Source organism: Myodes glareolus, chromosome 7 (assembly GCF_982192425.1).
Source record: "Myodes glareolus chromosome 7, mMyoGla1.1, whole genome shotgun sequence".
NCBI lineage: Eukaryota > Metazoa > Chordata > Mammalia > Rodentia > Cricetidae > Myodes > Myodes glareolus.
The window spans coordinates 102,959,638-103,085,870 of NC_142032.1; the positions used below are offsets into that span (position 1 = coordinate 102,959,638).

At 51.3% G+C, this 126,233-nt stretch overlaps 1 protein-coding gene across 5 annotated transcripts; it reads right to left on the reverse strand.

Moving 5' to 3' along the window:
* Nucleotides 1-34,648: 34,648 nt before the first annotated feature.
* Nucleotides 34,649-118,353, reverse strand: Pde2a (phosphodiesterase 2A). Of its 5 annotated transcripts, XM_085692809.2 has the most exons (32): nucleotides 118,069-118,353; nucleotides 91,645-91,717; nucleotides 81,979-82,040; nucleotides 62,792-62,881; nucleotides 59,440-59,528; nucleotides 51,606-51,715; nucleotides 50,780-50,835; nucleotides 46,051-46,110; nucleotides 45,375-45,516; nucleotides 45,094-45,146; nucleotides 44,842-44,916; nucleotides 44,716-44,757; nucleotides 44,179-44,247; nucleotides 43,825-43,955; nucleotides 43,097-43,208; nucleotides 42,633-42,672; nucleotides 42,466-42,529; nucleotides 42,096-42,168; nucleotides 41,817-41,994; nucleotides 41,472-41,584; nucleotides 40,595-40,672; nucleotides 39,681-39,803; nucleotides 39,162-39,232; nucleotides 38,576-38,698; nucleotides 38,182-38,269; nucleotides 37,972-38,019; nucleotides 37,127-37,201; nucleotides 36,897-36,996; nucleotides 36,560-36,672; nucleotides 36,275-36,313; nucleotides 36,005-36,111; nucleotides 34,649-35,842 (listed from the first exon to the last, which is right to left on the reverse strand). In XM_085692809.2, the coding sequence occupies exons 2-32, from the start codon at nucleotides 91,661-91,663 to the stop codon at nucleotides 35,632-35,634; spliced, it is 2,754 nt and encodes a 917-aa protein (XP_085548935.1). In that variant the 5' UTR covers nucleotides 91,664-91,717; nucleotides 118,069-118,353; the 3' UTR covers nucleotides 34,649-35,631. The 5 variants fall into 5 exon arrangements, with proteins under 5 accessions (XP_085548935.1, XP_085548932.1, XP_085548936.1 ...); XM_085692806.2 differs by lacking the exon at nucleotides 81,979-82,040; XM_085692810.2 differs by lacking the exons at nucleotides 81,979-82,040; nucleotides 118,069-118,353 and adding an exon at nucleotides 92,151-92,170.
* Between the last annotated feature and the right edge of the window lie 7,880 nt (nucleotides 118,354-126,233).

The following is a 126,233-nucleotide window of genomic DNA, read 5'->3' on the forward strand; positions in this document are numbered from 1 at the left end:
GCAAACCCTAAGGGGTTCATCAGTTTTAGAACTCCATTGTGAAGTTGCACTACCTTCTCTGGGTCTACATGATGAGAGGCACAAAGGCAACTAATAATAGATAAGGGTGACCCGAGTTGAAAAATAAACCTTCAGAAACCTTTCTGAACTCTGCAACAGACAGTGTTCAGGAGTCGCACTGTGCAACCTTCCGATGTGCATCTGCTCGTTCAAATGTGCTGGGGCAGCCAGTGTTTCCCTTGACAAAAGCAACCACGGGAAGGCTTGGGTTTTTCTCTTTGTCATGTTAGTTTTTCCCACATTGTAGTCTTGAAAATATTTTTTTTCAGTATTGTTAAGTTCTGATAGCTCTGGCATATTTGGCCGGTGTTAAACCCCTCCTGGAAGGCTTTTGTGTCGATGGGCACAGATCTGGGATTTATGTACACAGGGCAGTTTATTTACTTTTCTGCTGCTGTGATAGATTACCATAAAACATCAGAAGGGAGGAAGTATATTTTTGGCTTACAGGTTCAGAGGGTAGAGTCCATAAAGGGAAGGAGAGCATGCTGAGAGGTGGCCAGAGCGGAAGCTGAGAGGTCGCATGTCAATTGCATTTAAGAAGTCGAAGGACAAACTCAGACTCTTGGAGTCCACCCCCCCACACAAGTGACGTACTTTCTCCAGCAAGCTTCCATGTCCTAAAAGTTCCATAACCTCCCCCAAAGAACTGCAAACTAGGGACTAAGTGTTCAAATACATGCGCCTATGGAATCATGTATGATCCCATATGATCATAGGAGAAATTTCTCATTCAAATCACCACGCAGGTATCTCGATGGTACCAACTAATTCTTTTGGGAGCACTAAAAGATGGCTTGGGGGAGAAGTCTGGCCTGCATGGAAGGTTCTAAGTAGAAGGTCTACTCTTGAAGTAGGAGGACAAACGAAAGAGATACTCAAGGCCTCGGTTGGTTATCAATGGTATTGAAGTGTGTGAGACCAGTAAGTGGCTGCAGCTCACTCGGTAATTAACCAGAGTACCAGGAGCTTATGGTAGCTATAGAAGACAAGGGTAATGAGAAATTTGTGAATTTCTTTTCTTTTTTTCAAAAGTTTAGTCTTTTTTTTTTCTCCTAAGATTTATTTATTTATTATGTGTACAGCATTCCTTCCATGTGTGCCAGCAGGCCAGAAGGGGGCGCCAGGTCTCATTACAGATGGCTATGAGCCACCATGTGGTTGTTGGGAATTGAACTCAGGACCTCTGGAAGAGCAGTCAGTGCTCTTAACCACAGAGCCATCTCTCCAGCCCTGGATTTCTTAGTTTCTTTAATCACCTTAAGAAGGTGTCACAACCTGGGAGAATTATTAGTAATAATTGGCCATGGGGATACATTAGATGCTTACCACACACACTTGAGTGCCTGAGTTTGATCATTAAGCAGCCAGGGACGGAGCTGGAGAGATGGCTCAGAGGTCAAGAACACTTGTTATTGCAGAGGACCTGTGTTAGGTTGCCAGTATCAACACGGTAGTTCACAGTTCCAGGGGATCATATTCCCTCTTCTGATCTCCGCTGTACCTGGCACATCCATGGTGCACATACACACAAGCAGGCAAAACACTATACAAGTAAAATAAGTAAATCCAGAAGGTGAAAAATAAAAGCCAGAGATGATGGCATGTATTTAGGATCTCAGTACTGGGAAGGTGGACACAGGGCATCCCTGGATTTGTTAACTTAGTTTAATTAGAGAGCCCTAGGCCACGGAGACTGTCTCAAAGGCCAAGGTTGACTGAACCTGCAGAGTAATGTCTAAGTTGACCCCGGACGCGCACCACCCTCACTGCCACCACTACCGCCAGCACCACCAGCACCGTCACCACCTCCTCCAGCACCACCACCTCCTCCGTCACCACCCCCACTGCTACTCCCACTCCCACTCCCACCACCACCAGCACCACCACCACCCCAGGAGAGAGAGGAGAACTGCTAGAAAAGAAAAGAAACCACACACATTTATTTCTCAGTTCTGAGGGCTGGGAAGTCCGATATGACCACACCCCTGAGTTTGGTCTCTGCCGAGTCCTCTTTGATGGCCCATAGTCAGCCATCATTCTGCTGCGCCCTCCAAAGTTCCTCTGTACTCCCGTCTGTAAGAGCTCTACCTTCATGCCTTGGTCCCTCTTTCTGCCCCAGGCTCTCTCTCACACAGAGACCCTGGACACCTGGAAAAAGTCACCTTGCATATCTGTAACCCTGAAATGTGAGAGGGTTCAAGCTACCCAGGACAACCCTAAACCAACGGAGGCAGAATCAAAAGATTAAAGCTCCCCAGGTCTGATCCTCATATGGGAAGGCCACAGCTTTGGCCTTGGGCAGTGTCCACACTGCACTGTTGCCCCTTCTTGTCCCCTCCTGATCCCAGTCTGCTGCTTAAAGTCACTCTTCTCATAAAATGCTTACACACGAGCCTCCGGCTGTACACAGTCCCATGTGATAATAACCAAATGACAAAAGCTCTCCAGCATTTACAGTAGAGTTTAAGACACAGATTAATTTTACTCTCTTAATCTGAAAGTTTCAGAGACCAAAAGTGTCATACATAGAACATTAAATGCATGGGTCAGAAACCTGTCTGGGATTATGTAGGAATTTTTATTTGTTTGTTTTGTTAGCTTGTTTTTTACTTTTTTCTTTTCTTTCCTTTTCTTTTCTTTTGAGACCGGGTCTTACATGTAGCCTTAAATAGCCTAGAACTCACTCGGTAGACCATGCTAGCCTCACAGAGATGGGCCTACCTCTGCCTACCCAGTGCTGGGATTAAGGGCATGCACCACCACACCTGGGGATTATGCAGTTTTTACATACTTACTTTTCTTTTGAATTCTATTTCTTTAAAAATCTTCAGGTAATTAGGAACAATGCATTGTCTTAAAACCTCATCATTTGTAAATTTTGGAAAAAAAAACTATTAAATCAGTCATTTTGATTACTAGGGTTTTCCCCCTGTAGTCCTGGGGACTGAACGTGGGGCACCAAGCATGCAGCTATGATAAAAGAGATTCTAAAGAAATATAGTGGCAAAAGCATCTACTTTAAGTGGAATGTTATGGATATGTATTTATGAACATGAAGAGCCAGTCTGTAAAATATTGATTCTGCAGAATAATTCAGCTAGTTGCATTCACAGTCTCCTGAATGTCAGTACAGGAAATAAAAAATAACCAGAGAATTTGGATATTTCACTTCATTTGGCTTTTTCAAACGTTAAAATTTTAAACTCAGCATCCTTTGGGAGCTAAAATATCACATTTACATTTTTGTTTCTGTGTGGGAGGAAGACCATAGTCATCTTTAACTAAATTCCGTGCGTTTTCATCAGGGCTCCTGCTTCAGTAAAGACAACTAAATGCACATGTACTAGCATTTAATTTCTTTGTTGTTTTTAATCCTCCCCCCACTCCGAGTCTGCTCTTTGAGAGCTCTACCGGCTAAATCCCAATTGATGGAAATGCATTGTTGGGGGATGCCCAGGGGATCAGGAGACAATTAAACAGAGCTCCATCTGATAAAGGGCATGCTTGGGCAAGATTGGATAGCTTTTATTAATTTTCTTTTTCTTTTCTTCCTCAAGCTTCCAGACAGAGCAGCTGATCTTGCAGTGAATCCGCTCTCTGTGCAGAATCCGCAGCCCACTCTCCCTGTGAGGGCTTCTGTTCCACGCGTTTAAAATATCCCTCAGCTGGGACGGATGGCAGGAGATGCATATTCATCCTGAAACATGCCCCTCCTCTTCAAGATTAGCATTTTGAGGTACCCACAAAGTTAGAATTCTGCAAAGGTTCTTGGTCAAACAAAACCAACATCCAAAGGACAGTTGCACCCCAGGGTGGAGTTAGAGCTGTTGAACCCACGGTAATAATAAGCCCACACCACGGAGTAGAGCGGCGAAAGTCCTTGCCCTGTGACACAGGGAAAACTGAGATAATTAAAATACCAGCTGCCCACTCAGCAGAAGCCAACCTTTCCCTGTTGGAATTAAAACAACTGAATCGATGCTGTTTTTTCCTTAGAAAAGAAAGAAATGAAAACTATTTTGAGGAATAGACTGGCTGAAGTGGGTGCGTTCAGGAGAAGATGACACAGTTTCCACTCGCAGAGTCCTTTTGCATATGGCTTAGAAAATGTTCTTTTGAATCCGGAGAGTCAAGCACCTGGTGATGCCTAGGGGCTTAGCGACTAGCTCCTCTGGGATGTAGGGCAATGGAGTCTGCAGTGAGCACTTGAAACCACCAGGGGGCGCAGTGTATACATAACAAAGCCTTTCTGAGTGCCGACATCTTACAAGCGGGATCTAAAACTTGGTGTAGACCAGAACCTTGCTGCCCAGGACTTGAGAGAGAGGTGGGCTACCAAGACAAAGGGAGAGGAAAGTATTCTTGATGACAGGAAACCAATAAGCTTAAGAACGACGTCCGTACTATGTGTACAATCTGTCGTTTACCTCTCCAGATAAACAGGGTCCCGATAATTTAAATGGGAACTCAAGAGAGGAAATGAGACACCTTGGAACTCCCAACAGGATTCAAATTGAACACTGCAGAATCTCTACACATTCAATAATTTATGAATGGGGTCAGATGTCATGTGCAGCAAACGGAAGTCCTGTAATCCACAGACATGGAGGAAGCATGGAGCCGAGGCTGCACACAGGTCACTTCACAGCACAGACTGAGGGCTTCTTTATATTTGTTTTACAAAGCAGAGTTGTCCCTCCGCAATTGTGGCTTCCGGATCTGTGGATCCAACTACAATAGCAAATTGAAAAAATTCAGAACACACTCAATATCCAGGACAAAAATCACATCTGTAGTAGCCATGTACAGATTGTTGTTGTATTACCATCCCCTAACCAATACAGGCTAGTGATGATTTTGATAGCATTTATGGTGTATGAGTCACTATAAATACTTTAGAAAAGACCAAAATTCACTGATTACATGCAAATACTATTTGATCCCAAAGTACAAGGTGAATGAATCCCAGAAGCTTGGATACTGAGGGACAACTGTGACAGTGTGTGTGTGTATGTGTGTGTGTGTGTGTGCGCGCGCGCGCTCGCAGAGGTGTAGTCACTATAGCACTCATGTGGAGGTCAAAGGGCAACTTCATATGCCTTATTTGAAACTCTCTTGATGGTCCCTGCTATATGTCAGCCTAGTTGGCCTTGGAGTTTCTGGGGATTCTCCTACCTGTCTCTACCACCCACTCTGTATGGGAGTGCTGGGACTAGACTCCTTTTCTTGTATCTGATTTTACATGGACTTGGGTCCTCACACTCATGCCAAAAGCATTCTATCCAAAGCAAGCACTTGATGTGGGATTCCCCTCTGTATGCTGTGAATATCATTGGTTAATAAAGAAACTGCTTTGTGCCTATAGCAGAGCTATAGGGGAACAGAGCTAGGTGGGGAAAACTAAACTGAATGCTGGGAGGAAGGAGGCAGAGTCAGGGAGAAGCCATGTAGCTCCGCCAGAGATAGACGCCGGAACTTTAGCTGGTAAGCCACAGCCACGTGGCCATACACAGATTAATAGAAATAGGTTAAACTAATATGTAAGAGTTAGCCAATAAGAAGCTAGAGCTAATGGGCCAAGCAGTGATTTAAATAATGCAGGTTCTGTGTGATTATTTCAGGGCTAAGTGGCCGGGAACGAAACAAGCATCCTCCTTGCAACGAGCACTTTACCTACTTGAGCTTATTTCTGAGTCAATAAGTGGTTATGTAGACCAGGCTGGCACTTATGAAAATTTGCCTACTTCTGCCATTGGAAGCCTGGGATTAAAGACATGCACTGCTGTGCTTGACTGTGCCAGAATTCTTTAAGCCTTGATTAGAAGTCTTCCTACTGAAGGGTTTCTTAATGCTTCTACACTACCGATTTTTGGCCTGACTGAATTTACATATTATTAGGGCTGAGCTGCATATTTATTTCATAACCAGGCTGGCACCTTGAAGGTGTTCAACTAAAGGTATTTTTTCCTCTTTCTACCCAAACCGTTAGGAAAGAGCTTAGGTCTGAAGGCAAGAGCAGGCTGAGATAAGTCTTAGCAACACCTGTTCTTCAAGATTATCTCACATACAATATTTTATTTCGTTCTTATAAAGACATGAAATTTACCGTTCATTCAAAGGTTTTTAATTCAGCAGAGCAGCGCCTTCTCCCTTTTCACTTTAAACTGTTTTTTTTCTAAATAGACTATTAAAAGATTCATCCTTTTGAAGACTGATTTCTTTAATCTTTTAAAATATATTAACATAAATTACAGAACACAATTTGCAGCTCATGTCTCTTTGTAATCCTGGCGTTTTGCTATTTGATTTTCTTTAATTGTTCCCTCAGCCTGAAGGGCTTTTCGCGCTTTAAGGATCAGAGGTGAGGCTTCCGTCTGAAAGCTGCCCCGCCCCCACCGCTTCTACTCACACCCCGACCCGGCCCCAGGAAGACAAGAAATCCCTTTATCTTTGATTTACTGGGCTCTTACTGGTCTCTTGAAACCACTGTAAGTGGGTAATCCACAGAGGCCGGGAGTCATAGCAGCCTCCAAGTCTACAGAGGAGACCTAATTAATTACAACTGTTCTTAATACCAAATACATTCCTCCCTCCCCACGTATGGCATATTGGGGCCACTTGTCCAGAAATTAGCTCAAATACCTATTGGCTTTCTAGAATCACCTTGGATTCTGTACTTCAAGTCCTTCCGTTCAGATCCATTTAAATCCAATGGGCATTCATATAGAATGGTTATTTCTCACTTAAACAAAAGCAATTATTACAATATCGATCAATATAAAATCTAAGTAATAGCATTTTTCCCTACAAAACAAAAGTAAAAAATTCTTGCATATGTGGAGATAGGGGTGAGTCACTGGCTTCCCCAAAGTGTCATACACATATCTTTCCTCTAGGGGGCGTAAATTCCTTGTTTCTGATGAAAGACATGAGCCATAGTTTTGCTTCTTGGAGCCTCTGGGGGAAATTGATTTAGTTGGGTCTTAATTGGAATAGGAAAAAACTCCACTCACACTTGTAATCAGATAACATTATAACCCAGAACTTAGTTGCAGTCATTCTGGGGACCGAGACACAAAGTTCATTCAATCTGCTGGTAACTGTTGGCTTCTCAGGAAGCACTCCCCCTGAGGAGCTGTGGCCTCATCTTGAGCAGCTAGCCAAGCCGCAGACAGAAAACAGCGCCACGCTTTTCACCTCCGCTACCGAGGAGCTGATCTTGGCCAGCTGCTCTTGGGAGCTCCTGTATGGGGTTGTACCGAATATGTTAGAATACTTCCAGAAGAGGCAGGCACTCCGTGATGCTCTGCCTGTCATTGCCTGGGTTCCCTAGACAACAGCCTGAGTCAAGAAGTCGCCTCTGTGAAGATTTACTTAGTAGGCGGTGTCAGCGTGCAGGAATGAGGAATGGTATGCTGACCAGCTGTCCCTGTTTGTAGGACACTGGGAGGTTTTCTAAGAGGTGAGACTTCGTGGTGAAACCCAAGATGTCCCAGGTAGATTTGAGAGGGGTGGTTCCTGGTGAGTTCCTGTACCCAGAAGCAGGGAAGCCCGCTCAAGGCTGTACTTCTGGTCTGGTTTAACGCCATGGTACAGAGTATAGATCTGCTCATCTGTGGGGTGGGAGAGGGGATCCATTGGCTCCCACGCTCCGGGTGGTGTTACTGATTGGAATGTTAACTCCTCCCACATCTCTGGCTTGTGCTCCCCCTGAGGGCTGTGGACCCCGTAGGCATTCCCCCACTGAGGCGTCAGAGAAACTGCGCAGGAGGAAAACAGCAGTGGGGAGCAGCGCTGCCGCTGCCGTGGGCTCCACCTACGGCGCTCTGTTCGCTGCAGCAATGGCCTGCCTGACAGCAAGACTCACAAACGTGGGGCAGGGCCCAAGGCGTGGCCCACCCAAGAAGACGGATTCCGCCAGCCGTTTCCTGACTTGCAGGCAGATTCAGCAGGTCATAACCTCTGCTTTTAGCTTCCAACTAGTTTATCAATCTAACGGGGCTAAAAATGGCTTTTGTTTTAAATAAGAAATCCAACAAAAAATAGTTTGACTTCACTTTGGTATATAGTGGAAGAAACTGTGCTAACTTTCTTGGTTATAAAGAGAAAAGTTACAAGTCATTATACCATTTCCCCAAACTGAGGTGTGGATTTAGATGTCACCACCAATTTGTCAAATTTTTAACCATTAAAAATGCTTGGGCTTCTGTGGTGGTACTTTCCTTTAAACCCAGCATTTCGGAGGCAGAGACAGGCATATCTCTTTGGGTTAGAGGTCAGCCTGGTCTACAAAGTGAGTTTAGGGTAAGCCTGGGCTACATGGAGAACAGGGCTACCTCCTGTCTGAGGAAACTTGGGGAACTTGTTAGTTCTACTGTTGGAACCCACATAAAGAAGGAAGGATAGAATCGACTTGACAGAATTGTCCTCTAAGCTCCACATTTGAGCTGTGGCATGCATATCATACATGGACACACACACACACACACCCCACCATCACCATCACCATAAATCTCTATATGTATTTGGGTTTTTTTATTTTGTGAGTGTTTGGTCCTCAGGTGCATGCCTGGTGCCCTCGGAGGTCAGAAGAGGTTTTCAGTGGGCATCAGATTCCCTGGAGAAGGAGTTAGGATGCTATCGGATATCACATGGTGGCCAGGACCCAGCAAATGCTCTGACTCCTGGGCCATCTCTCTAGCCTCAATAATAATATTTTAAAGTCTATCACGCATCCCAGCACCCTGGTTCTGTCCCAGCAATGCACCTCACAATGCTTCTTTCTGGATTTCACATTGCAAGGATGACTTAGATGCATTGTTTGCTTTCATGGTTCTTTTAAACCTTTTATGGTGGAAAAATTTTAAATAAACAAAAATAGAATGGTATTGTGCAGCTTCTTTTTAATCTTTCTGTTGTGCAAAATTTTAGAAGTAAACAAAACCAGAGAGAATAATGGAATGTACCCCTGTTCGAGCCATGACCATCCAGCGTGGGCTGTTCTTTTCCACCTCCCTCAGTGAAGAAGATAGGCCGCAGCAGCCAACAGAAAGCCTGCTTACACGCTTCTAAACAAAAAGCACCATTCACCCCAGATTGCATAATCTATAGACCTGCCATCCAGAGCTCTGTGGAATGGAATAATGTCTTCAGAAATCCAGTTTCCTCTGTCATTTCATTCTTCCATCTTTAGAATGTGAGTGCAAAATGGCTGCTACACCTCCAGAAACCTGCATCCTTGGTCCAGTAAGGAGGGAGCAGAGAAGGGCTGACAACAGCTAAGGACAAGTGTCCTGCCTTTGGCTTGCTGGGAAAACCTCCTCTGGAGTTTCATCTGCTCGGTTACTCTCATCTTCTCAGCTAGGACCAGGTGACATGGGAGCCCGGGGACATCCCCGTCCTATCAGGAAGAAGGGGGGCTCTGCCCTTACACCCCACCTTCCTCTGTGCTTTCAATGCCTTCTCTTTCCACAATCCCTCAGGTTATCCATTTATTTAACAAATATTCACGGAGTGTTCCCAAGGCCAGGTCCTGGGTCTCTAGAGAGAAATAAAAAGTCATCTTTTAAAAAGATCCTGGTCTAACTTATAGCTGGAAGCCAATCCATAACATCTAAACTCGACCAAGCCAGACTCACACAAACACATTATTTAAGGATGTAGACGAAACCCGTTAAAGACATAAAACTAAAACTGTTCAAAGGGCTTGGTTGCCCTTGGAGACTAGACTGGGGGCAGGGAGTGCAGAACAGAGGATTGTGGGTAGCATTACTCATTGCATGTCCTTCTGCAACTGGCATCAATGTAGGTAATAGTTTTGCTTGTGTGTCGGGGGTGGTAGTTGGGAGTGGGGTGTGTGTGTGTGTTTGGGGGTGGGGTTACCATGTGCCTGCATGATTTTGATAGAATAGATTTTTTAATTCCCAAAAGGTATTTCAGTAAACAAACATCTTACAAAGAATTTTCACCATTTTTGGTTATGTTTTCTTGCTATATTCTAAGAACTGCTGGGTAAAAGACTGCTGCTCCAAATTGAACAGTTAAGCGGACTGGCACGTGTAAACCACCAGGCACATCACAGGTACTCAGGATACATTAGTGAGAAACAAATTAATCACCCGGCGTTTTGTCCAGACTCCAACCCCTTCCCCAGGGTTTCGCCAAAGAAGTGCAGTTCTCCCTGCGGCATCCCTCTGGGTCTTTTGTGAGCACAAGCAAGGCTGGCAGCAGGCAGCTTTGTGCCAATGGCAATTCAGGTTTTTGGCAGTGTACTTTTGGGATAGATTCCTAGAAATGGGTAAATGTGTATGTAATTTTGCTAGCTATTGCCTTGTTACCCTCCTGTGGGTTCCATGACTTTCCCCCCTCCCTCCAGCAATGTGTGAGCTTCCATTTTGTACACAGCCTCACTATGACAGGTTAAGTCCAACCATGGGAGGTATTCTCATTTGGGGATCAAGAGTGGGCCTCTCTCTCATCTCTCTCTCGCTTCTCTTCCTCTTCCCTGTTCTTCACTCCCCTATCTCTTCTTTCCCCTCCCCTCCCCTCCCCTTCTCTCCCCTCTTCTCTTCTCCACTCCTTTTTCTCTTCTTCTCCCCTCCTCTCTCCTCCTCTCTCCCCTTCCCTCCTTTTCTCTCCCCTCCTCTCTCCCTTCCTCTCTCCTCCCCTCTCCCCTCCTCTCTCCTTTCCTCTCCCTTCTCCTCTCCCCTTCTCTCTCTTTTCCTCTCCCCTCCTCTCCTTTCCTCTCCCCTTTCCTCTCCCCTCCTCTCCCCTCTTCACTCCTTCTTTATTCCTCCACACACTCCACATAGATGGAGCTCAGGACCTTGAATACACCAGGCTGGTTGCTCTGTCACTAAACTACATCCCCAGCCAGAACCAATCTTGATGACATTTAAATATCCATTTCTCTCGTCAGTACCCATTGCTCCCCTCAGCCGCCCAGGCAGCAACTCAGTCCACCTAGGAGCTTGTTCTTTGCTCCGGAAGGGTCTGTATGTCCCATTGCTTTGCCCTTCCCAGACCTCAGTATCCCGTTCAAGCTGTTGCAAAGGTGGAGGCTAAACAACTCTGAGCTGCCTCACCTTTCCTCTCTGCCCCAGTGTTAGCATCCTCCTCGTTCTGCTTATACCTTACCATCAAAATGAGTTCACTGTGCCCCTGAACTACAGGCTTGGGAACCTAAAGTGTATGAGAAGCAGCCCTTTCTCGGAGGGATGGAGCTTCCCTGTGTTGCTTTATGGATGAGCTCTCTCTTTCTGGAGACCAGGGCTTTTCCGTCCATCAGAGCCTGAAGTTGTAGGAGCATGAAGCAATACTAACTTCCACAAATGGGTCCATCTCCACGGCAGTAAGAGGGTCTCCTCCTCCTTCAACTTTATGGTCGCTCATCCTTTATATTATTCGACATTATAGAGACAGCATCCTCCCCAAGAGCCACCAGTTAAATACATGCTCCAAACCCACAGGGCAGGGTAGGACCATGACTCCCCAGAGTTTCACCTTCTCTAGCCTTTCTGGGTGACATTCATCATAGATCAGTGGACCCCATGACAGGGTCGTTGTGCACACACCTTCCGTACTATAAAACAGGACTCTTGGGCTAAGGTAGTACGAGGCAAAGTTCTGACCCAGAAAACCAGGAACACCGTCAGCTCTGTATGGTACTGACAGGGCAGCAGCAGTGCTTTCGGCCTGGTTAGAAAGACGGAGGCATTCATTCCGCTCATCTGGTCTTCTCCAGGAGGAGAGCTGCACTCGGGACTCTGTTGTTGGCACACTGGAGGGTCAGCCAAGGTAGCACCAAGACCTGCTTTGGTGAATGGGCAAACAATGTAGAGCTTCACAGTGACCATTGTGCCCCCTCCATCCGTGAGTCTATTGCTCAACACTAGAGAGGCTGGGGGCAGGGCTGCCTGGCATCTCCAGAGCAATCCGTCAGTTCTTCCCAGTCAACATCAATGTGAGGTGCTGATGCCTTCAAACTCAGTGTCTGTCCCCGTGGGTCTACCGGAATCTGCTTCCCCGACCAGCCAGCTGGTGCTTTCGGTCACTTTTCACGCCACCAAAGGCTCCCAGCCAGGAATGTGACTGCAAACACAAGGACCCGAGTTTGAGCTACAGGACTCAGAGGAAAAGGCAGAGCAGATTGCGTTTGTCATTCCAAGCTGGAGAGGCAGAGACACGAGGATCTCTGGGGCTCACTGGCTGGTCAGTCTAGACTACCTGGTGAGCTCCGGATCAATCAAAGACCCTGTTTTAAAGGAGGCAGATGGCATCTGAGGATGACATCTGAGTTTATCTTCTGGCCTTCACACACAGGCGCGCACACACACACACACAAATATACACACATGTGTTAGAGAAAGGCTCTCAGTCCCACTTGCTGCTGTTTGTCCCCCCCCCCCCCCAGCATTTCCCTCCCAACCTGCCTGGGGCTGCACTGGGCCATAGTCTATTTCCTCTCACATCAGCCAGACAGCTGCACCTGCAAATGAGAATCAGGCCCACATGCTCTCTTCTTCTACACCCCCCCCCCTCCAGAGGAAGCCCCAGGGGTCTGTGCGGGCTGCAGGGGAGGCATTATGACACCTGCTGTGTGGCTGACTCATTTACGCTCCTTCCTAGACGAGCCATTTCCTTCATGTGATGGGTTGCCCCTGTACACTCCCGACCTTATCATGGCTTGACAGTTTTAGTAATATCCTGCTCATAGAGACAACTGCAATTTCATAATTATTTGATGTCAGCCCCATAGTCAGTCTCTGATGGCTCAGTGGCCGTCAGCAGCTGCTTTGGTAGTGGGGGTAGTTTGTTGTTGTTGTTGTTGAAACGGGGTCTTGCTATGCAGCCCTTGGCTTGGCTGGAGCTCACGTTATAGACCAGGCTGGCCTGGAACGCACAGAACCTCCTCAGAGCTGGGCTTGGAGGTGTGTGTCACCCCCCGCGTCTGTGCTGCCACACCGGGCAGAACATCTTTCTGAATGCATAGCTCTTGGATACAGAAGACAAGGCCTAGCTAGAGACACGTGCTGTGTGAAAAATCCTACCAGGGTTTTTCCAGGACCCTCTACCCAGTGTCCCTAACACTGAAGCAGTGGACAGAGTTGTTTACCCTACAACCTGGTCCTAATGTAGGATCCTCTCTTTCCCTACTTAAGCTTGATAAGCTTATAACCGCTTGATGCAAGCATCAGGACAGTCTTCTCGCTGTGGCTCACGCTGCCTCTGACATCCCACCTGACACATGTATCTCACTTAACAACAAAAGCACAATAACTTATACCTCAGAAAGAATGCCACAGCGAGTCCAAGACCTAGACTCCCCAAAACCTTCTAGACAGAAACCTGACTGTAGGGTTTCCCACATCCCCTCACACAAATGTGTTTCATTAGGAAATTCAACATGGCAATGCATTCCTGTTTCCCAAACGTCATGATGTCACTGCGGTGGACCAGAGTGCTCTTCCACAGAAAATCAAAGCCACCGAGGTACTGGCTGGCTGCATCCTAATGGATGGCAGAGGACTCCATGGCCTTGGGACACACACAACAAGTGGTCTGTGTGACTACTCTGCCCGTGCCCATGTGGGCAGCTTCCTGTTCTCCTTAGGAGCAGAACTAAAAGGACATGTTGGCAGAGTTGAGGGCAAATGAGAGAAGCAGAACTGATGTAGTCAACAGAGATGCTTCACCCAGGCTACACTCAGGTTAACCCTGTCCTGCAGGACCTGTAGGCACAAACACATGAGAACGGAGTGATAGGTGGATGGGACTCCACCCCATGTCTTTCATGTCTTCAAAGGGACATTGATTTCTAAGTTCAAATTGCTGACCTAAATGTGAACTCAGTAAGTAGTTTCGACTTTAAGCTACTATTTGGGGTATGGCTGTCATGAAGCAAAAGCCACATTTGACAACGGGAGCTGAAGATAAAGACGAGAGGAATATAGAGGGGCAGGATTTAGGAAGGTTCTAGTTTGCTTTCTGTTGCTGTGATAAAAAGCAAATTTCTGTTGCTCTGACAAATAGCAACTTTGGGAGGAAAGGTTTATCTGGCTTACAGGTTACAGTCTGTCATCAAGGGAAACCAGGGCAGGAACTCAAGACAAGAGCTGGAAGCAGAAACCACAGAGAAGCACTGCTCCCAGATACACAAACTGGCTCCTTCCTGGCTCCCCTTCAGCTATTTCCTATAACTCCCAGCCCAGCTGACCAGGGATGGCACCACCATACTTAGGGAATGATGCCAACCATGGTGTGCTGTTGGACAATGGTCTGTACCCTGTCACTTATATTTTAGATTTTTGATTTGTTTGTTTTTTTGGTTTTTTTTTTTTTTGAGACAAGGTTTCTCTGTGGCTTTGGAGCCTGTCCTGGAACTCTTATAGACCAGGCTGGCCTTGAACTCACAGAGATCCGCCTGCCTCTGCCTCCCAAGTGCTGGGATTAAAGGTGTGCGCCACCACCACCTGGCGCCACTTGTATTTTAAATAAACGCTGATTGGCCAGTAGCCAGACAGGAAGTATAGGTGGGGCAACCCAGCAGGAAGTAGAGGCAGGGCAATGAGAATTCTGGCAAGAGAGAAGTTTCAGTCTGCAGTCCTCACCCAGACACAGAGGAAGCCAAACACAAAGCAAGCAAGATGTGACTGCCTCACCAAAAAAGGTATCAAGCCATGTGGTTAACACAGACAAGAATTATGGGCTAATATAAGTTATAAGAGCTAATAAGAAACCTGAGCTAATAGGCCAATCCGTTTTTAATTAATGTAGACCTCTGTGTGTTTATTTGGGGCTAATGGCTGCAGGAATGGGCAGAAAAGAAACCTCTTCAACAACAGTGGATATGTCTTCCCACCTCCCTGACTGGAGGACTGTTTCCCAGGTGATTCTAGATTCTGTCAAGCTGAAATTAACACTGGCCATCACAGTGGTTAGTCAGCACAGGCCTTACCAGGTAATTTTATTATCCACTTTCACTTCTCTGCTTCCCGTACACAACCTGGTCCCAATGGTCCAGGCCATTCATTAGGTGGGCCTGCTTCCTGGACCCTTTGAAAGCAATGGCCTGGGAAAATGCCTGCTCTGTCTAGCCATCCCTGTATCACAGGCCATGCTGCCCCATGCGCCTCAGCCTGCAGCCACTGCTGTCCCAAGTAGAGTATCTCTCACAGCTGCTCCATCGCCCTTCCCCACTGCAGCCCATCATCCTGCCCCACTGCAGCCCATCATCCTGCCCCACTGCAGCCCATCATCCTGCCCCACTGCAGCCCATCATCCTGCCCCACTGCAGCTCCATCATCCTGCCCCACTGCAGCCCCATCGCCCTTCCCCACTGCAGCCCATCATCCTGCCCCACTGCAGCCCATCATCCTGCCCCACTGCAGCCCCATCGCCCTTCCCCACTGCAGCCCATCATCCTGCCCCACTGCAGCCCCATCGCCCTGCCCCACTGCAGCCCATCATCCTGCCCCACTGCAGCCCATCATCCTGCCCCACTGCAGCCCCATCGCCCTTCCCCACTGCAGCCCATCATCCTGCCCCACTGCAGCCCCATCGCCCTTCCCCACTGCAGCCCATCATCCTGCCCCACTGCAGCCCATCATCCTGCCCCACTGCAGCCCCATTATCCTTCCCCACTGCAGCCCATCATCCTGCCCCACTGCAGCCCCATTATCCTTCCCCACTGCAGCCCCATCATCTTTCCCCACTGCAGCCCCATCATCCTTCCCCACTGCAGCCCCATCGCCCTTCCCCACTGCAGCCCCATCGCCCTTCCCCACTGCAGCCCCATCGCCCTGCCCCACTGCAGCCCCATCGCCCTGCCCCACTGCAGCCCCATCATCCTTCCCCACTGCAGCCCCATCGCCCTGCCCCACTGCAGGCCCATCGCCCTGCCCCACTGCAGCCCATCATCCTTCCCCACTGCAGCCCCATCGCCCTGCCCCACTGCAGCCCCATCATCCTTCCCCACTGCAGCCCATCATCCTGCCCCACTGCAGCCCATCATCCTGCCCCACTGCAGCCCATCGCCCTGCCCCACTGCAGTCCCATCGCCCTGCTCCACTGCAGCCCCATCGCCCTTCCCCACTGCAGCCCATCGCCCTGCCCCACTGCAGCCCCATTATCCTTCCCCACTGCAGCCCCATCGCCCTTTCCCACTGCCCCATAGTGTGGCAAAACTTCCCTCCATGTTGTCCTCACGCTCTCTGATGCAGCCTTCCCCACAGAGGTGCTCTGACCAGAGCACTCCACTCTTTGCCCAGGGCTCTGGGGAGGAAATTGGACTACTGCTAGAACCAGGGCTTTTTGGGCAAACCTGGGCAGAGTGGTCAGTGGGAAGAATGGCCCATAGGATGTCCCAAACCAGTCATTCCACAGAGAGGTGGCACTGCCATGACTAGGTCAGACTAACCAGGATTAACACCAAAGGGGCTAGAGAGGAGGTTAGCTTTCCCGAACATGAAACTGTGAGCAGTCAAACAAAGTGCTTTCTTATGATGCAGCAGAAGGGTGAAAACCCTTGAGTATGCAATCAACATAAGTGATTATTATGAGGTATCATTATAATTGTGTTATGATTATTAAATGAGATATACTCATTCTCCCTTGCTGTTGCTGTAAAGATTAGACAAAATGACTTACGACGTGCTCTACATAGAGAACCAATAAAAGTCTCTTTTTATTAAACACTTACTTTGTTCAAAGCTCTGCTCTAAAAGCATTTGTGCATTTAAAGGCATCACATGTGTTCTGTCACACATCATGCAGGAATGCAAGCTTCATTTTACAGCGGATCCAGAGACATAAAGAAGTTAAGTGAGGTCTCCAAAGTCAAGCAGCTGAGAAGCAGAGCCAGGTCTCAATCAAAGGCTGACAGTGTGATGCCCTTTTACACACACACACACACACACACACACACACACACACACGCACACTCTCTCACACACTCATATACTCACATGCTTACGTTCGTTCAAACACAAACACCACACAGCTTTGCATTCACACTGGCGTGCTCACTTCCACTTAGACACACCATGTCACACATTTTCATATGCTCTCACACACAATCATATGTGCCTATTCACACTTACTCTTACACTCATATACTTACTCTAAGACTCACATTTGCACACACAGAGATACAGAGCCACGTATACTCACATAGACACATGTGCTTACACAGAGACATTCACATACGAAGGCAGACACAAACACGGTCACATATGCATTCATACATTCTCATGCATGCTCACACACTCAGTGTGTCCACACTCTCATGCTCACCCACACTTACACTGCACTATCACAGTTACATACCCCACACAAACACAGGTCACAGATACACATAAATCACACACAGGCACACAATCACACACTGTCACACTCACACTGACATACAGACACATTTCCACACACAGCCATACAAACACACTCTCATACTTAACTTGTCACACACAGGCACTCATAGCCCTACAATTGTACTTGTGTACTAACACAATTATGTACACACTCATAACACCCATACATATCTAAGTATGTAAAGCATATGCTAATGTGACTCTCACACTCATATTTACATACATGTTCACACATGAATGCAACCCTCACACAAAAACTGACACACACTCACAAACACTAATAGCAATACCCACTCACAAACTTGGACATGCTTTTAACTATACATATTCATATCACAGTCAAACATACATGCTTACACAGTTTACACAATCACACATGCATCCACAGCAAGCTCTCATATTCGTGCACACTCATATTTAGTCTCACACCCATGCATACTGATGCCAACACAGTAGAAAAGCTCATGTTCTCACACTCTGTGCACACCCACTGTCTCCTCATCACAGCGGGCTCCAGTATCCCCAGCCCCATACTGTGACTCTAGGACCCTAGACTTGGACTCAGCACTATGGCCAGGCCGTCTTCACAGGCAGCAAAATGAGCACCCGTGAGAACATGTCTGAAGGGCACTGGTGACGATCTCTGCTCACAATCACCAGGCAGAAACTTCAAGTCTTCCTCTATATTTACTTAATTTTTTGTTGATGCACAGGTAGCTGAGCTACTTAATAATCCTCCATTCCAACTGTGCATATTATGAAGATGCCATATACTGCTTCATTTTGTCACTCTGGCTTGAAATTCTGCTCAGATTGCAGTCATATTGATAATCGCAGGACTAACATTACTGAGAACAGATGAGCCACTGCAAAAAGTGTCCTAATCAGGGTCACCATTGCTGTGATGAAACACCACGACCAAAAGCAACTTGGAAAGGAAAGGGCTTACACTTCTGCATCATTGTTCATCATCAAAGGCGATTAGGACAGGAACTCAAACAGGGCAGGAACCGGGAGGCAGGCGGGAGCTGTTGCAGAGGCTATGGAGGGATGCTGCTTATTGGCTTGATTCTCATGGCTTGTTCAGCCTGCTTTCTTATAGAACCCAGGACCAGCAGCCCAGGTTTGGTACCACACACTATGGGCTGAGCCCTCCCCTGCCAATCACTAATTAATAAAATGCCTACAGGCTTGCCTACAGCAGTCTTGTGGAGGAATATTCTTAATCGAGGTTCCCTCCTCTCTGGTGGCTCTATTTGTCAAGTGACATCACTAGCCAGCACAGGAATGTTCAGAACATCTCACAAAAGGCGCCATTTTGCCATTGCAGTCAGAGCAGGCCAGCAGAAGCAGTGCCTTGGTGTCACCTCCTGTTCCTAAGCTGGTTGGTCATCAAGAGCAGAGAGCCTTGAATTCATGCATGCTTGCCAGTTCTCAGCTCACTCTCACCTTTTCATTTGGACCGGGACCCAGTCCATGACCTGGCACTGCCCATATTCAGGCATGGACTTTCCATCTCAGTTAAACCACCTAAGAAAACCCCTCACAGGCCTGCCCACAGGCCACCCTAATCTAGAGGATTCCTCTTTGCAGCTCCTTTCCCAAGTGATCTGCCCGTGGCAACCCAACCACAGCTGGAGATGTTGGTTCTCAACCATCTCTCTTCCTCCATTTAGTCCCTGTAACCTCAATGTTCTCACTGACTTCTCCCACCGAATTAATTCCCTAGGGCCACTGAAACCAAGTATCACAAACTGGGTGACTTCAGGTAACGGAAGTTTATGGAATCAGTTGTGGAACTCAAAGGCTAAAGTCATGACTTTGAAGCATCTAGTGCCTCTTCTCAGCTAACTGACACAAGCCTGCACAGGTTTATTCTCTTTTGTAAGTATATGGGTGTGTATGTGCAGTGCTCACATGTATGTATACATGCACATATGTGAGCATGCGTATGGAGGTCAGAAGACAACCTTGGGTGTCTTTCCTCAGGCACCCTCCACTTTCTATTGGAGGTGGGGGGGGATTATGATTGGCCTAGGCCAGCTCTGTGGCCAGGGAACTCTGGGAATCCACCTGCCTCCACGTCCCCACTGGTCGGATTAAAAGCATGCACCACCATGGTCGACTTAAAAAAAAAAAAAAAAAGGTATGGGAATGAAACTCATTCTTGTGCCTACAAAGCAAACACTTTTCTGATGGAGCCATCACCCCAGTCCCCAGATGTTTATTCTGTGTATAAAGGAGAAAATCAGCCCCAAACATAGCATGGGAATGGCAGAGCAGGGGTCTGAACCAGGCCCACCAGATGCTGGAGCCCCCACAGCATTCTTCACAAAGAACTTCCTGGCCACCTGGAGGACCATGGGAAACTTTGAAAAGGATAAGAAAGGACACTAACTCAGAAGCCTGGCTTGTGCTGCATTGTGGGGGGAGTGCACTTGTGCTATAGCATGCATGAAGAGATGAGGGGTGCATGTGTGCTATAGCATTCATGCAAAAGTAGGGATGCACGTGTGCTATAGCATGCATGCAGAGGTGAGGAGAGCACGTGTGCTATAGCATGCATGCAGAGGTGAGGGGTGCACTTGTGCTATAGCATGCATGCAGAGGTGAGGGGTGCACTTGTGCTATAGCATGCATGCAGAGGTTAGAGGACAGCTTGAATGAGTCAGTAGTCTCCTTCCATCATGTGGGTTCTGAGGATCAAATTCAAATCATCAGGCTTGGCAGCAGGTACCTTTAACCACTTAGCCAACTTGCCAGCGTGGGCACCTGTTTTCTCTGTAACTAGTAGATGTCAGGGGGAAAAATGTCACCTAAATAGATGAAAATGGGTACTTAGGGGCAGTTTTTGTTTGGGGGGAGTTTTTATTGGTGATATTTTCAAATAGACTTGATGGCAATATGATATTAATCTAGTTAGCTTCCTATCTTGCATCTCTATGCCCTACTTTTGGTTAAAAAAAAATTAGTATCCTGGAGCCTGTGCTGTCCTGGAAGCCAGTTTGTTTGTTTTGATTGACATTAGAGCTGGTCACACAGGCCTGATTACCATGAACATGATTTCTTTTGCTGGGTGCCTGACTGTTCATCATGCAGACACAAGTTTGCCAAGCAGAATATTATCTTGTGTTTAATAAAGTAACTCTTACAAGGCCATGATCACCATCGAGGTGACCAAAGATATGTGGGGCCCGGCCCTGCTTCCCTGGGAGATACAATTGCTCAGATTGAATTTTTAATAATAGTGACTATACTTTGTTTCAACATTCAGTGACTTCTTTGCAGTGCATGCTGTCTGTTGTCTCCCCCGCCAAGCAGCACAGATTGGATGTGAAGACCAGTTGGTCACAGTCAATGGGATCCAGGAGAGAACAGCACAGCACTCTACCTTAGCTGTGCACACTATGCAAGATAAAGCAGGGCAGAACCAGGCTCCGCATGTCTACACACCCAAACGCAGCAGGACCAGGGACAGCATGGCAGGCAAATGCCCCCTCCCCTCTGGAACTCCAGTGGAAACGGGGTCACTATTCTGTCACTTGTGACTCGACACCCATGGGAGGTGCTAGAAATTAGAAACTCCTCCATGAGGAAGCTCAGATTTCAGCATAGTTGCTTTCTGGGTGATTCTATCTACACACGTCAGCCTTCATGCCCGCGATACACTATCTGTAAGAAACCCTTCTTGGGAGAACCTAGGTTACACAGGAAACCCAAGATGTAGGGCAGTTTGAAAATGTCATTTCAAGCTTAAAACTCCAAGTTGAGGCCTAAGATTAACAGTTTAGGAGACAAAACCTGGTCAGGTGGTGTGGGTGGCTGCCGCAGCTCACGCCTTTAGTCCCAACACTTGGGACCCAGAGACAGGAGGATCTCTGAGTTTGAAGCCAGCCTGGTCTACAGGATGAGTTCCAGGACATCCCAGAGCTACACAGAGAAAGTCTGTCTCAACAACCTTTCCTGCAAAGGGAGGCAAAGCCTGCCATCTCTGGAACAGAAGAGAGAATTACAGGCTACCACCTACTCTCAGCCTTTGGGTCCTTGCTTGCACTTCAAAGTCCCTGCCCCTTTCTGGGTCTTAGTTTCCTCATTTGACCATGTGGGTGCTCTTAAGCACCTGTGTTCTGGGAATGATCCTCCTGGCTCAGCTTCCAGGCTTCCATTTCCTTTGTGACAAAGGGGACAATCTTTTTAGAGTCTCCCATTAAAGAGAGAAATCTGCCCCCACCAGTCAGTGCTAAGAAGAGCAGAGCAAGGCCGCGGAGGTGGCCACCTGACTGCAGCCATCTCAGGTACCTCTCCTTCACCACGTCCTTCCAGCCTGAGTGCTCTCCCTACCAACCTGTTCCCAGGTGGGATCTGGGCACAGCTTTGGAGTGAGAATCCAGGCCCCGTGGTCCCATCAGTCCCTGATGGGGAGGCCCTAGGTAGTCACATGACCCCTGCACATCTGCTTCCTCCCGTGTAAATGAGACAAATGCAGAAAAGTGCTCAGCACAGCTTTCGATGCAGGCTGCTCAGTGAGAGCCCCTCCCTCCTTCCTACCCCGAATCTCCTCTGTGACCCTGGCTCTAAACACTTCTGATGGTGTCTGTGGAGGAGACAGCTCAGGATGTCTTGCAGCACTCACAATGGAAACACCCTGCCTCTCCCCTGTCCCTTTTTTTCTTCCTACACTGTAACATCCACCCCAGGCAAGACTCCAATCCCAGCAAGTCAGCCAACACCAGAACTTGAGCTGAACCTAGACCTTCGGGCAGGTGGCCCTCTCAGGAGCTATTTATATGGGGTCATTTCTATCTGACCCTTATGCAGGGACCCTAGGCAGTCAGTATTCCCAAGGGTGGACATTCTTTATGTTGAGCTTGGTAGGATGTGGGCCTCTCCCCAACAGGACCAGGGCACCCCCAGTCATCTCGGCCAGAGATCAGTCATCAGGGTTGGGATGCTGTGGTATTCTTTCTGCAGACCTGCCTCAGAGTTTCTGTCCAAGCTCTGTCAAGACAGACCAACTGCTCCCATGAAGTTCTGTTCTTGTCAGCTTCTGCAAGGATGCATGTATCACAAGGGACCAAGCAAGCAACCTCGAGACTCTTCAGAGCAAGGAGCAGACACACAACCATTTTCAAGCGAGCCTGCCTGTCAGGCGATTGCTCTCTAAGGACTGGGCAAGTGGGCCAACCTCTCCTGTTCATTATCCACGAATTTATTCATCTATTCATTCATGTGGACTCACCCAAGGCATCTACTCATTAACCTCTTCATTCCTTCACTGCGTCATTCTGGTGCTCCTTCATGCAGTGGCCCACTGATCCATTCACCCAGGAACCTACTGTTCAATCAAGTGTAATTCACCTGCCCACCCACCCACTTCCTTCCCTCACGTGGTAAACACTTTTGGAGGCTTTCTGCAGGAATCAGGGGACTCTTACTCGCTGAACCGGCTAGGTCCTCAGATGAGAAGGCCCTCGGGAAGTGGGGAGCGCTGGCTGGGTAGGGGTCTGGGGGCAGCAGACAAGGGAGCCAATAGCATGCCGCAGCTCACAACACTAACACTGATCATCAAAAAACCCTCGTCTTTTTTTTTTTTTAACCTTCATTGATTTATTTGCAGGAGGATGCTTGCATGTGCTGCAGCACAGTACGGAGGGTAGAGAACAGCTTTCGAAGTTGCTTTTCTCCTCCCAGCAAATGTCTGTGCCTGCCAAACTGTTTTGTCAACCCCAAAGCCCTGCTCTTCTTTTAGGCATTTTCTTCATCCACATTCTTCCTTACCCTTCTTCTTCTTCAAGAGCAATCATGGGCCTAATGTCTAGCTTTTTTTTCGTTCATAAGAATTACTATGAAGTGAATCCTGCAGTTGTGAGTGCTTGGATTTAAATTTATGTAAATTGAACCGTATGATAGATCTTAACTTCTCTCTTTTCTTTTTAACTCCTGTATATTTTGTGGTGCTGTGCATAATCTATAAATTATCCTCACCAGCTAAATAACATTCAATGGTGATTATACCCCTGCCTTTCTGGCAGTGCACTGTATATCAGTCAACACTGACATCCTGTTCCAACAGCTCAGGGTTATATACACACCCAGAAGTGGCCCTGGAGGTCATAGGACACGCATATGCATATATACACACACATGTGTCCTATTTAAATAATAGCCGCCAGGGTGGTGTCTAGGAAAACATCAGCCCACACTCCTGCGGACTTTTCCACTTCCCACCTGCAGGTGACGTCATCATCCGGCTGTCTGGTTTCTGCCAGTGTACCAGGTACAGAATGGCTGTTCTGCCCTCTCTGGGAACCAACCAGTTTGAGCAGATTTTCCAAACACTTTGCATTGCTTTTTCCATAAATACCTTGTTCTGGTGATTTCTCCTTTTTTTCTATCGAGGTTGCTGTTTCCTTGCAAGAGTTTCTTATGTATCCCAGATATTAGCACCTTGTCAGCCTTAAATATTGCAGATAACTTCTCCGGTCCCATCGGCTTTCTGTTGACTTATTTGGGATTCATGTCACCAACCAGAAATCCACAGCTCCCGTGTAATTAAATTTACCAATGCTTTTGCTTATGGCTTATCCACCACTCACACAAAACTATTCTGAACTTTCTTCTGTTTATTTTTGTTTTGCTTCTTTTCACACACCCCAGGCTAGACAGGAAGTCACTGTGAGCCAAGGCTGGCCTCGAATGCCTAATCTTCCTGCTTCCAGACAGGCACCACCACGCCTGGCTGCCCTGTGTCCGGTTACATTGTATTTCACCTTTCGCTTCAGTCTGATTCACTCAGCACAGGAAGGTAATCCAGTGCTCCCTCTCTGTGGCAACAGTGAGTCTCCCCTGGACACTGGCTCCAGTTTTGGCGGAGTTCCTGATTGCCAGGGGCTGCCCTCCAACCTTTCTATTCTGTTGGCCCAGCGGTCTCTGACATTGACACTTACAATTATATCCCTCTGTATTTTAACATTTAAAGCTTATTTTTATATTCATGAACTTTACTATTTTTCTTTTTCATCATTCTATGACTATACATTAATTAGTCATAGTGGGTTGCATTGTGACATTTTTATACATGTATGTGATGTATATCAATTATATTCACCACCATCACTCTCTCTTGTCCCCCCTCCCACTCTGGCTGATCCTCTCTCTCATCAAGCAACCAGGAACTTCTAAATCCTCAGAGCAGGGTAGGGCCTTAAGAGCGCCTGCCTCTGTGACACACTGTTAGTGGGTTCAATCACGTGGAAATCTCGTACAGGTAACACAGCTGCTACAAATTCAAGCGTGCAATGGCCACGTCATGCCAACAGTCAGTCAGCATTCCCCCTGTTCCCTCTCTCCTCTGGTTCCCAAGCACTTTCCGCTCCCTCTCCTGGGATGTTCCTGGAACAGAGTCACTGAACCGGCTAACCTAGATTTTTTTGGCTCTACTCTTCCTGCTAGGCGGTCTGGATTTATCCTGGTCTTTCACTGGGATGTTCCTGGAGTGTCGGAGATGATACAGATGTCCCACTTACGGCTGTTCTCATTACTCTCACCATAACTGAGTGTCTGCAGTTATGGCTTACCCCTACAAAACGAAGCTTCTCTGACCAAAGCTGACAGCAGCACCCGTCTATGGACACAACATGCTATCTAGGAGGCGGTCTGACGGACACATCATGCTCATCTCGCAACACAGCAGCAGCAGCAGCTTCCCTGGGGCCTATGACCCTGCTAGTCACATTGGCTATTTCCTTTACAGAACAAGGCATAAAACCCAGGGGTTATGATTTCAGCCACAATAAGGCTGACACTTCCCGGGTCCAGGGCCACGCATGTGCGGACAAGCCCTCAGGCAGACGTGCCTAATGGCCCCAGGGATGTCAAAGGGCCCTGCATGACCCAAGTGCGGTGTGGTTGCATCATCCACGTATGACTCAGCCAAGCCCTTGCGCGCATGCGTGAGCCCCATTATCTGTGTATGACGTATCACGTCATCCCCCTGTGCACATGCGCAAAGCGGCCTTTAAAAAGCTGAAGGCTTTTAACCCCGCCCTCTCTGCACACTGACCTCACCAGGCGACCAGTACACCCCTCCCTAATAAAATCCTAAGTGGAGTTTTCTTCTTACTCGCGTTAGGTAATTTTACCAGGTCCTCATGCATGGTAGACAAGTACTCTATGGCCGAGCTTCATCTCCAGCCCAGACGTATATCCATTCCAGTCTTCTTCCTCAGCATCTCCAGGAGATATATATATAGTGAGTGCATATATATCTTTTATATGTTTACACACACACACACACACACACACACACACACACACACACACATGAGAGAGAGAGAACGCTTTGAATTGGTTCTTACTACGCTGCCCAGGCTGGCCTTGAATTCCTGTTTCTCAAGTGCTGAGGTTACAAGTGTGCACCACACCACCGTGCTGGACTCTCACACTAATGTTGCTATGGAGCTGCTATTGCTATGCCCAGAACACGGAGTCCCCCGAAACCAACAAGGAGACCGAATCCCATATATAAAAGCTAAGAGCCTTTATTCTACACAAGTTTGCAAACTTGGACTCCCCATATGTCCAACGCATTGGAATGATGGAAGAGCTCCGAGCTCAGTTAGGCTTGGGTTTTTATAGTAACGGAAGTGGGGGGAGGGATTTCTAAGGTTCAGGACCCCTGATTGGCTGACATTTGTCTAGGGTATCCTGGTGAAAAGCGATAGGTGTGTGCTGGCAGGTGATCCTATCTACAACAGTTGGAACATTAGGAATGTCCTCTGAATGGTCTGTTCTGCTAGGTGCCCAGGTGGTCTCAGTCTGTGGTCTTCCTTGGAACCAGGTATTGCCTCAGGGTAAGCTACTGAGATTCAGGCCCTGCTGAGCTTCCCGTGGCTGGGTCCTCCACTAGCAATGTCTGCAGAAACGCGGATGGGCTCTTACAGTCCTAGAACTGCTTTATTGACCTGTTTGTTTTTGAGTTAAGTAATTGCGTCACCTGTGAAAAAAGTTTCCCCCATACTCCAAATGTACACATCTTTTCCTTTGGTTACAGCATTGCCCAGGACCAGGCTTTCTGAGTTAAACAGTATTGCTGATTGTTCTGGTTTGCATTTCTCTTGTTGTGATTAAATACCATGACCAAAACCGACCTGGAGGAAGAAAGGGTCTATTTAGCTTACGGGTTATAGTCTGTTATCAAGAGAAGGTATGGTAGCTTGAAAGAGAATGGTTCAAATGTTTGAAAGTTTGGCTACTAGTTGGTGGAACTGTTTGGAGTGAATTAGGGGGTGTGCCCTTGTAGAAGGAGGTATGTGACTGAGGGTGGGTTTTGAGGTTTCAAAAGTCCACACCATTGCCAGTTACCTCTCTCTCTCCGCCACCCTGCTTATGGATCAGATGTAAGCTCTCAGATATTGCTCTAGCACCATGCCTGCCCTCCCCAGCGCTCTGAAACTGTAAGCCCCATCCAACACTTTCTTCTATAAGCTGCCTTGATCATGGTCTTTTAGCACAGCAATAGAAAGGGAACTAAGATAGGAGCCAAGGCAGATGCTCGAGACAGGCGCTTGAAGCAGAAGCTGTGCTCTCACACCGCACACGCTTGCTTCCTGTGGTCAGTCAGCTTCCTGAGCCAACCCAGGACCACCGCCCCGCAGACACACCCAGAGGCCAGAGTGGCAGAGGCAGACCTCAGTTTGGGGTCCCTCTTCCCAGATGTTTTTCAAGTTGACAGCCAGGGTCAGCCAGAGTCATGAGAGGCCTGAGAATGCACGGACACTGAAAATGACTCAGATGTTGATTGAAGATTTTTTTAAATATTTTCCAAGTCAATCTCCAATCTACTCTCACTTTGGTGAAGTCACTTCAATCACAGGCAGGCATCCTCTCTAGCACTTTTTCTGTACTGACTGAAGTCATCACGGGATTCCTCAATGAGTCCTACTGAGATGGCAAATTACACTTCTGGGTTTCCTAGAATGAAGACATCCTCTCATCCCCTAGGGAAATTCTTCTCTCTGATTACGGTACATTTTAAAATATTCCCTGGCGTCTCCACTACAAGTCAGGCAGCTCATCGGCAAAACCGAGGTGGCGCCGTTCACGCTCTTCATGGTTCTTCCGTTTCGTACCTGTTTTCTGGAGTTAGGACGACCTCATTTGGAAACCCAAAGCAGGACAGTTTCCCAAATGGAAACCATGTGGGGAAATTGTTTTTATGAATTAGAAGCTAATCATTCTTTTAAACATTAGTGAACTCATCTATAAAACTAACTATATGGGGGGATGTTGCTGGCTTTTTCTAGTTTCATAATGTGCACTGTGTTGTAGTCATATTTAGCCCTCTTCTCCCCCCTCCCACTCCTGCTGACTCCTCCATCTTCCCAAACTATCCTCTTCCCGCTTTGCTGTGTGTGAGAGAGGGAGGTGGGGGGAAAGACAGAGAGAGACTCACTGAGTCCAGTCAGAGTTGTGTGTAGAGCGTGTGTAAGAGGCTCTTCACTGGAACGTGGGCCTCCTGCTAGTGGTTACAGCACTAAAGAAAATGACTCCCCCTCCCCTGGCGACCATCAACTGCCAAAAGCTCCTTCTGGAAAGGCGGAGTCCCGGGAGCCTGTCCCTCAGAGGAGATTTTTGAAAGGACATTATAAATTATAATTTCATCCCTTTAATACACTTTTACCTATTTGAGTGGTATGTTCTGTGAGTTTTTTATTCATCTAGAAGTGGATTTGCTCCATCTCAGTTTTGTTTAAACCACAATCAAGTTGCCTTTATTTCAGAAGGGAATGGACCATTCAACACATGCAAATCAATAAACATTGCTCGCCTTGCATAGAAGCCAATGCCAAATGGACCAAAGAACCAGTTGCGAACACGAAGCTATGCGGCGGCACATGTCTTTAGTCCCAGCACTCAGAAGGAAGAGGCAGTAGGATCTCTATGAGTTTAAGGCTAGCCTGGTCTACATAGTGAGTTTGAGGCAACCAGGGCTACATAGTGCAACCATGCCAAAAAGAAGAAGAAACAAGCAGCAACAAAATAAAGCAAAAACCATGAAATACTTGGAAGGAAAACAGTTCGAGAGACTGACGTAAGAGCAAACTTTCTGAATAATATTTCAGTCCTCCAGGAAATGAGGCCAACAATAAACAGATGGTGCCTCATGAAACCAAAAGTATAGCAAAAGAAAGGGTTTTCTCATTCAGCTTATAAAATTATAGTTGTTTATTACCATGTTTTATTGTGATTTTTATTCTTTGGTATCTGTAATATGTTCTAGGTTTTGTCTTATACTTTGTATATTTTCATCTTTCTTCTAAGATTTACTTACTTTTTATTTTTTTAATATTTATTTATTTATTATGTATACAATACTCTGTCTGTTTGTATGTCTGCAGGCCAGAAGAGGACACCAGACCTCATTAGAGATGGTTGTGAGCCACCATGTGGTTGCCGGGAATTGAACTCAGGACCTTTGGAAGAGCAGATAATGCTCTTAACCACTGAGCCATCTCTCCAGCCCCCACTTTTTATTTTTTATGTATGGGTATTTCGCCTGCATGTATGGCTATGCACCATATGCATGCAGTACCAGCAGAGGCCAGAAGAGGGCATCATATCCCCCTTGAACAGAAATTGCAGGGCATGGATACTGGGAGCCAAACGTGGGTCCTCAGGAGAGGCATCTAGTGAACCATCTCTCCAGTCCCTTCTTTTTAATAATTGTTCTTACCAGAGGTCAGTCTCACTAATCTTTTCAAAGAACCAGGCTGGTGGCTTTGACAATCTTCTCTGTACTGTTGCCTTATATTTACTTTCCTTTTTATGACTCAGCTTCTGGAGTTGAAAGCTTAACTCATTTACTTCACTCATCTTTTGAATTATTTTATTTTCTACTGAATAACCTTAAAGATGTAAATTTCACTAAGTACTGCCTTGGCCATTTTACAATGTGGTGAAGGGTTTTTGCAATCTAATCCTAAGAATCTTGTAGTGTAAAGAATAAAATGGTAAGATTCTTTAAACTTTTTTTAACTGACAAGAAACTTAATAACAGTTTATTAACAAATTTAGCTCCCAAACTTATAGAAATGTATTATTTTTATTATCACTATGTATTAAAGATTATATTTATTACTCTGAAGTCAGAAAACACTGTAGTTTATAGGTCATTTATAGGCCTCTATGTGGCTCCCTAGATGGCCTCTTTCTCAAATATTCTGCATGTGCAGGAAGATGGCGTGTTCCATAGTGAGCCCTGAAGATGTGTGTAGCTGCTTTTAGCCTGTGCCATTTTGCATTTCGATCAGCAATGAATAATGTTGAGAATTCTGCTTCAGTCTTGTTTCTGGAATTTTCCTTGTGTTAGTGATCTTAAATTTCTGAACTAATGTATCTGATGTCCAGTTTTTCCCTCCATCTCTCCTGGTGGATATGACCCCTTTAATCTTAGGTCTTGTGATTTTTTTTAAAATAAAGTACATTTGCATCAACTCTTGTTCACTTTTTAGACACGCTCTTGCTATGCCATCCTGGAACTTATTTTGTAGCCTAGGTTAGACTTGAACTCACAATCCTCCTGCCTGGGCCTCCCAAATCCTGGGATTGCAGGCACGAGTCACAAAGCCTGGCACCCCCGCTGACTTCCTCTCCCCTCTTCTGTCCAAACTGCTTGTGTGTTATCCGGAGCGTGAAGCTCCACCTTCTTCTATGAAGCCACACTCACTGGGACACTTGCTCCTGGTCCCATCCCCTCCCTGCCTTTGTCGAGCTAATGTCAGATTTCTCAACTCTCTCCAGCAGTATCCACCATGGCCACCCCACTCACAGCCTTCTCTACTCCAACCATTTTCCTTCATGCCTGACTCTTCTACTTGGTTCTTTTATGAAGATTTCTTGCTCTAACTTCATGCTGCTATTATCTGCCTATATCTCATTGAGTAAATTTAAAGCATTTATTTTAGAGCAGGCCCATCTGCTGCAGAAAGTCTGCCTCAGAGTTCCCTGTGTGGTCTGGTTTTCCGTCTTTCTTCTAACCAGTGTACTCTTTTGCCTTGGGGTACCTTGGGGTGAAGAGCCCTAGGGGATGAGTTCCAGGTGGTGGAGGTGAGCTCTCAGCACGTCACAGCCACAGCAGGACGCTGTGGATTTCCTAGCTGGAGCCGCCTGACAGCAGCATGAGGAACTGGCTCCCAGATGTGCACAGCTGTCTGCAGGGCAGCCTGGAGGATACCAGTGCTTTCCTCCAACCTGGTTTGTCACTTTGCTCCCTCTTCACGTCCCGCAGCCCAGGCTGCTGTGCTCTGGTCCTAAGATCCCACACTTCCCACTTCTAAATGACCTGTGGATTGGGAAGGGCACCATGCTGGCCGGAAGCCATCCTCACTGGTTGTCACACCTGACCCCACCAGTCTCCCAACATGAGAACGCCCTCTGCTTCCTACACACATGCAGCTCCCCATGGGACGTGGGACAGCCTCCCTCCCATCCTGGTATTCCAGCAAGGCTCTTTTCAGATGGTGAACAAAAGAGCGAGGAATCCGGTACCTATCCTGTCCTGAGAGGAGGGACAGCTCTGGAGGACTGGAGGACAAGGAGCCCAGGTGTCTGTGTGGTGAGGGAACCCACAAACATGAACTTGTCTTAGACAAGGCCTCCCATCAATATCCCTGCCCCTCACCCATGCTGCCTTCCCATCTTCCTTTCCCTGCCCCCCAATTGCTGCCCAGAGCCTGGCCTCTCAGGTAATGGCTGCCCACATCTCCCTGGGGTCCCAGTTCCTCTCTCTCTCTCTCTCTCTCTCTCTCTCTCTCTCTCTCACACACACACACACACACACACACACACACACAAACGTAAGGACTGTAAAACACTCTCAATTACCTTCACTCTATCTGTCCACTCCCTACCGTCCTCCATTCACCCATCCAGGATGCCACTCTCCCCAATTCCCTCCTACTCCTCCTACTCCTCCTCTCCCTCCTCCTCTTCTCTTTCCTCCTCCTCCTCCTGCTTCTTCTCCTCTCCCTCCTCCTCCTCCTTCTCCTCCTCTCCCTCCTCCTCCTCTCTCCCTGCCTTCTCCTTCCTCCTCCTCCTCCTCTTTCTTCACAGAGATCCGCCTGCCTCTGCCTCTCAAGTGCTGGGATTAAAGGTGCGCACCACCACCATCCAGCCCCAAGTCCCTTCTTAGAGACCCAGTGCTGAGAGGGTTAGCAGCGATGAGGGCAGGGGCTTTGAACAAGCCCCCTAACTCTCTGTCTCCCAGCCTGCCCTTCCTCCCCACCTGCCTGTCCTCCCCTGAGCCCAGGCTCCACCTGCCTATCCCACCTCAGAGGTGCGGGAAGGACTTGCTGCTCTGTCCGCTGACTCCAGTGCTATCTTGCCACCGTTCACACTCAGGGCAGAGGTGGGGGTATCAGTTCTCCAAACACCTGACCACAAAGTTTGTCCTGCCTTCCTCAAGGGCACCAGAGAGAAAGACCACTCAGCAGGCAGACCCTTTCCCCCAGGGATATGGCATAGCACTCAGGCAGAACTCATAGTCTTGTTTCCTGGTCAGAGAACAGCCTTAGAGGCTGCTGTGTATAGAGCTGACCGTCTAAGGGTCTGCATGTGATGAGTGTGTGGAAGAGAACAGACATCCGAGGCGTGCGCGCGCATGTGCGCGCGCGCGCGCGCGCGCGCGCGTGTGTGTGTGTGTGTGTGTGTGTGTGTGTGTGTATGTCTGAGTGTGTGTCTGTGGTATGTGTGGGGTGTGTGTGTCTGTATATCTGAGTGTGTGTCTCTGTGTGTGTCTGTGTGGGGTGTGTGTCTGTGTGTGTGGTGTGTGTGTGTCTGTGTGTGTATCTGTGTGGTGTGTGTGTTGGCGTGGGAATGCCGTTGTGTGACTGAGTGTGAGAGGGGCTTCTATAGGTGAACAGGAAAGACGTTAACCCTGGAATACACCAACAGGAACCTTTCCCTGACCTCTGGAGAGCAGAGGTTGCGTTGGTGGTACCACCTGCTGGGCCACAGCAGCCAGCACTACACGCCACCTCACCCCTTCAACCTGTGGGTTATGGCCCCTTTGGGGTGGCCTAAGACCATCAGAAAACACAGGTATTTACTTACTATTCATAACAGTAGCAAAATTACGGTTAGGAAGCCGCAAAGGAAATCATTTGAAGGTTGGGAGTCACCACCACACCAGGAAGCATAGTAGAGGGGTCGCAGCATCAGGAGGGTGAGAACCTCTGCTAAAAACACAGGACGCCGTGCACTCCTTCCCCATTCCAGTTCCTTCTCTGGGACCCGACCTCTTGCTTGTCACCCACAGGTCCCATGACAGTACTGCCCAGACTGCCCAGACCGCAGCGGGAGCTCGTGTCCTCCAGAATAGCCTTCTCTCCTACAAAGAGGCCTTGGGAGGAGCCAGACAGCCTAGTCTTGGCGAAGAACTCTCCAAGCCTCGAACCACTCAGCTACACAATTGGCCAGTGGCACCTATGCCATAGAATCTTGTGATGTTCAAATAAAATACCACCTGGAGCTCTTAAATCTGGAAGGCAGGATAGTTACAAGGGGCCAGAGGGGCTGGCATTGTGTCCCATGACTTTATGAGAGTTGCCTGCAGGCTCTAGGCAAAGATAGCCCTTCCCCCTAACCTTGTCCCTGCTCCTAGTCTTCTTCCCTGACATCCCCAGGTAGCTGCCCTGACCACTCTGCCAGAAAGTTCAGTCATGCCAAGAGCTCCTCCCATCCTCATAGTAGGGGTAGGGCAAGCTTTCCAGTCTTCTCTCAGCAACCACAATCCACTGTTCACCGAGTCCTGTGAACCAGAAACTCTCAGGGCCACACACATCCAGCAAGGGCCAAGCTTCACCAGAGAGGCAGGCAGCACACTTGGCATCTGCGCCCTTCCTGGGCCTCACCCCTTTGTCTCTGCCCTCCCTCCCAAGTCACCTGCCCTTCATCTGTGCCTTCACAGGAACAGTTTGTTCCACCGCAGGGCCTCTCCTGTCTTACCTGCAGGGAAACAGTCCGTGTTCCTCCTTCAGCTTAACTGTGGCTCTCAGGCTTGGGCCACCAACGGGCACACCAAGGCCTGGCACCCAGGCGCCTGTGAATGAGCTGGATCACCACCTTCATCTAGCCTCCTTCAGGCCACAAGTAAAGAACAGGTCAGGACAAAACCCGGCATGGAGTTTTGCATGCACAGAACATGACTTGCAGGTTACCCACCTGATTTGACGGCGGAGGGGCGGGGGCAGATATCATAACCTGAACCCAGAGGAAGGCATAGGCTGGGATGGACACTGGATGCAGGTAGAGGGTTTGCACTCAGGTTGTCCAAGGCTGATGGTGCAAGCTAACCATCTTCTTCCAGTCCTGACCCCACTGACCCCTAGCCTAGCCAAGGAGCCCATGACTCTGAGAAGACAGAGACCCTAGGGGAGCTCAAAACAGGACTGGTCACATGAAACCTGCATCTGGAGGTCAGGGACCAGCCTGGACATTCTGAGATCACTCAGTCTAGACATCTGATTCCAAAACCATAGCCTATGGGCCAAAGGTGAGGTTGGCATCCCAGGACATTGCTGTGGTCACAAGATGGCTCTCTAGGACTCCTCCAAGCCTATCCGCCCTCGGAGAGCAAGGTCCAGGCTCCTCACAGATTGTTGTTGATTGGTCAGGATGTGGTGAACAAGGACGTGGAGAGGAGGGGCTAGGCAAACTGAGGGGAGGAGCCTCCTCACTGTTCCCAGCAGCTGGGCAAGCAGGGACAAACTCCACAGACATAAACCAGTGTCAAATTCAGCATGGAGACTCACACTCAGGGACACCCCTTCCGTAACACTTGGAAAAACTGGGATGTAGAACTGATGGTTACCCAGACAACCCTGCAGGCAAACAGAGGCTCTGAGGTCCAGGTGCTGGCTCTATGGGCATCATGACCAGGGCAGGCCAGCACGCAGAGGTGTAGAAAGAGCCACAGCTCACCTCCTCCAAGCGGCTTCCTCTCCAGGCCATGGACTGCCAACTGGTGCATTCTCCCGTTGTCTCACACCTGAGCCTCTGGGTCCCACCACCCCTAGCCCTCCAGGACAGCGGTGTCCCAGGAAAGTGATTAGGCACAAGGGCTAGAGGAGTCACAGAGTTTCTAGGGTGCTTGCCTGTGCCAGCTGCTTCCCCTCCACCTAATGCATAGACAGAGTCCACAGCGGCCTCCTGGGGGAGGGTTGGTAGAAAGAAATAGATTTATTCTCATGTACAAAGCACTCAGCCCACAGGACCACATACAACAGGTGCACAGAGTCCTAGAAAAAATGCATCTCTCTCTAAAGGCAACTCAGAGTAGGTAAGGCAGGCGGCCCCTCCCCCACCCACAACACACACAGAACGAAACAGAAGAGGCCCAGCCCTAGGGGGAGTCTCCCCCCAGTACGTGTGGATATGGCCTTAAAGAGGAGAGAAGCCCTGCGGGGTGAGGCTAGGCCCCTCCCTGATGGCAGGAATGGGAGAGGGGCTCAGGCCAAGGGGACACACACAGAGGGAAAAAAAGGTTCAGCCTTCTGTGTCTTAGGGTGGCAGAGCCTGCCACAGACACTCAAGGACTCCACAGAAGGATGGAAACTTTGATCTAAAGAGAGAGCAGACTGTGTAACAATCCGGTCTTGCCTAGCTAGGGAAAGGAACTGGCTTCAGGTCACACCACCTGAGAGCACTGAGCTCCCTGGCTGTCAGCTTCCTCCTAGGTCCCAGCCCTACCAGAAGCACAGAGGTCCTCAGGACACTTTATCCTATGGCTATTACTAGCTGGTGGCTGTTTTATGTCCTCTGCTAACTCAGCAGTTTCTTCCATGAGGATCTTGGAGTCCCAGGAAATGGGGATTCCCTCAGGAAAACAAGGCTATTGACCTAGTCGGGCTATAAAGGGGTCACAGAAGGAACCATGACACAGCTCAGAGATAGAGCGGCTTGAGCAGGACTGGGCAGGTATGGCCAGAGGTGCAGAAAGCAGCCCCTGCCTCTGCTCACCCTGTGCTCTTGAAGAACAAATGGGCAAATCTGAGAATGGGAATCCTGCTTCCCGAGGCCTGGAAAGGGTAGCGTGGACGTCCTGGCCTAGAACCCAGGACCCTCGGCTCTGGTTCCCAATGCCTCAGACTGACTGGAAGAGAGCTACGGAGCGAGGGCTGGGCAGGGAGTGCCCCCAGAGGGGTCACTCAGCCTCAAGGCTGCAGCAGCCGTTGACAGGAGCCCTAGTGCCGTCCAAACCGGGCACCTCATACTCCTCGTCCAGGAAGTCCAGAGAATTGTTGCTCGGGAGGCCGCGGATGGTGAACTTGTGAGACACCTTGGTCCAGTGCTCACGGTTGGAGGCCACACGTTCATACAGCTCTGCCGCCTTGGGGAACAGGTCCTGTAACAGCCTGGGGGTGCAGGGGATGGGGTTAGAGGTCAGAAAACAGCAGACACGGCATGAAGCCCCCTTTCTGCTAGGGTCTGGAGATAAAGCGGCAGGGCCTCTTGTCAACCCTGAGGTGACTGCCCTGCCCTCTCTCCCATGGTCCCAGCTGTGCCCACAAGCTCACTTGTAGATGGGCATGGCGATGTGCTCCATGAAGCTGATCTGCAGCTCAGGGATGTAGGCCTTCTCCCGGTCCATCATCTCCATTGGTCTGTTGCCCATGGCTTTCTCCTGCACACACCATAGCATCAGGCCTGCCTCTCCATCAGGTACCAGGCAGGACCAGCTAACCCAAACTCTCCCAGTCTCGTGCTAGGAACACCCCACCTCCCCGCACACCACCACCTCCCCGCACACCACCACCCTGGGCATTCTGAGGTCACCTGACACATACCAAGTCTCCCTGGGAGAAGAACTCTTTGTAGATCAGCTCCTGGAAGACATTACTGTCATCATTTCCTGCGAGTGAGATCTGTCCACCTAAGCCTATTCCCAGGGTGACAACCTGAGTGTCTCGGCCCCACCCAGGGCCTGCCCTCGGCCCGGATTCTGCCCACTTCCCACTCATTTACTGTGTGACCTTGGATAAGCTGGTGCCCGTCTCTGGGTTATTTCATCGGTGGCCCTGAGGTGGCTTGTATTTCTGAGTCCCCAAAATACAACCTGTACTTGCTCTTACCGCAATCTTTCGGGTGGTCTTCCAGCCCTTCGTCTGGTCAGAGAGATCACAGGAGGTCATGAGGAGGCAGAGGAGAAGCCTGTGGTGCTGTTTGTTCGTTCGGTCGTAGCCCACTGGTGGAGGGACAATGGAGTCAAGGAGAAGGTCCAGGCTCCTGTCCCTTCTGAGAGCAAGGGCCCCACAGCCTGTCCCACAGTGGGGGCACAAAGCACACCAGTGAAATCTGGGAGGCCAGTACTGGGTCTGCCTGGGTGGACACCAGAACCATGGCAGATGTTCAGGTGGGCAGATGTTGGTGCTAAACCACCCATCCCTCCCCAGTGGCGAGGTGTGGCACCTTCAGCCATCTTCTGCAGGTCCTTGAAGATGCGGAGGTGGTGTGCCAGGTCTGTGGCCAAGATGATGTCTCTCATCAGGTCCAGCATGCGCTGGTAGTCCTGGAGAGGGTCAGGGAAGGGGCATCACGGTCCCTGCTGCACACATCCCATCCACTCCAAGGCAGATCTGCTCCTTCTGTCCAGCCAGTGCCCAGCTCCCACCAGGCAAACCCCCACACAACCCCATCACCTTCCGGGAGAAGTGGTCGAAGATGTTGCAGCCATGGGTGTTGAGGATGGCAATGGCCTGAGCAAAGTGATGCCTCTGCGGGGAGACGGGACACAGTGGGGCAAGCAGAAAAGGGCGTGAGGAGTCAGTCACTGGAACCCTCTGTGGCCCCAGGCCAGTCCCGGGCCAACTCCATGGCTCAGAGCCCTCAGCTGCCATGTGAAGAGGCCTGATAAGATCTGCTCAGAGGGCCTCAAAAGGCTGGAAGAAAATCCTGAACCGATCCCCTGATGTCCTGGACACTAATTCATGCAGAAAATGTTTGCTTGCTGACAGGGGGAGGCAGTGAGGAGGCGAGGGCAGGGCCCTGTCTCCTGAGAGTGAAGGGCTGTCATTTGGGAGAGGAGCAGGCTCTTCCCAGGGGACAGAGGGTAAAACCAGGGCTGCCATGGGGACTCCTGGGAGACAGTGAGCATGCCATATATCTCTAAGGGTGCAAATGGGGGGTGCAGTGGGAGACAGCCTGGGGCAAGGTGACCTTGGAAATGTGGCTCCTACACAGGGGGATCTTGTTCCTGACTCAAGAGGTCCCTGAGAGCAAACCAGCTCCAGGATTGGCGTTGACCCAGGCCTGAAGGGACCTGCAGGTTTAAGGGAGGGCAGGGGGCAGGGCTTCTCTGTTCCCACTGGCCTTGCAAACCTGTCTTAGGTTGACCCAGTGTCCCTAGTCACAGATCCACCCTGTACGAGGCCCACGAGGCACAACTCTGGCAGCTAGCTGGAGAGCATGGCATGACAACTGTCTAGCTTCAAAGTTGCTGGCCTTTAGAGGTTCAGGACAGGGGCTGGGCAGGATGGCAATTTACCTCCATGACAGAGCCCTCTGAGCTGTAGAGTGCAGCCAGAACGGATTTCTGGAACAGTCCAGGAAGGTTCGGGTTACCCCTCCCATCTGCACCTCCTACTGAGGTGATTGCTCCCTCCTCCCATCCAGGCTGGGGGTCTCACTGCCACGTCTCCTCAGGCAGAGAAGGGCAAGGCAGAGGGTCCCCACTGTGAGGAAGGCAGGCTCTCACCGAGGCCACCTGGAAGGAGTTGTTTGTGCCTCTGTGGTCCAGGTCGTGACACATGCAGGAAATAAACAAGGCGAAGATCTCGATGTCCCTGAGGGGGAAGCAGAAAAGAGAAATGTCATCCTGAGCTTCCTCCTGGGCACTTCAGAGAAGACAGCTGGAGGAGAAGCCCAGGGGCCACCTAGTCGGGAGCTTCCGGAAAGCGGCTCTCCTTTGGAGTGCCCCAGCCCTGGGGGAATCAGGCCCATCATTCTCTGCGACTGAGCAGCTCCCTTGCGGAAGCTGGGGCTGTATGGTGTGCCCTGCTAAGCAAAGAGGACAGGACAAGTGGCCAGGTAGAAGACCTGAAACACAGCTGGGCTTCATGGCTGGCAGGTGTGGAAAGACAGCCACTTACTCGAGGTAGCTGGAAAGTTCCAGGTTCTTGTAGAGCAGGTAGCAGAAGTGAGAGACAGAGAAGGCATGCATCCAGTTGTGGTAGGGTGGATCCCGGTAGCCTTTCTTCACCATCAAACAGAACCTGGGGGAGCCAAGGCAGCAGAGGGGCCTCAGCCTCGCCTCCTTCGGGAAGCCCATTACATTCGCTTGCCTTTCTTTCTGCACGATCCAGTGTCTGAGAATGGCTTCTCAGTCACAGATCCTTCCCCACCCCAACAGATCCAGTCCTCTTCCAGGCATCTTTAAAAGATCCCTTCCTCGGGCCTAGAGAGATGGCTTAGCGGTTGGGAGAACTGGCTGTTCTCCAAGAGGACCCGAGTTCAATTCCCAGCCCCCACATGGCAGCTCACAACTGTTTGTAACTCCAAGATCTGACACCTTCACATAGACATACATCAATACCAATGCACATCAAATAAAAACTAAAAAATATAAATAAATAATAAAAGATCCCTCCTAAGAATGCTTGGGGCAATGGACACAAGACGGAAGCAATCTGAGCTGGAGACAGAGGCCCTGCTCCAAGGGCAGTGCCAGGCACATACCGGGCCAGAGTTGGGCAGTCAATTTTGTAGTTATTGATGAAGTTCATATCTTGCAGCATGCTCAGGATGGCCTGCAAGCACAGGAGGGGACGTCAGAGGGACCGGTACTGTCACCTCTCTGGAATCCTCACAATAAATAGTGAGAGTCTTGAAACTCTAAACCTAAACTAAAGGACAATTAAATTGATGAACAGTCATGTGCCAAGCTGTGAACTATCCAAAATTTGAGGGTTTTGGAAGCTAAGACTTCTTGGAAGCAAGCTCATACACAGTCTTAGATCAGGGACAGGGTTGTTATAAGGTTCAAGGCCACACACCCAGGGCAGCTTTGGGCCCATCCAGACCATTGCTGCCCCCTAAGCAGCCCCATGGTCCTGAGAAGCACGCCCAACCTATCTATCTCTGAAGGAGCCCGATAGCCCTCTTTGGTGTTTCTGCCTCACCCGGAAGTTCTTATACACATCTAACTGACATCTATACTTCCCACGCTCAACCCCCAACTGAGAAGGGCCAGTTCACCATAGAAGTATCATCTTCAGGCAGAGAGCGAGGAGTGTAGGTAAAGTTGGCAAAGTTGGAGTCAATGGCAGCCACAGGCTGGATCCCATCGTGGAGAAGTTTGGTATACTCATCGTCAGAGACCTAGTGCAGACAAGCCAGGCATTAGCTGATGGCCTCTCTATCAAATTCCCATGCAGATGGGGGGATCCCTTGCCCAGCATACATCAAGCTGGATTCCAATTCTTCATATTATCATTGGACAGATCACCGCAGGACGGCAGCCCACATGTGCTTGCTTACAAGCAGATGACCACATGTGTGACAGCCAAAGGGAAAGCTAGAGAATGCCCCCTTTGTGACAGCCCAACCTGCGATAGCCTTTCACAGACACCAGGTCTAGCAACTTGTCTCTCGAGAAGAGTTTCCTGCTACTGCTCTGTGCATATTCCCAAAGTTTGGAACACAGGTGAGAGGAAATGCCTCAGTGAACAGTGACTGTCATATACTCTAAGCTAAGGCTTGAGGTAGCTCTTTGGAAACAGGGCTTGGGAATGGGATTGGAGGGTCAGCAATTGCAATCATGCTGGGATAGAGATTGGTAGTGAGAAGCCCCGAGCAAGGTTTCAGCGCTTTCGGGACTTCCCTAAATGGACATGGGATAGGGGGTAGCTGTCAGAACGAAATTGTTCCCTGGGTGAAAGCCTGCTGACTGTTTCCAGACTGGGGCTGGACTGAGAAAAGGCTTGGGAGAGTGGAATGGGAGATGGGGGGCAAGGAGACAGTCCCTAGGCAGAGCAGGAGGCCAGGTACTGGTGTAGTCTGTTGTCATTCTCAAGAACCAAGGATAAGAAAGCTCAGGCTGGGCCTGGGTTGCAGAGGAGTCTGGGAGACAGGAAACCATAAGAAGGGCAGAAGTTCGGAGCAAGCCTCACCTTCATATGGTACATCATCATCTCATTGGCCAGGTGGCTGCGGTACTGGGCCTCGTTCACTTTTTTGTATAGAAGAGACTGGGAGAGAAAGTGAAAACGATGGGGCTGGAGTTGGAGGCCGTGACACCCTCAGAATGCCCAGAAAGGGGTACGATTGCAGAAGCCCTCCTTCCAGTCCCATTGGAGGCCCAGTGTGCGCCATTAGCAAGAGCCCAGTCTTCAGGCTCCACCCCCACGCTCATCTCAGCTCTCTGACTGGCCTTCCCCATTTTCTTAACCACTGAGGCACTGAGCGCATGCGTCTGCTGAGCCTGACCCAGACTTCAATGATGGAACCTGGCAGCCCTTGGTGCAGATCAGAAGAAGGAATTGACTCGGGAACCTAGACTGGATTTTCAGGCTAGTGCTGCCAAAAAGCCAGGGCAGAAAGATCCAATATTTGCCAAAAAAAAAAAAAAAAAAAAAAAGAAAGAAAAAGAAAAAGAAAAAAAAAGTCACCTACTAGCACTGACTAGTACATTAAACTGGAATTACTGGGGAAGAGGTGGTGTTCTAGCAATAGGGTTTTGTATGTGTGTATTGGGATTTTTGGTTTGTTGAGACAGTGTCTTATGTATGTAGCCCAGGCTGGCCTCCAATTAACTCCTGATCCTTCTGCTATTCCCTTTCAGGTTCCAAGATTACAGGCCCATACCACCAGCCCAGCAGATCTAGGCGTTTTGTTTGGTCTTTTTTTTTTTTTTTAAGATTCTCAGAAGCTGTGTGGACAGGACTGAAAACAGTACAGCCAGCTTTCATGCTGTGTGTGGATGGACAGGCCAGAGCAAAGAGTGGGGAGTCGAAGGCCACCCTCCCTGCCCCAGTCGCGCTCCCTCACGTGAGCAATGCTGATGCCGCAGTAGATGGAGAAGGCTGTGGCCAGGTCCTCGTCGAACTTGCTGAACCATGGCCCATTGATCTTGTTCACTAGTTCAGCCACACCAATGACCTCTGGGAAGAGAAAGAAGACAGGAACCGCTAGGGAAGGGGTCCAGTGAGACCTGCTTTTTCTTTACTCCTCTAGAAGTAATGGTTCAAGCCCGGACAACCCCAATCCTTTCAACTCCAGGACCCTAAAGAATCGGAAGAAACTAAGACCGCCTTCCACTATGCCCCGCCCTGGCCCCGCCCTGGCCTCGCCCCGCCCCTCCAGGTCCCGCCCCCGGCAGCCAGGCGTCCTCACCCTGGTTCTCGTTTTTGATAGGGAAGCAGAGGATGTTGCGCGTGCGGAAGCCAGTGCTGTCGTCTACGCCGCGATAGAAAAGCGGATGGGCGTATGCGTCTGGGATGTTCAGGATCTGGCCCGTGGTCGCCACGTGGCCAGCGATGCCCTGGTCCGCTGGGATGCGGATCTCATAACTCTGCCCAGACAGGGATGGAGTAGAAAGCAGAGTTGGCCTGGCTATAGACAACCTTCAAATGTGACTTGTTTCCCAGGGCCCTTGCGTCCATACTTCCTCACCTCATCGTCCACCACGCCGCCATCGAACACCTTGGCCACCAGCTCATTCTGATCCAGCAGGAACACCGAGCAGCTGTGGAGAGAAGTGGTTGGCCCCTCTTTCTGAGGCCCTGGAGGAGTGTCCTGACCCGACATACTCCTCTCGAGGCTGGTCATTTCCAAGCATTTCTCCGTTTGCTTTTTGTTTGTTTTGTATTGTATCGTTTTTAGTTCCTGCTATGTGTCACTGAAACCCAGAGCAAGCAAAGCTGACACTGTCCTGGCTGAAATAAGGGCCCAGTCAGAAGGAAATGCCAGACAAGGAGGCAGGGGCAGGGCAGAGGTGGTGAGGACTGAGGCCCGTCTCCCTCCCCAGCCCACTTCTGCTCACATCTCCGCGTTGCTGAGGTTTCTGGCCTCGGTGATGATCTCCTGGAGCAGGACAGAGACGTCATCTAGAGGAGGGTAAGGAGAGGCACGTGAGACTTGAGGAACGCCAGGCAAGCCCTCCACGTCCCCTCCCCAGACAGCCTGTGTGGAAGACAGTCAGGCACTCACCCAGGTGAGTGAAGAGGTTCTTTGCCACTTGGAGAAGAGCCTGAGAAGGGGGAAGTGAAGACCACAGTGTTGGGTCAGGGCTCACCCTAACCAATTCCCTGCTGCCAATGGCCCCGGGCTGTCCTCATTCCTTCCCCAGGGCTCCTAGAATAGGCTGGAGACTGTGTGTCTAATGAAAACCTTTAGCTACTAGGTGAAAGAGTAGGGGAATAGCGAGTGACGATGAGTCCAGCCGCCTTTGCCTCCTGCTGCCCAGATGTTGTGGTAGTGCCAACGTTAGACACTAGAGGGCAATCACAGACAGTGCCTAGAGCCCAGGGATCCACTGACCTCCCTCTTTAAGAGACTTCCAGGTCACTAGGTTATCTAGTTACCAGGGCAGAGCTAGGCACACACCCGCTCTTGTGGACAGCCTTCCGGGGTTGGAGCTGGTCCCCGAGGAAAAGCTCGAGGCAGGCTCTCACCTGGCACTCACACTTGAGCTTCTGCTCCTTCTGGAAGGCCAAGGTGCTGGTGAGCACCGTGCCCGTGTAGTGGAAGCAGTGCTGGATCACATGCTCATCCTGGTCTGTGAACCTGGAGGAAGTGGGGGTTCACCGGAGACAGGACGCAAGATGGGCTGTCTCCTTTCCTCCTTGCTGCCAGGAAGCCCATATCTACCAGCTAACGGAACTCTCTGCACTCCCTGCCCTTCAGGCTGAGTGCTCTCTCCAGGGAAACTTCTACTTGTCCTCAGACCAAAATGTGGGTTCCTCCTGAGGCTACTGCTTTGTTTCTGTTTGTTTGAGGCGGGGTTGTGGCTAGCCCAGAGCTGCTAGGCTCAAGTGACCCTCCCCCCACTTCAGACTCCCTAGAAGCTGCAGTTACCGCCATGCCACCACATCAAGAGAGCTATTGCTTCTTGAAGCCAAAGCCATATCTCCCTTCTCTGGTTGGAGTCACTCAGACCAAGGCTAGTCTCCCCCCTCAGACTAGAGACTTGCCAAGATGATAGCCGGCTGTCCTCCTGCTCTTCTGCGAGGCCCCCAACCCCCCCACCCCCCCACCCCCACAACCTGATGGAGAGGTGGTGGCAAAAACAAGAAGGATGGTGGAGAGTCAGCGTCATGCACTAACAAACTGAGGCTGGGGAGCGCCTCTGCCTAGCCCCTTCTCACATTGTTACCCTGGCCCCCTGCACCCCCAAACTCACAAGTCTCCTCCAAGCTTGTTGAAGGCGCAAGCCAGAGCCACCACCTGGTCGGTGGCCCGGCTGATGACAGGGACACACAGCATAGCCTGCAGCTCACAGCCCAACATGTTTTGTAGCTGCTGCACATCGTCCTGCAGAGACACAAGTGAGCCACGGCAGAGGAGGGGGCAGTGGGCTTCCTTCCCCAGCTCCCCACCACGTTCTGCAGCCTGCTATGGCGTGAGTATGAGAATGGCACAAAGTCTCTCGGCCTTGTCCTCTCGTTTTTTTAGGCTATCCCATTCTGAAGACCCTGGAACCTGTACAAGGGCTCTCCCCCTCCCTCTCCCCTGGCTCAAGATGGTCATGGCTTACAGAAGTTAGGTCCTTCAACTGGATGCACTTCTTGTCTTCCACCACGTGGCCTAGGCGTCCCATGGTCAACTGGAGAGTGAAGAGAGACCCAGTTGACCCAGGGTATCAGGGATCTCAGCCCATCCTTATCGTCCATGACTGGAAGTTTCAACAAACTCTTTGAAAAGTTCAAAAAATGGATGGAGCTCACACTGAGGAGTGGAAGACAGGGGAGTAGGGAGGGCTAGAGTAACCAGTGGTGGACCGAAAGATCTTCCCTAACTAGAGAGTGATAAGCAGACTCCAAAGAGATTATAACAGACTCGTGCTTAGAAATACTCCAGCGGATGAGAGCTGACCCCACATAAGACTCCGCCTACCCTGTAAGAGATTGTTCCTACCGGAACCTGACCATGAGATACAGTGCTCCTTTGTAAGACTTCTAAGTAAACCTCAAGACCTGGACTAGTCCCACCAAGATACTCTAGCGGCTCCTAGTCCCGCTAGGACTTCATGGTCCCTGCAGGCTCCAAGGCAGAGGACGGAGGTGGCACTCACAGGAAAGCTCATCTCTTCTCCCAGCACTTTATCTCCAATGACCTGCGGGACCCAGTAATGGAGAAAGATTAATGGAGGAGAAAGGCAGACACAGGTTCCCTGGCCCACAGTGGACCAGCCCCTCACCTTGCAGGAAAGCTGCAGATTGTCCTCTGACACCAGCAGGAGGCAGCAGTGAGATGCCTGTGTCTCCTGCTGCAGCTGAAAGGGGACAGAGCAAGCCGGGCTGAGTGTGCTGGGCCACCCTCTAGCCTCTCATCTCTCACGGGGGCTTCAGGCTTTTGGAAGAGTAGAGTGGATGGGATGTCCCCATCTGAATTGAGATGAGAGGTTCAAGGGAGGGAGATGGGGCGGGAGAGAGGATGCTCAGGAACTCACATATTGAAGGACTTTGAGCTGCAGAGACGTGGCATCCAAGTCATAGAGTTCCCCTGCAAGGGCAGGGCTCACATCAGAGAGGGCTCTGCCTTACCGAGGGCTGCTCTGTGCTCCACCCCTGTGTCTCCTCAGGCCCCACCCCGCCCCCTGGAAGACCCACACTCTTTCCAAGTGATATCTGGATGGTGCCTTTTTAGTTCGGCTCCCTTCTCAGGCCCTTCTCACTCCCAAGGTCTGGCCCTGGTGCTTCCCCTCCAGGGTCAGCCCCGTCAGGCCCTCACCACACAGTTGCAGAATCTTTCGGTCGTGGTCGCTGTATCCCTTCTCATCCTTTTGATCTTCAGAGGCAGCCACTGAGGTGTTCTGGAAAGCTTCAGACCTGCGCTGTTGCAAAGTCTGTACCCTCCGCAGGGCCACCAGAGTCTGGGGCAGGCAGAGTGGTAAGCACACCCTTGTCCCACCCTGGCTGCCGGAGCCACTACCCGACTCCTTCCCTTTGCGGGCCCCACATTGCCCACTGCTGTTCTGGTCCAAAATAGTTCAAGCCACAGCCCCTCAACCTCCTGAGAGTTCCCACAGCCCCTGGAGCCTCCTTCTATCCATGGACAAGTATAGTTGTCTCCACCCCTGGCTCATAAAGGCTTCCAAAAGAGGGTCAGATTTTTCTGTCTAACACCATCCTGATTACGATCACAGATGTCTGAAATCTTAGGCATCAAAGAGCCTGAGTTATGTACAAGATATCTGACTCATCACTAACTTCGCTAAGTCAGTGCTATCATTATCCACATCTTCAGATGCAAGACAGAGGCTTATAGAGGCTGCATGACTTCCTGAGGTCCCAAAGCTTCAAGGTGGCAGCGCTGGAACCAGAAGCCAGGTCTGGCCAGCTCTCTGGCCAGCCAGGTCCTCTTCCCACCAGCAGGCTCCATGTTACCATGGTCCCACCCCACTTACATGCTTCTCCACTGCCTGCAGGTTCCTCTCCTCACTGTCACTCAGCTGGCCACAGTGCACCTGACGGGAAGGGAGAAGGGACAAGCTGTGACCTTCCCCAGCCTGTCTTTGCTAGCGTGCCCCTCCCCCCATGGCCAGTACACACTAGTCTCTACCAACACAGTCTGCGACCTCCATGTCAGGCCATCCTTCAGGCCAGGCAGACTCTGGGAGTCTTTTTCCTAAGGAAGACTTCTAGGGCAGGCGCAAAGGGTGGGACTTCTCTGTTTCTGACCCATCACTTTCCATGTTTATTGTCCCCTTCCTGGGGACAGTCTAGGTGCATAGTGTCAGGAAGGTGGGCCTTAGATCCTTCTCCATCTTCTACACATGGAGTACCTCAGACCCTGGTTAGAGGATTTGTGGAGCTGCCTTCAGCCTCCCAGCTCCATCCTTTCTGGGTGGGGTTTGATCTGCCCTTACATCTGGACCAGAGGAGCCCAGCATGACCTCTGCCAGGGGAGGTGTGCAGCCGACATGGATGGACTGATGGGGAGCCTTCTGCCTACATGTGATCCTCACCACTGCGAGATGCACTCTTCCCCCTTGCAGATGAGCCAGGACCCAGAAGGGGTGAGGGACTTATCCAAAGTCACCAAGCAGAAGATGGCAGAGTTAGAACCACTCCGTCCACTCCTCCGCGCTTTCATGCCTACATGTCCACTCTCTAGATTCATTCTTCTCCCGCCCCCTGTCATCTTCCCCCTGTCCCGTGCCAGTTACCAGGGCTCCCTTCAGCCATCTCCCATGCTCTGGGAATCTCTTTTCCTCCACCCTGCTTGGGTGTTTAAAGAGGAAGTGTGGAGGAGGAGGGATAGTGGTCTAGGAACCCACTGTGGCCTGCCAGCAGGCTCCCCAATTGCTTTCTCAACTTTTTTTGCTTATTCAAAGTTGTTCGCCACCTGTGAACCCCCACAGTGTTTGCGTGTGCGTGTGCACGTGTGTGTGGGGGTCATCCTGCCTCTCCTGCCCCAGCAGTCCCTGCTAGACTCTCTGCTCTGGGTCCCCTACCAGTAACAGGTGGCGAGGAGGGGACCAGCAGGTTCTCAGGAAGCTTAGGTTCTGGCCAAGAGGAGCATCATGTCTAGCTGGGGTGCACTTGTGAGGGGGTGTGGGACTTATACCTGAGGGAGTTGGGGGTACACAGAAAACCTGGGCTCGGAATCTCAAAGGGGATGGGATCTGGGAGGCTTCCTAAATTGGAAGTACAAGCAGAAGAGGACAGAGGGGACTGTAGACCAGAGGCTCCCCAGGTTAAGTGCTAAGTGGGAGGTATGTAGGGAGATGAGGCCAAGGGGGTACAGAGGGCAGGATTTGGGGAGCCATGGCAAACTTTAGCATCTGACACCTGTCATCTATGGGATGAAGGGTAAATATCAGGAAGCAAGACTAGAGCTAGGGAGACCTGGAAGAGACCTAGGGGGATAAGGGCTGTGTTGAAGCTTAAGCTGGGAATGAGACTCTTTCCTACAGGATTGGAGTCCGAGGGCATCTGAGGAAGTCTGCATATGCTTTACGTAATGACGCTGGCTTTTTATGGTTAGTTTGCGGAGGGCAGCATCCTTCCCGCTGCCTCTGCTTGTACCCATCTCTCAGGAAGAGGGACAGTTGGGAACCCTCTAGAGCTGGGGGGACACCAGCTCCTTGGCTTTCCAAAGGCCTTCACCCAGATGCAGAGCTGGGGGTCTGAACATGCTGAGGGAAAAGAAGAAACCGTGATGTTCCCTCATCCCAGCATGCACTGTGTGGGCTGCTTCAGCCCACTCACTCAGCATGTGCTCAGACACACAGGTACTCTCTGAAAGAACCTAAAGCCCCTTCACATGTACATACCTGCATTTACTCTCCCGTGGAAATCACACACACACACACACACACACACACACACACACACACCCCTGCACCTCCACTACCGACACCATCCACATGTCTGCATTCATACCAGCACCCACACCCATACTTCCAACATCTAACACAAGCCAGTTAATCTCCAACACACTGACATGTGGTAGCATTTACGTTTGTAAATGCTAATGTTAAGGTGGGTGTCTGGAGCTCAGTGGGAAATACTGATCAGTGGGCACCAGTGTTTAGAAAGAATTAAAAACCTGGCCAGGCTACCAGGCCTACCCTCATCAAGTTCAACATGACTAATGGCATGAATGCCCTATTGTCATGCAAGGAGCTGACAGGCACAGCTAGGGGAGGGGGGACAGGCACAAATCATGCATCGTATGCCAGAAACCAAGAGCCACCCACTTCTCAAAGGAACTTGTTATCCCAGAACTGAAAAACAGAGTAAGAGACTTTCCACATCAAGAGTCTGCAATCATGGCGATTGAACTGAGCTGTGAAAGCTCAGACTCAGGCACACAGCCGCGCACGCGCACCCAGACTGCACATTTCTTAGCAAGTCCCCCGCTGACTGCAGCTCCGTTGAAGCCCAATGCGCCTCACAGGACTCCCTGGTCTCCTGGCTAGAGCCGACCCGCGCTTTCAATTCTCCCCTTACTTTCATCACCTGTGGCACGCCCTCCAGGGCTCAGAGCAGGAACTAATGATCTATTTCGGTCATCTCTGGGCTCCAGGACATAGGACACAGCTCTTGACACCTAGTAGAAAGGTCTTGGGTGGATGGATATATGCGTGCGTGCGTGCATGCGTTAGTATGTGCGTGCATGCATGTGTGTGTGAAGACAGTGGGCACCACCAACAGAAACCAGATAAAAGTTAGAGTTATCAAGGAGGGAGTGATGATTTGCACCCCCTCTTCCTTCTGTTCCCGCTACCTTCAGGACTGGGTAGCAGCTGGGTACCCCATGGCTGCCGGAGGATAAAATATCCTGTGACCGTGGGAGCAGCTGTCAGATGTGTGTGCCTTGGGGAGCAGGCATCCTAAGAAGTGTCTTTCTGACTGGGAAGCTCCAGGCTTAGAAGAGAATTGGACAGTGAAATGCTCTAAATTCCCTTCAGGACCTCTTCACTGTCAGGGGATGTCTGTCAGAAACTTTTGTACCTCAGGTAACATCTTCCTTGGTGGGTCACACAGCACATGTCAGCCCCCTCTGAGCGCTACCTCCTCCCCACTTGCCTTTCCCCATGCTGTTCCCGGTGCCCTTTCCCTTCTCGGCTTCCCACCTACACCCAAGACCTCACTCAAAGGCTGCCTCCCTATGGGACTCCCCTTGCTGCTCCAGCTTCTGCCACCAGAGCACCAGCTGGCAGCAATTATTTCATTTGGTTTGTGGTGGTTTGAAGGTGTCTCTGCCTCTCCCCAAACTGAAAGCTCCAAGAAATAGACACGTCTCATTCCAGCACCCAGCCGGAGACTGACTGAATTAAGCTGACACTAGGATTTCCTCTCTTCAGAAAGCAAGATTCCTGGGCTAATGCTAGCCAAGGAGAACATGGCAGGCACCCTTCTGTCACCACAATGAATATCTACCTAAATGTCTTCACCTTGGGGAGATGCTTTTCTTCCACCCAGTTTTTACTGTATTGAAGTGAGGACCAGCAGACTGGCAAGGAGCCTGGCACCTCTAGACCCTGTTCTGTCTACAGAGGTGTGCTGAAGTCACTGTGCCCCCACTCCTGGCTAGAGCGGCCAACCTTTGTAATGCCCCTTACTCTTGTCAGACTTCCCAAGAAACAGGGTAAGAAGTGAGGTCAGAGGACCGTTCTGTCCAGGGGAGCACACGCTGGGAGGATCAGTAGGCGATGGTTCTGAGCTCCCTCCCAGAGGCAGATGGAGTCAAGCCCGGCACCCCATTCCAGTTGGTGGCTGCCCCTCCACTCCCACTGTCTGCCCTATAGCTCAGGAAAGGTCAGGCGCCTCAGAAACCTTTAATTCCCTTTTAATGAGCTCGGGAGGAGTCCCTTGGTGCCGAGTTTATTTGTCCCAGGCGGCGCCACTCTGACGCTGGCAGATTCCCAGAACTGCGACTTGGGGTGCAAACCTTTTCCTGGGATAGGACAAGGATTTTACTTCTATTTCCACATGGGAAAAGAGCTCAGAAGAGGAAAAGAGCATCTGCTGGCAAGGCTCAGCCATCTGTCCCAGGAGCTGCGGAGCAGGAGCCTGGGAGACCCTGTGACAGGGAGAGCAGCCAGCAGTCCAGAGGAAAAAACACCTTGAGTTTCCATGCACCTCCGAGACCTCTAAGGGAGGCCTCTTCTCTTTCGTCTAGTTCACAGCTTCAAGAGGCATCCTGGTTCCTGGCTGTCGCGCAGGCAGCTCCACCAGGGACACCCACCTCTCCTTAAGTCCCTAGCTCCAGCAGTTCTGATACTTAAACTGCCAGTGTCTCCAGCGGCGGCAGCCTCGCATTTGCCGGTGCCCTTTCGGTGTCTGTTGGTCACTTGCCTCACTGTGCCCCTGTCGTCTTAGACACTACCCAAAACCCATCCAGAGTTTGAGGCTAGGTCTCAACGGAGCTTGGGTTACCCAGTGGACCAAAGCGTTCTTCCTGCCAGGGTGAGCTCCAGCACTGGGCTGTAAAGTTGATCTGGGCTCTGGTGAAGCCCTCAATTGCTTCCAATCCATCCCAGGTGCCTTGCATGCCTTCCTCTCCCTCGCATGCACATACACACACGCACACACTCACACAGAGGCAGACTCCAGACACAGATGTTCCCCCTGCTTTCCTCTTCCCATCCTACCCACAACCCAGCCACTTGGGCAGGCTCTTACCAAGATGACAGCTGCCACAGTTCCAGTCTCCTTGTCCACCAGGGGTATGATCAGCACTGAAGGGGGGAGAGGGCAATGAGGTGGTCCTGCAGGCCCAGTGAGGCCCAGAGATACTGAGTAAGGACCCAGGGAGAAGGAGACAAAGATGCAGACAGAGAGGCTGGGACAAAGACACAGAGAGACCCAGAGGCCTGGTGAGACAGAGAGCAGACCTGAGTCAGTGACAAAAATAACCATAGTGACGACCCCTAAATAGAAGGAAATCCCCCTCACTTGACAGCTTTCTTGTGATTCTCCCAGAAACCCTGGGAGAGAGGGTGGGAGGGAGGCAGGTAAGGCTGAACATCCTTGTTCTAGGGAGCTGAGGTCCAGAAAGGGGAAGTGACTTGCCCAAGATCACTCAGCAAGTCAGGCCTCCTGACTCCCAGTCTTGTGCATTTCCACATCGAGACAGAGGACAGAGACCTAGAGAGACATGGCGGACAAGGGGCATGGAGAGGACAAGAAACAGACACAGACAGCCAGCGACAGAGAGCGTGACAACTACAGCCCATCTGGCAACAGGCGCAGCACATGGAACAGCGGTCATCCGTCGCTGAAACCTGGTAGGTGCCAGACCCTGAACACACGCCTCACAACACCCCCGCAAGAGGCACCGCCGTCCCACTTTGCAGTCAGGAGACTGAGGTGCGGGGAGATTAGCAGCGTGTTAGAGAGTTAGGTGGCTGGAGATGCAGAGCAAAAGGAGATGGGGATGAGGAGAGAGCAGACAAGATGTGGGAGCAGAGCCACAGCCTTCCCATCCCTGTCAATTCCCAGCCCTTACCTTGAGTGCCAGGAGCCAGCGGAGCCAGCAGCCTAGTCAGGGGCTTTCCTAGCAGGTCCGAGGGACCCAGTCCATTGCAGCTCAGCCGCTTCCCAGAGATCACGGCCTCTCTGAAAATAAGATATGGGCTCACCTCTCAGGCCCTGGATCGAAGAGGAGTAGGACCCATCCCCACCAGCCTGAAAGATGTAAACAGGCCGAACCCTAAGCACATGCAAGCATCTAGATGATTTGTCTCACAGTAGACATAAGGAGGGTCAAAATGAGGGTGGGACCCTGCTCCACCTCTACCCCATGTAGGAGGGCTGGCAGTCACAGCCTTCCACATCTCTTGCAGATGTGGGAAAGGCCCAGGGCAGATCCTTGGGTAACAGAGCAGGAGGAATATCCCATCTGGTGAACAAGCTTTAGTGCTAAGCATGAGAGGGAGAGCACACAGGAAGCACTCAGCGGTCACGAGACATTCCCTGTGCACCATTTCGGTCAGATGGCACCAAGCGATCCAACACAGACCATGTACACACTGCTTTTCCTGATGCTGTCACGAAACACTTGACAAAGGCAGCTCAAGCAAGGAAGGCTTATTTTGGTTTCTGGTTTGAGGGTGCAGTCCATGGTGACAGGGAAGGCAGGGCAGTGAGGGCAGCTGTGGCCACAGAGACCTGAGGCAGTTGCATCCACAGTCAGGACGAAGAAAGAGATGAATACTGGTGTTCAACTTGACTTCCCATTTTTTACTTTTTTTTAAAATTCAACCTGGGACCCTAGCCCAAGCGGTGCATCTTCCCCCTTTAATTAAACCTCTTATACAGAGGTGGATCTCCTATGTTATCCCAAATCCAGTTAAGCTGACAGTGAAGATTAGCCATAACAAGCCACCTGCTACCCAAATGCATCCCTTTAAATCATAATACTCTTCCTCTGGTCCTCAAAGGCCACCTCACAATGTAAAGTGCATGTAGTTTATATGTAAGAGTCCTCAAAAATTCTGACCATCCTTCCATTATTCAAAAACTCAAAACTTGAAGTCTCATCTGAGGTTCGAGGCAATATCTGAACTGTAAGCCACTGCAAAATCAAAAAGCAAGTCACATACTGCCAATATACAGCAGCACAGAATAAGCCTTCCCATTCCAAAAAGAAGGTCTAGAAGCATAGAAGAAAAGGTCAGACCAATGTGAGACAGAGCACTCAACAGAGCAAGGTCCAGATCTCAAAGCTCCAACTTCAAAGGTGCTATCCGAGTGTCGACAGTCTTGGGGAGCCTCACCCCTCCGGTTCTGACACCTGTAGCACAAATATCCTCTTTCTTGAGCTGGCTCAAATTCACGACTGGTGCTTTTCTTGGTGGGTATTCCTCACATCCTCAGCGTCCTAGGGCCTCCTTAAAACAAGGCTTCACTTTCAGAATTCACGCAGTGACCTCTCGGGGCCTCTTGCAGGGAATACGACCCTGAACTCAGAGGCTTTCTGGAACCTTGGTTCAGACCTACATGGTCCTATGACTCTCATATTTTACATGTGGCAGACTAACACAGATGAGACCTGAAGTTCCTATATCTGCGGATGACATAGTCTGGTCCATTTCCACCACAGCTGGAGTAACTAACCTTTCTGCACTTTGGTGGCTCAGTCAGGAAAATGTTTCCCTGTGCAGTTGTTCTTTGGCCAAGAGCCCTTCAGCAGCATTCTCCGTTCAATCACTTTCCCTTCAAACAAATCTGCATTTTTAAAACCTGGAGCTTCCAGTAGGTATAGTTTAGCTTTCAGACCACATTTCCTATTGGCTCAGTGCAAAGTGAAATGGTTCTGTTTAATGATGCAAACCTCTTAAACTGGTAGACACCTGTCGGCACCCACTATGTCCATAACTTTACCACATTCACATTCCTTTCCTTGATAGACTGCACATTTTCCATATATTTCTACTTTGAATTCTCATTATAAACCTCCATAAATGCAGTGAGCAATAACTATGCCAAAGTCTGAATGTTTCCAGATTATTCAGTTCCCAATAGACTCCTCATCCCTACTTGAAATTGTGTGATACAAAACTTCATTGATTATATTTCTCCTGGAATTATTGTCTTCCACATTTGCACAAGTCTGTTAAGCTCCTGTTAGAACATTCTAGTGCTTTTCTAACCTCCAGCTCCAAAAATAGCCCTCGTGCTTCCCACAGAGAGGTTCTTTACCTCCAAACCATATGATCAGGTTTATTACAGCAATGAACCCACTTCTGGTACCAGTTTTTATATAAACTTCTTTTCCTTTCTGTGACAAAATATCCATGAAAAACAACTTAAAGAAAGAAGTTTTGGCACACTTTGATGGCACAGCTATCATGGCGATAGGGGCAGGTGTGGGGAAGCAGCTCCATTCTTGCAACAGGAATTTAAGGTAACTGGTTGCATTGTATCACAGTCAGAGAGCTGAGAAAGGTGAATGCTGATGCTCAGTGCTTTCTCATATTAATATTTAGTGCAGGGTTTTATCCCATAGCCCTTCTCCTTACTGATCCTTCATTCCCACAGAGCCTCGTCCCCTCACTATGTCCTGCCCTCTCACTGTGTCCATTATTGATTCTTTGTCTCCCCAACCCACCCTCCTGACCCTCACTTCCCTTATCCTCCATGCCCTGACTTAATTTCCATCCCCCACTGATCCTCTCCCCTCACGCAGCCTCTGTGATGGTGGTGCCCACGTTCAGAGTAGATCTTCACTCCCTCCTAAACCTCTCCAGAAACACCCTCACTGACACACCCACCACTGTTTCCTAGGTGATTCCAACTCCAAAAAAGTCAGCAATGAAGATTAATCATCGCATATTAACTCAGAATCCTTAGCATCTCTAGGGATTAAAAATGCTTGTCATCTTTGTTTTGAAGTAGAGAAGATAAAGTATAGACAGGTTAAGCGATCTGTCTGTGGTCATAGTAATAAGTGGTAGAATGAAGCTCTGAACCCAGGCAGCTGGATTAGATTTTGGGTTAGTCACTACGCTCGGACAATCCCAAAGACTTGTGGAGTGCGAGCCTCAAGCAGGGTCTGGCATATGTGGAGGTAGGAACTGAGGCAAGAGGTTCGCTGTGAGAAGAACAAATTTCTCTCTGCCCGTCACACACACCATCTTCCCCCAAGCCTCTGGCTCTTCCTGCTTAATTAAGTACCTGATTTTTCACCAAATGTCACTCCCTGATGATTAATTTCCCCGGGTTCCTCATCTCTCATGCTATTTCCCCTTATTGTGTTTATAAGAACTGCCTGGCCCGGATAGAAGAGAATCTGGGACTCCGGAGCATGCAGTCGGGGTCATTAGGGGAATACAGCACAGATCAGATGAGGAAAGGGAGGGGGTGGACTGCAAGTCACCAAGTCAGGAGGTCACAGCTGCTGGAGAAATCAAGGACCAAAGAGGTGGAGCATCTCTTCCAAGGTCACAGAGCATTCTGAACGAGACCCATCCCCTCCTGGCCTTCTGACCAGTTCAGAATCTACAAGAGCCAGTGTGTCTCCTGTCTGCTGTCCTTCACACCCAGAGCCTTTGAGGCCCCTGAGTGATGGGAGCCAGTTCTTGGCTGCTCCAACTGCTTGAAAGAAGGGTGGCAGAAGGGCAATGGGAACCACCTTTCCTGTTGACTGAATTGATGAAGGCTGGGGCTTACTGGGATTTCAAACTCCATCCTGTTGGTTGGCCTCAGACATGCTGGAAGCTACAATGGGGTGAAGGTTGCTGCATTGCTGCTCAGTAAACTATGAAACCCCGCCCACTACCTGGGCTATCCTACTTCCTATTCCTAGATCCAACTTTACCCAGCCCCCAGAACCCTGTGCCCACAGCTTCAAGAGTCTCTGGATCTGGTTCACAGCTCCAGACTCCAGAAACTCAGAGGCATCCTGGGTGTCCCTGAAGTGCAGTATTTCAGCCTGCATATATCTCCACCACCTTCCTGTCAAAGCAGTGTAGCTCCTGGGAGTCACCTGTGAACTGTCCTAGCGTCTCTCTTTTCCTCAGGTCCCCTCAGTAACATGTGCAACATATTATGTGTAACATATGTGTAACATGTGTCATGTGGAGACAGATCTGCAATGGAGTTGTGCTCCAGACTATGACCAAGGGATGAAGAGCATGTGGGATGGAAGTGGGGTCTGAAAAGGCTTCTGAAGAAGATGCCTGAGTCTGAAGGACACACAGAGGTCATCCAGACAGACACACTGGGATGATTGGGCAGAGAAAACTGAATGCATGAAGGCTCAAAGGGGAGAGCGGCATATGCCTCCTGGAAAGTCGGTGTGGCTAGACAGCGGAAGGCCAGGCCAGGGAGAGCTGGGGCCCTGGGAGAGGAAACCCTGACAGGGACTTGACCACGAAAAGACATGGCTGAGTTTGGCTGCAGATCCTTCAAGTTGTGTAGCTAGGTAAAACTCTCTCTAGGGAAAGAATATTGACACTAGAATCTAGTCTCAGTGGCCTGTGGACCAAAGAGGAAAGGCAGGCTGAGAAAGAGCAGCTTTGACTGCATCAGTGCCTCCCAAAGTCCTGAACTCTTAGGAAGTTTAGGCACCCTGCTTAGTTCCATCCTCCCTGGCCCTGTCACAGCACACAGCTCCAGGTAGGGGCATGTTATACGCACCCCATGGCCCTCCATTTCCTTAGTCACACCCTCCCCAGAATGTGTGCCACCTGAGGGCTCCACAAATGCTCGCAGACTATAAATAAGGGTGGTGAGATCCCCAGACCCCAAGCTCTTCCTTCCCCTTCCCTCGGAGAGCCTCCTGCCTCTTCTCACCCTCTCCTTGCCATCTTTCAGGTTGAGGAGGACTGGCGGCAGGGGACTCAATCCCCCAAGTCCAGCTGCCCAGACTGAGTTTCAGTGAGTCAGACTAGGTGCCAGGGTGGTCATGGCCTACTCCACTGAAGGAAAAGACAGATGGGCACAGAGTGCAGAGAGGAATGGGCGTGGAGTTTATGACAGTTCCGTTCCTTTAACAACTATTTGTTAAATGGAGAAAGAGGGGAAAGCTGTGTGTTGGTAAGGTCAACAGCCTGGAAAAGGGCCACGTGTCCAGGCCCTTTCCACCTCCACAGAGCTCCTGCATCCTTCTCTGTCTCCTCCTTTCTTACACCTGCCCCTGCCTACTGAGCACCCAAGCTTCATAATGAGCCCACTCTCAAATGAACCCTTTCCCACAAATTCCAACTTCTCACCGACCCATTCAACTTAAGCCTTTCTCCTTACCAATCCTACATTCCCACTGTGCCCCACCCCCTCGCTGTGCTCCACACCCTCGCTGTGCTCCACACCCTCGCTGTGCTCCACCCCCTCGCTGTGTCCCACCCCCTCGCTGTGCCCCACACCCTCACTGTGCTCCACCCCCTCGCTGTGTCCCACCCCTCGCTGTGCCCCTTATTGAGTCTTTTCTTCCTTTTTAAAAAAGATTTATTTATTATGTATACAATGTTCTGTCTGCATGTCTGCCTACAGGCCAGAAGAGGGCACCAGATCTTATTACAGATGGTGGTGAACCACCATATGGTTGCTGGGAATTGAACTTAGGGCTCCACAGAGTCCAACTTAACTTATCCTCAACGTCCTAACTCAGTTTGGATCCTCCACTGATCTCAACCCCTCAGCCTCTGTGACGGTTCTTATTGGTTCTCAGCTTGACAGGACCTGGAATCACCTTGGAGACAAATCCCTGGGCATGTGTATGTGAGCAATTTTCTGGATCGGGTTCATTAATGTAGGAACTCATCCTCAGTGTGGAGAGCACATCGTGGGCTGGGATCTCAGACTGAGTAGGAAGAAGAAAGCTGGCTGAGTGTTCATTCTTCACTACCTCCTGCCAGTGTGACCAGGCTCCATCCCCACCACGAGCCTCTCGCTGAAACTCAGGCCTCACTAAACCCGTCTTCCTCCTGAGCCCCATCTCTCACTGAACCCCAGGTCTTCACTGAACCTCAGGCCCTCACTGATCCTCCATCTCTTCACTATGCCTCCATCCCTCAGCCTGCACTCTCACTGAGCATTAATTTCTCCCTCTGACCATTCATCTCTCCCTTGAAGACAAATTATGATCTAGGCCAGCACCTGGCTCTCCTCCACCAGAATATGAGACTCTAGAAATGGGAACAGACAGTCACTGTGTCCTCCAAGACAAACCAGATGGACAATCGGATTCTGCCACAATAAAAGACCAGGTTTGCCCTGAGAAAGCACACTGCAAATGGTAGCCAAGGATGCAACAACGTTGCAGCTGGAGAGCCGGAAGTTCCTGCCTCTGACGGTGGGAAATCTGAGGCTTTCGGCTGCCAAGAGGAAGCTGTCTTGTTGAGGTCCGAAACAGGCTAGGAGAACGGCATGGGGAGCTTCAAGGGTTCTCTCCTTTCCAGTCCAGGTTTCCTGTTGAACCTGAGCCAACCTCATCATCTTAATTAGGGGTAAAGGGGTCCCAGGGACAAAGCAATGGGATTGTCACTACAGCAGCATTGCTCTGGAGCCCAAGTCTCCTGCTTTCCAGTCCCAGACTCCTCTGAGGCCAGATCCTCCCTGGGGAGGCCACAGTGACCCACCCCCTTTATGAAGATCGGCTCTTTCTCAGCAGCAGGGAATCCCTGTGCGCGACTCATGAGCAGGAAAAGATGATTCGAGGGAGCAAGTATGGGAAGGAACAAAGGCAAACCACACTGGAGCGCCTGCAGAGTGGGCAGAGTGGGACCCTGTCTCTTACTACCACCATCTTAGCTCATTTTCTGCCCATCACCTCAGCCTTATCTTATCTGCCTTTATGATCCAGTCCTCCGGCAGCTGCCAGCAGCCCTCCCCACCACTCCCCACATAGCTCTACCCCTGATGCTCACATTTGAGAGAAGCCTATTCCACCCATTTCACAGAAAAAGAGAGTGAGGCCAAAAGGGCACTCATTCTCTCAAGGTCAACAAGGATGAATCTTCGAGCATTCTCTGCTCCTACTGAGAACTGTGTCTCAGTTTGAACTCACATCTGGCCTGTGTTCTTGAACATGTCTCTTAAAGTGTCCTTACTGAAACAATGAGGCAGCTGAACGTACTGAGCTCAGAGGTAGCAGGGACCCTGGGGTGCTGAGCTCTGGATTCTGATAGCCATGGCAGACCAAACACAATCATTTAGTCCTCCCAACAACCCTCTATGTACTGCTATTATCACCATGTCACCAAAGAGTAGAATAAAATGAAATCACACTACAAAGGATGTCTGGTTTTCCTAAGGTTACGTATGCAGCTGGCACATAGGGAGGTGGGGCTTGAGTCTAGGTAGGAGCAGTCCAGAAACTTCTGCAGGTCGTTTCTCTGACCTTAGGTGCAGGGTGTGCCTGCAGACACACACTGGGATCCCAAGCCGCACGGTCATGCTCATGGCATGCTGGGACAGGGACTGAGAAACCCTGCGGCCCCTCTCGCCACCACCTTAACCCCACAACAATCCCGGACTCTATGGGAGCTGTACATGAAGGATCCCATCTGTAACCCCAGCACTTGGCAAGCTGAAGCAGGAGGCTCACTGCAAGTTCAAAACCAGCCTGGGCTACATGGTGAGACTTTGTATTCAAAACCAAACCAAACCAAACCTCTATGGGAAAAGAAACTATGGAAACAGACCAGACAAAGAGAGAACCTGGCCTGCTCACTACTTCCCCAACACAGGATTGGTGTTACTCCCCATCTCCTGAACAGGGGACCCACACTAGCTGGGAGACTGGAGTTGGAGGTGGATCAGATGAGCTCGGAAGGTGCCTCAACCCTGAGGCCTCTTGTTAGAGCCAGAGGACAGAGGACAGGCAGAGAATGACTTACCGGATTTTTCCTTCCTGTGGCAGCTCATGAGGGGGGTCCTCACTCATCAGCCTAGACTCCCCATTCAGCAGGTAGGTGTAGACAGTCTCCTAGGACCAAAAGCACTTGTGAGACCCCATAGAGAGACTGCCCAGCCCTAGTCTGTCCGTGGCGAGGCCACAGGGCCTTGGGGGCTAGAGCTTGATGGTTTGGGAAGGAGTTGGACAGGCAAGATTGATGAATTGACTGCTTTCCTTACTTATCACCCCAAACCCAAGGTGTGAGCCAATCACCCCACATTGAACTCCAACCTCAGGCATTTGGCAAACCATACTTGGTATGGCATGCAAGTCACACTCACTTAGGATGCTCTCTCCTTTCAACACTGCCATGATCCTAGCCAGAAAACTACAGCCAGGGCATTGTGCCCATACTCTATGGGGCCCTGGAGGGTTTCCCAAAAGAAGCAATCCTTTAGCTGTGACTGGACCCACTTGGAATTGACTGACACAGGTAGGTCAAGGGGCTCAGAGAGCAAGAAGCATTTCAGACCTGACAGTGGGGTGAAGGGTACAAGAGAGTGCCCGGCTGGGAGTGGGCAGGGTTGGGGTTGAAGGGTTTTAGAAACAGCTGGGAACAGGGGCTCAGCAAGTTTGCATTTTAGATCAACCATTGCTCAGAGTGATCTGGAAGGACTGGCTGGAAGCCTGTCCGGTCCTTAATTCAGCAATTCTCTCTCCCTAGTGTTTGGTCAAAAGTGAGACCCCAGCCACCTGACACCCCTATATCCAAGGAGTCTGGAATGATTGATTGAAAGCATCACCCCAGCCCCTGGGCCCTGGCCCCTGGCCCCCATTTCGGGTCTCCTCCCCTGGGAGTTGCCTTGGTTTGGACTCTGCCTCTGGGAAAGCCCGCCATGCAGTGGCCCCTCCCCAGGAAGGGTCAGGACCACTCCCACAGGCTATTTAGGCTGCCGCCCAGAAAGGGAACACGTGGTCTCCAGCTTTGCGTGCCCTTTCCTGCTCTCCTCCCCTCGCCATGCTTCTCCCGGCCACCCGGGAGCGCTGCAGTAAACGTGGGCGTCTTTTATTCCGTCTAACTTGGTCTGATTGGAATTATTTGTGCCGGCGAAGAGGCTCGTCTTAAGCAATATTCCCAGCACCTTGTTTGCAGGCCTTGTCCTGGCAGAAGCTGCTGTCTCACAGACAAAGATCTACTTCCCCACATGGGGACCCTTAGAGGCCCTGGCCAAACCCCATGACTGCTGGACATACTCTCTCTTCAGCAAGCTGGGGAAGCCTCCTTTTTGTTGAGGGTGACCGGGAGGGCTCTCTCCTCAATAAGTATGGGGTCCGCAGTGCACTGGGAGAAACCACAACCCCGCCATTACAACCCTGCCACCGCACCCCGCTACCACAACCACACTATCACAAACCTACCACCACAACCTCACCAGCTGCTCCTGTGGCCCTTGGATGTTCCACAGAGGGTTCCACAGATCCCTATCATGGCCTCCTGTGACGCTGACCTGAGTTCAGTTGTCCTGATGTGGGGTAGGGATTACAGGACCCAGGAGATGGAGGGCAGGGGCAGACTCTGGGACATCCAGAGCCCCCTTGGTGATGAGGGTTCTGAGCTTGAAGTGGGTTTGTTTGAGGCTTTTGGTTTTGTTTTCAAGACAAGGTCTCTCCTGTTGCTCAGGCTGGCCTCTGGCTGACGACTTGTGGCCGTCCTGCTTTGGCCGCCCCAAATCACGGGATCACAAGTAAGAGCCACCACCATGTCCAGCTTCTGGGCCCAAATCCAGGGAAAGAGCCACTTCGAGAGAGCTGCCACCCCTCAGCTCTACCCAGCCTCCTCCTGTGTCATCCAGTCTGGAGCTCTGGAGCATTTTGTTTGTTTGTTTTTGTTTTCTTTCTTCAAGCAGGTTCAGAGTCTACCAGAGCGCCTTGTGGCCAAGAGTCCATCCCCCACAGAGAAGGTGGACAGACTCGGGGTGGTGGGGGCAGCGGCCACCCTTTACTTCTGCACGCCCGCGCCTCCCACTCCCACTCTCAGCCACGCTGGTTAAATTTAGCCGAGTTCCTGGGTAGGAGGGTTGCTTTGCGTTTTGTACACATCAGCACCATCTGCACTGGGGCTGCCTGCCACAATGGGTGCTGATGAGGAAGCCAGGTGCTGCAGCCTCCTCCTCGCCCAACCCCCACCTCCCAGGACCCAAGGCATCTCTACAGTCAAGCCTGGGCTCCCCCAACCCAGCATGGGCCTCTTGAGTAACATCTCACTGCCTCTTGAACCTCAGCTGTCCTCTAAGTAGGCTTTAGGCTGTAGTTGGCTAGGCACCCAGTCAGGCTCACACAAACTCACACACACACACACACACACACACATGTGCACGCGCACACAGCACACACATGCTTGCAGTGCACACATGTGCACGTGTGCACACATGCACACACGCATGCATGTGCACACATACCCACACGCACGCATGCACACCCTCGAGGCTTGCAGGGCAGGTCCACAGTCACTGACCTGCCATCCAGATGTTCCTCCACCCCAGGGCAGATGTTGTCTCAGTCACAACCCTCTTCCAAAGGATTTATTTTTGGGTGCCAACACACCACCCACTTCCTACCAATTTCACGCTTAATAAAGCTCAGTCGTTAGCCCTCCTCCTGGGTGCTGAACCTCTCGGAGGTTTGGGGAAGTCAGAGCTGAAGACGGAATAGGGACGCTTAGATGCCAAGCCCATTTGTTTCTGCCATGCTGTGTGACCTTGGTGAGATACCCTCCCTCTCTGGGCCTCTGGAGGTTCATTCATCATTCAGAGTCAGGGACAATAGGCTTTAGTGGGGTGGGAAGGCTGCATCCTGTTGGTCGTGTTTCCTGAAGCCAAAGCTGCCTCTGCTGATGTGCAGAGTAGGGAGGGGATTTCAAGAGGACTTAGTTTAGATATTTCCTCCTCCAGGAAGTCTTGCATGTTCCTTATGTTGATTTAAACCCTATTCTTCAGACTCCAAAGTCCCCTGTATCCCCCATCTGGCACATCTGGGACCCTGCTGCTTTGACTCCTGGGGGCCGGCTCATCAGCCTTCTGCTTAAAGAATGAGCAATGGTACTCCGGCGGCAGAGGCAGGCAAATCTCTGTGAGTTCAGTGCCAGCCTGGTCTACAGAGTGAGCTTCAGGACAGCCAGGTCCTCTAGCACCGCCAAGACCTGACATCTGGGAGATTCTTCGCGTACATCCTCAACCTCTCCTGCCACACATACACCCAAATCCAAGTGAGAGTCTGGGCAAGGTGAGGTGCAGCTCACAACCGGAACAAAGGCTGGGGAGGGCAGGGAGGAAACGTGACGGGCAGACACCTACCACTCTGGGGAGCACAGCAGAGAGGGCTTCCTTGGCAGCCTGACGCAGGCCGGTGATGTCGATAGCAGCACCCAGGCTCAGCAAAGCATCCTGGAAGGAAAGAGCATGGGTCATTCTGACTGGTGGCCCAGGCAGAGTCCCAGGCCCAGGGTCTGTCAGATGAGCCCAAGACTTAGATACTTGAGCCTTAAGCACCGGACTCCAGCAGTAAGTACTGAGGCCATAGACTGTCCAAGTTCCCTCACCTTGTATTTGGGGAAACCGAGGCTTGGGGATGGGCCAAGGCCTCACAGTGAGTGAGGAAGGTTTTCTGTTCAGAAAAGAGGCCTCTGTGTGTTGGAGGCACTGTAGCCATAGCCTAGTTTCAGCTGAGTTAGGGCTGGGCTGAAAGCAGCAGGCATGGGGCTGGGGGTGGTCGAACACAAAAGACAAGAACAGCAGAGGCCACTACAAGTGGGGAAGACAAAGTCAGCCTTGATTGCGTCCTAGCCTCCGCCTCCCAGGAACAGGCCTCGTCCTTGGAGAGCAGGAACTGAGACAACAAAGGTCCCTTCTTCTCGCTCCATTAACTTGGCCAGAGCCAAGGGGATCAAAGAGAAAGGTAATGGAACAGGGGAGCAAGGCCAAGGCAGAATGGTGACTCACACTATGCACCCAGCTGTGCCCTCTCCCCAACCCTTGGAAGTCCTTCCTGATGTCTTCCCTGTGAGTAATAAAGGAGGCATGGCTCTTTGACTCTGAAAACGATGTCAACTGTTAAGGGTCTTAGTGAACCCCACAGACTGCACAGAGCTGATAAAAATGAAAATGCTGAAATGCCAGAGTTATATTCATAGAAAGTTATTAACTCAAACAGGGGAGGTGCCAACTCCTCAGATCTGTAATGTGGCTAAACCACCCTCAACTTCTGTGTCCCAGAGAACAAGATGAGATTTATCTTGTATTCGACCCCTTCAAGGTGGGCATTAGAATCCAAACCTCGCATGCGGCTAAGACTAGATCGCTAGGGAGGCTTAGCCTAAAGCTTCTGTCTCCAGATTTCACATCCTCAGACACCCTAGAGTGGGGGACTGAACTCTGCGGCCACTGAATAACCAGGGGACCCAAAGGGTTTCACAAGGAGCTGGCACCATCCCGTGGGACATACGCCGTCTTCCCAGTACAGCCACACTGCAAAGGCTGGGACCACCAGAAGAAGGGTGGTGAAGAGTGAGCCAAATGGCCAAGACACACACACACACATACACACACACACATACACACATATACACACACATACATACACATATACACACACATACACACATATACACACACATACATACACACACACATATACACACATACACACACATACACACACATACATACACATACACACATATACACACATACACACATACACACACATACACACACATACACACATATACACACACATACACACACACACACACACACACACACACAGCTTTGCTGTGGCACTCCGACACAGCCTGGGCAGTCCCAACGCTGCTCTTTCACAGAGCCCTCCATCCCCGAAGACACCCAGGACGATGACATCAGACCCTTCTAGGTTCTAGGTTCCTCATGTAGCACAGACCAGAGCCTCCCTCCCCCATCACCTGCTGGCACAGCACTGTCTCAGGCTACTGTGTGCTCTCAAGATCAAGGCTGAAGACCACAAAGGCAAGATCCGAAACCCAGAAAAATCTCAAAAAACAAATTCATTTTCTTGACCCACACTCTCCAAACTGGACTTTAAGGTTAACAGGGATGCATGTGGTGGGAGGCAGGAGGATCACTAAGAGACCAGAGAGGGTCTGACTTCGGTGAGAGCTGCCTGCTGTGTGTGCTAGGGAAGCAAACAAGTGCTGCCAAGTGGAGTGAGCCTTGCATGCAAGAGAAAACCACAACTGCAGATAGCTCTCTTCCCATTTAAAAGATGGGAAAACCAAGCTTAAAAGAGAAACAATGACCATCTGTGCTGAGTCACAGGTCACCCAAACCTCCAGATCTCCCACCCCTATCTAAGCATACTCAGCACCCAACTCCCATCTCAAACCCCAGGGGCTTAGAGAAATCAATATGTCCTTTGTTCTGATTGGCCAGCTCTCCAACCTGCCCTTTGCTTTGATTGGTGGACACCTTGAGCTGCCCTTTAATCCAATTGGCTATTCTTGTCTGGCCTTTGTTCTGATTGACCAGTTTTCTGTGATTCTTTAGGCCAAGGGCAGGACAACGGCAGTGGGGAGAGAGTAAGGTGAGAAAACTTTGGGAGAGTTGGGCCACAAGCAAGGTGGGTTTCTCTATCCTCGGCTGAGTAAGTAGGGTGCAGCCTAGTGGAGTCGAGGCTCCAGGCCTGGCAGCCACCTCTCCATCTGCTCTGCAGCCTGACCTGCCCAGTAGTAGGGTGCTGAATGCAGGAAGCGCTGAGGGAAACGAGCCACCTCAGACCACTACACCAGTGGGGAAGGGGAAGTTGAGTTCAGTGCCTGCCTGGGCTCACAGGACAGGGTTGCAGCCTTGGGGGACACAGCAGTGAATGGGAAATGGGGCAATCCCTGAAGTGAAGGCACAGTGGGGAGCCAGCCTCCAACAGGGCTACAGTCCAGGACTATCAAAAGAAGAGGGAAGGAAAAACAGGCATTGCTGCCCACAGGCCCCATGCGCCTTAGCCTGTACCTGCGTGTGGATTCCTCATATATGTACACACACACACACACACACACACACGCGCGCGCACGCGCACACGAGAGAACATAGCACATGTGTACATACACAAGAACGCTGGATCAGGGTGGGTGGAGGCAGTCATATCCTGTCCTTGCAGCTTTTGTGAACAAACACCCGGATAAATATCAGCATAATAACCAGGCAATTTTCCAGACCCCAGGGGAGAACCTGTGATGTATAGTCAAGAGCACTGATTTCCAGTCCTGTCCCAGATTGACGACAGAAGCTCCCTGTGGCCTTGAACACGCCCCTTTCCTCTTCTGAGTCTTGGTTTCCTTCTTCACATAAATGGGTCTTTCCACTCTGCTACTTCTAGTTCTGTGGCTTTATGGTTTAATTTGATGAGGGTGAGTGGGTAGGCTGAAAAATAGGTGAATGGTGGATGGACAGGTAGATGAGTGGTTAGGAAAATAGGTGAGAGTGGGTGGATGGTGGGAGGATGGATGGACAGATGGATGGATGGGCAGATGGGTGAGTGGGTAGGGAATGGGTGGATGGATGTGTAAACTGATGATTACATGGAAAAATGGGGAGATAGTGATGCTTAAGTAGACGGGCAGGTGAGTGAGCAAATCGGTGGGTGGGTGAGCGGTTAGATGGTAGAGAGGCGGGTGGGTGGGAAAATGGGCGGGTGGACAAACTGGATGAGAAGATGGGAAACAAATGGAAGGTAGGTGGGTGGATGGTTAGGTAAGGGGAGGATGGTGGGTGGGGGGATGAACAGACCCTTTGGCTCTCTGCAGCCCCCTTACCTGCTGTTCACCTGCTGCTGTGGGCTGAGACTGTCTTCAGCACCGCAGACAGCGCCACGTCCACAAACTGGTCTCTTCCGGTACCAACTAAGGGGAGGCTGTGGGTACCAGGGTTTCTCTGAAACCAGGGAGGTTGCTAGTTTTCTGAAACCTAGGCCTGAATCAGAATTTTGCGCTCATTTGGGGAGAGCAGAGGGTCCAGACTGAATTGCTTCTGACTCCTTCGTAGAGCTCAAGATTATACAGAAAACAGAGACCTTGGTCTTCTTCGCTTTGGAGCAACCCACAGAGACAGATGGCCTTGAGTCAAGGGTCGCCGGCTTAAGATGGTCTCTTATTTCACTTCTATAATTTTCCATGTCTTTTCCCCTCCACAAACCCTCCAACTGCTCTCCCCACAGCTTGGCACCTGGACCCCCTACAAGAAAGTCATGACCCAAGTTGTATTCTGGGGCCATCTCCACCAGTTCATCTGATCTCGCTGGCTCTGGTTTCCCTCTTGGCCTGCAAGGCTAGGGGCCATCCTCACAGACTAAAGTCTGACATCCCCTCCAATGGGCGGTCCCCCCAGGACCCTGGAGTTCCCCTGTGGGCCAGGCTCTCCTGGTCCCTCTGAGTGCCTCTCTGCTTCTCCCCATCAGTGCCTAGTCCACGTCCATCTGTCACACGCTGCTCTCCTATCTTGTCACGTCGTTTCCACCTCCACATCCTGGCTCTTCCTCCTAGATGGCTTCTCTGCCCACTCTCCTTCTCTTCCCTGTATCCTCCCCACCCCCACCACTCCTGTCTCTCCTGCCTACACCTCCCCCAGATCTCCAAGAAATCATCTAGAGAACATGGGGAGAAAACACCAGATGAAAGAAGTGCAGTCATGAATGGGGGCTCCAGAAAGTGGTCTCAGAGGGGAAAATCAGAAGTCCAGAGCCGACACCACCTGCCCCTTTGGTGTCTGACCTCCTGTTCTAGTAAGAGATACATACACTTCCTAAGCTTTTCAAGAGAATAGGGAAGTGTGTCCATCTTTGTGTCCAGGACATGGCTGCCACTGGCCACTGCCAGGGCTTAGCTAGAGCACTTAGTAGAACTATCCAGGAGTACTCCTTGAAATTCAGAGTAGGGAAGCCCCAAACTCAAGCCCGGTACCCCATGTCTCCTCTTCAGCTCCTTACAGCTGCCCAGCCACCAAATCAGAAAACAGAGGAAGCAGGACAAGGTGGCTCTTTTCCCTCCCAAGCCACCCACGCCTGCCACCTGCCTCCAGCAAACCTGGTGCCTGAAATATAACAAGAGCTGCCTGTGTGTGCTAATACTTGCATCCATAGACCACCCCAGAGCAAGGTTGAGCTGGGCCAGAGGCAGAAGAAATGAAGAAGGCTAGGTGACGTTGGACAACTCAAATGACAGGTGGTCTAGCTCAGATGCCAATGCCCCGAGTGACTCTAGCTGAGGGGTACTGGTTGTAGTTGCAGGTGTCCCTCAGTGGTCCCCAAGCTTTGGCATGCCCCAGAATCATCTGGAGGGCTATTGAAATACAGAGTGCTGGCTCTACCCCCAGAGTTTCTGACTCAGCTGGTCTGGGAAGAGGTCCAAGAATTTGCATCACCATCCCCTACTCCCCATTCCCAGAGGCTGCTGCTGCTGCTGCCCCGAGAGCTGCCTCTCCTCATTCCTCTTTAGGGGCAGGGTACTAAGGACAAGGATGGAGAGCAGGTGGATTCTTGCCCTAAAAAGGGCAGCTCAGATGACATGAGAATGATACCCCAGCATAGAGAGACTCCACAAGAAAGATCCCCAAGGAGGGGAGGCAGAAGAGGGAGAAGGGAGAATGTGCTAAGGCCATAGGTGATTAGGTGACAGAAGGGGACATGAAAGGAGTCAGCGACAATTCAAGGGCCTCGTACTACAGGAAGAACCTCCCTTGTCCTCTCTTCTCCTCTCTCCTCCTCCTTTCCCCCTTCCATTGACCTACCATGCCCTTTCTCCCATAGCCCACCACCCTTCGTAGACTCTGGCTTCAGTTGTTACTCCAACAGGGCCGCGTCTCCAGCCTCTGAGCCACACTGGAGACACGTGCACTGTAGAATACACCTGCGCCTGTCCTGGCGCCTCCCGAGGGAATCCCCAGTCCCTGAGGGAGGTACTCAGTCTTTCTGTTGGAGCCTCTCGCCCCACACCCATAGGCAGTTCCTCCCTCCCCCCATAACTCCCACTCTGTCCCAGCCAGGGTGAACTTCTATCCCAGGACAGACCGCTGTCCTTGGCCCCTTTAGAGCCATCCAGGGCAAGGTGTGGTGTTAGAAAGAAGAAAAGAGGGGAAGGGAAGGCAGGAGCTGTTAATTCTCCCAATCTGTCCTCTCTCCAGTCTGAATGAGAGGGATAAGGGAATAGCTAACATGTAAAGAGGAGAGAGGCAAGAGTTGAGTATGGCAGGAGGTGATGGCCCTGCCTAGGAGACATAAGAACATGTTGACATAGGACAGGTTCTGGCTTCTTGCACCCTCCCTACCTTCAGCTGCCTCCTTCTCACCAGCACAGCACAGCTCCTGAGCACATCACCATAACCTCCTTGCCACTACCGCCCAGCCGTCTTGGCTTCCCATCTCCATGACCATGAGGGTTGATCTGAGCACAGTGGGACATTCAGTGGAGGCCAGTGTAAGCACCTGGTGACTCAGAGCTGCACCTGGGGAGATGCCTAGGTAGTAAGGAGGTAAGTACACTGTCCTCCAGAGTGTACAGGAAAGAGGGGACCCAAGGGCATCAGTGTCCTGAAAAAAAAAAATGCCTAGGTGGGCTGACAATCCAGCTCTTGGTTCCATGAGCCTGAATGTCTGTACCCCACCCCTCACATGCCCTTGAAGGTCCAGAAGCCTCCCAAAATCAGACACAATGACCCAATCAGGAGAAAGGGATGCCGAGTGCCTAGCTGGACCAGTGTCAGATGAGTGAGTGAGAAAGCCAGTGAGTGTTCCTCTCACCTGGGACCCTACACGTAGCGGCTGCCCCTTCACAGCCACTCTCTCCCACCTAGCTCAGCACAGCTGGCCCCCAAAAGAGGCCTGTGCACTCCTCAGCAGAAGGGTGGCCCCCAGTCTGCTGGAGGCCCCAGGCCTGGAGACAGTAGAGGTCTCTGGGGCCCATGATGAGAGTCCTAGAGGAAGAGTCTATGAAATGAGAGGGTGCTTCTCATTGGCAACTTTTGACAGCATTTTCAAGGTATCTTGACAAGCCAGGCTCTTCAGGGTCGTCTCTGGATGGGCAAAAACCCAAGGCCGGTGGATCAGAGACCCCCAATAAGAGCGATCACCTGTTCTAGGAAGTCTTCCTACACACTGACCTTGTCCCCACCCCAGTCCTCGTGGGAATCCATATGGAACCAGAGTCTATAGTCCTCAGGTGTACTTGCACTGAATTCACAGTCAGGTTCTCCCCTAGAGGCACGAGCAGGCCCCTCTCTTCTGTGGCTTTGGGCCTCTCAAGTGGTGCTTTGGTCAAGGGATAGACTGGTCACCTCTCCAGTGTGGAATGGATCTGGTGTCTCTATCTAGGTCTGGGCAGAGTCTCTTGTCTCCCACTCTTCCACCGTCCCCTTCCCTGCTGTGTCCACAAGAGATGATAAATGCTAAATGGCACAGGCTTGACACAGAGTGATGTGTGGCCTGCAGGAAGCAGGAAGGAAAGGCTAACCAGGGGTCTAATGCTGGGCTCTTCTGGGACCAGGCAGAGAACTGGCTGTCCCATGGTACCTGCCTGGGGTTGGTCCTGGCTCTGTCTCCATCCATCCCAGTACCTCCCCAGGGACTTCTGTGTCTGCTTGTCTTGGTGTGTCTCTCTGGTGTCTGTAGATCCCACAGCCTCACACTGCTTCCTCCTGTGACTGTATTTGGCTTCATCCTCACAACTTAGCCGGTCCCAGCTGTTCCCCAAATCCCAGGAGAATGGGAATATGAGAAAGGTGGAGACAGAGACCAATTCAGAAGCAGGGACACACGGGAGAGCCAGGAGGGGACCCTGGAGACAGGACTGGAGGGGCAGTCAGGAATGACCTCCTCCTCCTAGGGAAACCCTTGAAGGCAGAACCAGAGAAGTCCCCTTCCCCCACCCTCCCCACACACTCTGCACTGACTCCTGCCCCTCCTCTCCCTCTCCCTGCCCCTGCTGGAATGTGTGAGCACTTTTATTATCCCTAAAAATAGCCCTTCTTACTGGGGGTTGGGGTGAAGGATTGTCTGGACAGGGTTCATCTCAGGCATGCCCCTTCCTTTGGGATGTGTTCCGCACTGGGCTCCCCGACCCTGCTAAAACAGAAGTGAGACCCAAGAGTCCCCCCTATGGAATGGCCCTGGCTCCTCAAATCCCAATGCACTCTGAGTTCCTAGGCAGTGAGGAGCTTTTGGCAAGGTTCCCGTGGCCACCTCCAGAGGGGCAAAAAGGTCGGAGGACACTGTCACTTGAGTTCTTTCTCAGTCTCTTCAAACTCAGGTCTCTGCTCAACAGCTGCCTTTTACCCATGACCCTCTTTACCCTCTCCCACTGGCATCTTTGTTCCCCATTTCCTGTACCCCAGCATCCTCTCTTCTCGCCCTGGTCTGGTCCTCCAGGAGCCCCAGCTCTGCTCCCTGGTTGTCCCCCCATTTACAGCAGGGCAGGGCCTAGGCCTGCAGGATCTAGCATCTCCTCCAGTGAACCAGAGAGTTGGTAGGGAGACCTCGTAGGCTCTGAGACCCCATGTTTTGGGTCTGTACTCTCATTGCCCACTCTGTATCTCCTCCCAGCCTGTTCTCATTTGTACCAGGTCCCAAGTCTCACCATCTGTCTCAGCCTCCAAGGGAAGCCCATCTAGCCTCACCTTCTCCCTACCTTCATTTTTCAGCTGCAAGAACCAATCCCCAGAGAGAGGCACAGCAGAAACTGGCCAGGACCTCCGTCACCGTGCACTGATGTACAGGATCCCAGCTGGTGGAGCTCCAGGGCCAGAGCAGCAGGCTCTTCACGCACTCACCAGTCCCACCCGGCAGGCAGGCTGGCATCCAAAGCTATTTGTTTGCCTTTGGAGGACCCAGAAGCCAGAGAACAAACATCCGGATTCTGCAGAATTTCTCCCACTCTCCCTTCTCATCTCCCCAGGGGCTGGGAGCTGGGGCCAGGACATACATGGGCTCATCCACACACATGCTCACACAGTCACACACACAGGACATACATGGGCTCATCCACTCACATGCTCACACAGTCACACGCTGTCACACAGTCACACACATGCTCACACAGTCACACACATGCTCACACAGTCACACACATGCTCACACAGTCACACACATGCTCACACAGTCACACACATGCTCACACAGTCACACACTGTCACACAGTCACACACATGCTCACACAGTCACACACATGCTCACACAGTCACACACATGCTCACACAGTCACACACATGCTCACACAGTCACATACATGCTCACACAGTCACACACTGTCACACAGTCACACACATGCTCACACAGTCACACACACACCAGGACCGGGTAATTAGGAGTCAGGGTTCTCTGGGAGAAAACGCCTCCTCTCAGAACCTCAGACCTTCTGTGTGATTCAAAACAAATTTTATTTTGCAAAGGAAAATTTTAATAGCATTTGAGAGGATTTTCTCATTGTGAATCTCGGCACATTCATCAGAATTGGCTTTTTTCTCTCTCTCTCTGGGGAACTGGGAGTTCTCACTTTACTGGTGACCTAAGTACATGCCGTCTATAATGGTGTGTCTCTAAGGACCATCATATGACCACAGCTGAGTATGTCCCTTGGCTCATGAGAGAGAAACATCTGTGTGAAAGTATGTGTCTGTACTTCCATGGAAGCCTGGGAAGGCTAAAATACATCTGTCTATAAATCTTCTGGATCCATGTGGCCGTCTGTATTTATGGGTGACCTTCACGTGTGTCTGGGCATGTATGAATAAGGTCATTGAGGCCGGCATGAGTCCGGTGTGTGTAGTGGTACGTAACTGTCTGGGAGACCACGAATGGCCTAGTGGTTGGTCTTGGGTCTGAGTGAGCAGATGAGTCTGTAGCTGGCATCACGGGTCGGGTTCCTCTCACCATGCACCTCCCTGGGGTCCAGCACATGCCACACATATTCAACAAATCTAACCCAGTCTCAGCGGGCTGTTTTGCAAATGGTACCTTCCCAGAGCTAGAATCAGCCATGTTTTGCCTAAGCTGACTCCAGGGATATGGAACCACCTTTGAGAAGGTAGAAAAAGAAGTGACCCCAGCCTTCTGCCGTGAAAAGGCAAGTCTCGGTGCACAGAGAAGGCCCAATGTCAGTGTCACACACTCGGGACTCCTCTGGAGTCCTTGTCCAAGAGCTAATATGCATGGGTAAGGGGCCTTGTAGATAACAAGCAATGGCAGGTCTCTTCCTGTCCTACCTCCAGGACAGCCCGGGACTGGAGGGACTCTGAGTCTGGAACAGAATGCTACATTTCAGTGGAGGCTTACAGGACAACCCACCCCTTCCGAACTTCTAACACTCTTCTCCCATGACCCTCCTTTGAGCCTTCCCGTTCCAAGGCTCAGGAGAATGTCCCACAGGAGCCATGAGGAGCACAGACTACAGCTGAGGTGCTGGGCCCAGCCAACCCAGTCTGGGGGCTCTGAGATTCCCCCCAACCCAACTCTCATGGTTGCCTAGAAAAGAGGTCTAGAATCAGGTGAGGACTTAATCAGGGAAAACAAGGGGGCTCTAGTGAGGCTTGGGGTAACCCAAGCTTTGGACCCCCTAGGCTCCATAAAGAGCCTGAAGGAGCGGTTAGGGTCCTGGACAGTGGAGACCTGTGTCCTCAGCTGGTGGAATGAACCACCTGCACTTCCCTTTTCCCCATTAGGCCCGGATCCCCTACTGGTGTGATTAACCAAATTATGGTTTGTTTGGTTGGTTGGTTTGTATTTTTCCATGAGCAAATTGCACTGGTCTGAACTGAATGAGCCCTGAAGAACCTGTGCCGGGGGCTCGTGGACTGGTGCAGACAGCAGCGGTCTGGGAGAAAGGAAGGCAGGAATAAGGCCGAGCCAGGGACAGGAGAGAGTGGAGAGAGAGAAGAGGGCTGAGGGCAGGAGAGCGTCTCTCACCACTGCTCCCTGGATGCTCCTGTCCACTAATGTCTGGAGTTCAGGGTTGAGGGGGAAGTACCTTGAGGGACGAAACCATCACCCAGCATGCGGGACTGTTTCCTATAATTCTACCAACAGCTGCATGTGGTGCTTGAGGAAACTAAGGCTCAATAAACAGAACAATGAGCTAGGACACTGCTCGTGGTCAGGTTGTTCACGCTCAGAACTCTTGTTCCAGGGTAAGTCAGCCCTGCCCTACAAATCCTCCCGGGGTACCCAGAGCAGCAAGGGCTCCTCACACCAGCTCACAGACACCGTTTCTACACCAGGTGAGAACTGGCTCCTCGCAGCAGCTCACAGACACCGTTTCTACACAAGGTGAGAACTGGCTCCTCACAATAGCTCACAGACACCGTTTCTACACCAGGTGAGAACTGGCTCCTCGCACCAGCTCACAGACACCGTTTCTACACCAGGTGAGAACTGGCTCCTCGCAGCAGCTCACAGACACCATTTCTACCCCAGGTGAGAACTGGCTCCTCACAACAGCTCACAGATACCGTTTCTACACCAGGTGAGAACTGGCTCCTCGCAGCAGCTCACAGACACCGTTTCTACCCCAGGTGAGAACTGGCTCCTCACAACAGCTCACAGACACCGTTTCCATCCCGGATGAGAAGTTCTCTTGTCCAGACTACAATACTCATCCTCCTCTGAGGGTCAGCAGGTGAGACTGGGACTGGTTTCAGGCACCGTCACTCACAAAACATCTTCAGGCCCTCTCACTCCCACACAGTGCTATGCTCTGTGTCCCCCAGGACACAGTCACCGTCACCTGCTCACAGAGGTCCCAAATACTCAATGATGCAGTCACTCCAGAGTCTGCACTGGCTGTCACACCAGGCCGCTGTCTACCCTTCACGGCACTGGGTGAAGCTTCGTGCTGGTTCTGCGTCACACTGTCTCATTCTGATGCCACCCAGCACCTCTCAGGCTCCAAACTAAATAAATAAAGGAATAAAAAGCGATTTGAAAGTAGCAGGTGGAATACTAAACAGAAGAATTTAAGGGGGGGATGAGAGGATCAAGGAGATAAGGAAGTAGAAGGGTGGGGTGAGGAGAGTCAAAAAAACTAAGTCTAAGTGAAAATGCCATAAGGACACCTGCTGAGTTAAAAGAAGTAAGATAAAATATTTCAGCAAAATGACCCACAAAACGAGAGGGAAATATTGCATCTAATAAAGGTTGAATACATCAAGAACTCCTATAGCCCACCAGCACCAATCCAAACCTCCAGTAGGAACAGAGGACTCGTGTGGACATTTTCCCAGAGAGGATACACAGATGGCCAAGCGGAAAGACATTCGGCATCTCTAAACAGAAAAGAAAAGCAAAACCAGGGCGAGAGGACACGTCACACCATCAGGAAGGCCAGAAAACAGAAGGGCTGGTCTTCTACGCTGTGATGGGACTCCATGGCAATGCAGATGCTGAGACACAGTGTGGCCACATCCAACACAGCCACGGGAGCTGCTGGATACCTGGGACTCCAGGACTCAATGGCAGAGGCAAGAAGACTGTGAGCTCAAGGCCATTCTGGGGTGCGTGGTAAAACACTGTCTCAAAACCAACAGGGCTGCACAGTGACTCGGTGCCGAAGGTGGTTGCCCCGACCCTGAGCGCGATTCCTGGCATCCCCACGGTAGAGGAGAGGGCTGACTCCTGCACGCTGGCCTCTACCTCCACACGCGAGCCACGGTCTCGACACAAACAAGCAATTGGACACATGCACACACACTAAAGAAAAGATAATTTTTTAAGAGACTGAAAAAAAAAGAAAAGAAAAAAGCATGAAAATCAATGGAGATTATTACCTCACGGTTCAGAAAAAGTAATTATTAATATATACCCAAGATCATTGAGAGCAGAGTCCTAAATGGATCTTTGCACATCCATGTTTGTAGGCACAACATCCACCACAGCTAAACAGTGGTGACGACATGCGTGACTATGGATGGACAAACAGATACGCAAAAACACGCACATTGGAGTATCCCTTGCCCAGAAAGGAGGAAAGTTCTGTCACAATGAGCCTCAGGACAGTATGTTCAGTGACATAAAAGGCAGTCCTCAAAAGACAAATACCACATGAGTCCAGTTACGTGAGCTCCCTAGAGAGGAAGAAATGGGAGGGAGGTTGCAGGAGGGGGGACTAGTGGGGGGAGGGGGAGGGGAGACAGGTGGGCGGCAGGAGGCAGAGACTTTCTTAGGTAGATTTTGTTTGGGAGAATGAACTTTGGAGCCTGGCCTAGAAACAATGTGAACACATTTAAGGACTCGCTCCTGTGTATATTTTACCACAAGTAAACAGTTTCTCAGTTTAATGGGAGAGAACTGAAAGCGAAAGGGAAAAGGAACCACACAGTTACCGACTAAATCTCCTCCTCAATCTTCTCAACTGCTGGATGGCAGTTTGTCCTTCGTGGTGGTATTGTGCTTAAAGTGTTTTTATTTGGAGCCAGGTGTAATCCCAGCACTCAGGAGTTGAGTCAGAGGCAGGTGGATCTATATAAGTTTGAGGACAGCCTGGTCTACATAGTGAGTGCCAGACCACCTAGGGCTGCATAGTGAGACCCAGTCTCAATTAAATTAAATTAAATTAAAAATTTCCACAATAAAAAATATTTTCGTCTTCCTTGACCCTGACCTTTTCTCTAGCAACCCATCCCTCCTCTGCATAGCTACGTATGTCATTGCTCATATTACCACGTTGCCCTGGCTTCTAGCTCAATTTGTCACCGAGGGATGTGTATGTGTGTGCGTGCGTACGTGCGTGCATGCGTGCGTGCGTGCACAGAAGTCAGAAGCCAGAGGTTAATCTCAGGTGTCTTCATCTTCCGCCCTCCACATTAGCTTTTCAACAAGGTCTCTCACTGACTGTGGCCCTCATTCAGCCTGGTCTGTAAGTCCCAGAGTTCTCCTGTCTCTGTCTCCTCAGGACTGGGGTTACAAGTGTGGGCTGTTGTTGCACATGCCATTTTTTTTTTAATGTGGGAGGATCAGATGCTCACACGCAGATCCTCAGACTGGACAAGCATTCTCCCAGCTAAGCTGTCTCCCTGCCCACCTGAGTGGTTATCAGCCTCCCCTGTCCATGAGAAGGCAGCCTCTTCCTTCTTTCTCACTTTCAAAGTCGCCAACAAGTTCAATCATTCCAACCTCCCAACCATCTCAAAGGCCTGCCTGTCTCCCTGCTGTGTCCCTCCACTCACCATGCACAGCATTCGGGGCCATCTTTCCAACTGTCCTGTGTACTGTTGTTACTCTCCTGCCTCACGCCATCGCTGTGTTCTGACAACGCTGTCAGACTCAGCATTGTTGTCCCATTTCACTTTGGCATGGCCGTTACACATCACATGCTCCTTGTCAGGCTGGGGCTGCATGCAGCATGACCATCTTCACACTTGCTGTCGCTTCACGTCGCATCCTTGTTCACACAAGCTTGTTCACACGCAGCCTTACTGCATCCTATCCTTGGGGCACACACTGGGTCTCACAGTCAGAGCAAGACAATCGAGCCACAAGCTCAGAAACACACTTGTTACCACATAGTGTCATTTCCCCACGTTTATGTATCTGATTCTCATGACATCACGCCTGTTAGGCACTCATGCTTAACCTCAGAGCCGCATGGAACATGCCTACTGTCTCACACACAACTGGGTCACACATTCACTCTCCACACAGTATCCCATGAGCACTCTCACACACTTAGTATCACATGTCATAGACCCAAGGTTACACACCCTATAGAACATCCGTTGTCCCACAGTCAGTGTCCCTGTGTTACCTGCAGCGCGCGCGCATGCGCACACATACACACACACACACACACACACACACACACACACGCCTTTGCTGGGCAGGATCACAGAGCTGCTGCCTCCTGGCAACACTGTTTCCTGTTGTTGTGCTCAGAGGCCGCAGCTGATGCTTGCTCCTTCAGGGGTTTCCTGTTGTCAGGGTTCAGTCGGGCCTGGCCGGTCTGGGACATACAACCTGAAGCCAGTCAGCAAGAACTCTGGCCTCCTCTGCCTCCCTGCTGATTCTGTGTGAGCTCACAGGGCCTTTCATGGTCTCCTCTCAATATACTCAAATTCTTCAAGTGCCTGGACCCATGAGAGGGGCACAGGAGACACTCACTGGGCCTTGTTCATCGACCAGACTGGAAGTTGCATGCCCAGCCCTCTGCTTCCTAGTGAGACTCCTGGCAGTCTATGACAAACATTGTCTGACCGACTTTGGACAAGACCAGCAGGCCTCAGCCTGGAAGCCTGACAGAGAGGAAGGAGGGTAGATGCCACAGGGTCAGAAGGCCAGCGAGTTAGAAACACTATCCCAGAGGAAGTCGCCCCTATGGAAGCCTCTGAGAGCGGAGAAATATGAAGGAAGAGAAAGAAAAGGCTTAGAGTTGGGGAACCAGACAGGGGCAAAATGCCGTAGAGACAGGAACCTGGCGGGGCCGGGACTGACAAGGATGAAGAGGAGAGAGCAGAGGTCACACTGTGGAATTAGAAAAACACAGGTTCCTCCTGCCCAGACCAGCATGGTTCTGACTCAGGCTCCAGTCAGGGAACTCAGGGTACACCCCTCCTTCCTGGCTTTTCCTGTGGCCCTACAGATTGTCCCTAAAGGCTGCCAAGGCCCCTCACCTCTTGCCTGGGCCAACCTGCAGGAAGGACACGAGCAGGCCAACGCACACGCTCTCCACACGGCCTGAGATAAATATTTCCCGGGAAACGGAACTTGTTCTCTGAGTGTTTACAGCCAAGGGCCAAGCAGGATGAGGAGGGGGGAGCTCATCTCTCACGCTCACGCCTGGGCCCTCAGCATCTGTCCCAGCACCACTGTGGGCCTGCTATGTGTTTCTCAGGCAGTCCCTGTTGTTTGTCTGAGCTGACTCTGGGTTCTGAAGGAGCCCGGATCTCTTGCTGGGCCCAAGCTCGCCTGCAGCCTGGCCTGTGTCTTCCCCAACACCTCTCCCTTCTGACTATGCTTTTCTGACCTGCCTGTGAAATCATTTCCACTGTTCTCTCATCATTCAGGGTGTGGACAGATGGATGGGCAGACAGGAGACAGGCTAGGGTGACAGCTGAGACCCTTCTCTAGTCCCAAGGCCCTACATGCCCCAGGCCTGTGCAACCTGACAGGTGGGCACAGACAGATGGCAGGGTCTCAGGGCCCCCGTGAATGCCAGATGCTACAGCCAACTTGTTGGCACTGAGGCCACTTGCCTGATGTGAGAATTCAGGAGGAAGCAGAACAGCTGGCAACGAGAGTGCTTGATCAAGAACATTCAAGTAGGCCTGGAAAACAGCCTTTACCGTGGCCCTTCCCGCCTCATCCCGGCGCCCTTTGCCCAGGACCTGTGCCCCCTGGCATGTGGAGCTATCCTCCTTGCCCACCTGTGCTCACTCAAGCCTTTCTCCGTCACAGCAGCAGTCTTGCTTTGCTGGCTCCCTGCTCTGACCGTTGTTAACCAGCACATGGGCCCCGCATCCACCTCTGCAGCCCCCAGCTTGTCCCTAGCTCAAACCACACCTTCCTACCTCCTGAGGGCTCCTCTCCGGGGCTGAGTTTCATACTCTTCTACCCAGGGGTCCTTGCTTCCTGTCTCCCTTGGTTGGTTCTGTCAGGAGCTGACTACATGGATTCTGACAGCCCAGCTGATCTCTGGCCTTCTCTCCGCAGCCTTCACTGTTTCAAGGCCGCCTCCCAGAAGCCTCCATGATTTCCCTAATCCACCAACTGAGCCTCTTTCTTAGAACTATTTCAATCCTATGCACAGGAGTGCCCATTCATTCAAGAAGTCTTTATTAAGCACCCCCTGTATGCCAGGTCCCAGTGAACCCAAGATGGATGATAGAGTCAGGTGTTTCCAACCACTGGAGAGGAGATACACAACCCGGAACCTGTGTGGTGCCCTCGGTGCCAGCGGTGCCCTTGGGGAGGCTTCAAGCTGTGAGCGTCCAGGCAGGGAGGAGACTGGCCGAACCTGAGGTGGGAAACTTCACAGAGAAGGGTATTTATTTTCTCCAAAAGCAGCCACGGAGCTGCAATGGATGCACTGCGCAACGGGGCACTTGGTCTAGGCACCTGTGCCATTGCCCACGCCTGTGGCCATCTCGGCACCTGTTCCAGCCTTCGTCCCAGCTAGAGCTCCCAGGCCTCCAGCTGGCCAAGGGCCAGGGAGTTATCCCTAAAGAGTATGCGGGACCCATGCCTGCTGGGTGGGGGGTGCTGGCAGCACGGCCAATCGCTGCTGCCAAGACAGTGCCAGAAGAACGCCCCACACGGCAGAACTTCTGCAGCCTCACCTCAGCCCTGCTGCACGCACTGTCTTGTGTGTGGTGAAGGGCAGGCAGCTTAGGTCTGACTCTAATGAACACTGAGCAAGAAAGCTTGTCCCACAAGCTGCTGCCACACAGGCCTGGGCCAGGTCTTCACATGTGCCCTGAGGCTTCTCCAGCCGCTAATAACAATGCTTCTGTCCCAGTAAGATGGGGGACCTTTTTGTTTGTTTAGGCTTTTGTTGTTACTTGCTTGTTTTATGTTGTTTTGTTCTGTTCTAAGACAAAGTATAATGTACCCCAAACTGACCTTGAACTGAATGTGAATCTGACGATGACCTTGAACTTTGTATCCTCCTGCCTCTGACTCCTGAATGCTGAGATTAAAGGCATGCAGCACCATGCCTGATTCATGCAGAGCCTTGTTCTTGCTAAGCAAGCACTCTACCAACCCAAACTATGTCCATCGGGAGATCTGACCTCCACTTGCAGGTGAGGAAGATGGATCCAGGATGGTTACCTGACAGCTATGGTCACACACGGGGAAGTGACAGGTCCAGACCCAGAGCAGGATCTCTCAAAAGGCAAAGCTAATGATGACCATCCTTTGAGGTGAGTGAAGGGTTGTGGGCAGAACAGAGCTGAGACAGTCCTAGGCTAGAATCTTTAATCGGGTGAGAAGGACCCAAACACAGGACTGGGGGAGGCTTGATCCAAGGAGGCCCTGGAGAAGGTGAGGTTAGTAGAATGGGGAAGGGACTGTCTGTGAGTGTGCAGACATAGGGACAATGGCTGAGGTACTGAGTCTGCGCAGAGACACAGAACCTAGAGCCGGGCTCCTTCAGCCCCCGCAACCCTAGAGGTCTCAGCTTCTCCAAATCCCTCCCGTCGTGGCTTCCTGGGTGGGTGACAAATGCAATCTTTCCTGGAGGGTGGCCAAGGCTGCTGAGATACTGCTGGCTCCCAGGAACACCATCTGTCCCAGCTCTGGAGGGAGCTCCCACCCATGGGGAATGCCATGGCAATAAATAATTAATAAATAAATTAATAATGACTCCAATCCTCCCTCTTCCTTTGGTCAGCTCCTAGCACCAGAACCCGGTCCCACAGCGAGGGGCATTCTCAGTCCTAGCCTCATGTTGCAGTAGGAAAGCCATGTTGAGCCCCTGCCCCAGACCCCGATGAATGGGCAGGGAGGCATCCTAGCCCCAGGTCCACCCTGATCCACCCCAGCACCTGCTCTGAGTCTTGGCTTCCCCCAAACACAGAAGTCCTAGGTTATGCTAAGAGTTGAATGAGAGCATGTGCCCAAAGTGTCAGCCCAAGGGGGCTGACTCAGGCAAGAACTTCCTCTCAGTTCTCTTGGACACACTGGCAGACACATGAGCCAGGATACATGCATGCATGTGCATGTACAAAACACACACCCACACATACCACTCTGTGTCAATCTTCAAAATCCACAGTTCACCCCATTTCTGTTATTCATTAAACATGGAAGGTTAATTCAAGGCACCCCAAAGATATGGTCAGAACTGGGCTGGCAGCCCCCCCAGCAGTGGAGGAAGGGAATGACAGAAACACAACCCCCAGGCTTAGGGAACTCACAGTGAAGGGGACAAGCCGGACATACATAGAGTCAGAGGATGAAGAAAATAGGGTCCTATGGCACACAGTGGACAAAAGACAACAGAATGCCCTGGCACCCAACTGCCAGGTGGGAGAGCTCAGTGGAGGAAGCAAGAACCAGCTGGGGCTGGAGCTGATAGAGAGTGGGAGGAGCCATCTTGGAAGAGCCCGCAAGAGTTTAGGATGTCAGCAGCAGGTGCTCGGTGAAGCAAGAATGGCTGAGGGAGATTGTGGTAGACCGGAGGAGCTTCGGAAGGTCAAGAAGATGGAAGCATGGAGAAATGCTGAGTAGAATGGCGAGTTCAAATGTGGCTGTTAGAAAGATCTTTCTAGCAATCATGGGAAGACAAGAACAATTGGAAGCCAGCAGCCACTGGGTGTCAGGGACATGGCCAGTGCAGGAGTGGGGCTGGGAGAGGAACTCAGCGGTGCAAAGGGACTCCAAAGGCTGTGGTAACCAGAGGAGTCCGAAATGGCACAGACTGAGAAGGGGGTCTTGGCGTGCGTGCCCTTAGGCTGGAAGGGGTCTGAGATGTAGCTCCAACCTCCGAATCCTGCACCCCACGCCCACAGCCCACCCGCTCTTCCCTCCGCTGAGCTCTCACCTCCAGCCGTTCGTCTCTACTCCCTGGGGATTCTGGTTCCTGGGCAAGGGGGTCCTGGCCAGCTGCAGAGACAAGAAGGCCCAGGGCTGAGGCCTCCCCAGCCTGCCCGCCCCCCATCAGCCCCCAGGCAGCCCTGCCTCCTTGTGCCCTCTTGTTCTCTGAGCATCTCCGTCTCTGCTTTTTCTCAGGACATTTGCTCAGAACATTTTGCCTTTCGGCCTTGGGCTCCCAAAGCAGAGAAATGAACATGATTCTACTCACCCTTTAGTCCCTCCAGGACACCTCCTCAACCTTCCCTAAACCTCAGTTTCCCTATCTGTGAAAGGAGATCAGAACATCCACCTGACATAATCAGTGATTTTCCAGAGGGGGAGCTCAAAGTCCAGAGATGATGACAATCCCAAGAGATTGCACCTCATGTGCAAGCAGCTACCCCCAGTGTGGCCCTGAACCTCTGGGCCTCGACTGGGTCTCCAGCCGCATCTCCCAGCACCATCTCCACGGCTCCCAGAGTGCTGCTAACAAGATGCTACAGCACCTGACAGACACACCGGGGACCCGCTCACTTGTTCTCAGAGGTTCACTACCCAGGCAACTTGGAGAAGCCCAGCCTCTCTAACAAGCACTGTCCTGCGCCAGCTGCAGGCTCCTGCCCCTCCCCACCCCCACCCTCAAGCATGTCCCAGCATCGGACAGGCGGTGGGATATTCTGAGCCTGGCTTCGTTCCCGTCAGCTGCTGGCCTCCATGCCAGCCTGGCGCGGGTGCAGGGACTGATTTGATTTGGCAGCTTCGGAAGCGTGTGGTGGGGACAGGGTGGGGAGATGGGGGAGGGGGACAAGACACCCATCCCCGAAAGGAAATAAACAGCCTCAGGCAGGCACTCAGCAGGATGGGGAGACACAGTCTGGCACAGAGGAGAGCTGAGTTCCCTGCCTGGCATTCCCTTCATCCCACCCAGGCACCGGGCACCTGCCTATGGCTACAGGATCTCTGGCTTTCGGGGCTATGGGGGAGGTGGTGGTAGCTGCACCTGGTGTGTGGATGCTTGTGGAGTGACTGTCAAGTGTCTGGTTGTCTCGCATGTCCCGTGTCCTGTGGGGTTTCCTGCTTTACTACATACACAGCTAGTCCTGAGAGTCACTCAGAGTGTCTATGTCCCCAGATGACGGTGGCATGACTTCTACAGACCCAGGGCATGACAAGGTCACCTGTGTTGGCTGCTACAGGGCCTGGCATATGTTGGCTCTGGCCCATCCCTTCCCTCTGTGTGATGACCCCACTAACCCTGCCTTGTCCTGCAGAGGAAATGATGTGGGCTGAAATAAGTGTCTGACCCGAGGGGCTATCCCTTCTGTGCATAAAACATTTGCCTCCTCTTCCCCACAGTCCTGAATGCCCTCCTCTTCCAGGGAAATACAGTTAGTGGCAATGAGCCTCTAAGGACCCCTGGAGACTCCTAGAGAGGCCTGCACAGGCCCTCACCAGCTGAGCACTTTTCTATCTGCCCACCACAACCAGGTCACACAGCCCTCCACCCCGCCTCCATGTTCTGGGAATGTGTATTTACCTTTTAATGCATTGCCAGTATCCTAAGAACCTGCCCTTAGAGGGCACACAAAACTCCTAGTACTAAAGGGCAAGGCTATGCCCAGACATAAGGTAGGGAGGTCACAAAAAGAGGTGGAGCCTGGATTTGAGAAGATGCCAAGTCTCAACCTGTTGGTTCCTCTTCATTGCCCCACTGTCCTCTAGGATCTGTGGATCTCCCCTCTCAGTCACAGGAAGCTGAGTTGCTCCTGGAGACAGGAGAGAGGGATCTCATGACAGAGGGGGCTTGGAGAGGATTGTCACTAAGGGTCTAGTGAGGTGGAGCCCATCTACAGGACCCTGAAGGGCTTCACATGAGATGCATGGGGGGCTCATAGCAAAGAGAAGACAACCAGAATGACCACCTGACCGTCTGGTCAGATTCTTAGCTGCAATGAGATTTGCTTGTGTTTGTGATATCTTTGCACACATCTGTTTGTCTGTATGCATGAGTGCCCATACCGGGCATGGAGGCCTGAGCCACTGCAGAGTCACAAGGTTAGGATTTGACAAAGGGAATGGCCATCTAGAAATCAGACAGTGAAGAAGACACAGGTCCCAACAAAGAAGAGAGATGGGATGGCAGTTTGGGGCTGTGAGGCAGGGCTAAGAGAAGTCAAGCTCGGCTTTGGTAGGGACCTACAAATTCTGCGCCAAGTCTACCATGGTCAATTCCCAAACCCTGAATTCCTGAGGCCAAGGGCAGGGTGTGCTTGTCACCCAGAAGAGAAGGGGCACAGCACGGAGCTTGCCACCCTGCTGTGTGACCCCAGGCAGGGCCTGCCCTGTCCCTCCTCATCGGTCTTCATAGGGAGAAAAGGGTTAGATGTGATCTTCCAGGACTTTTCCTAGGATGGTTTTTGAAAGAATCTCTCTCTCTCTCTCTCTCTCTCTCTCTCTCTCTCACACACACACACACACACACACACACACGCACGCACGCACGCAGAGAGAGAGAGAGAGACAGAGACAGAGACAGAGAGAGAGACCTGGGGCACATGGCTATGAGAGAGAATGAGGGGACAGGAGGATGCAGAGCAGAGAGGAAAGCCCTGCTGGGGAGCCACAGGAAGGCTCTCTGAGAGCCTGGGGAGGTCGGCTGGAGAGGGTTCCCTGCAGAGGACCCTACCCTTGAGTCCAAGACAGGAGGTAGTAACAATGGAGCTTTGTAGAGGGCAGAAACAGCTGTCTCCACCCATCTGCTTCCTTGTAGCCTGTGGGAGGAGAAAGCTGGAGGTGGCAGAGAGGGACTCTGCCCTTGAACTTGGATCCAGACTCCACTCCTGCTCCGCAGAGATCCCAGGGGAAGGGAAAGGCTGGCGCACCCAGGGAACCAGGAAGCTCTATTCCAGACCTGCTGGGCAATGGGACCTGGACTGGTTTTGATCTGGCAGTCCAGTAAGCTGGGGAATTCTGGATATGCAGCCCTGATCGGCTTCTCTAGGGCCGCCACGGTTGGGCTCCAGAAAGCTAGATTTCTCCTTGAGTCAGGGTTTGTTTCCAACCCTGGCCTGGGTACTGAGGCACAGAAGGGATCCAGGAGCAGGAGACAGTAGACGACTGGGCTTGCCTTGTGTCAAACTGCCTGGTGTACCTGAGACTCAGGGAGAACTCCATCAGCTCTTCCAGGTCCCCTGACCCTCAGGGTAAGAACCAAGTCTGTAGCGAGTGCAGAGAATATCCTCTAGTTGCTCTCTGGGTTCCCAGCCTTCACTGGCAAAGGTTTCTGCATCACGCCTGTGTCCAGGAAGAACTCACGCCCTGTTTTCCCCTTAGGCAGCTGTTAGAAAAGGGGTGAGCAAGCCCCTCCTTCTTCTTCCATCTACAGCTCCACGAAGACACCTTGAGGGCTGGGATGGGAACAAAGGTACTCTCTGGTCACCGTCTAAGATGGCTGGGTGATGGGTTGACTCCCATGCCATACAAGCTTTAGAAAGTGCCAGGCCCCTCACATGAACATGCACCAAGTCTGTTGTGGCAGGAGAGAGCCCATGTGACCAGGCTAAAGGGGTCCCCTTTCTCCTCTGCTGCCAAGGCACCCCTCCTCCCCTCCTTCACTTGGGGTGGGGCTGCCATCCCATCCCAAGCTATCTGTCTCCATTGCGTCTTGTTATGTTTTTAATAACTGAACATTGACATTAACAAGGCAGGTGGCTGCAGCTCTTCCCAGCAGCCCCATTTAGCATCATTGAATCATCAAATTCTAGAATCCTACATGCACAGAATGTCCGCATCTTGGGCTCCCAGAGTCTCAGCATCTTAAAGTCACAGAATGTCGGAATCACACAACCACATTCCCCCTCCCCCCCAGCCCTGGGCTGATCATGGAAGGCTAGCATCATCCTAGTGAGAGCCCCAAGCTGACAATTCCAGATTTTCAAATCACACCCCTCTGGAGCTGGTACTCACACAGCCTTCAGAGCTATGGGCTGCTAACTTCCTCATTTTACAAGTGAGAAAATACGGCTCAGAAAATGGTGCAGGAGTACCAAAAAGCAAGGAAAACAGCAGTGCCCAGCGTTGGGACTGCAAAATCGGACCTGTAGAGACGGCGTTGCTGAAGTCCCCATGTCTGTGCGGGTCAGCTGTGGCTGGCCTCACAGGTCTTTCTCCTCTCAGCTTCTTCTCTTTCTCCCCCGCCAAGTATAACCCCAGCCTGACCCCACCCTCTCTGCTGCCCACCCTGGGTGTTCCAACTGTGAATGGGGGTGCACTGGGCTAATTCCCTCAGGGCAAAGGACAGGAATAGCAAAATGTCTTCCTTCACCCCAGGCACCAGCTGGAAAGGAAGGGCAGGCTCCTCAAAACAGGAAGGCCAGGGCCCTGGGGGGTGACCAGGGCTGAGACAGTTGGGGGAGCCTGAGCTAAAGACTAGGGAAGCAGCAGCTTACAATTTACATGAGAAGGATCGTGTACATTTCTTATTTTCATAAATTAGCATTTCTACTAATACATTTTTGGATTTGAATTCTATTAATTTTTGCAGCTTGTTTTAATTTTTCCAGTTCTGAACATTCTGCCCAGGGCAGAACACCGGTTGCTCACATACACACAGGTGGGGACTCAGCAGCCCACTCACCCTTTGGCCTCAGGGATGGTGGCCTCCTGGGATGTGCCCCTGAGATTTTTCCATCCTTGGAGGCCCAGGCTCTCCCCTCCTGTCCACACTGTCTCCTCTCCTGAGTTCTCAGGGGTGACATAGCAGCCACCCAAGCAGCTCCTCCTCCTCCACAGGATCCTCTCCCTTCCACCCTTTCCCTGACAAGGCTTGATGATCCCCAGCCTGGACCACAGCAGCCTAAACCTCAGTCTCCACTCCAGGGAGCTGTGTGTGCACATAGACCTGACATTGCACCCCCGCTCCCCCTCATGCTGACTCTCTGGAAAACATCCAGAGTCCTCAAGGTGATTTGTAAGTCCTAAAAATGTTTGTAAGTCCTGTCAGCCTCACAAGCCACATCTGTCTCTTGAAGTCCCTCCCCGGCCTTCCATCTATTCAGCTTGCCCCCCTCCACACCGTGGTGGTCCAAGATCCAGCTCCACAAGCAGGACATGGTACTTGAGAGCCTTCTTCCCTCTGTCTGCCACACCAACAAGTTGTCACAGTTACCATCCTCCCTTCTGTCCAGAATCTTCTCCAGGCCCAACTCTCGGCTATCAGATTTATTTCTTTCTGAAGGCTTCCCAGCTTGCCCTTCCTCTAACTCAGAGTGGAATGAGTTATTCCAGGCATCAGCCTCTGTCTGGGTCCCCTCCCTCCTCAGTCCTAGCACCCACCACGCCCAGGCTCAGAGAAGGTATGGAACACGTGATGGTCAGTTTCTCGCTCATCTCTCAGTCACCCTTCCTATTGGCATAGCATCCACCAACAAAAGCCTAGTGGTACAACAGAGTATGCTTAGGACAGGCAGAGCAGGTGTGAGAAGGAAGAGGCTGGGCTAAAGACTTCCAGTAGCCGAGGTCCTGCTACAGAGAGCCCAGCCCTGAAGCCACCAGAGCAGCCGAGAGGGTAAGAACTGAGTTTACGATCTGGAGACCAAGAGCTTCTCAGGCGCATGAGAGCAGGTCTTAGAAGAACTGGCTGAGCATTTGGGGAAGGTTTCCTGGAAGAGGGGCAGGGGGAGTGAGGATGGCAGGGAAGAATGGACATAGCATGATGCTCACACCATGGCCAGGGCAGGCACGGCTGGTAAGCTGGCAGACAAGAGTGCCCAGCTGTGACTGAGAAGCATTTCCTGTCTCTTTGCCAGGGGGGGTCATTAATAATCATTTACCAGCCACAGGCAGCTCAGAGGCCAGCCAAGGAGCAGCATGATGCTGGGGCCAGAGCCCAGCCTGGTGGCCAGGAGAGCTGGACAGTGGTAGCGGCCTTGCCACGTGCTATGAGCCCTGGCTCGGCCATCTCATCTCTCTTCTCTGCGAGTGTCAGAAGGAGAAGATTCTGGGGAGGGTGCTGCTTTAGGTCCTCTTCGTGCTCAGAGCACCAGTTCTGCCAGCTCTCCAGGGCAGTCATGAACATCCCATGGCAAGTAGGAGACAGACCTAGCTAGGGACACAGAAAGCCAGACCCCGGTGTGGGTGGACATAGAAGGCTCCCTGGAACCAAGTGCAATTTCATCTGGGAACCATTGAGGGAAGAAGGAACCAGCTGATCCAGGCAGGAGGAAGGGCTGCTGCACGCAGAAGGTAAGCATTCCACAAAGTGATCCTAACACTTTAAATTGTACCCGTGTGGCACAGAGTAGGGTCTCCATCAGTGTTGTAGACAGCTGCGTGGGTTAACCTGTCAGGCGAGCCCAGAAGTTAGAAGAAACTAGCTAAAAGATGGTGATGACAATGATGACAATTATGACAGTGACTCGGCCAAAGACAACGGATAGAAAAGTGACAAGGAGCTGGAGACCAGGCTGGCGATCCAAAGCCAGGCCGTGCTGCTTTTGCAGTTGGCTAAAAGCAGAATCTCTTGTCACCTCAGTTCCTTGCCTACCTTGCTTTACTTTCAAGGTCCAGCTTACGCTCACCCATTTGAAGCATCATCTAGAAACTAGAAGGCAATGCTGAAGCAGAAACCCTAGCAGCTTCTGGCTACCTGGGATGTCTCTGTGCCTCCAACCTTAGGAGTCCAGAATGTTCTTTAATGCCTATTGAGAGTGCCCACAGGGCTTTCCTAGAACCTTCTCTAGAGAGTGTGACGTGAGTCTCTAGTGCCTGGGACCTCTGCCATCAGACTAAAGGATCCCCCAAAGTTTAACCAGGTCAACTCTTTCTGACAACAGTTCCTATGAGGACAGTGGTGACCTCTCCGTTTGATATGGGTCAACAAAGGCAGACACAGACTGAGATCTTTCTGGTTGTCTCCCTGTGGTGACATAGAGAAGGGAAGAGGAAATGGGAGCCTGGACAACCCGGAAAGAACACCGGACCATCCAATTCTAATAGTATACAGCAAGCCCAATCTGGGCTGCTCTGCATAGAGAGGCACCTTCAGAGACACTGACCAAGGTTTGGCCAGTGCTAGACCTTCCCTTTTGCCCAGGCTGTAGTAAACAGAGTAGACTTGCTGACACATATATCCTCTCCCCACCCCTTCCAACCCTGGCCCCAAACACGAGACAAGTTAGAGGAAAAGAACAAAGGTTCTCTGACCACAGCATCACCCTCTGCCACCTGTCCAGCGCCTGCTCAGCAGGAAACTCAAGACAAAGGCTTTGGTCAAAGTGAGGAGGATGAAGGGCAAAGGGTAGGGACAGCCTGGGTTGGGAGGGCAGGCAAGGGTGTCTCTAGGGATCTGATTAGGAGGAAAGCAAGGACAGGAAGGCAGCCAAGCCCTCCTTGCACACATACGTCACTGCACAAACATTTATGGGGCACCTGCTGTATTCCACACATGGCCAAACATAATAGACCTCTTTCTTCACACCACACACCTTATGCACACACTTCCTTCCCCAGACCTCAGCCCCACCCCAAGGCATCCCTAATGCATCCTAACTCACTGTACATGCTTCACACTCTCACTACATGCAAACACTTCACAGTGAGAAAAGATCACAGAATCCACAGCTCACACTGAAAAGTCACACGGCTCACACCCACCCACACTTCACACCACATTCAGACTCCATCTCCCAACATGCACCTCATACACCTCACACTCACCTCCCTAGCCACAGACACATGCATACAATTAAATTACACACACACACACACACACACACACACACACACACACCACTGCTCAGACATAGAGGCACATGCAGACATATACGTATAATATGCATGCTTAATGTCATGCCAAAATATCACACGTTTGTAGACACACAAATCTCTCAGGCTGCAAACTGCCTCCTCCTGCCCACCCCAACCTGGTTAACCAAATCTTTTGGTCTTAGCTGCACCCTTTCTTGCCCAGAGCTGCATCAACAAACACCACAGACATGTGGGACTCAAACACCAACACATAGGTCCGAATATAAACCCCGAGCAAACCCAAGATGTACCACTGTATCCTAAGCCATCAAGGAGCCTGCAAGCACACCCAGACACAAACCTCCTCCACGCTTCTCACAGGGCATCCATTCAAAACCAACAGGACCACACTAGGACTCATCCTGGCTGCATACTAACAGCCAAATCTCATCCATAGTCACATACTCAGTCACCAACATTCAAGCTGTCCCTACAACAACATCACACTGCCTTGACAGACATAATCACATGCACACATAAGAGTCACACACTGTGCTACAACTCCACACACAATTCTGCCTCTGTACCACACACAGCATGTTAACACCATAGATTCATCATTTCCATACCATAATCCCCCATGAAGAATCTCACTCAAATGATGCAATCATACTTAGCACAACAGGCATACACACAACACACAACAGGCAACAGCACAACATACTTACACAAAAGGCACACCCAATGCATGCTATACACATTCAAGAACACTCACACGAACACACACACACCCAGACTTACCCATCCCTCACCACAGGTGAGGGACATCATCTTGTAGTCTACTTCTTTCTCCATCTACAAATCCAACTGCCTCAGATACCACCCGGACAACAGAAATAAGAGGCTTATAAGTCACAAGTGCCAGCATCCCACCTCATGCGCTGGGCACCCTTGGGGGCAACATTCTCCATGTTTAAAATCTTGTGCTTGAGTCCACCCCATGCCAGGCCTGAGAAGACAGGCAGTGGTGGAGGACCTAGACACGCCAGCCCTGCCCTCTGAGCCTGTCCCCTCCTCAGCCCAAAGTAGAGGCAAACATATAGGGAAGGCATGGTCACAGAAATACCCTCGAGCAAGCAGAAACCTGTAGAAACTGAAGAGCTGACCAAGAAAGACCAAGAAAGGACACACTAAACAAGAACACGGCAGAGGGCAGAGGACAAAAAGCTCAAGAATTAGAGAGAACTGGAAGAATGTGGGACCGTCACACATGGGAGAGGATCGAGGGGTCGGGAGGCAACAGGAGACTGAAGGACTGTGTGAGAGAGAAGCTGGGGTCTAAGAGACCCTTGGCCTGTGTTGAAGATGAGGAGAAGACTCTAGATGATTAGAAGGGGGGGGTGAGGCTATAAAATAGAAGTTACAGGTTTGGGGATGGTCCTTCTTATGAGGTAGGGCTCTTGCAGTTAGGGGCTTGGGGAGTATGTATGGGTGTGCCTGGAATCTGACATGCAGGGCCAGAGGCTTGGGAAGGGGTCCAGTTGTCCTGAGGAGGGAGTTTCAGGTTTGCACAGAGTGGGCCGGGGGTCCCACTGAGGACTGAAAGTTGAGAACTTGGGATGGAGGGGTTCCAGATGCAAGGAGGAATCAGAAACTAGAGTGACATTTGGGCTGTGAGCTGGAGAATCAAGGACCCCTTTCTGGGTATGGCTGCAGTCCCAGTTAGTGTAAGACTGGTTCAGAACTGAGGTCCCCTCTTAGAGGAAGGTTCAGGAGTGGGTGGATCATGATGCAGACGATTATAAGCTCTTCAAAAGACCTGGCCCTGGCCAGACTCTCCCCGGACACCCGATTCTCCCTGTTACCCAGAATGGGGGGGCCCCCCTACCTGCAAGCTGTCGGCGCATGGCTGCGGTGGCGGCGGCGGCTCGTCCGGCTTGAGGAAGACCTGCTGGCCCCGCCTGAGGAATTGGACAACAGCGATGAGGATGTGGTGCAACACCAGGACCATGCTCGCAGACGCCCTCCCGCCCCGCCAGCCCGGCCGGCCCGCTGCGCTCGGTCAGCGCGTCCGCAACCGCTTCGCCGGTCCGCGCGAGGGTCCGCCCCGGTCCCGCCCCGCCCCCGCCTCCGCCCCGCCCCAGGCCTCCAGGCCCCGCCTACGTCCCTGCAACCAGGGACAGCACCTCAACGGCTTCCGAAGATCGGACCCCCACCAGATCCCGGCCGACTCGCCCCTTCCAGGCCGTCACCCTCCCAAGACTGCTTCAGCGGGTCCGCTACGGGGATCCCCTCTCCTCGGTCGCCTCTTAAGCCTTTGCTGCCCTCCGCTTGTCCCATCGCCGCTCCTCCTATTTGGCGGAGCACCTCCCAGAGTCCCGTGCACTGCCGCACCTCATTCTCTCCCCATCACTTGGACTTCAGCAGCCCAGCCAGAGCCCAAAGGCCGAGTCCAGCGCAGTGGAGGGATAGGGCCGCGGTGCAGTCCAGGAACCCTGAGGTCCCTTCTCTCCTTCCAGTGGAGAAGGCAGAGACAGAGGGAGAAATTTAGAGGTCGCTCCAAAAGGGGGCGAGCCCTGAAGCGGTAGCAGATCTGTGAAGGAGACACGTGCTCCCTGACACACACAGGCGCACCATTCCCAAGTATGGGGTGAGGGCAGTAGGTGTCTAAGGCCACCAGGTAGGTCTGCATCGCCGTTCTGAAAGATTGAAGAGGTTGCAAGCCCCAGAGCCACGTAGTCCGCAGTTCCGCGGTGGGACCCCCGCAAACTGGGAGCGCATTTCTCCGCAGAGCGGCCTCTGTGCTCAGGCGCTTGCGGCAGCCGTGACGCTCCTGCGCCCCCTGGTGTCTCTTAGCGGCGGTGCACCCCGACCCCATGCGCAGTTGGCTGGAGGGATGAGGGGACATTAGCGGCAGGCAACCTGCTGAAACTCCTTGCCTGAACCAACCTGTTTTCTTGCCTCTGCTTGCCATAAGAGGGGCTAAGGCATGGGATATGTCTAGATTGAAGGGTGAATTTGCGTCTTACTTGATTTTGCCAGCATAACTTTAGCCAGATCCCCTTCCCATCTTGGGGGATCTCGGTTGTCCCACAGGATTGCCAGAAAACTCAAAGTTGTAACGATGGTGAGGCAGACAGATGCAGACTCCTCACAGACCTCACCTTGACTTTCCCTGGTCCTCCTTTCTGCACTACTGCCCGCCCCTCTTTCTGTATTTCCCTCTCCCTCGGCCCTTGGGAGGTGACTCAGTGAGCCCCTAACCTCCCCACCTCACCGATGTGATTCATCTGGGTCCTTTCCCCTTAGGGAGCAATTTCCTCAGTGTTGAGTCACTGAGCCCAGTGCTGGACACGGTCCCGACACCTGGAACAGGCTTAGAAATGTCCTCGCTTTCCCAGTAGCTCAAAGGGTGAGCATCCATACACGGAGTTTTCCCTCCTTCTTGCTGAGGCATGACTCTGAGTCTGCCTATTCCTGTGCCCAAAACCCTTAGTGGCTCCCTACCAGCACCATAAAGCCTAAATCTCTCATCTGGCATTACAGACCTTTCAGCCTTGGCTTGTCAACCAGTTCTGACACCTCCCATTCCTTGTTTTTGAACAACACTTTTCATTCAGAGAGCAATTCACCCCTGCTGGTCTGTCCTGTGCCACCCTATCCCTGGATTCAGAAGCCACCCAGAGGCTATCTGCTCCAAGAGTCCTCTGGATGCCACCTCAGGAGTCTGAGAAGCCCTTCCTGGGAGTCACATCTGGGGAGCTGAGGGCATGATCTAGGCCAAGTCAATGTGTTTTATTGCATCTTCAATAGAATATGGCATAGGCTAAGACATGTAAAGGTTCTGCCTGCTCTCCCAAAGACCCTCCCTTCCTTTTCTGGCCTCAGTTTCCCCTGTATAAAAAGGTCAATATGATGACTATTCCCAGGCCCAGTATACAAACTGCTTGGCAATCCTGGTCACATGCCACTGGCTTGTCCCAGGATGGGACACATGTGCCCAGGAGGTGTCAGCATGGTTAAAGGCCAGCACTACTAATTCTTCATTATATTCCCTATTATATCTAGGCTAAGCAAGACATCCATCCAAAGAGACTAGTACAAGCAGTAGAGATAAATCCTGGTGCCACTGCCAGTGGCCCCGCAGTCTGTCCCAGCCATACAGCTGTCACCCACATTCAGAGGGACTAGTTTGGTCCTATGCTGGTTCTTCCCCTGTCTGGATGGAGTTGGTGAGCTCCCATTAGCTCAGTAAACTGTTTCAGTGGGTGAACCCATCATGGTCTTGGCCTCTTTTCTCATATTCTCACTCCTCCCACTCTTCGACTGGACTTTGGGAGCTCAGCCCAGTGCTCCACTGCGGGTCTCTGCCTCTGTTTTCATCAGTTGCTGGATAAAGGTTCTATGGTAATAGTTAAGATATTCATCAATCCGACTACATGCAAGGCCAATTCGGGCGTCCTCTCCACAATTGCTTAGGGTCTTAGCTGGGGTCATCCTTGTGGATTCCTGGAAATTTCTCTAGTGCCAGGTTTCTTATTAGCTCCACAATGGCTCCCTCAATCACAATTATCTCTTTCCTTGCTCTCCATCTCTGTCCTTCCTCCATCTGAACTATCCCACTCCCTCAAAGTTCTCCTCCCCTCTCCCTTCTCCACTCTTCTTCCCCTTCCGCCTTCCTTTCTCCCCCCACCCCCACACTTCCAATTTTGTCAGGCTGTCTTGCCTATTACCCTTTCTATGTAGATCTGTGTATGTTTTTCTTAGGGCTCACCTTGTTACTTAGTTTCTCTAGGGTCATGGACTATAGTCTCAATATCCTTTGCTTTACAGCTAGTATCCACTTATGAGTGAATACATACCATATTCATCTTCTGGGTCTGGGTTACCTCACGATGATTTTTTTTTTTTAGTTCCATTTATTTGCATGCAAATTTCAAGATGTCATTGTTTTGTTGTTGTTGTTTGTTTGTTTGTTTTTGCTGCTGAGTAGTACTCTAATGTGTAAATGTGCCACATGTTTAAATCCATTCTTTGGTTGAAGAGCCTTTAGGTTGTTTTCAGGTTCTGGCTATTACAAATAAAGCTGCAATGCACCTAGTTGAACAAATGTCCTTGTGGTATGATTGTGCCCAAGGGTGCAGTCTTCTTCTTATCTCCCTACCTTAGGACCATACTTGGTGCTCCTCCAAACCCCTGTCATAGAGAGTATATTTAAGGAAAACGTGGCTCAGCTGATAGCCTGTCACCCTGGGCCCCCCTGACCTCAGCCTCTTACAGGACTGCACTGCCTTGTGTCTGCAGTACTGACAGTGCCGGGACCTGTGCGTACCCAGGACCTATGCCTGAGGTTGATTTAGCCCCATGTTGTACATTTTAAAAAAATGGAGCTCCCAGATACATAGCCATTGCCAGGGTTCAGGTGGTCAGGGAGCCACACAGAGTCCATATTCAGTATTTTTATCGTTTTGAATGAGCCTCTGTGACTGCAGAACAACGGCCCAAGCGTAGCTTCTCTAGCAATGCCCACACATACCTCTTCCCTAGGCTTCCAGACTCCAGGGTGGCATCTGGATTTTCAGTATGGCCATATTTATCTCCTCCCCACATCCAGAGCTTGTGGCTTCTCCTCAAACTTTTCCCAGCCCCTTCCCCATCCATGTTCAAGGCCCTCCCAAGGTCAAGTTGCCTGTGCAGATGATGAGTCTCTTCACTTACTTATGGCCAAACATTGGTTGAGAACTTATTCTGTGCTAGGTACTGAGGATGAAGCAGTTCTTGGGGCTGGAAAGAGCAGTTAAGAGCATGTACCAGAGGACCTGAGTTCTATTCCCAAGACCCATTTCAGGTGGTTAACTCCGGCTTCAGGGAATCTGATGCCTCTGGCCTCCTTAAACACCTGTACCCATTGCATATCCCTCAACACACATATACACATAATTAAAAAGTAAATAAATACATTTAAAAAGCAGTTCTCCCCAGTCACAGGCAGAAAACTCTCACCCACTGAGAAATAGCCCCCAAGATGACCCAAGTGGATACCATTTCTTGCCTTCTGGCTTTTCAGCGCTCCCAAAAGTAAGGGCAGGGATTGTTGGGTCTCCACAGGCTAGTGGGAAGCACTCAAGAGGAGTCTAGTTAAGTCAGAAGGTGGTTTCCATTCCAGCATCTCTTCATCTCCCAGAATTGATCCTGATGGACCTTCTATCGAACCCATATCTGCTCCTATCTCCAGGACCAGGACCTGCATCGTGGGCCTGCTTGCTGTCAGTCATGATCTATATCTGCAGGCTGTGGCCAGACAATGGAGGCACAGGTTCAAATGACAGCTCCCTGGATAATCCAGGCAGGGCTCTGACCCTTGTCTCAGACTTCTTAAGAGTAACAAAGTTGGCCTGAATCACTTGAGGGCCCAGGGGGTTGAGGTGAATGAAGGTCAGACCCAGTCAGACCTAGAAAGGCAGAAAGCAACTTCCCTGCCCAGGTAAGCCAGGCCAACAACAGTACACAAGGACCAGCTTCCAACACAGGCGGTTCCTCAACAGAGAAACTGTCTTGCTATGACCTGGGTCAGAGCCCATGAGCTAAAGGAGGCTTCAGGATCCTTTTCAGAAGATACCTCAAGCTTTATTATTTTCTTTCCTAGTCACATGTGTGCATGTGTGCATGCATGCGCGCGAGTGTGCATGTGTACGTGTATGTTATGTGAGGCTCTGCACCCAGGTGTGTAAGCATGGTGTGTACAAAAGCAGGAAACTATGGCTAATGGATGATACTTCTGCCTTATAAACCTGACATATATTCTGTGTATGTGTCTGTATGGTTATGCCTGTGTTATCCACAGGAGTATGTGTGTACTTGAAAGCATGTATGTACAAATGTGTGCACATGTGTGTATGTGTCTGTAAGTTTATGCCTGACAGAAGGGTTACCTATGACAGCTATTCCATGTCCAGGTCTGTGTGTCCACTGGCTATGGCTGCGGAAGTAGAGCAGCTCCTGCAGAAAGGGGATCTGATCACACACAAGTGCTGGGGATGTATGTTCGACACGGGGTGGGTCGGCCACAAGTCTCACCCATTTCCATGTCATTTGCATCCACATTTGCTTTGTTTGTGGTCAATACCGTGGCCCTCCATGAGGAAGGAACCCATGAATCTGCTGGCTTATCTCATCTCAGCTGAGACCCCCAAAATCTTAGTATCTTCTCTCTATCATCCATGAACCACACAATCCTTCCCCTATACAAAGTTGTTCCTGGGTCCCCACACACACACCCCTACACTCCCAAGCACTATCAGCCTTTCCACAGACACAGGTATACTTTCTCAGAGTTCCTGCACACACACACACACACACACACTGACATACACACAACACACAGAAACATACACACACATGCACATACACCTGCAGATCTCAGTGCCTCTGTCTCACCAATACCCACCCTGCTGTGGTCATCTCTCCTATCCAACTCAACCTTGGTCTCACTCAGGAATCCCTGCTGCCCATAGAACACAGAGGATGCCCTGCTTTTGGGCTGGAATCCCTGCCATGCCCTGGTGAAGCTGTGCCCTGTGGTGCCCACTGCCTTCTGCCATTCCTTTAACTGTGGAGGAGCTTTGCCCCACCCCCACATGCTGTCAGCTCCTGTGATGGGACATTTTTGTTTTGCTCACTACAATGACCTCAGTTTCAAGAACAAGGCTTGGTCTAGCATTGCTCAAAATCACATCCAGGAACTGGGTAGGATTTTTCCCAGCCTGTTCATCCTTCCTCGGTGAGACTTGCTGAGTTCTGCATTTCCCCATGGGCCACTCCAGTCGGATATGATTCCTCAAGGCAGAGACCAAAACTCATGGCCAAGCAGTCTGGGCACAGAGAGTAAAGCCGAGGGCACAGCAGAGCCCCGGGTATGACAGCCCCTCTATGAGATTCAGGGCCGTCTGGAAGATAGGGTGCTTGAATAAACGACACAAAGTCCAGTGCCCCCAGAGCCCTCTAGGCTGCCTTCTCCTCCCACTGGAACATCTTTCTAACTCATTCTTCCTAGCCGTTCCACCCTGCTTGCATCCCAGCTGTGTGGGAGAGATGGCTGCTCCTTTGTAGCATCATATGTCGCCTGGCTCTCCTGAGATCCAGCTTCCCAAGGGAATTAGGAAGTGGCCAGGCAGGAGAGGAGGCAGATCCCTTTGGAGTGATTCTATCTTCTGTCCAGCCTTGGGCAGTCGAGGGAAGAAGGAGCTCTCAGCTCTGACCTATCAGGTACCCAACTCCACCCATTGTCTCGGGAGCCTGACGGAAGTACAGAGGCATCCAAGAGAAATCCTTGGACAATCTCTCCTGGACTCCATTGCCTTCTCACTTAACCCATCCCTGAGCCCTACTAAGCTCACCCTCCGGACATCCCTGTCCATGCAGACAAAGACAAGGTCCCCTTCTTTCTCCTCCCTCCTACAACAGGGGAGGGGACTGTTCTGACACCTTCCCCAGGAGAGACCATGTAAGACACGGCTTCCTGAAGCTAAGCTGCAAGAATGTTGGATAAATAGGCTGGTCCTGAACTGAGGTGGCTGTCCATAGCCTGTACAACCCCATCTACATAGTTGCTCCCAAGGTGTCCCAGGCGACAACCTATCCCTCATCCATACACACCCTTCCATATGTCTTTTTCAGAGAAGAGTCTGTTTGGGAAACTGAGGCAAGACAATACAAGTCACAGAGATCCAAAGTCCTGTTCTCTGACAACTGAGAAACCTTTCAGCGGGCACTCGGTCTATGGCTTCAAGGCTCCGAGAACTTGCACAGTCTCGTGTTCTAAGAAAATCTCAATGTTTGTACTGTTCACTCTATGAATTCAAAGTCCTGGAGTCCTCAGAGTTCTAGAGAGGCCCTTAGAAACGACACCCCTGAGAGCTCTTGTAGACCAGGCTGGCCTCGAACTCAGAGATCTGCCTGCCTCTGCCTCCTGAGTGCTGGAATTAAAGGCATGCACCCGGCTATAGTTCTTAGTTTTAAAGGCATGCCTGGTAGGAGGAGAAAGTGAGGACAGGATCAGGAATCTCTCTCACCCTGACACTCAGTTTTTCTTCACTACTATGACAATGTGGGGCCTTCGGTGAAGTTTATAGCCCAGGATTTAGGCTATGTGGCCATGGTGGCCTCTATATGAAGATCTTGACAGGAAGAACCAGTCAATGCCATATTCCTGGGCCCCAGTGACAAGGAATGAGAATAGTTTTCATTCACATTTGGCTCTCTAGCGAACCTTGAAGACTGAAGAGAATTTGTTCAAGCTAAGCTTTGCACATGGCAAGCCCCCACCATCACCACCAGTAGACCAAGTCCCTCCTCCGTGGAGCTCCTGTGGCGGGTATCTCCAGAGATGGCTCTTGGTTCTTTCTGATCACCCTACATGTGTGAAGCCCTCAGCCTCCACTCTTTGCGCCTCCAGTCTCCACTCTGCACCGTCTCCCATGCCTGGGAACCTTCACTCTTCTTTGCCAGTTAAAAAGGGAAGAAAAGGGCCACCAGTGACCACAGGCCAAGGCTTGTTTCATCTTTACTGGTGCCGTTTTACAATGGAACTGAGATCACTGTCTAAATCCACACAGCGAGGAATGATGGAACAGCCAGCTAAAAGCAGCTGCCTCCCGCTCTCAAGCACCTGTTCCATGGGGCAAACTGGCTTCCGGGAGAAGAGATAAAGGCCTCCCAGCTGGCACCCTCCTGCTCCTGCCCCAGTGCTCCCCAGGCTCTAGAAGACAAAGGCAATGATCCTTCCTTCTCTTGCTTTCCTGTTCTGGAAGCATCCACACTTCCTGATTGATCCAAAGTCACTCGATAGACTCCCGTACTGGGGCTGAGAGATGTGGTGTTCGGTTTCTAAGCACCCGTCGCTATGGAAGCCAGGTGCTGCCAACCCAAGGCCTAGCAACAAGGCATGATGCGAGGCGGAGGGCATTGTCGGGGTTTCGGAGGCAGCCAGCAAGAGAGCAGACTACATCCACTCTCAAGCTAGAGGCTTGGACCTGCCACTGTGCAGGGCTTGTAAGGGGAGGAAGGAGGCAGAGAGGTGAAGTCTACACAGAACCCGAGAGACAAGACCTGAAGATTAGAGCTGAGGAACATGCGGAGCCTGACAAAAGGAATCAGGGACTAAAAGGCAGAGGCAGGGTCAGGAAGATGGGTGTCGGGCAGCAGACACAGGGACAGAGGCCAGTGATGGAGAGGCACCAGCTTCCTCAGCTCTGGGTCTGAATGCCAGAGTGGGAGAGAACCTCTGAGGAGTGGAAGGGACGGATGGACTCATGACAGAGCAGAGGCAGAAGGCAATATAGTGACAGTAATAAAGGGAGAGAGAGCTGGGGACAGAGAGGCCAGTGAGGACCAGACTGGGGGGAAGAGCAGACTGCAGTGGGGACAAGATGGCAGAAATATGAGGAGAAGGGCACTGAGGCCACCAGAGTCCTGAGCTGGCCCCAGTCCTGGGTTTTTCCTTCTCCATCTGCCCAAAGGTCACACAGATGTCAACAGCCTCTTGCTGCCACTTCATCTGTACACAAACCCTCAGCAAGGGCATTGACCAGGAGTCCGTGTCTGTCCTGTCCATATCGGGACACAGCACAGCAGTATCAGAAACAGCAGGCCGGCAGGCTTGTGGACCTGTGTCTGCTCGCTCCAGCTGCCCATAGAACCTCTGGAGGCTTCCAGACAAGGCAGGCGCTTCTCCCTACAGGCTGAACGAGATGGCATAGCCTAAAATGAGACAGACCTCCTGCGTTCTTCTTTCCTCTACAACAGACTCTTTGAGGGCACTGGGGACAGAGAGCCAGGCGGGCAGCTATAGAGGAACAAACACAGCTGCCCATCTCAGACTGTGGTCAGGGAAGGCAAAGTAGCTTGTCCTCCTGGGACAAGAGAAGTGACAAGCACCTGGCGGTCAGCATCTCATTTAGTCCACCTTGTGCCTGGGGTATAGGTACAGGAAACTGAACCCCTAAAGGGAAGCCATTTGCCTTAACCTCCTCAGTAGCCAGCAGGCACTGAGCCAGATCTTAAATCCAAGTCTTAGGAAGCCGATGGAGGATCCTGGGCAATCTTAGTAGGGATGTCCAGGAAGGGGATGACCCCTGTCCTCTCATAGTGCCTCCCAGAAAGGAGTTCGCAAGCCCTGCCTAAGGCCACTGCTACTCCATGGGGAGAGTCCCATCTCCTCAGGATATGACAGTAATTAGCTATTCCCTATCAGATGCGAACCTTTACCAGGACCTGTGGTAATTGTTTCTCTAATTAGTACTGTGGGGGCACTGGCAGACTCCTCTGGAAGCATGGTGCACTCAGAGGCAGCCTCCCTCTTTGCAAACTCCTGGAGGAGGACCGAGGTAAAGACTGATTAGGGGCCCACTCTGCGCTGTGGAACGCTTGACATTTTCTACTTTATGAGCTGCTCATTGAAGCCTCTAGAGGCCCCTGGCATTGCTGGCCCCACCTCCCTGCAGCTCCACCCCACACACCCTATACTGACTCTGGGCCACAATCCAGAAAATCGACCCATGGCGCCAGCCTCCCCTGGGCCGCAGTTCCTGGAAGGCTGAGCTGAGGGGATGATCGATCTGTCTCCAGGCCTCCTCTCCTGCTGCCTTGCAGGTGGCCTCGTCCATGAAGACCTCACCCCCGAGCACCGCCAACAGTTGGTTGAGAGCCTAGGGTCAGCCTGGGAACAATGAGCTGACCTCACTCTACAGCTTAATACTCTCACTACTCGGGACCAAGGGCCAATGTGGTAGACAAGCTCACATATGAACACGCACATGTATGCACAAGCAAACTGGAAGAGCAGGAGTTGTGAACACAAGATGTGAGCTGTGCAGTATGGGTTCAAATCCTGCCTCCTCCGTTTCTTACATATATGTGCTATCTGTGTTACCTAGCCTGTCTGAGCTTCAGTTTCCCTATCTGTATAGAAGGGATAATGATTAGATCAAACAGCTAGATGAATGAATCTACACATGTGAAGTTCAGCCACGTTGTTACCATACATTTTTGATACACAAAAGCTTTTATTAGTGTGGCTGTGTACGTAGGTTGGTACACATGCATAGGTGCCCTTAAGAGGTCCATGAAAATCTTCTAACACCCAAGCAAAGGAGTGTAGGCAATGTTCCCGAAGTACTAGGTCCTCGAAACTGGGGCCCAGCTACAAAAGAGACCTTGCTGTGCATCCCCCTGAAAAACAAAACACAACACAACCTGTGCTAAAAGCAAGGCTGGAGGAGATGAATGGCTCAGGAGGCACCAGGCAAGACCAGTGATTAGAAGGTTCACAGCCCAGTGTCCGAGCTGAGCTGAGGGCCATCCATCAAGGCTGGCAGGCCCAGGAATGCTACACAGCGGATGGGGGAGAGGAAAGAGCTGTAAGGTGGGGGAGGTGGAGACAAACCAGGGTCCGCAGCCCAGCCCAGCCCAGCCCCTGCCGTGGTGTAACCCACAATGAGGCATGTTACCTTGAAACCTCAGTTTTTTCAGCAGGACAATGGGGCCAAAGGACTCTTTCTGTACTCTCTCAGCTCAGTATCAGGCCAGGGTCCAGGAAGAGCTCTAAGGAGGGGAGTGTAAGGGGCACAGGGACCAGTTTTGAAACGGGGATTTTCTATATAATGGTGACTATTTTGGAACTCCCTGTGTAGACCAGACTTACCTCAAACTCACAGATATGCCCCAACTTCTGCCTCCTGAGTGCTGGGACAAAAAGCATGCTCCACCACGCCAGGCTCCATTTCTGGCCCTCATTCCTTCCTGACCATTCAGGAATTCAAATGCTCTGAATTCCAGACCTTGCCTTGGATACCCTGCTGCCACCATCTACAGACCCAGCTGACCCTAGGCTGACACAGGCAGGAAAAGCCCTCAACATAGACCTAATCTATGCAAATTTTATTCAAACCAAGAACAAAGTGACCCATGAATCCTGCCAAGCCTGAGGAGGAAACAGTTACCTGGGGAAATGCTGGCCAACAAGACTGGGGCAAGAGCTTCCAATCGGAGCCTAGTGTAGCCTAAAAGGCTGTCTATCGCTAGCAATCTAAGCAAGCTTGGACAAGTCATCTTCTTCCTCTGGGAACCATTTTTCCATCTCTCATTTAAAAAGCCTCCCATTTAAAAATCAAGCAAGCAACAATGAAGATCTACATGGTACCTTTCCATGCTACAAACTATAAATTGCTCACTACTTCCCTTCTGTGGACTTCCCTGTGCTCTCTGCTCCACACCCTACCTTCAGGCTGCTCCAGGGGCCAGAAGTACCCCTTTCCCAGCAAAGTGCTGGCATAGTTAAACTAGACCCTCCTTTGGGCCACCATACATCCTTCTAGATCTCTCAACAGGATGTCCCTCCATCTTACTCAGCTCCCAGAATGCAGAAAATGTCGAGGTATCTAGTTCAGGGGCTCAAAGAAAGTAGAAGGAAGAGAAATGGTAGGTGAGGTAGGAATGGAAAAAACCAGAGCCATAACTGTGGCCAAGGTCCCTTTAGCTCCCACGACTTCACCAACTCTAGCCCAACCCCATGCCCTGGCCCAGCTCTATCCCCCTCCTCTGCTGCCCCTCGAGCTATAGCCTCTGTCAAACACAGAATTACAAAGGTTCAGGGCCAATGGGGTCTTTGGCCTCGGCCTCTGCACCAATGGAGGCTAATATCATGGTTGTCATAGCAATGCTGAATGCTGTCATCACAAATTCATCTCCTGAGCTTTGCAAGGCCTGTGAGGTGTGAGGAACGCTGATCAGAGCCAATCAGAACTCCAGGCTTTGGGGAGGGCATACATTAAACTCCACCCCAGTCCAGCTGTGTCCTCCCCTCACCCCTTCAAATCCAGGTGAAGAGGAACACAGGATTTCTCCAGTCTACCGTGGCATCTACTTTATATATAGCTCAGTTCAACTTAGTTCAATGAAGGTGGTGGTGGGAACCTTGCTGCCCCAGCATCTGTGATTGTACCCACACCACTGAATAAGACAAAGGATATGTTCTCAGTATGTCACTGGGGCTGACAGAGGAAGAGAAAAGGCAAGGTCATATGTTATGCCCAGGTACCAATGGATGACTATTAAAACATTACTCATTTAATTCAGAGAACATGTATGGTCAGCATTATTACCCCTCCCTCTACCTGAGTCAGTATGCCCTAACTACTCTCATATATCCTAAGTTTGAGAAAGTACTCATAATAGGGTGCTGGACTGGGGCTCCTCCTTTTCCTAGAGTGAGTGGTGGAGATCTCCCCACCTCGGGGACGCTGCTGGGGACCACCAGGAGATCAGGTTCAGGACGGCAGGTAGGAGCTGTCCGTGGTTCTGAACCCTCCTAGCCTGTCCTCACCAGAAATCTACCTTGGAAGTGGATTGCTGATGGATTGGTATCGGTCAGTTAGTTCTCAGCCCAGAGAACCAAGGCCAGGCTCCCACACATGCGGCCTCCATATGATCTCCACTTGTTGCATTCTCAAAACCTCAGGAAGGGGCTAAAGAGACGGCTCAGCTGGTAAAGTCTCTTGCTGCTCAAACCTGACAACCTGAGTTTGATCCTTGGAAATCTCATAGAAAGTGGCAGACAGAACCAATGCTACAAAGTTACATGTATGTGTAACATGTCTGTGTAACATATGGGGAGATGTGCCATACATGCAGAGTATGGCACATCTCCCCATATCACATACATGCAAAAATAACTAATCAACAAAATAAACTTTGGAAGAAAGAATCTATTTGGAGCAGAAAAATGTGTACAAAACTAGAATGCAGTCACACAAGGCTTTTATTGAGCACCTAGTATGTACAATTCTATAAGTCCACACAACAGTAACAAAGCAGATCCGATTCTGCCCTTCGGAGGATTGGATCTGATGGAGTCAACACTCGGGTCTACACCCCTCTCCCTCTCTCTCTCCTCTCTCTCTCTCTCTCTCTCTCTCTCTCTCTCTCACACACACACACACACACACACACACACACACACACACACATACACACACACACACACACACACACACACACACACTGACCTTTCAATATGCACTCAAGTCAAGTAGAAAATGCATCCCCATTTTACAGTGGGAAATGAAAAACCTTGGGTGACAAAGGGGCTTTGCTACTGACCATCAAAAGTCTTAAAATCAAGATATGCCTGCCTCTGAGTGAAGAGGCAATCAGACACAGCCCTGCCCTGCAGTCGTGGAGTCCATTGCAAAGGATGTTTGAATCTGGCCTGAATGCCTCCTGCCGCAGCCCTCACTCAGCCTCTTTGTTAGGGACTCAGCAGGGTGGGGGATCAGGTTTCATCACCTGGGGTGCTTCCAGGCCTCCTAGCCCTAATCCACCCCCACTTTGCACTAGGCCTTCCCCCTACCCTGCATGGGGAGTGAGGTGTGCACTCTAAAAATACCTTAATCCCTCCCTGCTCTCGCTCTAATTAAGCTGAGTGAGTCACTACTTTAAGTAATTTATTGCTAGTTACATAATTGCTTTAATATTTGGTTCTAGAACCGAGGAGCAAAAGTGGCCCCCTTCTTTTCAGGAAATTGATATCCAAAGAACGGGGCTGGTGGCCCCTTTGGTGGAAGCGGAGTTATTCTTGGTCAGGCTCCCGCTCTAATCTGGGCCCACATGTGGCCACCAGGGCCCTAGAGAACAGCTGAAGATCCGTGGAGCGCACACTCTATTCCTTACGCCTTTCTGAAGACACCACTCCAACCTCTTACCCGGGACTTGCCTTCATGATCCACACCCTAAGTATCTATTACACTGCCTACCCTCCTCTTGTCCAGCAGCAGAAACTCAGGTCCAGTGAGCAGGATCGGTTCCCCAGCACCACCCAGCACACAGCCTTGCTCTATGTGACAGAGTTGTCATGCAAGGAAAACCCAGACACACAGAGACATACAGAGAGAGAGAGAGAGAGATACACAGACATACGGACATACACAATTCACTACAAAGGGCACAAGGGAACATTCAGAGGATAAGATAATGAGATGGCTCTGTACGAGGGCTTGCTGCTCTTGCAAAGGACTTAAGTTTGCTTCCCAGTACCTATGTGGTGGCTCACAACCACCTGGAACTCTGCAGGCACCATGCACATATGTGGTACACTTGTACATGTGCAAGCAAACACTGGTACACATAACATAAAAATAAATCTTTTGAAAAATTCCTTTCTTGATTTCATTGGTGAGTACATGACTACAGGTGTATTAAAATTCATTATACTCTTTAAATTAGAGGTTTTATTATATGTAAGTTATACCTCAAAGAAAGACATACTTTAAACATTTAAAAAGGGAAGTCCCATCCCCACCCTCCAGGCCACCACAGCAGGAACAGCTTTGCTGAGACAGGGCACGGCTGAGACCCTTGTGTGTGCTTAGTAGGTGCTCATGGGGGAGATGTTTGGTTTGCTCCACACCAATTACCGAGGTCGACAGGCACCTCCTGTGTGCACCTGCACATCCTTGGTCTCATTAGCTCATTTTCCACTCTGCACAGCCCACGAGGGAGCCCAAGTGCTGCCAGGCGCATTACCCACAGTCTCACTGCACCCTCACAGCCGCCCTAACGCCCTAATGAGGCGGGTGCCGCCACCCTGCTTTTCTACAGGTGCAGGAACAAAGGTGGTCCTGCCACGAAGATGTGCCAGGGACCACCTCCCATTGCTCCCCCTGGAGGCTGTAAATTACACGCCTTAGGAAGCTGTATGTGGAAGACATGCTCTCTGAGCCCTGTGGCTTGCGTGCACGTCCCTGGGTTTAGAAGCTGAATGTGACAGTGCCTACCTATAATACCAGAACTGAGGGAGATGGAGACAGGACTGTGAGCCCAAGGCCAGCCTGAGCTATATAGAAAGACGTTAGCCCAAGTCAAATAAAAATAATAGAAGGAAAACTGTGAGCAGATGAGGAGGGGTGGGGAGAGAGCAGAAGAGAGGACAAAAAGGAGAAGGGGTGTGGAAGGGAGGGAAGAGGAGAGGAGAGCCCAGGCACACTCAGTGAGCATGTGTAAGCTCAGAGACTTGGTGAGAGACAAGGCCAGCTTGGGAAGGAGGGAACTGGGTTTGGCAGCCTGGGGAAAACATAAAAGAAACTCAGCGGCTAAGAGAACAAGGTAGTTGTGGATTCACTGCCTTCTGTGCCCTGAGCAGCAGGGGCCCCTTGATGCTGTTAGTGACTCATCCCCTCCAGATTAGCCTCTGTCCAGTTCTTGGTTTTAAGGGGCTGTTCACACCCACTGTCACTATCTCACGGGGAAGGGCGGGGTGAGGGGAGAACAACAACAAAAATCCCTCACCCTAAACTTAACAAAAGTGGTGCGGGAAATAGTTGATGGTGCCATCAAGGTTTGTGGGGGAGGGGAGCACGAAAAGGGTCCGGCTAAGTAAGGGCCACAAGAGGGGGGCCTTCATGGAGGGAGGGGTTAAGAAAATATTTCCTACTGAAGAAGAGGGGAATGTTAGGGTTTAGGAGGGTATGGACGTGGGGTAATGGGGGTAAGGAGGAGGTGGGGGTTGGGATAACGAAACTAAGGAAGAATGGAACAGCTTTATAGAAACCTGGGACTTTATAAGTGAATTTTAACATATAATTTTGGAAATTGTTTATTTTATGTGTATATGAGTGTTTTTCTTGCATGTATGAATGTGCACTGTGTGTATGCATGATGCCCACAGAGGCCAGAAGACAGTGACAGATCCCCTGGAACTGGAGTTACAGACGGTTATGAGTCAGCATGTGGGTGCTAAGAACAGAGCCCAGGTTCTCTGCAAGACCAGCAAGTGCTCTGAGCTGCTGCGTCATCTTTCTGCCCCTATGTTTTTTAAGGAGTTTGATGCCAGGCGTGATGTTGCACGCCTTTCATCTCAGAACTCGGGAGGCAGAGGCTGTAATCTCTGTGAGTTCAAGGCCAGTCCAGTCTACATAGCTGGTTCCAGACCAGTCAGGGCTACATAGTGTGAGCCTGTCTCAAAAGGGGGTGGAGATGGGTGTTGAATGAAGAAACCCTACATCAGTGAACAATCTTGTTCCCAAAAGATAGTAATAATTAAATTAAAATCTTAGAACCAGGCCTGGGGTACCACCTTTGATTTTTTTTTTTTTTTTTTGGTCAGGGAGGCTCCAGAAACCCCCAGAACATCACAGATTATAACCATCTCTCTTGGTTTTCCATCACTTAGCCCTAAATGGGGCCTCTAACAGCACCACACCCAAGGTCCAAGAACATGGAGGAAAAGAGAATGCAAGAAAGAAGTAAGAGCCGGAGGCTGGGGAGGAACGCTGTGAATGCTGTCTCTAGACATGACGAGGCCCGTGAGTTCACAGCAGCAGTGGTCACCTACATAAGGCCTTTACAAAAGCACACCAATCAAGCCGTGTGTGTGTGCACGTGTGCGCGTGCATGTCCTATCAAGTCTTGGGAAGCTCCCTGATAGATCGGAGACCAATACCAGAGTAAAGGACAGGGATCATCAAGGAAAGTTCTCCCCTGATCGGAATGGTCTGTTCCCCAGAGGTGGGAGCCACCGTGGGAACCAAGTGACTGAGTCTGACTTTGGTAGTGCCATGTCCAGGCCAAGCATGAGTGATCTCCTGGGGTGCAGCACACATGAGCTGAATCCCACCCATGTGCCTGCACTGTGTCCATGGATGTTTCTAGTTGTTCTGTTTCTCCTGCTTCTCGATCAGTCATAGCCGAGCCTGTGTCTGTTGTTCCATAAAGTGATGACTGCCATGTGCATGATGTGATGTGAGCTTCTTCATGTAGAGAGAACTGCGTCTTTTGAGTTTGTTTCTCTCTGAGAACCTGTGTCGGTGTTTGTGTTCCTAGGCCTGGACTGTCTGAGTCTCTGCGCCTTGTGTGTTTGCGACCGTGATACCTAGTTCATCAGGTCAGGCAGCTGGAGGTAGAGGAACGGGCTGATCAAGAGGTGTTGCAACTAAAGAACCCTGCTTCCCACAACAGCACCTAGTGACCATCAAACACTGAGTAGGGCTGAAAATAGTTAATTATCACTAATAATGAGTCAAGGCTCAAGGCCCACCAGAAGCCAAAAGTGAGTTCCCACTGGTGTGTGGCAGTGGTGAGAAGGCTAGGCCAGAGTCCCCAACCCTTCAGCATCACGACAAGGATGGAGGTCTCAGGCTAGGGGGAAGCTCTCCAAGAGAGAACTTAGTATGGACTTGGCATTGCAGGGATCACAGTGTAAATCAAGAGATGAAGAGCAGTGACCCAACTTTGCCCCCAGAGTTGGGGAGTGTGGTCCATGAGTAAAATGTGAAGGGTGTTCCAAGAGTGGATAGTACAGGCAGCATGAAGCAGGGAGGGCTGTCCCTAAAGGAGGATGGGGGCATCAAAGAAAAAAGATCGCAGCTCAGGCCTGTAAGCCAGGGTAGAGCTGGCAAGACCCCTCTGACCTATCTAGGCACTTTACATGTCTTCAACCACCCCTCAGGGGGACTTCTTACCTCACACTCTCTTTCTGACCTCCTAAAGCACATAAGCCCAGATTAACTGTCACCTGACCTCACTGAGGCCTCCCCCTACTTCCTGATGGGAGCAAGGATTCCATGTCTACCTCTCTACCACCAGACTTTTTCTCCTGCCCCAGAGCCCTGCACCTGTCACCCCATCCCTCTGTCGAGCCGAGGTCAACCCTAGGTCACTGTGCAGGAAGCATCCTGGTCAAACACTCCATTGTTCACATATGGGCACAGCTGTCCTTAGCAGGGCAGGGCAAGGACCATCTGACCCATCTTGGTGACCTTAGTGAAGGACACAGGTAGAGTACCCTGGTCATCATCAAAGATGGCTGAAAGGCTCTGGCAGGTGGCACAATCGGGTGCAAAGCCCAAGGCTGGATACTAAGAACATTTCTCAACAGTCCCCTCCCAGCACTGTACCGAGAGGAGGAGCAACAGGCAGGGCAGGAGAAGTTCTCAGTCTGACAGCAGCCAACTATGGGCATATGGGTACCCTCAAGAAACACCCAGAAGGCCAAAGCCAGTGTGAGAGCAGGCATTTGAAGGCTGGACCTAGTTTTGCTGTTAACTCTGATATCAGCTGTGTGACATGGGCAAGTCTCTGCCCTCTCTGGACTTTGCTTTCCTATCATTCATTTGTTCTTTCAGATGCAAGTTCAATCCTTTCCTGCTGGAAGGCTGGCCTCTAGTGGCAGCTTCCTCTGGGCTTGTTTACATACACACACACACACACACACACACACACACACACACCAGTTCCAGATGAGCTCTGCTGATGTAGGTGATGTGCCAGCAGGAGAGCCAGCCTGGGGTTTATTCCTGAGCGCCTCACTCCCACAGGGTAGCCCCTTCTCCAGGCCTAGACCTGGCTCTCCAGTACCTCAACAGCCCCTCATCGCTCAGGAAGCCCTGCCTCATCCCACAGTCTGCAGAGAAATGGCCGGAGAAACATTTGTCTTGTTCTCTTCTACCCAACGGCACTAGCTCCTTGAAGGCTTGTTGAGGTGATTAAACAAGGCCATTTCTAAGGCTTTATAAAGGGTCCTTTGGCAGCACCCCTTCTCTCTGCAGGCTATGGTGTCATATGCCTAAGACACCAGCACCCCAGAGGTGGTGGCTATGGGAAGAGCAAGAGTTCAAGTCATTCTTGACTACATAGTAATGGGTTACTCCGAGGTACAGTAATACACTTTCTCAAAAGGACAAAAAATAAAATAAAATACACATAAACTAAAATTTTATATTAAACAAAAAATAAAACCTTTAGAACATTTATTCTCTCCATCTCTGTCCCACTCAGAGCTTTAAAGTAATTTTGAATTCTTTGAAATGGGAAGAGCATGGCGTCCCTGCGTCCGCCTCACCTGTCCTGCCCCAGCTCTTTCCAGCCCAAACCTGTGGCCGCCACCCAACACTGCCCTCCTTCCCTTCCTTCCAAGACTCGTCTGACTGCTCCTTTCCCACCAGCTCAGCAACAAAGTCCTCCGAGTCACAGGTCCTCCCTGGTCTTCCTAAGCCCCCTCCCCAACTGTCCTGGGTCCCAAAGCTGCAGGAAGACGGTTCTGGTTCTCTCTAGTGCCAGGAAAGCCTTTCACCTTGTATCACCTTTAGTCCGACCAGAAGACCTTACATCCTTCCCCTAGTCCAGCTGCCGAGGAGCCCAGGGACCCACACCTCCCACACATCTTCCCCGGCCCTCCACACAGCTACGCTCAGAGTTTCCTTCAGTTTGCAGGGAGAGCCCACGTCAGCCTCCTGAAGCACAAATAGGACAGACCCTATCCCAGAGACGGGGAGCTGAGCTTTCTTCTCAAGGAAGCCCCTGCCCTATCTGTTCTGTACCCTGCTCTGGGGCAGAGCTGACCTTCTGAACTCCCCATAGCCTGGCACTGTCTCTGCACCAAGAGCTCATGGGATTGTGAGGAAGCCTGCACTGTCGAACAGAAGATGCCTAAAACACAGGCTCCGCTCAAAGAGGAGACCACCCTCCCATGCTCACCTACATGCAAGCTCCTCTCACAGAGTCCCCGTGTTCTGTGGAATGACAGACTTTACAAGCCCCCAGAAGGTATCTCTCAGCACGCAGAAGCTCTGGTAGAAACTTAAAAAGCCAGAGGCCCAGAGGAGTGGAGACACCCAGGTGGAATGCAGTCTAAGCACTGCCTTGGATCTCCTCAGGGTGCCCCAACTGCCTAACGGGCTGAGGGAGAGGCCTTCCAGGCCAGACACACCTTTCTCTCCAATTCAAGCCTTGTCCTTCACCCCGATCTTATTGGGTTATTTTAGTTTTCACTGTTCTTCTCCGGGCTTCGGTAGTTGCTTCTATACAAGAGGACCAGGCTGGGGGCCCCTAAAGCCCCTGGAGCATGGTGTAGGTGTGGTCGTGCTGGGGAGAATGGAGCCTACCCTCTCCAGCCATATGTAGCCTCTCAATTAATAGCCAAAGATTCTGGTCACCAAACCTGACCCTGAAGACAATGGCACCATTCCTTAAGGTTCTCTTGAGCTGGAGAGGATCCTTTCCTTTGTGGAAAGCTAAGACCCCATACACATGGGCAGCTTGACAACCACTGAGCCCGAGCTCTCGGCTCTCGCATCTCTACCTCCAGGCAGCTGGGGCCAAACCTTGCTGAGTCAACAGGGCAGGCCTGAGGACGCTCCCACGCATGCACTTGTAAATAGATACCCACAGTTTCACTAGAACACATACGCATAATAAACACTCTACACACACACAAGTCACACTTGTACACACAACCATATACCAGTATTCAGACATGAAAATGAATACACATGCTCACACATACATACAAAGATATACATACTTTTATACAAACATGAGTCCATACATTCTTCCCCGCTCTGATCAGTATACACATACCTAAGTCTGGAAGATCACAATCAAGTATGCACACACACACATATACACACATACACACACACCAACTAGTATCATTCTGCATTTCAGCATCAGACAAATTTCAAGTGATATAATAAATAAAATAAAAACCTAAACCTACGTGCACGGTCACCCTCAGCCCATTTCCCAACAGCCAGACCCGGAACTGTGAGGGGAACCTTATTCATCTCTGAGCTTCCTTCATTCCTCCAGCCTGTCTGGCCCTGCTATTTGAGGTCCCAACTGTTCTCTGTCCTCACCCCCTCCCCGCACTACGCCCTTATAAGGAAGTGGGGAGCACTGGGTTAGCCTTGCCACCTTCTAAGTCTAGGCCCCTTGCTCACGCGTCCCTCCGGGCTCATCCAACATCCCAGACCAGGGTGGGAATGGAATATGTAACGCCCCCTGCTGGGTTGGTGTGACATTGTAGCACAACTCTGGTGTACATATCACTCTCCAGCCTGGGTAGAAAAGAGGCAGAGAAACAAAGTGCTGGGAGCTTCAGAAGCTCCAGACAGCCTTTGGTCTGCCGCTTCAGTCTATCCAGTCAAGGCTTCAAGGACACGGCTTTCCCAAGGCCCAACACTGACCAGGTCTGACCCTCACTCAAAACCCCTGGTGGATCACATCCACAGACTCTCCCCTTGAGGTCAGGTCTTTAAGCCTGGGCCGGCTCTCCCTTCCCCGGCCTTCTGTCCTACAGAATGCAGTTCCTGCTTTCATTGCCCCAGTAGCTACCACATCTTTCCTGTTCTTCAAGGCTAGGATTTTACTGTCTGGTTCAATAACTCATGAAAAGAGCAGGAACTTTGGGGGCCTGAGGACCCTGTGCTCCAAGCCTGGCCCCACCCGTCCTGGTGGACACGTCAGTCCCTTCTTAAATCCTCTGCACCCTCATTCAGAAAGCAGCAGCCTCTTGGGTCTGTGGAGGGGATTAAAGAAGATCATAGCTGTGGAAACCAGGCTCAGGCAGCTGTAAACCTCCTTGTGCGTGTGCAATGAGTTCTCATTATGGCGAAATCCTTTGATCCCTGCTCCTATCACACTCCAGCACACAGGAAGCTGGCAGGGAGCAAGGAAAGGGTAAAGGCTACTTCATCTCTGAACTCCCCAACCCCCAACTCCTACTAGGCCCTGCCAACAGCCAGCCTCAGCATCAGGGTGTAGATTTGGCTTGAAGGAGGCTGGACAAATTATACTTACTGCAAACTCACACCAAACTACAATTCCCAGAATGACTCATAGGCTGCCGTGGGTGTGGCCATAGGCTTAACCCCTTCCTCGGTGAGCTTTTTCTTCCATTTGTACTCTCTTCAGGCCAGGCAGGTGCAGCCTCGCAAGGTGGTCATATGTCCATCAGACACTCCATCTGCCCACAGAGCATATGTGTGTCTCACCGCGCCCACCGCCTCCTGTCTTCCCCACACGCTGACGCTCTCTGTGCTCCTAGCCGTGGTCTAAAAGTGTAGGTGAGCGTGGGAGTTCCACAGTGGCAGCAGCGGCCTCTGCATGAACACTCACTGTATTCCTAGCTCTACATTCTGTGCTTCTAGATTTTCCACAGCTATTCTGTGAGGACAGAAAGATTATTGCTATCACACACAGTCTGAGCTCAGAGTGAAGCCAAGCAACTTTCCCAGAACCACAGGGATCCATGAAAAGTCTTTATCTGTTTGCTGCTTTTCCTTCCCTGTGTTCGAAGCTTCTTCTGGACCTGGAGTCACCACGAGGAACATTCCAGAAGTCCCAAGCTTCACGTACCTCAGGAGCACTCTTAGGGACCCCTCCCAGATAGCAGACACAGATTTATAGTTTTTCACCAAGTTCCAGCTGCCTCAAAAAAGGGCAATGAGAAGGTGGCTTCAGGGACTTCGGGAAGTGGGTCACATCCCTAGGGAGCTGGCCTTGCCCAGGGAGTGGCAGCTGAACAATGGGAGACAAAAGTGTGAAAAGATCCCCTTTGCTAAATACATCAACATTCCAAGAACACTGGGTCCTGACCCTTGGAGGCCATAGTCTTGTGGGTCAGAGATGGGGCCTCTGCCTGCCTGGGCTTGGGGCAGAGGGAAGGGAAAGCCAACGTGGAAGCAGGTGACGTCTTGTTCTCAGAGTCTAAGCTGCCTGCACAACAGGCTGATTTGCATATTGCTTTGCATTCATTTGCATGCCACTTTCTGGCAGGGCTCACATTCTTCAAACACTGCCTTGCCCTCATTTCTAGGGTCTCTGCTTATTTTCTGAACACCCATTCCCAACCAGTATGGAGTCCTTTGGCAGGCCCTGGACAGGGGCACTAGGAGCAACCAAAAATGTTACCCATTTTACAAGAGTGTTTACACCTTCATGGCTGTAAGTGCTACCTATAGTCTAGCCTTGATCCCTTGCTCCTCTTTCTGTGCTTCCCTCCCAGAATGCACTTTAGGCTACTCTGAACGCAAAACCATGCTAGTCCTGCACCCCAGCCTTTGCACCCTGTGTGCTCTCTTCTCAGGTCTGCTCTTCCTTCTAAGGCTGCACCAATGGCCTTGGCACAGGTAGGGGAGGTGGCTCCTTTCTCCATCATGGTCATTGGCTCCGTTCATCTCCTTTTTAGGAATGTAATGCTCAGCATTACTAGGAAATAAATGAATAAATGGTCCTCCATCACTCAGTCCCATCTCCCTCTCTCTGGCTGATTCTGGTCACCTATGGGAGGACCAAGGATAAAGACTTAACTCCAGTTTTTCCCATCTTCTCACACTTCCTTCTGTATCAGCCCACTCACTCAGCCACGAAACTCTACAACTCTTCTGCGGTGATGGGAAGTTCTTCTTATTGTCTATCCTCACTCCCTGTCAGGTCATGCTTGTTTCTTTATCACGGTTTCTAAAGGAGAGTGAATCAGGGCCCTCCATTCAGCTCACTGCTCATTTTCCTCGCTCCACCAGGGATACTGCCCCTCCTAGACCATACGTGCCCCTGCATGCACCAGCTTAGGATCAGAACAATGACCGAAGCATGGGGAGTGGACATAAAGCCAAGTCCCCAGAATAAACAACCTTGGGTTGCTCTCAAGGAGCCCAAGCAGGAAGGGATGAGTGTCTTTGGGGGTGTGCACATCGGAAGCTGTAGCACTGCTACAGAATGCTGTGACACCCAAGATTTGGAGAAGACACCTTGTAGAGTAGGGTGGGTGATAAGGCAGTCTCTGCCAGTCGGGGTGGACTCACAGGAGCCGTCACAAGGCTGCATTTGAGCCACATTCTCAATCCTGCCCCATTGGGGATCAAAACTGCAGGGTACGTTATGGGTAGAGAGGGAAGATACTCTGCTCATGGAGGTGACATTGGAGACCCCACAAAAGCTGAGCCCTTTGGCTCTGTTTGCCTCTTTCCATGTCCTTTCTGTCCCTTGGCTACACTGAGCCTTCCAGACCCTACAATCTGTACACATTGTTTCTGCTGCTCCTTCCTGGGAGCAGCCTTCGGGGCCCAGTCAATCATGTCTTCCTCAGACTCTTCCCCACACAGCTCTGGGACAGCGTGGTGTCAGTTTCCCCTCCTGTCTCTCTCATACTGGGCATGCTCTGAGTGTGAGGACTGGGTCAGTGTCTCTAATGACCAGGTCATGGGTACCAAGCAGGCTGCAGGAGTCCCTGTTGATGAATGAATGAATGATTGAATGAGTGAAGGAACCAGGCTGAGGGTTTATATTTTACAGGCCCAAGCAGCAGAAGCTGGGAAACGCAAACCTGGCAGAAGTCTGTCCGCGAGTGAGACTCCAGTCCATTAAGACTGAGTGGGATACTGATGGGAGTTCTGCCCCCCCCCCCCCGCCCCGTCACCATTTGGCTAGATCCCAGATAAGCCATCAGCAGTCTCTGAGGACAAGAGCTGGAGTGGGAAGCAGCAAGAGTGGCAAGAGCTGCTTGGTGGGCAGGGGGAGCTGGGGCTAGGGCTGTAGGGAGCATAAGGCAGCTAAGTCCCAGATGAGCTGACCCACAGCAGCCAGGAGCTTCTAGGTCAGTCCAAAGGAGAAGGCTACCCGGCTGCTGAGGACCAGGCTGGCAGCCAGGGGAGGCCAGCAAGAAGCAACTGAGTTCTGCCACCATGCACCTCATTTAGGTTCTCTCTTTCTCTCTCTCTCTCTCTCTCTCTCTCTCTCTCTCTCTCTCTCTCTTTCAAGTTCCATGCTCATCTGCCGCTTGCTGACTTAGCTGACTTGGTCCCAGGCCTTATGGCTCCTTGAACTGGCCTGCTCCCTGCCCTCCTTTTCTGGACCCAGCTCCCTGAACAAGCTTAGCCTCAACAGTGCCATTGAAGCAGGTTTCTAACCCAAATATAATCATATCCCTTCTCTGTCCAAATATTCATATCCCTCCTCTGCATAAAACTTTCCGCAGCTCTCTTGGGGCCTCCAGACAAAGCCCAAGAGATTTATAGTTCAAAGTTCTGGAAGATGTGATTCCTGCCTACCCTGCATCCATTTCCCATCCCACAGGCTCATATACAGCTTCCTCCCTGTTTTCCGCTCCAACCATTCCCAGGATGCACCCACCTGTTAGCTTACGCTGCTCTTTAGTGCTCCGTTATTCTCAAGTTATTTTGTGTCTGTGAGGCTTACGAGGCCCCAAGAGGGCAGGGCCATGATTGCCTATTTCTTTTCTGCATCTCTCCACAGGGTATAGAATGAAGTGTCCTGGACTAACAGAGGTGGTCACACATTCAGCCACCTCCTCTCTCCATGGGTAGGCCAAAGTGCCCCAACTGTGCATTCAACCATCAAAGAAAAGAAACTCACACACATAAACGGACATAAATAGGCACACACACATGTACACCAATCACACAAAGACCAAGATGCATACATATTCAGACACACCAGGCCCATGATCACACACCCACACGAGAACACTTAGGCAAACACACAGATCCACCTACACATACATTAAAAGCAGTTATTCAAGCATAGCACACAGATGTGAATGCACGCTCAAGCAAGCAAACAACATACTTACTGAGTCATTCTGACAGAGCATACACATTAGAATGCAGGGCAATATGCAAACGACTTGACATACATACCTCCTTACATACACACCAGTCTGTGCTCACGCTCAGACACAGGCAGGCTCCTCCCACAGTCACACACTGGTGTTCACAAACCCATGCAGGTTGCTTCACATCCAACTCCAGGTACCCCAGAACCCTCAAGACCTCTCTACACCCAGGATGTCCCTAACGCTCCACAGGTGCACGCACACACACAAACACACTGTCATCTGACTGCCACCTTGAATTTGGAACTCTCACAGTGGAGCCCAAAGCTGTTGCTCCGTGACTCTGCCCTATCCTGGGACAGATGATTTGAGGTAAAGTTGTATAAAGTAATGTCCTGAACCCTTAATTCCTGGTTCTATGGGGCACATTATCAATAACACCAGAACTCCTGATCCTCTCTTGTTCTGGGACCACTCTTATTCATACATATCCTTACTCTATCTTTCTCACACACACCACACCCATACACACACTCCTGACAGAGATTGTCCCTCTCCAGGGTGCTGAACCATCCTATCTCAGCCACCAGAGCTCCTGAAAACTCCTTGGTCAAACTCCTGCACCCCACCCCAAGCATAGTTCAGGCTCCTCACCACCCATCCCCCCAGCCAGGAACGTGTCTTTAGGACCCCAGCTTCATCACCTCATGAGTGGATGTCAGGCATCCCTCCCTTGCACAGAGACCCCTAACTAGGTTGCATTCCTGCAGCCAGGTCCCAGCAGGAAGGATCCTCCCACGTGGCTGAGCTCCATGTCAACCTCAGTTCCTAGAGGGACTTCCCCGGCCCCATCTGTAGTACCTGTCATTTCTGCTTATCCAGACCCCAGACCCCCTTGCTAGTACTCACGGCTCAGCCGGTCGCGCTGCCGGGTACTGCTGGCTCCTGCAGAGGATGGAGTGGCCGCATGCCTGCCCCATCACTCCTCATCATCTGCCTCCCCAGCCAGACTAAAGTGGCACCTCGCCCTGCTCCCCCCGCCCCGTCCGGAGTTCTTGCTGGGCACTCCCAGCAGGCACAGGAAGCAAGCGCAATGGCTGGTTCTTGACTCTGCCTGGACTCAACACCGGATCCAGCTCTGCTGCCTTGCCGGCTTCTGCTCCGCCTGCCTCTCAGGCTGCTACTGCCTCTGCTGCTAGGCTGGCTATGGGAGGAGGCTAGAGCAAGTCTGATAATGCAGAAGGGGGAGGGAGCATGGAGCAGGAACAGAGAGAGGCCCAGACAGAGAGGGAGAGGAGGAGAACGGACACACACACACACACACACACACACACACACACAGGGAGAGACTGAGAGATCCACGGTACACAGATAGGGAGAGAAGCACATGAAGAGAGAAGGAGCTGTGCCTCAGAGAGATCAAGATGGAAATACAGAGACCAGAAAGGCATGCAGAAACACACAGAGAAAGAAACAAAGCTACGAGGGCAGGGATGATGCTGGGTACTCCAGGGACAGGGGGACATAACCTAGACTCGTCCCTCAGGGTGGAAACACGCCATTGTCCTCTGCTGCAGAACTAGCTGTCATCCCTCCTGGGCACCCTCTGTCACACAGTAGCCTCAGCCCTGTCCCACAGTCTGCCTTTGATGACTATTTACCTGGGCCACTGTGGGAGTTGATGTTTGAACTTCAGGAGTTGTGGGTATCCAGGCTATGGCCTGTCCCTCCCCCGTCTTCAGTGGTCACAGGCTCTAAGCATCAGGGAGGCCCACTTCATCTCTGTCTGTTCCCAGAAGAACTCTTCAGGATAAAGCTTTAGTCCAACAGAAGGGAGCATTTAGCAAAGGATCAGGTAAGCAGTTGTCCTGGCAGAGCTTCTTTTGTGTGTGGAAGAGAAAGCGCCACACCATGAAGAGGGCACGGGGGTGGTAGGGGAGACAGTTGGGGTAAGGAAGTAGACTCTGACTCCGCCCTTGGCTTATTCATCCATTTACAAACACCCACCGTTGGTCAGCCCCACCAGCTAGGACTCAAACTGGCTTTGGCCCTTGTGCCACCCTGACCCAAACAGGAAATTGGCAACATTTTAGAGGAGGTTCTGTGTTGTCTTTAAAGGTTGGGGGTGTGTGCTACAGTGAGTCTTACCAGTGACGTCTCTCAAGTCATTGGGGGACTGCCACTGGCCACAGACTAAAAAGGCATGGATGAACAGGAATGAGCCAGCTCATGCAGGGAGCCTATCCAGGCAGAGTATTGTATTATAGACACATAGCCTCAGACATGTCAGGGAGGATTTGAGGGAGCTTTTGCTTCCCCTTTGGAACCCCAAAGATAGACCTTCAAGTCACTGAAATCTCTGGAGAAAGCACTTCTCACCCAGAGGGAGCGAGGGCCAGGTTGGTTCAAAGCCATCCGAGCCAGCTCAGAACTGGTATCTTTCTACTTAGCCAGCCACCTCTGGGACCTTGCTGCTCCAGGCCCGTGAGATGGGAAGATGTTCCCCCAAGGCCCTGGACCATGGCTGGACCCTCACAGCTCTCCCGTGGACACAGAACCTGCTCATGGACGTGAGGAGCTGTCAGTGGAGCTAGGACCAGAAGAGTTCAAATGAGGGCACCTCCTGGGCGTGGGTGCTCTCCCACCTGGAAACAGTAGCGGTGGCTTCCTGCTCAGAAGTCTCCTGGGAACGCAGTGAGGGGCTCTCCTCCTCATTCAGCTATCAGCCCACACCTTACAGATCCCCAGGAACAGGGCTTGCAGGAACCATTATTCTGGTCAAGGTCCAGAACAATGAAGATGTAAAGAGAGCTCCAGGGCTCAGATGGGATTCGAATCCCATCTCTATCATATGCTCAAGGAAGGCATTTCACCTCTCTGAACTCCAATTTATTTTCTCACATGAAAGACAAGGTCACAGGTTCCAAACGTAAAAAGAGTTGTAAAGTTTGGGGGAACATCTCTGAACCCCAGTAAACAGTTGAATGAATGGAGTCCAAGATGTGACAGCACCACACACTGGGTCAGGGGCTCCTGCAGGGCACTTTCTGGATGAGGAGGTCGTCACAGTCCCAAGACTCTCCTCCTCCTCGCGTGGGCCGTCCGTCCCTCCCCCACCCCATCGCTCAGATCTTAGATCTTCCGCTGAGCTTCAGACCTCACCCACTAAGGTCCCGCCCACTGCCGCTTTCCAGCGTGCTGAGCCAAGGCTGCCGCGTTCTAAAGCCCTGGCTCTCCACACCGGGATCAGCAGAGACCGTTTTAGGGTTTTGTATTTGTTTTGTTTTATTTTCTTTGTTTCGTTTTTCTAACTGGGTGGCGGTGGAAGCCAAGTGGGAAGTGTAAGGATGCTTACGGGAATGAGGGTGGCTGCCGAAAGTGATGGGGGGGGGGGGGGGATGTCTTCCTGGGGTTGACCTCAGCACCGCCACCCCTTGCCTCCGGAGAACTGCAGGATGCCGGTTCCGGCGATCTTCTCTTTGCCCAAAAGACCACTTCTCAGCGCCAGCCCTTGCCTCCTGCGCCGCGGTCCCCTCCCACCTTCCAGACGGCCCCTCCTCTGTCTCCCTCCCAGGCGCATCCTATCTTCGCCTCCACAATGTGGATGCTTCTAACAAAATCCCCCATTCTCTCCTTCCCCTAAGACACAACAACTCACCCAGGCCTCTTTTGGAGCACCAAAGGCCATATAGTCTCCGAGAACATTGCATTAGCCCGAAATTCAAATAGTGAATAACTAACTTGATTGTTGCCCGCGTGTGAAGTACCAGCAAAACTTTCAGTCCCTAGACTGAACTTCACAGCTTGGCCTCTCTCCTCCCCTCTGCTCTCTGGATCCCCCATCCCCAGAAGCGTGTGGATCCTGACAGCCAACCACTCTTATTCACAGGTTCCTTTATTCCCCCTTTACTCCTTGCCGTCCCCCAGTTCCAGTGCTGCACCTAGCAGCAGCTTCCTCACATGTGTAGTCATGGTGTGCCCCCTCAAAAACCCTCCTGTGGCCACCCTCCACCCCCGGCTGAGGGTCAAAGGCAAGCTCCCCAACCTGGCCCCATGGACTTCTCTCCTCCTTTAGCTCCAGGTAGTAAAGGGGCGGGTCCCATCACTCTCCAGTCCCTTCTTTTCTTTGTATAATCAGTTTATCCTTCAGGGTCCTTTCTTATGACCATCCCAAATCCTGGCCCACCCTTCCTTGGCTAGTTCATCACATACCCCACCCAGCACTCATGGGACTCTGGGCCTCGATCTAATCTGCTTTGGACTACCTCTCCCCACCTCGTCATTGCCCCACCTCCTCTTTCTGCCTATTCAGGTTATTTCACTGGCTGAATCCTGCTTTCCTCAACCTTAGGCTTATGTCCCAGCCCAGCCCGGCCTCTAGGCCAAAGGTTGTAGGGAAGAATGCTGATGGAGAAGTCCAGAAAGAGGTGGAAGAGAGGAAAGAGGCGGTGCCCATCAGAGCCAAGCTCAGTCCAGGATCTTGTTGCTGTGAGTACAAGAGCAAGAAGCTGGGGAGGGTGCTGTCCCCGACTTCCTGGGGCAGGTTGATGCTGCACTGTGCAATGCTCTCCACTGGGCATGGGAGTGACTGGCAGGCCATGAAATCTATAGGAGACTGAGACACCCTGGACGATTCCCTCTCTGGGGCCAGGGTATGGAATGGGGGTATCACCCCGGGTCTTGGTAACAGGCACCCATGAAGGCAGGTAAGAGATGAACTCAGAGTCACCTCACAGTGCATTTCCCCCTATGGCCAGGCAATTGCCTCTTGTAGCCCTGTATGCCATCGAGAAAGCCCCGGAATGTGCTCCTAATGCCAGGTAGAGGCGGCACTAAACATGGAACCCCTAACACCACTAGGAACAAAGCCTTTGCTTTGACAATGACGTGAAAGGCCACCACAGCCTCCAGAACAGCTTTAGGATGCAACAACTTCTTCACCATCCCAGGAAAGTGGCTTTGGCAGTCCAGAGTTCAGAGTCCACAGTTGAGGAGTCATGGGTTGGCTTCAGGTCCCAAAGCAGTAAGCTGCCTACGGAGGCAGGCTGGTGACCTCAGGTGGGGTGGTTATCTCCAGCTACTACTGGGGATGAGGCAGTGGGACAGATACAAAGTCAGGAGAGGGGCAAAGGGTGCTGGGTCCCTCTTCCTACCCAGCCCTGTGGAAGGGGATAAACAGATGTGGAGCACAGGAAGGTTGAGATGGAGGCCAGCCTGCAGTGCAGCTGGACTGGACCCTTGGGTGCCTGGACCCAAGGCTGATGTCAGAGCTTCAGAGGTCAGGGCCAGTAGGTCTAACCCCTCGTCAGCAGGCCAGGGACATATTCAAGTTCTAAGGATGTAAAGGGCGGAGCGGGACCACAGATCAGAAACTCCTGGCCATTGTGCCTCAGATTACTTTCTTCTCTTCATAAATGTCTGCCTCTCCTCCAGTAGAGACAGAGGTTCAGTAACGAAGGCTGTGAATAGATCTTAAGACCCAGGAAGGGAGCACTCCCCCATAATGTGGTTACCAGGATGGGCACAGCAGGAGCGGTACCTGTGACCCCTATTCTAAGGCTTTGTTCTCCAAATCACCCTCCAATCCAGCACACCAGGCCCTCCTTGCCTGGAGTCCCCAGGCCTCCTACTCAGCCTGCTCAACCTTTCCTGAGCAACTCCCCACACCTGAGGAGGAAGGGAGGGAGGGGGTGTGAGTCAGTGGGATAAAGGCAGCTGTTCTATTTGAATGATTACATAAAGCCAGGAGGAAGGCAGCTGCAACGTGATTACAGAGGTCAGAAAACATGCCAAGGCTGGGTTGAAAGGCATCGGTCTCCTCCTGGACTCTGTGGGCTCCGGATGTACAACTCTCACAGGACAGAAACCAGTCTGCACTGCGGGGCTGCAAAGTCTCCCTAGATTTAACCACTTGAGGAAGGTTCTGCACGCCCCCCTGGAAACTAGTTCTCAGGTTTCTAGACCTTCCTGATGAAGCTACAGAACCTGCCAGGGAACCTTCTCTAGCATGGAAGACACAAATGAGAACAGTTGGCCCTTTGTTAAGAAAAGGAACCGACTGGGGTAGGTACCGTGCCCCAAGCCTGATCTGTCCTTGCTAGGCCACTTACTGGCCACCCTGGCCTCCAAAGGGTGAAGTGAGAGTGCATGCAAGGCCTCAGGACAGCAGGTGTCAGCTGGGCGCCTACCGCTGCCAAGGCTAAGGGCTGGTTGGAGATTTCACAGGAAGACCAAATCCACATTAAACCCCCTCTCTGCCCTGAGTAAACCGACATGGGTGGAAGGAAATAAAAGACCAAACTCAAGGGTGAGAGCAGGGCTTGCTGGGGTGGGGTTTGCGGTGTCCAGGTAGGATTAGCGCGGCGATGAGGAGGGGTAGGGCTGGGACAGGGTGCAGGAGGATATGGCGGCCAGCACTGGACACCAGCACAAGGCCCAGTACCTTCAGGCCTGTGCTGCCTCCTTCTATGGCCCCCCAACCCTGGAGGAGGAAGCTTTGCCCACCCAGACTGTGTTGCTATGACACTGGTCTCCATGGTGCCAGGCACACAACCCTCCCCTCATCGAGAGCAGTGAGGGTGACAGGAGCTGGAGATGCAAGTCCCTGGCACCCTCCTAGTCTGTCCCTCTGTCTACATCAGTCCTTGGGGTTCCCCAACTTGAACCTCAGGAGACAAAAGCAGGGAAGAATGACAGTTTCCACTTCAGAGTCAAAAGAGTGACAAGGAGGGGACTCACACCGAGAAGACAGACAGGATTGCAGGAAAGTAGCAGAGGGGGGAGGGAGGGCAGGATGGGGAAGAGAGCGCACACTCCAGTCACCACGCAGAGTGCCTCCCAGCTGACAAGGGGTGGGAGGTACCGTCCGGCCCAGCTCTTTGGTCTGTGGGTGGAGGTGGGCGGACAGAACAGAGGGGGAGGTGGGGGGAGGACAAGAGGGGGAGGAGCAGCAGCAGGAGAACAATTTTCCTAGAGAGCTCTTTGTGTGGGTGATCCTCCACGTGCTGTGTATGTGCGTGCGCGCGTGTGTGTGTGTGTACACGTGTGTGTGCGCACGCGCGTGTGCTGCACTTGCAGTTATGGCAGTGCAAGCTAAGGTGTGCAGGCACACGTGTGCAGAGCATAAGTGTGTGCGTGTGGCCTGTGTCACTGTGTCTCCAGGGTGATAAATACAGCAGCAGGAGCTGTAACCAGGGCAGAGAAAGTGCGGAAATTTCCACAGTCTGAAAGTAGCATAGAAGAGGGGACGGGCCAGGGCCAGCGAGTTCTTCGCCCCTGGCTGGCTGAGTACAAATCCTCCTTATATTTTCATAGAACATGGATACTGGGAAAGAATATTCCAAAGGCACTTCCAGACAGGAGGGGCAGAGAGATTCTGAACAGCTCTCTCTCTCTCTCTCTCTCTCTCTCTCTCTCTCTCTCTCTCTCTCTCGTGTGTGTGTGTGTGTGTGTGTGTGTGTGTGTGTGTGTGTGTGATAAAAACTGTCACACAGTTCCAGAGCAGTGTCTGGGTCATTCAGGTCACTAAGTAGCTAAATAGCTAAATGGCAGGAATGATGCTGTTTTCTGGTAGGGACAAGGGGCTCATTAGACAGGGGTGTGGCCATGTCTCCTTTGGTGGCAGAGCTAAAATCTGATAGTCAGGGTGCAGAGGGGAGGCCCTGGGGTGTCTGAAGTGTCTGGTGATGAAGGTGTGAGGCTCCGGAGTGTGCAGGGGTGATAAGCTCCTACCACAACCAGCCCTTGCAGCAGGTCATGCACACTTGTCTGGGCTCAAGGCCATTCCCTCCCTTGGGGGGCCCCTCCCTCTTAGCATCCCTTCCCCTCAAGGGCTCCCTCTCCCCCACACCACTTCCTCCTCTGCCCCAGTGTTCAGCAAAGCTCCGCACATAGCAGGTGTTCAACAAGCACTTGGCGAATGAGAAGTGAACACAGTAAATATTCAATAAGTGCTGCCCAAACCTCCCAGCCGGCCTGAAGATGTCTCTGCAGACACATCTGGGGCACTGCCTCGGGACACCACTAGCAGTTCACACTCACTCACTTACTCAATCCTCCCAGGAACCTGCTAGTAGGTAGCTCCAAAGGACACAGAAAGAACCCAGATCAGAGGCCTAAGCAACTTCCATAGCCACATAGACTCTAAAGGAGATGTCTGCCTACACACCCACGCTTTCCAAAGCAGAACTGTGGGCAGACAGCAACATGAGCAAAGGACCAGGTAAGAAGTTCCGTGTCTCCTCCAACCTGTGACCTACCTTCTCTCTCGGGGTTCCCTCCCCTGTCCTCCTCCCACATATCCAACTCCTCCAGGAAGCCCTTTCTCCTCCCAGCTCCCTGCCCCATACATCCAGGCTCTTCCTACCCCAAGCAACCCAAAGACACAAGTACAAGTAGGGCCCTCCCTGCTGGCACTGGCCCCTGCTTTACAAATCCCTGTGATAACAGAGCCTCCTGCCTTAGTGCCCCAACACTGTGGTCACTGGTATTTTTCATGAAGGTTGAGGCTCAATGGCTCCTGCAGGGAGAAAGCATTCCACAGTGTCACAGCCAGTGCTGGTCACTGTCCCCTTCTCAGGAAGCACGCATGGAGGAAAACCGTGCAGGAAGCAGGAGAGCTGAGGAGGCTCTAGTGTCTTTCTCTAGATTCAAGATCTCAAAGCAGAGAGCGCTGTCCAGACTCACTTTTACTATGCTATCTGACAGCACATCACTAGTCCTCGGCCAGGGGCAGGGCTGAGTGGCTCAGCTGGCAGCAAAATACAGAGCGAGGACTATCACTCGAGGCGGGGAGGGGTGTTTACACAGACCCTGTTCAAAATGAGCAACCATGAGCAGTCCATGATCGCCCCCTAGTGGCTGGATGTAGTCCCTTCAGTTAGTCCCTAAACCAGGGTAATGACAGGGTCAGCCCAGCAGAGGGCACCTCTCGTTGCATTGCCTTACTGTGGTGAACAATAAATACATCAAATCTAGGGAGGAATTCTAAGATCTTGGGCCCTGTCCTGCCTGGAGGGCATGGTCGAATGGCCTGGAACAGCTCCAGGAGGACAAAACGAGGGATACCTCGGGTC

Bases quoted from the DNA above. Each gene is read 5' to 3' on its own strand.
- Pde2a (XM_085692806.2), bottom strand. From the start codon at position 118,139: ATGGGGCAGGCATGCGGCCACTCCATCCTCTGCAGGAGCCAGCAGTAC. The intron at 46,111-50,779 runs GTAAGAGCCTGC...CCTTCCCGTCAG, and splicing joins CTGTGGCAGCTGTCATCTTG to GTGCACTGTGGCCAGCTGAG. The intron at 36,112-36,274 runs GTATGTGTCAGG...TGGTGTGTGCAG, and splicing joins TCTTCTCCCAGGGAGACTTG to GAGAAAGCCATGGGCAACAG.